Raw genomic sequence first — 144,179 nt, 5'->3', positions numbered from 1 at the left:
ATCTATCTATCTAAAGGTCACTTTGCCAGGGTATGCCGCTCCAGTAAGTTTCAACACCTTACAGATCTGAATCACCTACACATACCTGAATCCAGTGACTGGAGTCATTCTGTGCTCACCACATCGTTATTAAAAGAAGCCCCGCATTCCCTCCTGGATATTAATGGACAAGCTTATCAAATGCTTGTTGACACTGGTCCAATAACTGTTATTACACTTGTATCGTTGTACAGGAAAAATATCAGCATACTCATTCATTATCTCCAGATATACACCTGTGTTTGCACTAAAAACCACTTCTCCGAGCAAGCTTTTTTGCATCAGCATTACAGATTAACAGTCATTTTGTTGAAGGGTCCCAAGATACCCGCTCACTTGGCTCCCTGTGGGTCAAATGTTCACCTGGCTCCTCAGAAGGGTGTACTGCTGAATCCTGAACCTCTTTTCCTGTGAGGATGTGGGGAGGGAAGAGGGAGAGGGGGAAAAGCACCCTATGATGAATTGATAGGAGAATATGTACATGAAACCCATTACTGTAAAACATGCGTACCTCTGGGGACCCAAAGAGCCTGTTCATCATGACAAAAGGACACAAAGCATGCCATTTCCCTTATGTTTTCATGCAGTGTTAAGGCTTGTTTACATGGGGAAGTTAGTGTGGAGTAAGCTAGGCTATGAATTTTAGGGCTAGTCTACACTGAAGCATTACAGCAGCACAGCTGCACTGATGCAGCTGCACCGCTGTTGCATGTCTCATGAAAATGCTGTATGCTGATGGGAGAGAGAGCTCTCCCGTCGGCATAATAAAACCACCTCTGTGAGTGGCGGTAGCTATGTTGGTGAGAGAAGCTCTCCTGCTGACATAGCGCTGTCCACACCGGCGCTTAGGTGGGTGTAACTTATGTCACTTGGGGTATGTGGCTTATTCACACCCTAAGCGACATAAACTATACTGACATAACCTATAGTGTAGACAAGCCCTAAAGCACACTAGTTACCACGCACTAACTCTGCAAGTGAAAACTGTGCACTAAAAGTGTCTTTCTGTGGTTTACTTTAGTACCTGAAGTACACAAAGGCACTTTTAGTGCACAGTAAGAGTGCCCACATGGGGAGTTAGCAGAACATAGCTAGTGAGCTGTAAAATCATGCTCTAGATTACTCTGAACTAACTTCCCATGTAGATAAGCCCATAACACCACCTAGAAGGAGGAGGACTTCCAGCTTCCAGACATGAGAATCTTAGCCCTGGGCAGTGTCAATGCTGGAGATTTTAGCCATCAGTGGCCAGCAACTCATGTAGCTGTACTGGTGTAAACCCTTAGTACAGCTACTGTACACCAGTGGAGCTTTGCCCTGCTTGAAACCGGAGTACACTGGATCAGTGCAAACAATGGCTTTATAGTGGCTTTGCCTGTCTACACTACAGCTTTGCTCCTGCCTGGCAATGGCTGTAACTGGGCCAAATCCTCAGCAGAGAGAAAGCATTACTTTGTTTAGCAAGTTTCCTTCATATGATACAACACATTAATATTCATATTGTGCTACTTCTACATTCCTCTGTAATCTTAGGAAAAACAATACAAGGTACTGCTCAACACTATGATCGTTCCTTTTTGACACAACCCCCACCCCCCAAACCTGATAGAGCATTTTGGTTCCCTTTTTGAGGTCACTTTCTTCCCAGCAACAGAAGAAAGAGGGTGCCACTGGGCAGAAAAAAATTTGACTCCACCCCAGAAATTGCTTGTGCTACCTTAAGGCTATTGCCCATCCAATGCAAAAGATAAAGAGGAAGTTAATCTGTTAAGCACTTTGAGAATTACCCAGCTGAAGAATCTATAGGAAAAAATAATGTGTTGCTAGAGAGATCAAACTGAGGGTTCACTGTGCCCTTTTATCTGTATATCCAATAACTACTAAACCAAAATAATAGCTGAAGAGGTGACAATTTTAATTGCTGTTCCCATAGGATGAGCCAGGGCAAGTGAATGGAAAAACTTTAAAACTATGGTAAGCAAGAAGGACCTTGAACTAAAAGATTAGCAGAGCAAGAAAGAAATATCTATTTAAAACAATGCAATGGTTTAAAACAATACCCAGCATAGCCCATGTTTCAGTCTGCACTGGCTCCCTAACAGTGCCTTGGGCCATTTTATATCAGTGTGTCCTGCCACTACTAAATGCCTTCTCCTGGGTTTCTCTGAAGTTCATCTTTCCAGCACGCCCTGAAGGTCAACTCGTTTCTTGGACCCGCAGGGGGACGGAGCTCCAGAATTGTGGACCCTTTACGGAATATGTCCTTCCTGCCACACCTAGATATTTATCAGAAAACTATTAGCTTGATCACCTCAGCTGATATCAATAGTGAGTAAAGAACAGGACAACAGAGATAGTCTCTCAAGACAAGCATCTAATAATAGAGACAGTTTGGTAAGGCGTATTATAATTTTTCAAATTAAGATTTTTTTCATAGGTTAAACTGTCTGTCTGCTGGAAGTACAATAGAGAGGGGAGGAGAAAAAACAGAGAAATTTATTTCTCATCAATAAGCCACTTGTGACTTGAATCCGTAGACTACTGTATCTTAATATATTTTGATGGTTCTTAAAACCATACACAATTTCCGTAGCTAATTAAGTATGTTCAGTTACTCGATGTACTGTATGTCTATAGTGAGGATGGGGAAGTACAAGAATGATGAGGTCATCTTATCTCTTCATCGTGGGTAAAAGTGGAAAGCTTTCAAAAGCCGCCACTGTACATTATGTTTCAGTACCATTCACTCTGGGCTTGATGCTACAAGTCCTGAAGGCCTCCTCTGAAGACTGACGAAAGCAATCAGAGTCTTCTCACTGACTTCAGTGAGCTTTGGATTGGGCTCTTAGGGGCAAATTTTCAAAGGTCTTTAGGCATCTAAAGATAAACACCTAATGAGATTTTCAGAAGCACCTAAACGGGTTAGCTATTGAACTCCCACTGACTTACCACTTGCTTAGGAGAGGAGTCCCTCCAGGCAGCAATCTACTTCTTTAGGCATCTAAATACTTTTGAAAATCTGGCCCTTAGTGACTAAGGTAAAGCTCCCATTCAAATCAGTGTGAACTTTACCTGAATATGCGCTGCAGGATCACGTCGAGAAGTCAATGACTCTTAAGAGCCTATATCACTTTTGAAAATGAGATTCAGGCTCCTAAATCAGTAAACTGCTGCAACACTGAGTGCCACGAGGCCTAAAATAATCTGAACCAAGGGCTAAATCCAGTCCCAAACCAAATAGTCTCATTCTGTGAGATTATTCACTTAATGTCAGATTTTCAAAAGAGCTCACCACTTAAATGGAAGTTGAGCACTTGAAAATCTGGCCCTAAATTTGGCTCTTTAACTATCTCTCACTTTATTCCAAGTCTTATGGCACTTTGTGAAAGCATTTTTGAACATGACCAGAAAGATGTCACACCTAAAGTGCTCTTCCTCAACCAAGCATCCTACATCTAGCTACTTGAATCTATTTAGGGCCTGATTCAAAGCCCACTGAAGTTGATGGAAATACTGCCAGAACTGCCTCAGTCTAAAATAGAAAGACAAAAATAATCTCTGAGCCTTCCTGCAGTCCCCAGCCTCCTTCACTACACTCCTTCCAAATTTGCTAAAAATGAGGGAGGGATCCTACAGACAACATCCTCCTTCACTACATAAGTCTGATTCATCTCCAGAGTCCCATCCTTCCTGGCCACTGAATGATGCAGGGGTTCTGTGGAAAAAAATAGCATGTGATCATGTAATTAAAGATTGTCATAATACATATACACAGAGTGCCTGAATTAAGGTTGCACAGGCATTTCCTAACTTTTGAGTGCTTGACTTTGCAACCTTAATAACATTCTTTTTATATAGTTTTTGTGAAGAGTAATATGTAGATAAAATAGTTCAGACACAGAGAGAGTGAGTAAAAGGAAAAGGATACTCCAGGCTGTTTCTAGTCAAAGAACAGGATGCTTTCTTGTTTCACTTCAAGTGCAAAGATGTTTAAGTTGAGAATAAGACTTATGCTCTGAAGGGAAGGAAGGATGCCTCTGACTTTCCTAAAGAAAATAGAGTGACTTCATTTGTGGAGATTGATTTTTCCTTTCTGAATATTAATAGTGCATTGTATGTCTCTGGCTGCCTTTTGGCCTTTTCTATCCTAGAGATGCATGTTGAATTGAGAAAGCCAAGAATCAAAAGATTTGCTGCTGAACTTGCAGATGTGTGTTTAACAAAAAAGGTGAACATTTCTAATTTTGATGCTTAGCTAATTAGTTTATTGTATGCATATCTCATTTCCTTCACAGAAATGGTACCCAAAAGGTAGGACCCGATTCTGCATCTGACTTACATCAGGTAGTGTGAACTCATGAAGACAATGGACTGCTCATGTAAGAGTTGCTCAGACTGCAGAACTAGACCCTCAATAAGCATCTCTCCATCTAGTTGTGGATTCTACTAAATTTTTTTTAAAGCACATGAAAAGAAGTATAGGCTAAGAAGGAGAAAGAAAAATGAGTTTATAGAAAAAGAGCACGTTGGATTACCTTGGGTCTCTCGTGTACTTCCACTCAATCGATGTGTGAAGGAGAGAGAATATTCTCGGGCAGCAGTAATTATTTTTTTTAACACTTTAATTATTTGTGGCAATCCCTGACTGCTTCTTGTTCACCCAGTAACATTCACACATGAGAGCCATGGTTCAGGGAAAGGAAGAAACAGTGCTCCTACAACATGGTGCTGTCATGCTATACATCAGCAATTTTTAAGCTTCCTATTTATTTTTCCAACTAAAAAGTTATAGAAGCTGCCTTTTCTGGCCATTTCCCACTAATTTTTGGACAGTGCTTCTTTGGCCTTCATGGTAGTGATAGTCAAACATATAATGATGCAGAACATATAAGAAACTGAGGCACAGAAATGTGATGTGACTTTCATACTGTCACCCAATAAGCCAGCAAGGAATAGAATCCAAGTCTCCTAAGTCCCAGTGCAGAGCTCCATTCACTAGGACATACTGCTACTGCTTCTTTTAAAGACTTCCTCTTGGGAAAGTCCTAAGACCTGTCTATCAGAAAGGGTCTCTCAAAGATGTGAGTGACTGTCTCTCTTCCAAAACTGAACCAAAATAGGAAGCCTAACCTAAAAGTGAAGAACAATGGAGGGAAAGCTAAAGTTCCTCCTTAGAAATTTAAGCAAGACATTAAGTTATATGTGATTCTGAAAAATAACTTCCCGTAGTTTGACATGATAAATTCAAGGCTTAAATTCGCTATGCCAAATTATTTAAATATACTTCATGTATACTACAGTGTCAGGAAGTGTCCCACAGATAGATAGTGGTACTTGGAAAAAATCAATATTTATTATAAATGTAACTGGAAAAATTGAAAATATTGTCTATAAAGCACAAGTGGGTTCTGACATTTCACGTGTTTGTGAGATACCCTCAAGGGTGTTGTTAATATAGTGCATCAAGAGAATGATGCATTGTTTATGTAATTATAGAAATGTAGCCAAATCTTTTCTCTCTCCTCTAAAATGGCAGCAACAGTTAGCCACAGATGATGGATCATTTTCAAACCACTGCAGTGAAGAATATAAATTTTCGGAAGTAATATACTAATTGGTAATGCAGACCATCTCCCAGCTGTGCCCCAATGCTGAGTGCTGGGAAATCCAAACTCCCAGGTCTGGAAAGGGTAATGCAGTAAAAACCTGTTATCATGTAGTAATTGAGGTCCAAGGTTTACAGCCATGTCATAAACATGATGCATCCTAATGCAAAAGGTTAAAGTAACTCAGGCTCTACACTGTGGCAGGAGTATTGGAAGTTTATTAGTACTCTATGGCCTAGTGAACTCATTCACTCAATGCACATTGAATTTATAAAGAGCTGAATATAGCTTTTAAATAACTAAAGTTGAACAATTTATTTTCCTTCAGGAACCAACCTTGTTGTCACCAGTGTTGTGACTTACTTAATTTAGCTGGTAACATGTTTTCAGTTAAATACAGCAAGTTTTTCTCCATGACCTCTGTAAGCTCTCTCTTTCCCACTTGGAAGACAAGAACTAAAAATGCAGCAAGCACAATTAATTACTATTCACACACATGCCCGTCCAGTCAAGTTTTCCATATCTCCTTCTAAAGCAATAGAGGTCCAGATTCTGACCTCAGTTATATTGCTGCAGCTCCACTGATGGTGATGGAATTGCTCCTGATTATCTTGGGGTAGCTGTTAACAGAATCTGGCCTGGTTTCTCCATCTTTAATATTTGGGACTGACATTACTATATATGCAAATTCACACTGCAATGAAGCATATTAAAAGTGGTGTTTCACTACCTCTCAAAGAAGACTTTTCAGAGACTCATGGAACTAAAAAACTGCTCTGAATTACATTGGCATGAATCCAAAATTACTCCAGATTTACACTAGGCTAAAAGAACAGTGTTTGGTCAATACACTCAAACACATGGGTACTTGTAAGAAGTATACTGACAGAACTCACCATATAACAGGGAAAACTTGTGATGAAAAACAGAAGTATTGACCTGACATCCCATGGTGCTCCAAAACAGAACTGAACCATTATAGAGCAGAAATTTTTCAAATCTTTTTGAGCCCCAAAATAAACAAGGCTCACCATTCCCCATTTAACACAGTTAATTCTGCAGATTTGTAACCAATATTAGATTTATGACAAGAGCCCAAAGCTGGCTTTAATTATTTCTGTTACAGTAGATATGCTTCTTTCTTACTCTTGCATATTTAAGGAGTCCGCTACTCTAATCACTGAATAAATTAGCATGGCCAGATTCTGATCTCACACAGATGTAGACCAAGAGTAATTCCATTGTCTTTAGGGGATTACCCATGATTTACTTGGGTATAAACAAAAGAATCCGATCCTCTTTGATTAGCTTTCCACTATTTTGTTCTGGCATAGAGAAAGTAGGTTTCTGGATCTTTTTAAAGCGTTTGGTTAATGAACTGTATGTAATAAAGACACATACAACACAAAAAAGATTGCCTGTTGATTGGTGCATAGGGTGCTGTTTACACAAACAGAATGGAGCGAAGTTAAAAGTACATTTTAGGGCCATACATCGAGATAGATTAAGGGAGAGACATGCATTGTAAGTCATTTTGGGACATGGAAGCCACAGCTTTCCATAACTGTGGCATTACCTGCCTCAGTTTAAATGTCATAAATGCATCCAATTTATTTAATCTGGATGGTGTATGCAGCATGGTGGAGAGTTGCAGCAGCAGCAGAAAGGAGAGCGGGTTTCTCAAAGCAAGAGATCTTCCCGTGGGAACCTCTTGAAAATGGCGAAGCTGGCAGCAATTTCTGAGAAAACTCAAGAGTTTGCACAGACACAAGAATAGAAATCCAGGAGTGTGAACCCCAAGGTCTTGGCTCTTCTAGTCAAAGGGCCTAATTCAATAGAACAAAAAGAACCATATTCAACTTAAGGAAGTAGATTGCTTGTTCAGCCTTTAAACTCCCTTTTTTTCCCCTCCCATTGGGATTTGGCTACTTTTTCCAACCCAAATCCCTTTTAAATGATTTTTCACTCTTGTATAATGTCCTTACTTTTCGTTAAAGCAAAGGTACCACTGGGAAATGTGTAGGCCTTCCTCTAAAGGTTTCATAACAGATGATAAATATCTACTACTTTGATAGGCAGCCTGGAACTTAAAACCCAGGAATGAAAGTTTGCTGCTAGTTGGTTGCTCTGCTCTGAAACCAGTAGCCAAGACCAGCTGAAAGAATACCTATCTTCAGCATTCTTGTAGATTGCAGAGTTATTTAGATCCAGATTTTTAAAGGTATTTAGGAGTTGCTGATTGACCACCAATGGGATTTAGGCTTCTAAGTGCTTAAATCCCTTTTGAAAATCAGACAAGCTCCTAAATCAGTTAAGTGTTGCAACACTGTGTGCAGCAACTCTCAGATTTTTAAAGGTATTTAGGCCTTTGTAAGGGGTAGTCAAAACACTTACCTGCTTAAGAGGAGTGGCAGTAAAAGTAACAAGGCTGAAACCTCACAGATGTGGAAGGAAGAGAATATGAAAATGTCATTTCCTGGTCCTCCTCCTCCAAACCACTCAGGATCCCTACCCCTAACTCACTCCCTCTGATTCCCAGCATTTGATTCCTCTCTGTGTCATCATCCGGCATAAGGTGAGTGGAAGCTTCAGTGTATAGTCCAATATCAAAGCCAAAAACTGGAGCTGAATCTGAAGAGCTATGTTTGCTTCCTATTTAATCCAAGCAACATCCTCATCTGAAATCAGTGTTGCCTTGTTCCTCTTGTTTCTTAAGGGCAAGTTTGTATGCTGCATACTTTAAAATATAAAATGCCCCAGTTCGAGCTCAAAAGAGGATGAAAGGAATAAGAAAAAAAAAAAGTAGAGAGGCAGCTGAGTCTAAAATATATGGAGAGAATTTCTTCCCCAGGTGTTCAAAGGGAATTTTCTCTTTTATTAATGGTGTGATTTACATTCTCTGAAAATAGGGTGTCTTATCCATAAAACTTTGGTTATTTTCCAGAAATTTGGTATCAAGTATTTAGTTCATATCCTTGCCATAATACAGCATTGTTCGTATTTTGACTGCTGTTTTGACTTAAACAGAATCATTCCCTATTTAATGGCCAACAAATGTTGAATTTGGAGATAGAATTACATACATGGGGTAAAACACAGTATACAAATAAATACAGTACGCTGCTGTTTAAGTACTGCTGGTGCAATCTGTTGCCAAGTCTTGAAAACATTAAATTCTATGACTACTCTGTTAAATAATAACATAGGCACAAGGTATGAAAGAGAAAGGGGGGTGATGTAGCAATTGAAATCAACAGAAATCAAGCATCTAATCACCAATCTGGGCTGGAAGCTTGCCAAGGCAGATTTTAGTTTTTCTCAACTACTGTTCAAATTGGCAGATCTTTTTTTAAAAAGGAACCTAATACTGGAGACAACAATGAACTCCAGCCGGCAAGTTTTATATTCCAGTTTCCACCCTAATAATCAGTCCGAGGGCACTTCATTGATACAAGTGACAATGCAGTATTCCAAGGACTATTCACTTTAGGGCCCAGGTAGCTTTTAGACCCATAAGACCTATTTCTATCTAAACCCTCATGTACTGTACACATTCAAGATGGGCAGAATAAATAGAAGGTAGGACCAAGGGATCGCCACTGAAAAGATGACCTATGCCAACAAAGACCTCTATAATAGAGTTATACTCAGAAGAGAAAACAACAGTGGAAACTGTTGCTATAGCCCCACAACAAATATGCGGGTCAGCATACCTTTGCTAGCTTTAATCTAACTGGCACAGGTAACAATAGCAGTGAAGTTGCTCTGGCAAGGACCTTTGTACAGGCTAGCAACCTGAATATGCATAGACAGATTCGCCACTGGGCTTGTACTGGGCTGACTAGCCTGCATTGAAGCATATGCGTCCACATCTTCACTATTATTGTTACCTACAGCTACTGTAGGTAGCATAAAGCTAGCAGGGGTATGACTACCTGTGCTACACTTACATGTCAATTTGTGATGCGGGTGGACCCTGTGTGGTAGCTGTTGACATATGCTGGCATTTCGATGGCAACCGCTCTATCATGATGGACTGTCTATGAATGGATATGGAAAGGGAATGAGGAGGGATACGGGGAAGAATATTTTATTTAACAAGGTCTTGATCCTGTGAGATGCTAAGCACCCTCAACTTGCATTACTTTCAGTTGGAATTGAGAGTTTGTTGTGCTGTGTATGAAAGGGCCTTATAGAAAAACAGCCTTTGAGCAGTTAGCAGTATCTTGTTTGTTCCCCCCGCCCCATGCAAGATGTGTGTGATGCAGGATGCAGTTTTACTGTAATATGCTGGGGTTTGATATTAGATCGGTGTTTTATGAAAACTGGGCTGTATCCAGCAGGAAGATCCTGGGAAGAAATGTCTGTCATTTTGTTTTTATTTATTTTTTCAATTTTGTTGGAATTGCTGGTATTTTAAAAACCTCTTTCATTCTAACCTCTGCTTTCAGAGCCTTCTGTAACGTTAATAACCGTTTATGGAAAACCACCATCCATACTGCATAGTGCGCTGTTGAGACCACAACATCACTGAGTGTGTAGCAGAGTCTGTGTCTGGACCGTGGCTCTCTCGCAACAACCACACACCCTAGTATATATTATTTCACATATAAAATGGAGATAACTGTGGACTGAATTTTCCAAAGGGACTAGTGATCTGAGGTGCATCAGTTCTCAGATACCAAATTCAGGAGACCTTAAAGGGACCAGAAATTCAGTACTTTAAGGTCTTTCAAGATAGCCCCTAAAACTAAAGCATCCAAAAGGACTAGTCATTTTTGACAAGGTGAACCTTGAATTTTCAAAAACAATACAAGAAAGAACAGTGTGGGTTGTTGTGTGTGTGTGTGTGTGTGTGCGCGCGCGCGTATGTGAATATATTGGAAATGTTTTTTCAATACACTGTTTTTTTTCTGAAGTGCAATTTTGGCCTGTGCTAAATCATCTTCAAAGGCTTCACAGTGCAAATCTTTGGCCTTAGGATTGCCAGTGCTTTTTTATTCGATTTAAGTGAACTAAAATATAGAAGAGGGTTATCTTTTCTATTCTTTAGCTAACAATTTACAGCCTGTGGAATTGCTTTAGGGACTAGTTTGAAAAATAGAAATCTCTTACCACAAACCTTCCCTCAAGTCTAGAACTGACTTGGGAAAAGTCTAGTTTTAAATTTCCAAAGCATGCAGTTTTCAGTGCAAGATAAGACCATGATAGGAGAAGGTACATAGCCATGCATTGAAAGTGGAGTAGGAGGCCAAACTTCAATTTCTGTGTTATTACTTTTTCTTCCAACAAGATAAATTCTCATTTCTAGTTCCTGTCACAGGGTATTCACCACCGTAGCTGGTGCCTTCTCCTGCCTGCTGTGCAGGATAGCTCTCTTCCGGGTCCAGCACCTCCCCTTGAGGTCTCTCAACCCATTGTCCTCTCTCTCACTCTACAGCCCCTCTTTCATTCCACCAGTTGCAGCTTCCTCTTCATGACTCAGCCCTCCAGTGGTTTCCTCATTCTGGGATATAGAATCTCACTAGACCTGCTGCCCAGGCAATGCTACTCTGTCAGTGGCTGACAAGGGAACTTGGGCCCACTCACCAGCCAGGGACCCTACAACACAGAGCCAAGGTCTATTCAGTCCACAGCCTTGCTGCTTTCTCCAGGGACTGATTACCTGCTTCCCACAGGTATTCTTCTCTATCCTTCCCTCAGGGCTAGGCTCCCAGGGATTTTACTTTCCCTGGGTTCCCTCTTCCCTTCTCCCATACGCAGAGGGTGACTTCAGACTTCCTCACTGCAGCCACTTCTGGTACCAGCTTCTTGGCTTTATATTAGCCCAGGCAACACCTGCTCAGCTGAGCTTCATCTTTCAATCAGGGGTTGTGGTGGCCAGCCTAAGCCCCTCATGTGTGGCTGATCACACTAATTGGCCCTGTCTCCTTAACCCTTTCAGGGCTGGTGTCATGTGGGATGAACACCCCATCACAGTCCCCAAAATTGTTCCTGCTTAGCAAAGGTGTAACATAGCACTTTATAAAAAAATAGCAAGATGCTGTGAACCAATAGTGATAATTATTATGTAATAAAAGAACCTAAACCAAATCACTAAGAGAAGCACACACCTGCTCAGCAGCCACCTCATCCACTTTGCTACTTCCACTAGTTACAACATGTCTAAAATTGGATTGTAAGCTCTTCAGGGCAGGGAAAATGTCTGCCTCTGTCCAACAGAGTGCTTTGCTCATACTTGGGCTCTATGAAAATAATTAACAAAAATAACAACAATTATTTAATAACAAGGATCTTGTTCAAGAGAGCTTTTGAATAGGACACATACAACACTGAAAAATAAAGATCAGTTGTAAGCACAGGAGTAGACTGTACTGACTGGAGAGTTAAACAATAGAAAGCTGAATGAAAGTGGCTTGTTTGAAGGAGGTAAGGGAAGTAATTTAGGACTCCATTCTGCAAAGACTGAGCATTCTGGCCCTGATCCAGGAAAACACATAAGTGTGTTCTCCCATTGGGACTGTTTGTGTGCTTAACGTTAAGCATGTGCTTAAACGCTCTGCTGGGTCAGATCCAGAGTGTTTAGCATTTTGAAGATTCAAGATTTTGGAACACAGGAAGAAGGAGGCTGTCCCAAGCACAGGGATGGTCTATACTTAGTCTTACCTTGAGTGCAGGGGACTGGTCTAGATGACCTCTCAAGATCCCTTCCAGTCCTGCGATTCTATGACTCTATGAAAAGGTGAGAAATTAAGAATGTGGGAAGTGAGCAAAAGGAGCGCTGTGAAGAAAGGTTTATGTCTGGATACACTTTGGAATTCTTATCTAAATGAAGCGTGAATTCCAAACTTCATGCGGTTCACCCATTACTTTTAGTCCCTAATCTCACAGGTTGGACTCTTCATTAAACAAGCAGCCCACTTTTGTAAACATTACCATTGCAACTCACAACAAGCAGTTGCAATATTCCAAGAAAGCTTCCAACCTGCAAGAAAGAAAGAATTTGTACATGTGTTTTTGAGGGTGTTTTAGGCTTAGTACTTGTCTACTAGAGCTGGTCAAACATTTTCTGTCAAAACTTTTTTCAATAGATAACTGGGTTTTTGACTAAATTAAAATTATTTGTTGAAAGTGACTGCTGTCTTCATAAATTTCAGCTGTCTCATAGAAAGTGCAAAATTTCCTCAGAAAAAAACCCTCAATTTTTCGACCAGCTCCTCTGTCTAGAGAAATGTGCACATCGCTGATTAATTTTAAGTGGTACAAATCCCTAATGTATCCATGCCATGTTGATGTAAAGTAGATTTTACAATAGGGTGACTTAATCCAGTAAATTGCTGAAGTAAACTGCCCTGGATTCACCCCACTGGGGTTTGTGCCGTGAAAGTCCATCAGTATAGTGCAGATTTCTCCATTGTAGATAGTTCCTTAATCTGTATGGCAGAAAAGTATACCTAAGAAGCAAATTGCTATTCCCCTGCTCTCACCTCAGAGTTCATTCTGAGGAACTCTATTTACCATTCCTGTGGCAGACACACATGAAAGAACACACAGTCAATGATGCTTACAGTCTATTCCTCACAAACATCAAACATCTCTGTCACCATGGCACTAGGATGATGGTGGAGTACTCATTAAAAAATAGAAAATCAACACATCATTGTGTTAGCCCAAAACAGATTACAGAGTCTTTGGTAGTTCAGTTATCTGTAGATGCTAATCAACCCCAGCCTCTTTCATTCTTCGTAGTGGACATTTTGTAGAAATGTGTCTGCATATAGCTACAGGGTTTTGGGCTGCAACGTGAACGGCAACCTTTTATGGGTCTGTTGTTAAAACTCTAACATTATGAGATTCATCAAACTGAGTAACAATGCTAATCCTGTAAGAGTCTCTTACTCAATGAATGATTTATAACAAAAGAGTAGTCTACTTTATTAAAAGGTTCTCATGCTCTAGAGGCTCTCATGCTCAAACAGATAAGAGCTGCCCCTGTTGCATTAGAAGAAATATGTTTTTCAGTGGTACAAAAGGAACTAAGCAAAGCGCATCAATCATTTGTTTTTCTCCCATTTTCTTTCTTTTTTTTCTTCTCCAGAGACTGCTTTGAGCACAACTGTGTGCAAACTTTTTGAAAGCAAGAAGTTAGATAATTGCTTTGCAAATCGACCTGATTCATTATTAACTTTTTCTATTGTGTTAATATTCAAGCAGTTAGAGAAAAGATAAAAATTTAACTACAAAATACAATGGGACAAATTTTCAAAACTGCCTCGCAGCCTGCTCTTTAAATTTTGGCCCCAAATTGAATGCACCTCAGTATTTGCAAGTAGATTTCTCCTATCATGTGTGAAAACTCAGATATTTATGAAAGCAAACTGTCTCTAGACTGTTCAGTGCAAAATGCAATTTGTATGCACACAGACATATTTTTGCATGAGCAAAAATGTAGGCATTAAATAATCAAACATGCAAATATTCAGCACAGAAAATCTGCGGGTAAAATTCTAGGGGTAACTTTTAAAAACATACCAATATTTAAAGGAGAAATATTTTTGAGGGAAATTTAAGTTTCCTTTCAGTGTATACTCTTTTATCATTTGAGTTTTACCTAGGATTAGCTAGATTTCCTACCCAAAATTATAAATATATGAAAGGGAATTCTCCTTAGCATGTTCTCCCAAAATACCAGGAAAGACCACCAAATTGCTTGTGCAGAGGGTCTGTCACTTGCTAACAGCTAACTACTTAATGCTGTCTTCCTGTGCTGCAGCACAACCAACTGCTAAATATGGTCTTGATCCAGCAAAGCACTTAAGCATGTGCTTAACTTTGAGTACATGAGCCATTGAAGTCAATGGGACTGGCCATATGCTCAAAGTTAAGCCCATGCATAAGTGGTTTGCTGGACAGGGGCCTATGTTGCACAAAATATGTACATGCCATCTTATATACACACAGCTATTGGCTATCAAGCATCATGTACCTAATGGCAAACAGTGGCATATAGCTCCTATATAACAATGGGCTGACAGAGGGAGGCAAGCTCTCAGATTCCTGTTACCAAATGAGGGCAGTTCTGTGCATACCTCTTGCTGATCATTTTTTAAAACATGGTGATGTTGCCATTCAGTTATGATAATTTCAGTGTGCAATCATGACATGGCCTCACATGATGGTTGATTTCCAAAGATGAATGGGTACCTCAGCTATCTTCCACATGCCCCAGTAAGAATATAAATGGATATTTTGTACATTAATATGTAATGACATATACATAGTAAGTAATTACTGCAGTGCATTACTTTGGATCTAATTCCAAAATATTTCCTGCATGTGATTGCAATGAACAGAGTGTTGCAGGAAAAGACACTTTAATAGTGATCAGATGTTCAGTCTGGGAAACATGTGGGTATAAGCAATTTTGATGGAATTTGTATTGTTTGCATAACATCCTCCCTGCTGTTTCTCCTGTGTGCTTCTCATTAAGTGTAGAAGTACCACAGCACATTTTGGGAAACTTCAGCTTCATCCATTTTTGCCCATTTTAAGTGAATGTCCTAGCCACAAAAGACATCAGATTAAAAATTAGGGAGAATGCAACCCTCTGCTTATCCACAGAACAGAACAGGACCTAGTGCCTTCCCCATGCTGCACCTCAGCACCGACTGAGGGGACCAGTTTAGAAAGGGGTGTGCATGGAGGGGGTAGGGCGGTTCATCTCCATTCTCACTCTGTCTTTGGCTTCTCTGCTGAGACTGCCGATGAAGAGTGTTTTATTCATTTCTCATTACATTCTATCATACCTGTCAAGCGGCTGTCATGGAAATCCATGAGACATTTTCAAGTGGAGTCTTCCCTCCCAAGAGTATCAAGCTGCAGGGTGGAAAGAGAAAGGGGGAGTAAGGGCTGGAAAATAGATGGTTTTAACGTAGAATGAGGGAGAAAGGAACTAAGGAGCAGGAAGACTTTCCCTGGAGTCAAGTGACAGCCCAAGGAACTAGAGAGAGAAAGAGAGAAAGCAAGTCCACACTTGCCCTGGAACCAAAAGGGAAAAAAATATAACATTGTCCCATATGTTTCATTTATCTGCAATTTCACTCCTGTTCATTTAGTACAGCTCATTCTTAAAACTACATGTGAACTAGTCCAGCCTTTGTTTTGAAAGTGTCACCATAATGACAATTAAGCAAAACATATAGGTACCTGAGCGAAACAAGATGTGCATTTGCCAAATGAGTGACACACATTACCTACATCCAATTTACAGGAAGAATTTTTGTGGAACATTACTGTAAGTGAGAAAAAATCTCCGAACACTTATTGTTAATGCTTTAGGGACATTCCATCAGTGCATGTGAACCTAGGTTTTATGTATTTTACTTCTCCTCTATATGCTTTCATCCCAGGTCTATGTGTGAGTTCACAGTGCATAAAAATGTAATTCCAAAATAGCATCTCTTGATGAGCAAATTTTCTTTACGACTGACAGTACAATTGAAGATCATTTGTTGCACAAAAGGAAAGGGTGTAGGGTTCTTTCCAGCTATGCTCATAGCATTATTATTATTATTATTGTGTAGTCCTGTTTATATGCAAGATCCTGAGCACCAAAATGCACAGAGACATATTTGAAGGGCTGGTCCTCAGAATCTGTGGTAATCATATTTTGTTAAAGTCACATTATGAGGAGTCATCTGAACAAGTCACCAGTGCATCTGTCTCACATTACTGTATACACTTTGAAGTATCCCTCCTTTTTTTTTTGTAAAACTAACATCAGTGTTTACCTATAAACAGACACAGAAGTCATTGCTGACTATACTCTGCTTTGTATACAATGCTATTATATAAAGAGCTCAAGCAGCACGTCTGTCTGCCTACATGTGTGCGTTCTCTTACTCCAGCTGCCAACAACCTAAATTATTCAGAAAGCTCTGTTCATGCCAAGTTTTTAGTCAACAATGGAGATCCTGCCAACGAGCTAATATTGTTTAAAAAAAAAAAGCAATGTTTGTGACAATTAACAGAGCCTGCAGCCTGCAAAGAGAGTTGGACTCATTTGTAAAGGAAAATTTAAATGATATGCTTCATTATAAATGGTCCCATGCAACACATTGCTAATCAACCAAAGCAGCCTCTTTTTCCCCTCCCTTCCTATCAGATAAACCAAACAGCAGTATGAGCCAAAGTTCTTGGCCACTGCTTGCTATAGCTATAAATGTGGTGTGGTTATCTATCAGTATCATAATCAGCTTAGATCAAACTGAATAATTAGCACTAAAGTGGATGAATAGAGTCCCAGCCTCTTATCTTGTCTATTAATAATAAGTATAACTTCACAGCCAAATCAAGAGGTATGTTATTGTACCCCTGAGAGCCTGTTTGGGTAAAACCCCATGTGACCTCACCAATATAAGTAGTGCAGATGGGACAGTGTGTGCCTATAATGATGAGCTGACAGCTGCCAACCCCCCTATCCCTCCTCCCACCTCCGCATCTCTGATAGAGAGAGGGAGAGAGGATAAACAAGCCAATCAGGAACATAAGAGTCATTTGTAAGGAAAGTAAGCCCCCCCCATCCCTCCCTATACTCATTATCCCATTAATAATAGTTGGTTTAAGTGTGACAGAGCTGTGCAGTCTAGAAACTAAGACCATGTCTGCTGTTTTTAGCTTAAGCTCGCTATGAAATTTAAGTCATTTTAAATACTAGGACTGTAAATTGCAAAAATCTCACATATAGCATTCATACATACTCTTGTAATTTAAACACATACTAATCATTGTGCAATGTCCCATGCAATAATTATGGCTATACTTTGCACTGTGTTACAATAGTACTTTCCATTTTAGCATCTTAAAAAGTTCTGAACCATGTTTAACTAAGGTCAATTACATTTTGCTTATTTTCATAATTAATGAAACAATGTAATTGAGAAGAAGGGTCTCAAGTTTTGCAATAGGTTTAATTGCTTTCCCTCACTGTTTAGGAAATGCCTACAATTCAGCCAGTTTGTGTACGCATTCACTTTAATTCCTATGCAACTGTATTCATGTGAATACAGTTGCAGTTACTTGATCACAAAGATGGGCTTTGGAGGATCAGGCCCAATAATGTTGTGCTTTTAATAGTCAGAGGTAGCTCTAAACCTTCTTGAAATAGCTAGCCTTGCTGATCCTAACATGATCCTTAGTTTCTAAATTGAGATGGACCTGAGCCAGTCAAATTCTGATCAGATTTACTTTTGCTTTTACCAAAGATATGGGATGTGGCTGCTCTTGTGATCTTTTCCCTTATTCCATGTGATTCCAGTTCTGAAAACAGCATGACTCAATCAGGAACAGACTATTTGGATAGATTCTGAGGCATCGTGGCTAGAAATGTCAGGGGTGGGTGAGTAGGAAAGGGATAATTGTCTCACTTCTCTCCTCAAGAGAGCTGAAAATGGGCCCAAGGCTGCTGATTGGAGGAAAGACAGAAGGAGGCTTCTTACTCTCTGGGATGCGAGAAGTTTCTAAAGTGACAGCTACAAGCTGGGTCCAGGGCAAAAGAATGGAAGAAAGAAGGCACAATGCTACATGAAAGCACCGGTATTAGTCTGCTACTCAGGATGCTGTGATTAAATTATTTTTGTTTGTTTTTAACTAGATACTGCATTCTGACAGCAGTTTATTTTAAAAAATAATTTAATATTTGAGAAAAGTGTCAGACTGACAGTACTGGAAACGAACATCTTTTATTTAGCCATAGAACACATGCAGCCTGGTTCTTGAGGGACCACTGCTAGGGATAAAGGATGTTTTTAGTTTAATCTCCAGTCTCATTCAATCCTCCCCTCCCTGCTATGGCCCATGGTGAGAGTTTTCTCTTTTGATCTGGACAGAGGCCCCCATTTTATTTTAATTTGGCTACCAAATAGCTGTCAGATGGGAATTACTTTAGGTTATTAATAATCTAGGACCAGAAGGACGGTTTCTCATAATCACTCCCTGAGACATCTAGACTATAGTTCTAGAGTGCACTAATGACCCCTAAGTGCAAGACATGAACTGGGAGAGGCATGGACAATGGTCATACATTAGTACCGCTGTCTTCTTGTTTTTTAACTCTTGATTTTTTGGTATTTGATTACTTTAAGTTTTAGAATTTTCCTTGATTTTTCCTCTTATTTAATTCCATCTCTTTTTGGTGAAAAGCTTGTATTGGATTTTAGCTAAGTATACAATTATACTATCAAGTCAAGATACAGACAGCGGGAAAAGAAAGGGCAGAAGTGAAGGAGGAGTAATCCATGCAGTGTTCAGTGAATGAAGCATATATTGGGCCAAATCCGTAGCTGGTGTAAATTTGGCATAGCTCAATTGAAATCTATGGAGCGACATTAGTTTGCATCAGCGGAGGAAATAGCCCATGAAGTGAAGTGTGATATAGATGTTCACAGTATATAACAATGAATCATGATCATCATATCAAGGAATAAAGACAATGGGTGAAATGGGGCTTGTTTTGCCATTGATTTCAATGGGGCCAACATTTCATCCCAAGGGTTGTCAAATTGCTAGAGTCTGATAAGTCTCTTGTATACCAACCTTTCCTAGATAACCTTTGCATGAGTGTGCAAAAGGTAGAGAAGAAGAAAAAGTCTTTAAAGGAAATGGATTATGATGACTCAGGGCCTAATCTAATCCCTACTGAATTCAGTGGAAAACTTCTTTTGACTTCAAAGGGAGTTGGATCAGACTGAGTTCATTACTAATGAGGAATGCTAATAACATTTTTATTTCAACACTGCCCTACTTCAAAACTATCCTCTGTATGAACATTTATCACCTTCTATATATGGAGTTAGGAACTTGGAAGCGTTCTCATTTTTGAATGAGAAGGGACCAACTCCCCAAATCCACCCATGGGACTATCTTGCAAAGTGTTTTTAATTAGGTAATTTAAAAGGCTCTAGCTTCAAAACCATTTGCTTTAAGTTCTTTTTTTAAAATCTAGTCATCCCTACCAGTAATCACAAAAGATTTCAAATAAAAATCTTCTTCAGCCTAAAAGGTAGAAGGGTAAGGAGTAGGGTGACCAGATGCTAAATCCAAAATATCGGGACCACCGCAGGGGGAGCGCCTTTTCAATTGTTACACTCACCTGGCATGTTCGGCGGCAGGAAATAAATCTTGCCGACGAAGAAAGAAGTGCCCGCTGCTGAAGTGCCACCGAAGACCTGGACGTGCCAGGTGAGTGTAACAATTGAAAAGGCGTTTCCCCCTGCCTGTCACTGCTGCCTAAGCAAAAAAACCCCCCAAAACTCGCCCGAAACAAAATATCGGGACAAATGGTGTCCCGACTGTACTTCGGTTGGGACGCGGGACAGTCAATGCTCAATATCGGGACAGTCTTGATTTTATTGGGACGTCTGGTCACCCTAGTAAGGAGTGAAAATATGTCATATAATTGAAACCTTAACTGTGGAGTTACAAACAGCATCTCCACGCAACAATAAGAAAAGCTGTAATTAATCCTCTCCTGTTGCTGATGTTCTGTACAGTACCTTTCTTTTATTATTGACATTCCAAATAAAATTAAATCATATCAGGAGTTTTCATTCAGGAAAGCACAGGCCAGCAAATCACACTAGGGAACTGGATGTCCAGCTCCTTATACACCTATCCGTGACATGTAGGGGAAAAAACAGTGTGATCATAGGGGACTTCAATTTGAGCGACATATGCTGGGGGTCTCATGCTGCCAGTACTAAAACTGGCATTTCTAAATAATCTCATAATGATCTAAATTGATGACAATTTCCTAACTCAAAAGGTATTGCAACAAACAGGGGAATTCTATATTGTAGAATTGGTTGAATTATCAATAATAACGCATAAATGATAGAAGTATTCTGTTCTGTATGTGGGGGAAAACAGATGATGTAGTCATGTCATATGATGATAACACTCTTTCAATTCCATTGGTATCTCAGGAGGATGTTAAACAGCAGCTACTGAAATTAGGGAGACAAAGTGGGAGAGGTAATATCTTTTATAAGACCAACTTCTGTTGGTGAGAGACCTGAAGAAAAGATATTACCTAACCCACCTTTTCTCTCTAATATCCTGGTACCAACGTGGTTACAACAATACTGCCATTATAGTTAGACATTTTTAAATCAGCAGGCCCAGATAAATTGCATCCAAGAGTTTTAATAGAGCTGGCTGAGGAGCTCACTGAAACATTATTGTTGATTTTCAATAAGTCTTGGAACACTGGGTAAATAACAGAAGACTGGAAGAAACCTAATGTTGTGCCAGTATTTAAAAAGGTAAATGAGATGACCCTGGTAATTATAGAGCTGTCAGTCTGACATCAATCATGGGCAAGATAATGGAGCAGCTGACACAGGACTCCAATAATACAGAATTAAAGGAGGGTAATATAATTAATGCCAATCAACATGGGTTTATGGTCAATAGATCCTGTCAAACCAATTTGATATCTTTTTGTGATGAGATTACAAGTCTGGTTGATAGTGTTGATGTGATAATATACCAGACTTCTGTAAGGTGTTTGACTTGGAACTGCATGACATTTTGATTAAAAAAACCTAGTATAAAATTAACATGACACACACTGAATGGATTAAAAGCTCTCTAATTGATAAGGTATCAAAATGTAATTGTAAATGGGGAATCATGATCAATCAGGTGGATGTCTAGTGTGGTTCTGCAGGCATCTGTTCTTGGCCATATGCTATTTAAGATTTTTATCAGTGATCTGGAAGAAAACATTAAATCATCACTAATGAAGTCTGCAAATGACACACAAGTTAGGGGAGTGTTAAATAATGAAGAGGACTGGTCACTAATACAGAGCAATCTAGATATCTTGGTAAACTGTGCAAAAGAAAACAATATGCATTTTAATATGGATAAATGTAAATGTATACATCTAGGAACCAAGGCAGTAAGCCAGACTTACAGGATGGGGGACTCTATCCTGGGAAGCAGTGACTCTGAAAAGATTCAGAGGGGTCGATTAGGGGTTTGGAACAGGTCCCATATGAGGAGAGATTAAAGAGACTAGGACTTTTCAGCTTGGAAAAGAGGAGATTAAGGGGGGATATGATAGAGGTATATAAAATCATGAGTGGTGTAGAGAAAGTGAATAAGGAAAAGTTATTGACTTGTTCCCATAATATAAGAACTAGGGGCCACCAAATGAAATTAATGGGCAGCAGGTTTAAAACAAATAAAAGGAAGTTCTTCACACAGCGCACAGTCAACCTTGCCTGCCTGAGGAGGTTGTGAGCTTAGGACTATAACAGAGTTTAAAAGAGAACTAGATAAATTAATGGAGGTTAAGTCCATTAATGGCTATTAACCAGGATGGGTAAGGAATGGTGTCCCTAGCCTCTGTTTGTCAGAGGGTGGAGACGGATGGCAGGAGAGAGATCACTTGATCATTACCTGTTAGGTTCACTCCCTCTGGGGCATCTGGCATTGGCCACTGTCGCCAGATAGGATACTGGGCTGGATGGACCTTTGGTCTGACCCAGTATGGCCATTCTTATGTTCTTATCTGGGGTGGGGTGGGGGGGTCATGGTAGATAATCAGCTGAATATGAGCTCCTGGCATGATTCTGTGGCCAAAAATGCTAATGTGATCCCTGGCTGCATAACAGGGGAATCTCGAGTAACAGTAGAGAGGTTATTTTACTTCTGTGTTTGGCACTCATGAGACTGCTACTGGAAAATTGTGTCTAGTTCTGGTGCCTACAGTTCAAGAAGGATGTTGAAAAATTGGAGAGGGTTCAGAGAAGAGCCACAAGAATGATAAAAGGATTAGAAAACATATTTCTAGTGATAGACTGAAAGAACTCAATCAATTTAGTTTAATAAAGAGAAGGGTAAGGGGTGACAATTATAGTTATATAGAGTCTATAAAACCTACAGATATTTAATAATGGGCTCTTCAATCTGGCAGAGAGAGGTATTATACTATCCGATGGCTGGAAGCTGAAGCTATACAGTCTGGGAAAAAAAGCATAACTTTTTTTAACAATAAGAATAATTAGCCACTGGGAAAATTTAACAAGGGTCATGGTCGATTCTCCATCACTGACCATTTTAAAATCAAGATTGGATGTTTTTCTAAAAGATAAGAGTTATTTTGGGGAAATTCTATGGCCTCTGTTATACAGAAAATCAGACTAGATGATCACAATGGTCCTTTCTAGACTTGCAATCTATGAATCTATGTCAGTTGAAAATCTCTCTCACAGCAATCTTACCTTACCAGCTGCACAGCATTAAACCTTGATCAAATCTCATTCCATTTATATAGATAGGACCTGTATTGTACTCTATTCTGTCATCTACAGTTTTGAGGACTAATACTCCAAATGGATCTAACTAATGGACTTGAACCTAAAAGGACACATGTCAATATACTTTCCTATTCTTCTCAACATATTGTAGTTCCCTAAAAAAACCCAAACTTATCATCAAGATTCTCCCAACTTTTCTCTGTATTTGTTCAAATATATTTCCTCCTTTTCTATGTCCGTGTAAAATTATTTTGGACACTTGATTACTTAGCAAATTCAGTGAAAATAAAAAGGAAGATAGTATCTTTGAATTCTAATGGAGATTTTGAGATACGTCTGTCCATTACATTAAAACACTAATAAGTGCTCTGACACAGCCAGAGATGGAGTTGTATTTGCATTTCCAAACTCGTTAAAAAAACAATGGAAAGAGGTACAGTGAGTAATGTTTTCTTCTTTTTGTGGATTTTATATAGAGAACAACTTGGCAAAAAACTCATATTTACATTTTACCTCTACGGAGCTAGTTAGTTAAAACACAAAAACAACAACACTTGGGCAGTCAGTAGCACCAATTCACCATCACAAAAACACAAGAAGGGAAAAATAATCAATTTTTTATGGAATATTACCTACAAGTGCAGACATGAGTTTGGTAATCATGCTTTTGTTTCAAACAGACGGTAAAATATTTATGGAGACAATGTGATTTGGGTCAAGGCATTAAATAAAGTAAAAGTTGCTTTATTCAATATGTGATGAACAGTATCCATATTAAAAACCAGAGGGAAAAGTGTTGAAATGAAAAAATATGCTTAAAACAAATTCATCTGTTCAATGTTCATAAATGTTTTAGGAAATGTAGACAAACAATTCTTGAAATCCATATTGACTGCATGCAACTGAAAAACTAATAGTATTTATTTAATCCAGAGGGACAAGTGACTGAAAATTTAGCACTTAATGATCAACAAAAACTATTTGTCCTTGGAAATTACCATACTCTTTGTTATCAAGCAAGTTACAATAAGGTTACAGCTCTTCTCCAGGTAAATTAATAAAGCTGTTAGGTCAACATTGATCTAGAAAGAAAATATTTCCTCCCAAGTCTGAGCAAATTTTTAAAGTTTTGATACTAAGGTATTTCTATATTAAAAATATGTGGAGAACGCAAAGTAAAATTGTTTGGCTAATGAAATCGTTTTTATTGAATAATATGATTATAGAAAGCTACTCTGTAAGGTCCTGATCCTGCAAAGACTTAAGCACATGCTTGACTTTATTCATGCACTAAATCAATGGAACCATTCTTGATCTTAAAGTTAAGCACTTGAATAAGTCTTTGCAGGATTGGAGCCTAAATACTCAGAGATATTAAACACTGCAGTCTAGCGAGGCCTGTTCTGCACAGGGTGTCACTCATGTACATATCCTGTATGCACAGTTGTTGACTAATTTAGACAGAAATACAGCCTGACTTTCTTACCTAATTTGTCTAATGTAATCCATCCCTCTTTTTTGCACATTCCTCTTTTCTGCACTTGGCCAGAAATGATGGGAGAAGGTCGCAAGTTCGTAAAAAGTCAGGAAGTGAGAGAAAATGTATAAAAGGAGCTAACCGGAATAGCTTAAAAATGCAAAATTTTGAAGAGTCAGGTGTGCAGAGTAAACCATTCAAAATGTGGCCACTGAGATCATCTTTTCTTGCCCAGCTATCTGATTGCATCATCTCCCTTTGAGTCCCTTCCCCGACTCACCATTTCACTGCATCCAATGGAAGCTTCCTTTCCACCTCTTCAGGGCCCTTCACAACTCTGCTTCCTACTTAGACCCTCTTGTCTTTCACTATGTTGTCCTTTACCTCATCTGTTCTCCTTACAAGGCCAGATTTGTCTGCCTGTTTCTTCTCAGAGCAACATCTCTGAGCTTTATTGCCCACTGTCCTATTTTGCTTCCACGAACTGGGCCACAGCGATACGACACACTGCTCCTTTTTATCCCTTCCCAAAATCCCCACTGCTGCAACACTTGGAAGAAATCAGCTAGTTAATGATGGCTCAGACAGGCAGATAGCTTTAGTTGATAACTTTATTTGCAATAATAAAATTGTAAACATTTTAAATTAAAGTTGTATATATATAATTGTATATATGTGACTGTACCTCTTTCCCTTTGCATGTCACCTGACTTCTTAGAATGTAAAGTCTTTCAGAAGGGACCATATTTTAATGTGTTTGTGTAGCAAAACAGGGCCTAAATCTGAACTGGGACTTACCACAGGATAAATATTAAATAAGTAATCATCATCACGACCACCACACGGGCTACTTTTAACCGATCCCAAGTTCACTTATGCTTCAGGTGAATTTGTTTGGTATCTGTCTCACTGTCTTTCTCTTCATTACAGTTTAATGCTTCCAATAGTGTAGGCTCCAGATGCAAATAAAAAGAGAGCTTAACCTCTACACCAGGCCTATGAAGTAGGTAAAAGTATTTTACAGAGGAGAAAAGTGAGAGAGGTTATTTCCCTAATTTCACACCTCTGAAATCAGTGGGAGTTTTCTCACTGAATTCAATAAAAGCAGGATCAAGACCCATGTGATTTTCCTAACACCACAAAAGAGCCAGTGTAACTTAATAGAATATATTCAGAGTCATAGAATATATTCTATTCTATGACTCTGGCATCATTACAAGGAGAATCTCTATGGGTAAAATTCACCCCAGTGTAGAGGGGTCATGCAAACCCTATTCACCTATTAAGCCTTTAAGACTGTGCTTAAGTTTCATGTACGCCACCTGAAATGGGATGAATTTCATCCTATATAAAGATGATATGTTCTTTAAAAACCACTTATTCTACATGGAAAACCGAAAAAAGCAATATTTGATTTAGACACAATGTTAATAATTTGAGATATATTTTCTTTATTTCTCTTATCACAGTTTTTAATTAGAAAGGATATTGGCATGGAAACCATATCTTAACTGTAAATTCCTGCTGCTTAATTCCCACTTAACTTCATATTCCTCCATTTATTTCCACAACAGCTAACTGTTATGCCACAGAGAGGCTATTGTTACAAAAAAAGAATGATTATGACTTCAAATGGGGAATAAACTGCAAGAGCAGATAAAGTCTTAAACAAAGAATAAATTTCTGTGCAAAATATCTTTAGAAACTTATCTTGGAGAAGACATACAGAAAATAAATGATACCTAATCAGAAATACTTCTAAACATTCCATGGATGCATAGGCTACTCTTTAAACATGGCATAAAGAAATTGCACTAGTAAGTGTTAAGACTTCCAAGCAGAGCAAGAAATTTGTTTCTTCTCCTCTCTGTCTTGTCTCAAAATGGCCCACTGAATTGCAAAGTGAGACCTATGGCTGCCATCATCTGTAACACAGGGTGTTGCCCATTAATTCACTTTTTTTGGATCATGATGGAGCACTGCATTCTGGGATTTCTTCTCTGGGCCACATCTCCAAATTACATATAACTAACTGCAATTTACTCCATTTTATGCAAATCAGGTATAATTTTTGGGCTGCCAGAAAGTTGGCAAAATTACTCTTGGGTCCTTTCTGTTCTAGGATATACAATTTCTACAAAACTGAGTTGACTCCTGGTTTCTTATGCTACTAAGATAATCTCATTGATTCCCATTTTACTTCTTCATCTTTTCAAATGTCCCCCTGTACAGGGCCCCACAAAATGTTCAAATGCTATGGTGAACTTGGTTTAAGAACCTTAATTAGAATAGAACAGTGTACTGTATCACTACTAATGGTTTGAAGTTGTCCCGATGCAAGAGAAATTCTATCAGCATTCCAGCAACACTGAAATGTCCTTGGCTCAGGTCATAGAATCATAGAATATCAGGGTTGAAAGGGACCTCAGGAGGTCATCTAGTCCAACCCCCTGCTCAAAGCAGGACCAATCCCCAACTAAATCATCCCAGCCAGGGCTTTGTCAAGCCTGACCTTAAAAACTTCTGAGGAAGGAGATTCCACCACCTCCCTAGGTAACACATTCCAGTATTTCACCACCCTCCTAGTGAAAAAGTTTTTCCTAATATCCAGCCTAAACCTCCCCCACTGCAACTTGAGACCATTACTCCTCGTTCTGTCATCTGCTACCACAGAGAACAGTCTAGATCCATCCTCTTTGGAACCCCCTTTCAGGTAGTTGAAAGCAGCTATCAAATCCCTCCTCATTCTTCTCTTCTGCAGACTAAACAATCCCAGTTCCCTCAGCCTCTCCTCATAAGTCATGTGTTCCAGTCCCCTAATCATTTTTGTTGCCCTCCGCTGGACGTTTTCCAATTTTTCCACATCCTTCTTGTAGTATGGGGCCCAAAACTGGACACAGTACTCCAGATGAGGCCTCACCAATGTCGAATAGAGGGGAACGATCACGTCCCTTGATCTGCTGGTAATGCCCCTACTTATACATCCCAAAATGCCATTGGCCTTCTTCGCAACAATGGCACACTGTTGACTCATATCCAGCTTCTTGTCCACTGTAACCACTAGGTCCTTTTCTGCAGAGCTGCTGCCGAGCCATTCAGTCCCTAGTCTGTAGCGGTGCATGGGATTCTTCCTGTGCGTGCATGCAGGACTCTGCACTTGTCCTTGTTGAACCTCATCAGATTTCTTTTGGCCCAATCCTCTAATTTGTCTAGGGCCCTCCGTATCCTATCCTTGCCCTCCAGCATATCTACCTCTCCTCCCAGTTTAGTGTCATCTTCAAACTTGCTGAGGGTGCAATCCATACCATCCTCCAGATCATTTATGTAGATATTGAACAAAACCGGCCCGAGGACCGACCCTTGAGGCACTCCACTTGATACCGGTTGCCAGCTAGACATGGAGCCATTGATCACTACCCGTTGAGCCCGACAATCTAGCCAGCTTTCTATCCACCTTATAGTCCATTCATCCAGCCCATACTTCTTTAACTTGCTGGCAAGAATACTGTGGGAGACCGTGTCAAAAGCTTTGCTAAAGTCAAGGAACAACACGTCCACTGCCTTCCCCTCATCCACAGAGCCAGTTATCTCATCATAGAAGGCAATTAAATTAGTCAGGCATGACTTGCCCTTGGTGAATCCATGTTGACTGTTCCTGATCACTTTCCTCTCCTCTAAGTGCTTCAGAATTGATTCCTTGAGGACCTGCTCCATGATTTTTCCAAGGACTGAGGTGAGGTTGACTGGCCTGTAGTTCCCAGGATCCTCCTCCTTCCCTTTTTTAAAGATGGGCACTACATTAGCCTTTTTCCAGTCATCCGGGACCTCCCCCGATCGCCATGAGTTTTCAAAGATAATGGCCAATGGCTCTGCAATCACATCCGCCAACTCCTTTAGCACTCTCGGATGCAGCGCATCCAGCCCCATGGACTTGTGCTCATCCAGCTTTTCTAAATAGTCCCGAACCACTTTTTTCTCCACAGAGGGCTGGTCACCTCCTCCCCATGCTGTGCTGCCCAGTGCAGTAGTCTGGGAGCTGACCTTGTTTGTGAAGACAGAGGCAAAAAAAGCATTGAGTACATTAGCTTTTTCCACATCCTCTGTCACTAGGTTGCCTCCCTCATTCAGTAAGGGGCCCACACTTTCCTTGACTTTCTTCTTGTTGCTAACATACCTGAAGAAATCCTTCTTCATAAATTCATAAATGACATTCTTTCAGCTGTGGGGCAGGTGATCCTTCACTATTAATCTTAGAACATAGGAACATAAGAACGGCCATACTGGTTCAGACCAACCAGTCCAATCGTCCATCTAGCCCAGTATCCTCTCTTCTGACAGTGGCTAATGCCATGTGCTTCAGAGGGAATGAACAGAACAGGTAATCATCAAGTGATCCATCCCCTGTAGCCCATTCCCAGCTTCTGACAAACAGAGGATAGGGACACTTCAGAGCATGGTTTTGTATCCCTGCCCATCCTGGCTAATAGCCATTCATGGACCTATCCTCCAGGAACTTATTTGGGTCTTTTTTGAACCCTGTTACAGTCTTTGCCTTCACAACATCCTCTGGTAAGGAGTTCCACAGGTTGACTGTGCATTGTGTGAAGAAATATTTCCTTTTGTTTGTTTTAAATCTGCTGCCTATTAATTTCATTTGGTGACCCTGAGTTTTTGTGTTATGAGAAGGAGTAAATAACCCTTCCTTATTTACTTTCTCCACACCAGTCATGATTTTATAGATCTCTATCATATCCCCCCTTAGTCATCTTTTCCAAGCTGAAAAGTCCCAATCTTATTAATCTCTCCTCATATGGAAGCTGTTCCATACTCCTAATAATTTTTGTTGCCCTTTTATGTACCTTTTCCAATTCCAATATATCTTTTTTGAGATGGGGTAACCGGATCTGCAAGCAGTATTCAAGATGTGGGTGTACCATGGATTTATAAGGAGGCAATATGATATTTTCTGTCTTATTATCTATCCCTTTTCTAATGATTTCCAACATTCTGTTAGCTTTATTGGCTGCCGCTGCACACTGACTTGATGTTTTCAGAGAACTATCCACAATGACGTCAAGATCTCTCTCTTGAGTGGTAACAGCTAATTTAGACCCCATCATTTTGTATGTATAGTTGGGATTATGTTTTCCAATGTGCATTACTTTGCATTTATCAACGTTGAATTTCATCTGCCATTTTATTGCCCAGTCACCCAGTTTTGTGAGATCCTTTCATAGTCTCCTTTGGGTTTAATTATCTTGAGTAGTTTTTTATCATCTGCAGATTTTTCCACCTCACTGTTTACCCCTTTTTCCAGATCATTTATGAATATGTGGAGCAGTACAGGTCCCAGTACAGATCTGGTTGGCAACCATGGCAATTTGACACTGTTCATCATGAAATACTATTGGGTAAGGTGGTAGCAACCTCACTTTTCCAGATGGTATTTGAAGGTGCATACCATCAGTAAGGTTAGTGGGTAGCAGCAAATGACTGCCAATCAGTGTTCTATAGAGCCATTTTGGGGTGTAGTGGGAGATCTTTCTTTGTCTGATACTGTTTCTGAACTGGATGCTGCTGGTGGTAGCTGTGATTAGTGGACTTCCTGTTGGTTTTCACATGAGCGACAATGGTGATACGGAAGTGCACTGTATTTCTCAGTTAAATTTATACTACTAGCCCCTTAGTAATACTGGTGCTATCTGAGACTGTCAGTTCTAAAATGTAGGAAGACTAATGACTTCCTGCAGTTCGTTGGAAAGACAGAGGCTATTCTAATTGGGCTTCCTGTCAGCTAAAACAACTGTCTCTTACTCATTTTATATTGGAGAGGTGTCATCTTGAGCTCACTCATACTGTGAAGCGCCCTGTCAGGTTTATTGATTCAGAACTGAGTTTTGATCCTCATATGGGCTCAGCTTCTAGGATAGCATATAATGTTTCCACCTTTGACATATCACCCAGTCACGTTGCTACAGCTGCAGACACCCATGTACATTTTTCCTTTATTTCTTCAAGGATTATTGAAATTTTGTCCTCTGTGGCCTTCTTAAAAAAAAATCTCAGGCTTAGTTACAGCTCCTTAAGAATTCCACAGACATTTTATACTTCTTTTTCACATACAGAAAAGAGAATCCTTTAGATTAACCCTTAGATACCCCCCAGTGAAGTTTTAACTAGTTAGGTGACCAAACATCTCCAACACAAAGCAAATCCTACTGGAGATAAGGCACTGTAGTTTTTATCTTGATGTAATTAGTTGAAGTCAACCACTTATCTCTCACCTGACAGACACCTTGACTACCTGAAGGTGAAAAAAAAAAAACAGTTACTCACCTTCTCATAACTGTTGTTCTTCAAAATGTGTTGCTCACATCTATTCCAGTTAGGTGTGTGTGCACTGAGTGCACAGTTCGCTGGAAGGTTTTTCCCCTAGCAGCACCCATTGGGTCGGCTCTGGAGCCCTCTGGAATTGCACCCTGAGCTCCCTTATGTTGATGTGAAGCATCAGTTCCTCCTGAAACCAGAGGCCCTGAGTTCTGTGGTCCCCAAGGTACGCCTTCCACCCAATGGCTGAGGCATCAGTGGTCAGACATAGGGATGGACGGGGTTTGGAAAATGTAACCCCTGCACACACCAAGTGTGGGTTGAGCCACCAGTGAAGAGACTTGAGAATGTCTGGTAGAAGGGTCACCACCAGGACTAGACTGTGCCTGCTTGGTCGATACACCGATGCCAGCCAAGCTTGGGGAGGTCTGAGTCTGAGCCTCACATGTTGCATTACATACATGCAAGATGCCATGTGACTTAGGAGTTTTAAGCAATTCCTTACTGTGGTTACAGGGAATCGTTTGAGGTCATGAATGGCTTGGAAGCAGGACTGGGGAAGGAACTGAGTCTAGCACTGCCCCTATGAACTCTATTCTCTGAGTAGGTGTGAGCGTTGACTTTTGAGTGTTTAGGAGGAGGCCCAGTGCATTAAAGGTGGATCTTATGAGGGAGACATGTTAATCCACTTGTGTTCTAGACCCATCCTTGACTATCCAGTCATCTAGGTTAGGAAATACCTGAACCTGCCTTTTCCGCAGAAAAACGGCCATGACTGACATACATTTGGTAAACACCTGAGATGCCGACGATAGGCCGAATGGTAGTACTGTGAATTCGTAGTGGGAACTCCCAATTATAAACCTTAAGAAGTTCCTGTGGGGCGGGATTATGGAAATATGGAAGTATGCGTCCTTCAAGTCGAGTGTGGCATACCAATCTCCTGGATCCAGGGACGGGATGATAGTGGCCAAAGAGACCATTTGAAACTTTAGTTTCTTCATGAACCTGTTAATATTGTGCAGGTTCAAGATGGTTCTGAGGCCCCCTTTTGCTTTTGGTATTACGAAATGCCGAGAGTAAAACCCCTTTCCCCTGAGCTTCAGAGGAACCTCTTCTACAGCCCCCGCTGACAGGAAGGTTTGTACCTCCTGGATGAGAAGTTGCTCATGAGAGGGTTCCTTGAAGAGAGATGGGGAAGGGAGTGGGAAGGGGGGGGTGAGGAAAATTGGAGAGAATCTGCCATCTCTATCTTGCGGAGGACCCAACGGTCTGAGGTGATTTGGGACCACGCTCGATATAAATGGGATAGACGTTCCAAAAATGGGAAAGGAGGATCCAGTTGAGAGGTTGGTATAATGCCCTTGGGTGCATCCTCAAAATGTCTGCCATGTGCTTGGAGGCTGCCTGGACGACCCAGACCTCTTGTTATTTGGGGGTTGGGGTTGGTGACAGCGGTTCTGGTTTCTGGGATGCCTACGGTTCTGGTCCTACCTAAACTGCCCGTAGTATGGTCATGTTGTGGGTTGAGGCCTTAATTGTCTACACTGAGTGGCCGGGGTGTGCAGACCCAGTGATCTTAGAGTGGCTCAGAAGTCTTTCAGACTGTGGAGTCTCAAGTCTGATTTCTCCAAAAATAATGTGGCCCCTTGGAATGGTAGGTCCTGAATTGTCTGTTAGCAGGGGCAGCAGGTTTGTATAATTTTTGGAGGTGCCCAGAATGGGTTTAAATCTCACCCCCCCCAACCTCTCTAAGGCTCTGGGAGGGAGTTTGGGTGCTGGGTGCAGGCTCTGGGCTGGGGCAGGGCATTGGGGTGTAGGAGGGGGTGTGGGGTGCGGGAGGGGTGCAGGACGGGTGCGGACTCTGGGAAGGGGGGGTTGGGTGCTGGGTGCGGGCTCTGAGATGGGACAGAGGGTTGGGGTGCGGGAGTGGTTGTGGGGCATGGGGCTGGGAATGAGGAGTTTGGGGTACAGCAGGCAGGCTGCCGTAAGTGTAGCCACGGTGCCGGGTACAGTGCTGGGTACAGCACCAGGTCTGTTATCAGTGGCAGGTGCGGTACCAATCATGGCACTGGTGGTCGTAGCAGTGGCTGATGCCTGGGAGAAATCCCTGGCCCTAGACGCAGTCCTTCTTTCGGATGCAACGGAAAAGGAGCATACCGTGGAGGATGCCTGGGACTGGTGGTAAGCCCACAGGGTCCAGAAGGGCCACTGCGTCGGCATCTGAGCCGGTACCTGCCATTGTGGTGGCCACGGGACCGGGGGAAAGGTTTGGGTCATCCCTGCTGACTGGGAGTGCCGGCGGCTACGGTGTTGGCTTCTCCGGGACACATGTTCTCCGTGCGCGGACTTCGATGAGTCCACGCACGGAGAATATGGAAGCGCCGTGCCCATAGGTGCTGGGGTGACATAGATCGTTGCTGAATCATAGCCAGCTTGCCCCTGGACTTCACCGGTGGCCTCTGAGTCATTTGGGGACTTGACACCGTGGTTGGGGGAGTGCGGGCCTGTCAATGTTATCAGGTCCTGCGCCACCTCATAAGTCTTGGGTGTGGAAGGCAGGTCCAAGTCCTCCACCTGGGTCTCCTCCGGTGGCACTGGACTCAACGGTCCCTCCCGTGGGCCCGGAGTCAACAGTGCCGGCTGTTGAGCTACAGGGGAGGTACAGTCTTGTACCGGTCTCTCTCCCCTGGGTTCATGTTCCCATGCACGGAAAGGGGAACACCCTCCATCAGTCTTCCTGTGCTTCTTCTTCAGGACATGAGACTGTGAGAGGTGCCGAGATTGATCCCGCGCCACGCTTGGTGCTGGGGAATGCCGGTGCCGAGGGTCTTTGACCAGAGTCCTTCCTCAGCACCTCACAGACCAAAGCTGGCGCACTGCTCAGCGACGCTGAGGAGCCCGGTGTTGCGTCCCTGGGGCTCAACTCAGACTGAGGGCAGAGAGCTGCTTCCATTAGCAGCAACTTTAGTCTGTGATCCCTCTCCTTCTTCATGCAGGGGCAAAAGCTCGTACAGAACTTGCACCTGTCTGCTTGATGGGACTCCCCCAAGCACTTTAGACAAGCCAAGTTTGGGTCGCCCTTTGAAATAGGCTGCTGGCAAACCCCGCACAGCATAAACCCCAGGGTCCGAGGCATGCCCCAGGCCCGGGAGAGGGACGGGGAAGCGGGGGAGGGAAACACCCTCCCAGTACCCCAAGTCCAGATGTCTAACTAACTACAACAATTTTTAAAGTATCTTTAACTATTTACAGAAAATATGCTAGAGGGTCACTCGTTGAAGACGAGAGACAAAACGTTCCGATGACTGCCACTGATGGTAAGAAGGAACTGGAGACGTGGCAGGGCTCTATATGCAGCGCCATGAAGGCGCAACTCCAGGGGGCTCCAGAGCCGACCCTATGGGTGCTGCTAGGGGAAAATCCTTCCGTGAACTGTGCATGCAGAGTGCACATACCTAATTGCACTGAGAACTGGCCATCTTGATGTAAAAACATACCTTTTATTGTTTTACTGTTACCGTTATGACAGGGCCTTGCTTTTCATCTCATAACCCTTCTTGCAATTCTAGCTATCTGTTTAGACTGCAAGCTCTTGTAGTCATTATGCCTAAGTAGAATATGTATAAAATACTACTAAATTCAGAATGGTAGTGGTATACGTTCATTGTGTATGCATGTAAATGACTATACAAGGTGTAGGGCAATGGAGAATCAGGCCCCATGCCATTATTGCTGTCTGTAGAACTGATGAATAATTCATTGCGACTTTGGGCATTTTTTGGATCAAATAATTGTTTGTGAATTATTTTGCCATTTTGACCATTTTCCCCACGTTATTAGACCTGTTTTACTTGTCTGTAAACTACCTAATTCATACATTTAAAAAAAATTAAAGGACATTTTCATTATTTTAATACAAAACTACAGATACATTGACATATAATAACAAAGCAGCAGGAACTGAACAAATTAGGACTGTAATATTGCATATACTATCACATAAATAGAACACACAGGCTTGCTATTACACAGAGAACTGAGTTGAATATTTAAAACATCAACTTTAAAAGTCTGATAGTGTTTGCCTTCTGAGGACCACCTCTTTCAGCTTATGTACCTAGTCTTGTTTTACATTCTGTAGATGCCAACCTTCTCTCTAATTCTGCTCACTGACGTTCAGCCCTGCGTGTAGGATTCTGTAGTTGTTTTGCACCTAGGTTTTTGAATGCTGTTCTAAAGTACAGAAGTATTGCTGAAATCTTGGCCACATATGAGCTTGATTTAACGGCTTCAGCATTACCTAAAGATTTGCCCATGCTAGACCTTTTTATCTCAAACTGATTGCCAGTTAACCTGAGGCAGTTATCACCTTTGTCAAGGCTAGTGTGGACAAGCATTTGTTCCAGGCTACAAATGTTTGTTACTAGAGTAAAGAGCTTGTTTAATAAACGTGTAGGCCTTACAAACATGTTAACTACCTCGCGTTAATCAGCAACTGGATAACTCAACGTTAAAAAGTCTAGTTTAGACAAACTCTAACATACAGGTGACGGGAAAACCATACCTCTGCAATCCTACTCTGTACCTCAGTCTGTCATAATTATAACGCTATAATCCAATAACTTGTCTGTGCTCTCTAAAGGAGGCTGTGGTGTTTTCCCACCATAGTGCAGTGAAGCTAGCAGTGAAGGAGTTCAAGATTCTCAAAGTGAAAAAACCTTCTCTGAAGTTATGTCTTCACTGCAGAATTAATTTGGATGATCAGCACTGGGGTCAGAGCACCTGGCTTAGCCTAAGCAGCTACACTGCAAAGCTATACCCGAGTTACAGATGCGGCACGCACCTGGGTGTGTTGCTTTGACTTCTAGGGCATATCCCATGGCTCTTTGTGCCACAGTAAGCTGAGCCACTCCATGATTCTTTACCAGTGAATTGTAGGAGAAATTCTCTGTCCTTTTGGGCACATGGTGGGAATTGTGGGAAGGCATTGGAGGACTATCGGACCTCGAGTGATATAGCCTGCATCCTAACTGCAAAACAGGTGAGTGACCAGCCTGACTCTACAGCCCCAGATGAGTCAGCTACCTTGGTTGAAAGCATATCTGAAGAGGCCCGCTGGCTAATAAAGCCTATTGTGAGTTATTTTTGTCTTTAGGTTCTGACTACACACCGTCTATCCCATTTTGTCTCAGAGAATGGTTTAATTTTTTTTTTTTAAAAAAAAGCCAAACCAAGAGCTGTTCTATAGCCAATAGGAAATGAAGTATCGGCAAACGGTGGCATCGCTTGTGCCTTTCTAATTCTAGACTAAACAATCTGACACCCAACTGTGGAGTCTGTTAGTGACAGAGTCAGGAGAGCAAATGGAAAATAGAGTCTTTGGCTCAGGCATTGAAATCTGTTATAGAGGAGGATTATTATCTTGCTTTTGGTGCCAAGGGACATGGGCATCTCTCACTTTAAAATATTGACTGGCAGTTCCCCCCTCTTACTAAAAATCTGCTAGTGTAACAGATACCAGCTGAAGTAGTGGGTGCCAGGTATGTGGGCCAGATACAAACAATGTGCTTCATCCCACCCTATAGCAAGCAGCTGTACTTGTGCAACTGTAGTGCTGAGCATCTGCGGAACATAGCACACGGCAGTTGCTTGACTTAGCAAGGGGATCAGAGGGAAAGCTCTTCGCAGGACCTTAGCACTGTTACGAAGCCTTTCTTCCTACTGCTGTCTTTGGACCAGATTCTGTCTTGCTCTCCCTCAAGCATGCTGAAATGGGTGTGGAGGCATCATGTTGCAGCCAGAGACCCCAGGAAGAATCTTTTGGAGTCAGACAGAATTCCTTCTGCAGGCTCCTGGGGCGTGCATGCTGGAGCTGTTAGAGAAAACAGTAGCCATCTTTGGAGATGGTGCTGTATGCTCCCTGTTATGAGCCAGATGGACACAAGTGGCATTGACCCTACCCACCTGGCCTTTCAGACATCAAGCACCCACAACAGTGACGGGGCACAGGGACTGTGCTTGCCAACAGGATTTTGGCCAGCCCCATGCCTCAATACAAGGAGGGCAAGAAACACCCCCTCTAAATAGCTGACTGTAATCTGTCTCTTTTCCCTTTGTATGTGTTTGTGGATTTTTTTTCTCTTCCTCTCAAATAGCAGTGGAATGGAATGATAACAGGACAAATCCACGTTGTGCTTACTGGGTAATAGTTTTGGTTTATCTTTAGCTATATTATGCCATGTGTGACAAATTACCTGGTAATCCACAGAAAACCAAACATTCTCACTTTCACTTGCTTTACAGTGGCACAACTATTGCCTTCTGGGGAGTTACTCCTGATTTACACTGCAGAGGGAGAACTAAGTCAGGACTATCCTGGCTTTAACACCCTCCCTGTCTGAACGTAGGAGGCTCCCATTCAGCTACTTACTGGGGTTGTGAAAAACTGACAAAAATATATATGTTTTAAGTGGTGTGAAAGAGGACTAATGAAATTATACCAGACTAGGAGTTTGGCCCCATTTTTATCTGGACTCTGAAGACCACCCAGTTAAGTGGTGGGGAGGGATGGAATTTGGAGCCAGAGATTTATTTTGGCTCGTTATAAAGACACAGGCCATTTGTAAAAATGGAAACTGTTCATTTTTTGAACACCTTAAACACTCAGGGATTTTTTGTTTAGGGTCAACTCTCATTAAAATATAGATGTGAAGTCGTGTTCACCAGTAAAAGGAGAAAGTCCAACACATTTTATATTTTGGATCTTTCAAATAGTACCAGTGGCTTTGAGATGCATAAGTTAAACCTCATTCAAAAGGTTGCATGTAACTCCTCTGTAAACAGGCACAGAGGCAGTCTACCATTTTCAATCATTTGACAGTGGAAAAAAATGCTCTCCTGCTTTGAAGGAAGCTGGCAACATATTTGTTAGCTACATGGAAGAGGTAAATCAATAAAGTATATTCCAAACTGCACCTGAGACCCTTTCTTTCAGCTGGTATTTTTTGTCTTTACTGTAAAAGGTTGGTGGGATTAGCAGCAAAATAAGTCATTTTGCTGGGGCTAGTTAAAGAAAATTACAATTAGATTTTGATACAAAAATGAAATCCATGGTGGCCTTGGATCATTACAGGTTTCATCAAAAAACCCATCATATATAGTAATATTTTACATATTTTTTTCAGTTAGTTAAGTCAAACAGAGTAATTACAAGTAGTGCCAGCATCCTATTTGCAGGGAAATATTGAGTATTTATTGGCTTCATAGTGGGTTGTATTAAAACAACTGCTATTTTGTTTTTCAGATGTTCCAAAAGCACGCGCACGCGCACACACACACAGAGACACACAATTTCAACCTGTTCTGAGGCCATATGTTTTTTGTATGTAGGCCACTGAAGCAGGACTAGTGGCAGATTCCTGCACAGGCCAATTTGGGGGCCCCACAGGAGCAGCCTGAACTCTGGCCCCGCCCCCTGCTCCTACTCTTCCCCCCATCCCTCTTCCCCCTGAGGCCCTGCCTCCAGCCCAGCTGGAAGCCTGTGGTAGGATGAGCAGTGCATATTCCCCTCCGCCCCCAGGCAGAGCTGGCTGAGCTGCTCACCCAAGCCCCATGCTGAGCTGGCCCGAGCCTGCCTCCCTCCCCGGCATGGGGCTGGACCGAGCTCTCCTCCCTTCCCCCCATGCCCCACAGCATGGATCTTGTTCGCCCAAGGCCCTCTCCTCCTCCCCACACGTGGAGCTGGCTTGCTTGAGTCTCTCTCCCTCTCCCCTGCTGCATGGCATGGAGCTCACCAGAGTCCTTCTCTCTTTCCCCCTCCCCGCTGCCGAGCTCACTCGAGACCCTCCCCCCAGCATTGGCCTGAGCCCCTCTCCTCTCCCCTCCCCTCCCCACGCCTGGAGCTGGCCTGCTCCCCATCCCCATGCAGGGCTTGCCTGAGCCACTTGCCAACCCCCTCACCCCCACTATCTCCACGCGAGTTGGCCTGAGCCCCACTGCTCACTCCCCTCAGCTCCTTTTTGGCAAAATGGGCATTTGTCCCATTTGCTCCTGCCAACTGATCAGTTTTGACAAAAAATCAGGACATCTGGGGCAAAAACGGGCCGTATGGTCACCCTAAGCCAGGAGTCTCCAAACTTTTCCCCCAAACATGCCCTCCCGTTACTTGATCCGCCCCCCACCTCCCCAGGAGCAGGGCCAGGAGTGGGGCCGGGGCCCACAGTTGGGGGCTGTGAGTGGGGGTCTGGGGGGGCGAGAGCCACAACTGGGGTTGGCGGCAAAGATGGGGGTGGGGCTAGAGTGGAGTTGGGGGCTGTGGTGGGCTTCACCACCCCCCCTGAATGTTCCTCTGTGCTCCCTTATGGGGGCGTGCCCCACAGCTTGGGAACCATTGCCCTAGGCTGTGGTAAGAGCCTCCCAGGGAGCCCGGGAGGTCATGGGGAGCCCTGGACCATGCCCATGCCTTGGGTGGGGGGCCAGGATGCCCAAGAGCAGCCCTCAGCCCATGTCTCTGTCCCCCAGGCATGCCACCCAGGGCAGGTAGAAGGTCCATGGCTCTCCACAGTGGCCCGGGCTCCCTGGGCAGGTCTTACCATGGCCTGGCTTCTGCAGGGGAGGGGAGGAGCAGGGGTGTGGCCTCATGGCAGGGAGGAAATATGGGGGCCCAAATGTTCTTTTTGCCCAGGGCCCCATATATCTTAATCCGCCTCTGAGCGGGACAGTGGCTATAATGTAAAGAATATTTTAATCACTTTAAGAGCAGCAACAACAAAGATCTCTTAGTAGTTGTGGCAACTTGAGGTGTGTTTGAACGAATACTGGGATTTTGAAATTAGGAACTTGCCTTAAACAAACCCAAAAGGGCAGTGGTGGTGAGGAGGGAGATATTTTAGCCACCAGAAGTGGAGACAAAAGGAGGACATAGTTACTTTGCTAATAAGGAAAACAGAAGATTTGTGACTGAAATTATGGAGATAATTAAAAATGGTTGGGTCTCACTTAACACAGATACCTCTTATCCAAGGATCTCAAAGCACTTTACTAAATCTTCAAACTCCCTATGAAGTAGCCTTGATTATCCATATTACAGTAACGTCCATTCAAGGAACAATGCCCCATTGTGATGCTAGTAATAAGTAACAAGAAGGCAGTCCACGCTCCAGAGAGTGTGTATGTAGGTTTATGACAAGTCACAACAGTTGGATGAAACAGATATACAGTGTGAGAGAGAGAGACGATAAGGTAATAGCAGAAACAAGCACGTCATTTTGTAGAGAAGGCAGTAGTCTCCGCTCACCACATACCTAGTCATTACTTGGTGTGCGTGTTTTGTAGGCAGCATGATAGAGGTAAGAATTAAGGTGGGATTTGAAGGATTAAAAGGTGGTGTCTTTATAGGCTTTGACAAAGATTTTCCTGGGCATGGAAGAAAGCAATGAAGGTGATGGGGAAGAAGCAAGACTAGCAGATGATCAAGGAAGACCTGAAGCAGAATGAAGGTCAGGGTCAATGGGCAGGGTGGGGCTAAATCATGAAGAGTCTTAGAGATGGAGATAAGAACCCAGTGCATGATTATTACAGCCATTTTACTAAAGTTATCACATTGATCATAGTGATTTCTAAACAACTTTCAAAACAGAAAAAAATCTGTGAAGGCTAAATTCCCATTTTGTAATCTATGGAATTCACTAAAAGGTATAATTTAATAAAATAATACAGTCAATAATAATAAAAATGGGGACCAGATCTCTGACTGGAGAACATGTCCCATGATGCATCCTGGTCATGTGACTCCTATGATGTACCACATTGGTTCAGCCAAAGTGAAGAAAGGGGAGGGTGCATCATGGGAAATGTAATTCAGCCAGGGAGCCAGCCCATTAAGGTGAATAGAGACATAAGGAACTTGAACTACAACTCTGATAAGGCACCATGGCAGCTTTGGTAGACACAGATTATTATTGATCTGACCCAAAGTGAAATATTTTGATTTACTATGACAGACATATTTCTATTCAGATTGATATGACCTGAAATGAAATATTTTGTTTTGATTTTCTGAAAAAAGAATTTCAACAAAATCAAAATTTTTCTACAGATAAATTGATTTTGCGATAAGTACACTTTTCATCAAAAAATATTTTGACAGAAAATTCCTGACCAACTCTACCAACTATCCTGCTGAGTGGTTTTTATTTATATTTTATTTTCAAATGGTCATCACTGCTGGGTTAATAACCAGGGCATAATGAACAGGTTCTTTGCTTTTCTATAATATTTAAAGATACCCTATAAGTTGGAACCAAAAATCTGTCCAGTATGTTGCATTTCATATTCTACTATGTATGGAAATGAATATATATCCTGAACTCTCTCCTCTCAACTCTCTTCTGGAGGCATCTGATAAGGCTTTTATCAGCCTTATCAGGTGCCATCATTATGCCATCCGTATAAAGTACAAGGGCTACAGCAAACAGATTGATCTTGAGAGCAGAGTTAAAAGGTTAGAAAAGCTGGTAACAGATTTAGGTGTGCCCCCTCTTTGCCTTGAGTTGCCCCTTGTGCAGCCTGTTGAAACTCACTCATAACCCATAAAGCATAGATAGCCATTACTTTTACTAGCTAGTGCTTGTACCAGTGGGGGTGTAAGATGGGAAGATTACTTGTTTGACTGCCAAGGTCTGACAATAAGCCTACAGCCATAACAGCAGTTAAAAGACCTCTGTGGGGTAAAACATTCACACCCACACACCCATGAGACCTTATTAAGCTTAATAGTTCAGAAATGCTATGGGCAGTTATATAGAAAATTAGAACAAGGCATCATGAACAGGCATTCCTCTATATTCTCAAGTTGTCTCAGTTATCTGAATGGAGGAGGGGGATTTTTTGATTCTCCCTGCAGTCAGAAAAAAGAATGAACTAATTAAAAATCTTCCCCAAAGGGAACCTTTTGGGCCTGGTGGGTTTAAAGTAGATTTCTATAAAACCTTTTGCTAGGCCTTCTTTGTACATTTACTTGACATGCTGTATCCCTGGAGAGACTCAGACGGATTCATTTCTGCCACTCCTGGTGAATACACTTAATTGCACAGATTACAGAAAAAAAGGTATCTCAAGTAAACTCATGTTACTGATTCCTGAGTATATCAAAACCCTACAAAAGTTAGCCCTGACAATTTTGCAACTAAAAGTTATGAGGAAATTGGTACACCTGATCAATGTGTTTGTTATAGTAGCTTTGGCATGCATTGCCTTCTTAGTTTGCAAGATAAATGTAACATACAGTTTTGCACACAGCTTTTCAGCAGCTCAAATCCATTTCTTTCTTTAGAAACAATTGCAGTTTGAGGCATTATCTCCTCAATAGTGAGATGGGGTCTTGATCCTTAGGATCAGAGAAATGTAGGACTGGAAGGGACCTTGAGACGTCATCAAGTCCAGCCCACTGCGCTGAGGCATGACTCAGTAAACCTAGACTGTCCCTGACAGCTGTTTGTTCAAACTGTTCTTAAAAAATGTTCACTGATGGAGATTCCACTACCTCCCCCACCACCCAGAATTTAACTACCCTTATAGTTAGAAAGATTTTCCTAATATCTAACCTAAATCTCCCTTGCTGCAGATTAAGCCCATTACTTCTTGTCCTACATTCAGTGGACATGGAGAAAAATTGATCACAATCCTCTTTATAACAACCCTTAACATACTTGAAGATTGTTATCAGGTCCCTTCTCAGTCTTCTTTTCTCAAGACTAAATGCAGTTGTCTTTATTGAATTTCATCTTGTTAATTTCAGACCAATTCTCCAATTTGTCAACATTATTTAGAATTTTAATCCTGTCCTCAGAAGTGCCTGAAACCCCTCCTTACCTTGTGTCATTTTAAATGTATAAGCATACTCTCCATTCCATTATCCAAGTAATTAACGAAAATATTTAATAGTACTCGACCCAGTACTGACCTCTGTGGGACCCACTATATACGTCCTCCCAGTCTGACAGTGAACCATTGATAACTACGCTTGAAATATGATCTTTCAAGCAGTTGTATACCCACATTATAGAAATTTCATCTAGACCACTTTCCCCTAGTTTGCTTATGAGAATGTCATGTGGGAATATGTCAATAGCTTTATTACTTGATATGGGCTCACATTATTTGTCCACAAGACAAGTAATTAATAATAATATCAACAACTCTGAATTTCCTGGGCTTGGTTTTGGCATAATTATAATATATCTGTAATGTAATTTTACCCTTAAATAAAAGTATGTACTCTCAATCTTAATTCCAGTTTAACCTGGTATTTGTCTGGGACTAGGTTTCATACCTATGGACAAGCATCACCTTAGTTTGCCCCTAAAATCTGGAATCACTACAAAGTTAGGTCGACATAAGCAGCCTTGTGTTGACCTTGTTGTGCATGTGTCTAAATTTGTCTCCCACATATGTAAGTGCCGCATTACAAAGATGCAGTAAAACCACCTCACCGAGGGGCATTAAGCCACGATTGATGTACTGAGGTCGATGCAGCACAAGTATAGACACAGAGTTACTTATGTTTACCCTACATGTCCTCTAGCAGCTGTCCCACAATGCCAAATACTGACAACTTTGGTCACAATTGTGAACTCCACTGCCCAGGTGTCACGAAGACTAGAAGGCCTCCCTTCCCTGTAAAGCCCCTTGAATTGTTGAAACACCTGTTCCTGATTGTCTAGCTTAGCGAGCACACCTAGCATGTGCAAATGCCCAGATATGCCATGCCAGCTACATGCTCCAGATATGCTTCTGCTTGGAGTAGACAGGAGATACGAGGTCTGCTGGGCCGGTGAGACGAGGCTGTGCACTCACAGCTATGGACCAGATGTAGAAATGTGGACATCTACGAACAGATTGCATGAGGTTGTAAGAGAAGGGGAACAGGGACCAGCAGCAGCGCTGCATTAAAGTGAAGGAACTGCATCAGGCATATCAGAAGGCTAGGGAGGCAAATAGTCAATACAGTGCTGAGCCCGCTGACAGTGGGGAACAAAGGGGGCAATTGCCCAGGGGCCTGAGCTATTTAAAAAGCCCTGGGGCCCCTGGTTGCCATTGCTGGCATGGCATATCTGGGCATTTGCATGTTGCGGTGGCTGGGAACCCCAGTCGGGCCCTTTTAAATTGTCCAGGTGGGCTTCAGGATTCCTAGGCAGGCTCCTCCCTCCCTGCAGCGCCTCCCGCCAGCGGCAGGCCCCATTGATCAGCTCGTCCTCGTCCCCCACCCAGTGCCTCCCGCCTGTCACTGTCAGCTGTTTGGTAGTGTGCTGGAGGTGCTGGGGGGAGGGCAGTGGGAAAAGGCAGGGCGGGGCCAGGCCTGGGTGACGCATGGCCCAGACGCCAGGAGTGGAAGGGGTGGGACCAGCCCTGTCCAGCCACTGAGACGCTGCTCTGTAGCCCTGTGTGGCGGCTGCCTGAGACAGCCTGGCTTGGGAGGTGACTTCCGCTGCCTGCCCGGGCTTGGGTGCCAGGGTCCCCGGCAGCCAAGCCAGGCGGGGAGTGGAAGCCACCTCCTCCCCAGCCAGGCTCTCTTAGGCAGCTGCTGGGCAGGGCTGCAGAGCAGTGACTGGGATGGGCTGGCGTTAAAAGCGGCTCCGACCTGCTCCCCACCTGGGCTCCTGCCCACAAGGGAGAGTGGCGGAACATGCTGGGGGAGATGAGCAGGTGCAGCGGGAGGACAAAGCGCCCCCCCTGCAAGTAACATGGGGTGGGGAGACTGTGGTGGCCCTGGGCTGGGCTCGGTGGGGGACATGTGACCTGCCTTTTAGATCGTGCCCCCCCACTATGGGGAGGCACCAGTTGTATATGGGGCGCTCTTGGGGGAAGGGAGTGGAACAGGGGTGGGAAGAGGTGCGGTGGGGCATTGGGAGAAGGAGCCTAGGATGGAGCAGGGGGTTGAGCACCCCTGGGTACATCTGGAAGTTGGTATCTATGCTCCTAGGCGCGCATGGGGTGGTACCGACGGCAGAGAAGGCAGACGGGAGGGCATGGGGCAGCCCTGGCCATGCTGGAAAAGTGCACCCAGCAGTGCAGCCGGCAGCTCACTGGGCACCAGCAGGTGCCCCTTGACTGTTCTGCTCTGGGGCCCCAAATTGCTGTCGGCGGGCCTTCTGGCTACTTTTACACAGAGCTGCATGAGATGCCTGGTGGAGACCCCATTATCACCCAACAGACCATCGTGGATATGTCCAATGAGCCTAAGTCACAGGCCTGGGCAAGAGCAGCAAATATAAAAAAGGTAGAAGAGGAAGATAAGGAGGATGGGGACATGTGACTGGGGAGGGAGGTCCAGCTATGCTGTGAGCCAGGACCTGTTTGAGACTCCACTGCAGTCCAGTCAGTCCCGGCTATGGAGCAGGGTGAGTGTGATACAGGGGAAAGAATCCCGGGTAAGTGTGTAATTGTATTTCCCATTACAATCATGTACTGACTGCGGCCCCAAGCACAGCAATCAACTTTGTATTAATTTACTCAAACTAGAAGAGATAGCGGGACAACAAAGAGATCTAGCATTATCTGCTTTTCATTCCCTTGTAGATTTAGGGTGGGCCACACGGAGAAGTTTATTATGTACACAGGGATGTCCCTGGAATCCTCCTGAGAGCTCTCAATGAAACTTCCATGGAGGTATACTGCATCTTCTCCTGAAGGTTTCTAGGGATGGCAGCCTTATTTCTTTTTCTGCAGAAGGACACTTTCCCACACCAGTGGGATAACTTTGGGAGGCACAATTGCAGTACACAGGCTAGCAGCATACAGGCCCAGGCGGCTCTGGGACGTCAGCAGCAGCTGTGCTCACTGTGCCTGTGTTACCTTCAGGAGTGAGATATCAGTTAAAATCACCACTGTCTATGGAAACTGGTGCCAGCATTCAGTGCCATTGTCCTATATTCATAGTTTCATATAACCAAGCAATTCCCTCCTCATTTCCCTCACCCATGATGGGCCACACTCACCATGGCTTGTGCTGTGAGTGGCACCGCACACAAAAACTATGAAGCAGAAATGTCAAGAAACATTTTCTGTTTAAAACTTTAGGGGAGCAAGAGAAGGGAGTTCTGAATCTTAATTTTCATTTTCCGTTGTGACTATACTGACAACAGTACCACTGTGTGTTTTATCTGCAGCTGCTGCCACTGCAGCCTTGAGGGGTTCCCTCCACCACACGTGAAGAATTCCTGAATCCAGATAAGGAAAAAGAAAAGGACTTGGGATGACATGATCGATGAGATCCTGCAAGCCAGTGCTGCATCAGACCCTGATTAAAGGGCATGTAGGGAGAAGGAAAGAGCAGACAGGCAAAAAGGCCCAGGAATCCCAGCAGGAAAAGGAGAGGGAAATGCTCCACAGCATAATGGGGCTTCTCCAGCAGCAAGCACAGATGCTGCAGACTCTTGTGGACCTACATGACCAACAGTCACAGACTTAGAATTATAGAATCATAGAAGATTAAGGTTAGAAGAGACCTCAGGAGGTCATCTAGTCCAACCCCCTGCTCAAAGCAGGACCAACACCAACAAAATCATCCCAGCCAGGGCTTTTTCAAGCTGGGCCTTAAAAACCTCCAAGGATGGAGATTCCACCACCTCCCTAAGTAACCCATTCGAGTGCTTCACCACTCTCCTAGTGAAATAGTTTTTCCTAATATCCAACCTAGACCTCCCCCACTGCAATTTGAGACCACTGCTCCTTGTTTTGTCATCTGCCACCACTGAGAACAGCCGAGCTCCATCCTCTTTGGAACCCCCCTTCAGGTTGGGAAAAAAATCCCTGCTTGTAGCTTTCTGAACAGTCCTTTGTTTTTAAAGATGCAAGGGTCATGCACCTTCCCTGACCAACCAACACTGATGTCAGTGGAGTATCCCTGGTGATCCAACAATGCTTGCATAACCATAGAAAAGTATCCCTTTGTAATGTGCTCTGTGGCAACGCGGTTGTGGTACCAAAATATGAATGTGTGTGCCATCTATTGCTCCATCTCAGTTCAGAAACCCCATTACTGCAAATCTGTTCACTATGTCCTGCCATTGCCAAGAGTCAGAGTCCTGTGTAGCAGGAGACTATTAATGGCCCTGCACACTTGCATGGCAACTGCCCCTACGATGGATTTTCCAACTCCGAAATGATTTCCTACTGACCAGTAGCAATTGAGTGCTGCAAGCTTCCAGAGTATCACCACTCACTTCTCCACTGTCAGTGCATGACAAAGTGGGAATGTTCTTAATGTTTTGTCTGAATACAGTGTATGTGCCTCAGTTTCCCCTATGTGTTACTCAATTATCTAGGAGGTGGGACAAGGGTGTGTGATTATTGCAAAGACCCCTAATGGGCAGGTGTGACTGCCATTTGCCTGCCTGAGCACAGACAATGTCCAACATTCTGTATCCTAGCAACTGATGGCCAAGGCCCATCCTCTGCAAGAGCCAGCGGAAGGTTTTGGAGAACAAAGCAAGAGGCAGAGGCCAGGTGACCTGTTTGCCTGGGAAAGAGACAAAGGATGGAGGAGAGGCAACTGTGCATCAAGAAAGTCAATCTCCTTTTGGGACTGAGGGGGGACAGCCCAGGGTTCTGCGGTCTCTGGATCCCACAAGATGGACTTTGCTGAATGTTCCTGCTTTCTGTGCTAACAAGATCTGTTCTACACTGTGTCCCAGTCGACTAATAAACCCTTCTGTTTTACCTCGCTGGCTGAGACTCGCTGCTGACGATGGAAGTTGGGGTGTTAGGTTTCCCCAGGTGTCCTATCCAGGTAGACTCTCTGTGGAGACCTCATGCTGCGAACAAGGGTGCTGAACACTCCGAGGTCAGACCCAAGGAGGCGCTGAAGCCCAGGAGGCTTGTTCTAGTGAGAGTGTGGCCTGAGGGGTTGTCACACTACAAGTGGGTCCTGTCTGAACTTTATCCAGAGTGGTTCCAGAGCATGGAGCCTGTGCTCCCGTGACACAGTGCAGCTCTCATTTTAGTGGCCCTGCATGGGAGGGCTGGGGCGAGCTCGGCACACAGATCCCGGAATTGTGTATCCGGGGATTGTGGGGATTGTGCATCCGGACAGTCTGGAGCCGCGGCTTGTGATCACAAGCCTGTATTATGATGTGATCCCAATTGTCAGTGCTTGTTTTTTGGGCCCAGAAGTGGTGCTCCACCATCTGTAGCTGCTCCGTGAACACCACTAACAGTGTTGAATTTGTTCTTGCTATATCCCACAGCAAGCTGGACTCCAAGAAATCATGTTCCCCACGATTCAGTTTTTCTTACATCTCTGAAAATACTGGAGGATCATGTGTCCTGTGCTTGCAACACTCATGACAATAGTACAGAGCTGTAGAGTCTCCATGCTTCCGGCAGAGACAGTGGTCAGTGAGGAGGGTGATGTGCGTTTGTGAGATTTTTAAAAAAGCACAAAAATTTGAGATATAGATGACATTATGTGATGGAAAAAGCTGATCACTGGGAAGTTGCCCCCTTGCTCCCAGTCACTCCTGCGTGACTTGTTTCTGCCTCACCAGGCTTTGCCAACACTTCCCCAGAAGACAGCACACTGGACAATGGTGGGTTGCACACTGGGATACTTACCGATGGTGCACCACACTCTGCATTGACACAAGCACTCCTGGCGAGTACATGCAGTGCTGACGCAAGAAGCCAAGTAGGCACATGCACAAGTGATATGCTAGCTGCAGCGGCTCTATGCTGAGATAACTTGTGCCGACCAAAGTTCATAGTGTAGCTGCCTGAATACTTGATGGGCTCCTTTTGTTCTCATAGTGAGCAGAGCTGAGAAAATAGTTGATTTTTCAGTTTGGTGGATGAAAAATTGGTTCATTTCAAACTCAAATTGAATATTTTCATTTTTTCTAGCTGAAACAACAAAAAACGAAAATGTTTGTTTAAGCTGAACTTGTTTCAAAACATTTAGAAATTAAATGATTTAATTTGAAACAAAATGTCAAAATGGTTTGTTTTGAAAATGTTGAACTGAACCGTTTCCTTTTTTGAATTTTTTCCTCATGTTTTATTTCACTGAAACTATTCACCGAATTCAGCCCCAATTTGAAAATAGTTTTGGTCACTCCCAAAGTGTATTTTTTTGGTCAATTTACTATTCAACTGAAAATTTTTAACCGTGCATGGTGCATGCTCTGGTTTAATTCACAGCACCCCACAATCCTCAGAAAACTTTGCTCAAGCATGCGGTTTAATGTTTCAAGTATATAAATGGAAATTGGTCAATGTACCAATGCTACAATGACGGTAATTTAAGAAATAAAACACAGTATTTGAATCCAATTATAATGTAATTTAATAAAGAAGCAATTCTATAGTTGTGTTCCCATAATAACTTTACAGTTACATTAGTTCTGTTAATTTATTGTATTAATGATGTTTACTACATAATGAATTTTCAATCAAAATATAGGGATCATGTTATTTGCATTTATTCTATATTTGTGGTGTTTGATTATATAAGGGCAGAGTCTGTGTAAGTATGCAGGTGAATACTGTCATAACTTTAAAAAGGGGGAAATCTCTCTCTTTGCAGGAGTGTGTTAAAGCAAAAGGTTATTGTGTAATCTTCTATCAATGTCATTGGCACTCTAACGATGTTTTAAGGATGATTTCCTTCTTTGCCCTAGATATTATTTTTCTGTATTGCAATCCAGCAACAGAATGATTGAAGAGCACAAGATGTTAACGATTGTATTGCATATCACATGAGTTTCATATTGGTGTATGGCCTGATTTTAAAGAAAACAACACCACCACCACTATTCAACATGCCAGATGGTTAACTCCCAGGGGTTAATGAGTATACCCAAATTCTACATGATTTAAAATGTCCTGCGGATATTTCCTTAGGTACAGGGACTGCTGGCTGTTAATTTTCATGCATACTGTATTTTTGTCTCTATTGTCTCCAGAGAATTGAGATTTTTTTTGTCCATAAAATGCTAATATATCATATTTAATGCCCTCTCCCTTTGCTGCTCTGAGCATAAAAAAATTGTTTTCAGATTTCAAGGGTTTTGTCTAAGAGATCAAATCAGTTCCTGTCAAAGGGATAAGAACTCGAGATTCTATAGTAATTTTTCAGTGTGCGTGTACTATGTACCTTTTCCATGGTTGTCCCTGGAATGGTATTTGAGTAGTTCAACAAATCTGGTATTTGTCTCAAGCATCAAATAAAATGTATAAATTAGTTCAGAACAACCTTATGCCTTATCTTTTGTTAAATTAATAGCTTACTACGGGCAAAATTCTGCCTTTGTGATAGAGAGCTGCTAGAGTGACATACAGAGAAGTTGCCATGTAGCAGAGCCCATATGAAGAATTCTGGTTGAATCACAATAGTTTCCTGAGCTCCCACGGGTGTAGTGTGGCTCTTCACTACACATGGCTGTGCCTAAATAATTTTATCTACCCTCATCATGTCCCTTCTTATGCATCTCTGCTCCAAACTAAACAGTCCCAATCTTTTCAACCTCTCCTCATATAGAAATCTTTCCAGACCAGTAATCATATGCATTGCCCCACCACTGGACCCTTTCTACTTCCACTATATCTTTTTTAGATGAGATAATTAGAACTCAACACACTATTTAATGTAAGGACAAACCATTATAACTGTGACATAATTTTTCAATTATCCCACTCCTCATGCATTTAACATGTTGCTTGCTTTTTTGACCATGGCTGTACATTAAGTAGAGGTTTTCCTTGAGCTGTCCACATAAACACTTAGACATTTTCCCTGAGTGATTACAGTTAATTTCAAAACCAGCAGTGTGCATGAGTATTTCAAATTATTTCTTCGAATGTGCATTAATCTGCAAGAGTTCTGTTTCCCCAAGGCAAAAAGAGGAGGTAGCTTTGTTGCATCCAGCTGGAAATATGTTCCTACAGAACAGGGACCAAACTCACAAGGTTCACTGAAGAGGAGAAATGCAACTGAATCTTCTCTCTTATAGTCTGAAATGATCTCAAAACAAATTTCAGTCCTTTGTCTGGGTAGCCACTCCAACCCCCTTAAAATATATCCATCACAAGTTAAGTATTCTGGCTTTATTTTGAACAGAGGTTGTGTGCATAGTACCTTACGGATGCCTAGCACTCTGACCTCCTTAAAGAAGGGGTTGACACTACCCATTAGCAAAGGATCCAGCACTTTCCAGATAATCTTCACCAGCCAGGAAAGACATGGATCCAATGCACAGGTTAAGAACATAAGAACATAAGAATGGCCATACTGGGTCAGACCAAAGGTCCATCCAGCCCAGTACCCTGTCTACCGACAGTGGCCAATGCTAGGTGTCCCAGAGGGAACGAACCTAACAGGTAATGATCAAGTGATCTCTCTCCTGCCATCCATCTCCACCCTCTGACAAACAGAGGCTAGGGACACCATTCCTTACCCATCCTGGCTAATAGCCATTAATGGACTTAACCTCCATGAATTTATCCAGTTCTCTTTTAAACCCTGTTATAGTCCTAGCCTTCAGAATCTCCTCAGGCAAGGAGTTCCACAGGTTGACTGTGCGCTAAGTGAAGAAGAACTTCCTTTTATTTGTTTTAAACCTGCTGCGCATTAATTTCATTTGGTGACCGCTAGTTCTTATATTATGGGAACAAATTCCTTCCAACACATTCATAATCTCGATGAGCAACATTGCCCTAAACTCAAGCAGAAAAACTTGAATTTTCATCCCCTTATGATCCTGCTCTACTGTTATTAATGTAAGCAGCTCAGTCCAAATCTACTGCACTATTTTACTGCAAAATAACAAAATAAAATAATAACAACAAATAATAATGATTCTCACAATGGATGCTAGAAAGGTAGGGCTCCCAAGAAAAGAAAATCTGTGTTAATCCAGCTTTCTATCTGATGAACTAAATCTGTTTAAGATTTCACAGGCGCTGATGATGATGCTACTCCCCTTGATTTCTGGGACAATGTCGACAACCCTAGTTCATACTAATGGGTCATTGCGTGACGCCATAGACTAATTTGGGAAGAACAAAGTTTACTGTACAAGCACAGAGCCATTAGCCTAGTTGTGTTGATTGAGCTGCATGTTGTTTCAATACCTGGCACTGTGCTTCCAGCTGCTCAATGTGACCCATCCTTTAGGAATAGCACAATGCATCACGATCAATCACCAATTGCTCAAAGATAGAGTCAGAAATGTTGAAGCATTTCATCTGCCCTCGACACTTATGATTGCCAGATTTTAATTTGGAATATGACTTGTTTTGATAGATGTGATCTCAGGCATACAAATTACATTGCCAGTCCATATCAACAGGGCGCAGATCAAATGAGCCTCAACGCCGACTGAACCAGCTTTCACCAGGATTTCCATGTTGGAAACCCAGTCCTGCTATTTGATACCCAGCAATCATCATAGGTGTTGCAAATGGAAACTGTCAAGCTTTTCAATGTGCTGTTATATAACAGGTCCATGTTTTGAACACAGAGCAGTGTTGTGAGGGTAACAGCATTACAGACTTTGATTATTGTCCATGGACAGATTCCATGTTGCTTCCAGACATTTTTTCTGAAATTGTTGAATGATGAAAATCATGTCAACAGTGCTCCGCTAAGCATGAAAGTCACCCTGTGACTCAGATAGAACATTGTCAATGATTTGAGTCAGGAGTCTGTTCAGAAAGTTCTATGCAAGAATCTTGCCCACCATGAAGAGCAAAGAGATGCTGTGGTAGTTACCTCACTTGCTCTTTGAGAATTTATGCTTATAGATAGTGACAATGTTTGCATCCTTCAGTTGTGCAGTGCAATTTCTTGAAGATAGACATATAAAAAAAACTAAAAGAGCCTGTTAATGAGAAGATTTCCTTCATGTTTGGAAACTTCACCTGGAATGACAGGGACCAGGAGATCTGTTATACTCCATTACTTGAACAGCCTTCAACGCCTCAGCTCATATGGCTGGACTGGCAAGCACATTAGATGTGGGCAATTTGTGGACATCATCAGAAACAGTAGATAAATGATTAAGTAGCTCACTAAAATGTTCACGCCGCTGTTAGTGGATGGCACTGTGATCTGTGATGTCTGCTCTTCTATTACAGATGTAGGCAGCTAAGTCCAAATCTACTCTACTTTGTTCAACGAAATGAAACGAAACTAAACTAACTATAATAATAAGTAATTCTCACAATGGAGGCCACAAAAGAAAATCTGTATTAATCCGACAATCCATCTGATAGACTAAATCTATTTAAAATTTTGTGGGTGCTATGATGGAGGAAAAGAATCTCTTCTTTGTCTCATGTAGCAACCATAGTATACAATCTTTAAAAAATATTTATTTCAAAATCTTCAGTCTAAGACTTGGTCCACCGGGGCTCCAGCAGGCTGCCCCCACACTTCATCTGCCCAGGCTCATCAGTAAGAAGCAGCCAAGGATACCCAGAAGACACACACCCTCTCAAAGGTGGAGAACAAAAGAGTATTATAAAGTTTTACCAATCTCTCAACAGAGCAGTGTCAGAAAAATAATGTTCACCCCGCAAAGTCCAAACATCTCAGTTTAATCAGTCTCCTAAGGTGGACAATCAAAACAGGTTCTTTGCCCCAAGCTGAAAACGTAGGAGGCAGTGACCAGCTCACACCATGTGTACAATATCCATTCCATCACACTTTAATTCCAGCCCAAATATCAGAAGCAAAGTATGTCTATCTGCTCTGAGTTTTGAGCTTACAATGATCTGAGGCAGTCTCATGGTTATCCTGAGCTGATGCATCATCTATATGGATGCTGAACTCACCATATACTATGACTAGGGGCAACTCCAGTGATGTAGTAATGAGGAATTAAATCAGCTTACACAAGGACTTTGCTTGCAATTGGGAAATCCATCCACCAGTATTACCCTTCCTTACGTCTATCCCTGAATGGACACATGATGTTAGATCTAGTTCGGCATCTCCCATATTTTAGGTTCGATGTAGATGTCTTGGCCATACTAAAAAACCTGTCCTAGGACGGGCAGAATGAGGCAAATGGCAAACTAGTGTAGAGTACACGAGCCAGTATATGGGAAGAGCTACTAACTGCACACAACTATGGACATGTAATCAGACAGGTCTGAACACAGCCCTGCCACCCAAACAAAACACTGCACGATTCCAGCTGCGCCTTCTTTATTCTATGTATTCTTATTTTCTAATAAAGTGCAGAATTGAGCCCTCAGTGAGTGGCTTCTACTGACATTCCCAAATAAACAGCATTGGGAGAGGTGTTTTAACCCTATAAATTACCGTTAGCTAATCAGAATAACTGTTCAGTGATAATGATCTTTTAGTAACTGACCACTGACTCTGAATGCTCATGCTGCTTTTCAATTAAAAAGTAGAATAGTCACAGATGACTCAATAATATGTATTAGCAGCAACAGGACCCACTAAAAGAGCATATTACCAGGAGGGAAATCAACCACATAAGAATGTAAGTTAACTTCTTTATGTAGTTGGTTATTTCTGCTCATGTCTATTTCCAAGGGGGTTTCCTAACTGGAACTGGGATTTAGTGAAAAACAAAATGATGACCCAGATTCTGCCCCTTCTCTGAATGTGAGGAGAAAAGAAGCACGTGTGGTGGAGTATCTGCCGCTGTCTACCAGTCCTTCTTTCCATACACAGATGGGGTGATGCTAGGCCTGCAGAGTCTACTCGATCTCTTCGGCTGTAGGACCAGCAGTGTTCCCATGACAGACTGCAAGGGAAAGATTCCTGCTGCTGTTCTCCCGCTGGGGAGCCCCAGGGCCCAGCCAAGTTATTTATAGGAAGCAATAAATGAAATCTGCTAATGGCTTGAAAATGTATTTGATCATATACCATTAACAAGCATTACAGTATTAGGGGTTCTGAGGATTCGCCACATCACAGAGAGGCAACAGAGATATTTAACTATATTCAGCCATGACTATGGTGTGGCACTTGATATGTGAATGAATTTGGATGATGTTATAAAAAGAGTTATTTTGTGTAGACTTGCTATAGTATTAATGATACAATAGTGATTAGCTAGATAGCAATGAGTTAATCTCCCCACAGGAAACAGAAGCACGTAGTTAAATACTACATCACAAATTACCATTTTTATGTCACCACCTCACCATGACTTTAGCACTAACCCATCTCCATCTTCACACTCTCATTAGGATATAATGCATATTCATGGTCCTGATTATATAGCCACTTTCTTGACTTGTTTTAATTGTGCATAAAGACACTGACAGGAGACCTGACCTTTTCAAGATCATTTTCTCTCCATTACTTTTCACAAAGCTATTAACTTGTCGCCTTCCATAAGATTGCAATAATTTATTTCCCATTAATAAAAAAAATCCTGATGCCACACAAATTAAAATTTATTCAGCATATAGATTTCTTTGGATTATTTTTAATGGCTTTATATACTTCCATCTTGGGAAGAAAAATAATATTCTTGGGTACAGGATGAGTGGATAATCGCATACATAGGAGAAAATGAATATACAACTGATGCTGTAGCTTGCGGCACATCGATTACCCAAAGAAGCTTCTTTTACTTCCTTTTTACAAAAATATATTAAATAATTTATTTCAGGGGATATCAGTATAATCTTGAAATTATTCCCATTGTATGAAAAGCTCAGCAACCTGATGCACAAACAACAACTGTTAGTATTAGAAAGCCACACTAAATAAAACTACTTGTCGGCAGGAATGAAATTATTTAAGGGGTCGCAAAAATGAAGTTCTCTCAGTATTGCAACATATTTAGAACCCAGTCAGGAGGCACTGCTACAAATGCAGTTTCTGTGTTAGCAACACTTTTCCCATAGCAATGAAATACTTTGGAATTGAACCAAACTTACAAGGTTGCTGGGTTTTTAATTTAAATTTTTGATCATGTAGTAAAAATCCTTTGTGTACAACATGATAAAGAACATGATAGGATAGAATCCCCTTATATTGTTTTATCAATTACACATTAAGGTATAATATGCATTTGGCCTTACTAAAATTATTCCAAGCTGGAAAAATGGGTTGTGTATAGTGTTTGAGACTTTAAACATGAATGACATATAGTAATTACTGTCCAACTAGACATTTCATATGAAAAAATCTCTATGTTTTCGGATGACATTAAAACTTAAAGTCATCATAATTGTAGCTGATCATTTAATTGCAGTGAGGATGTGGAGATGATAAAACCCAGTTGTGCATCATGGGTATGAAATTTTCCAACAGAAACAGAACTCTTGATTTGTTTTCTTCAGGGTCTTAAAATTTGAGATGGAAAAGACCCATTGAATATCTATTCCATTGCCCTGCCAATGCTGGACTGTTTTCATAGTATATTCTTAAGTACTTTTTCTAGTCAAGTTTTAAATGAGATGTTATTAAATGCTGTTAATCTGTGCCTTTTGCAGTGAGTGTAGGAAAGAGAGGTGAATGACTTTCCATTCATCAGCACACCTTAAACCAAATGTGTCAGAACTATGTGTCAAGAAGTCATCGAGCTAAGTGTGATAAAATTTTGGGTACAGGAAGAATACTGTGACAATGGGTATTATTATTATTACAATGGGTATTGGTCTACCTTGACAGATAGACCAATATGAAAAGGTGTGTGAGTATGGGGGTAGCAGAATGCATTAGGGTATGGAGGAGAGAGAGGAATGAAGAGGATAAAAGATTATTATAGCCAGGGCCAAAGAAGAGACATGCCTCAATCTAAACAACAGAAGAGCTGGGGGCTTATACATGATGAAAAGACCTACAGTCTGGAACAGGGAAAAAGAATTATAAAAAGCTCTGTTCATTAAGAGAAGAATAAGTGTTAAGATACCTTGAAGAAAACAAAAAGAGAAATGTTGTGGTTTGCAACAAAAAGGGGTGTATGCATGTCTATGTGGGGGGATAGGAGGGGGAGGTGGGTGGCCTTAAAGCAATGAGGGAGACCTGGAGCTAGAGGTGAGATGGAAGAGGCTTTTACAGGACACAGTCAGGACCGAAGAGAAAGAAAGGGAAAAAAGTACAGTATGAAAAATGAGAGAGGTCTGAAAAGAGAGAGCAATGTATAAACAACATCAGCAATGGATCCAATCCTAGTGGATTCATCCTGTCAAGTGGACTGTAACCTGGAAGTCTGAGATCCTTTATTATTCTATTGTTATGCTACTAGATTGTTCTATCAATTGTTCTGTTTAGCGGATTAGTGTATTTGACACTGTTCTGACTAATTTTAACTGAATGTGGTTTTATACACAAGTTCTGAAAAGTTCATGAACCCAGGACTGCAGTGCAATTCCTCATCCCTATTGCACTTGGAAAACAAAATTTATTGCCAAACACAATACGTTTTATTCATGCAAATTTTAAACAGAAGCAGATTTAACTGATTATGTTTGAAGTAATGGGCTGTAGCTCAAGAATACTTTTTTAAACTAATAAAGCAGAGAACTGAATCTCATTTAATTGGTGAATGAATTTGTGATTGATGCAAAGTCCCTAAACTATGTAAACAATAAACAGTTTTGCTAATATGTCTTTTGAGGTCTTTAAGGATTTTTCTGTTGAATAATGGTCTTAGTTACTTATGAAGAAGTAACTTCAGGTTGACTCAGGTTTTCCCCTGGTACTTTGTTAATAGGCCCTCAACACAGGTTGAGTGACAATGGAGAAAAATGGAATGTGAAAAGCCAAAATGATACCATCGTTTGAAAGGAAAAACCCCCTATAAAAATGACATTCAACTTATTAAGAACAAATTTGGTCACTAGAGTTAAATGTAGTTGATTAAAGCATAGAAGTTCGATATTCTTCATGCGCAGAGACAAGCAAGGAACAGCAGCCCCATTTCTCCTTTGGGATTGACATGGCAGACATGGAAAAAACAGTCCAAGGAACAGGTGACTAAGTCACTATGTTGCAGTGACTTAGCCCAGGCATCTGCTTAGCAAAGTCCTTTATATAGTAGCTTTGTGGCATGGATTGTTACTAGTGAGACTGAAGTTATAGGATATATATCATATATATCATATCAGAAGGTCAGACTTCTAAGCAGACTTCTAAGCTGAAGATGAAAAGCTGTGCTATGCAATGCATATACTCCTTTAACTAAGCATAAGTGAAATCAGTGGTTAAGCAAAACTCTTTAAATACTGTTTAAAAAATAAACAGCAATTTACTAGCCAATTCCGAGTTAGTAATTTATCTCACATACAAAGAAGGCTCAGGTAACTGGATATTTTGCAGTTGACTTACTCTAGTTTTAGTTCCACTTTTACTTTTGCTAGGAATACTCTTAGCATGTTTTGACAAACCTAAATAATGAGTTCATTACACCTGTGAAACAATTATTGTGTAACCCATTGCCACCCATGGTGAATCCAATAAGACAAATGTTCCAGTATGCTTTAATTTACAACAAGACTGAACCCAACCTTTTTGCATATTTATAAACCTAATCTGAAATCTTATAACATAATATGTATAGCACCTTCAGTTGTTAATATAGGATATAAAGCAATCTCACCGTATATTTATGCAATCCATCCAAACAAATGCAAATTATGAAAAAATACACTGGGTAGAATGCTCAGAATTGCCTAAGTGACTTCAGCAGTTCAAGTCCTATTGAAAGTCAGAGGGGCTTAGATTCCTACATTACTTTAACATTTTTTACCCGCTATCTTTATTTTCAAAATCAAGGTAACAGGGTCAATCAGACAATAAGGTTAAATTGGTTTCTCATCACAGTTAAAAACAAGAGAAGAAGAAATGCCAATTAAACAACTAAATTATGCTAATCTTATTCATTGACAGCAGAGTAAACGTAACATAAGTCAATTTCCTTTTCCAGCTAGAAAGATAGCATTGCAGTAAACTAAGTAGTTGTACAAAATTTTACAAAATGAGAATCAATGGACAATTTACGTAAAACTAACATGCCATATTTTAAATACTATATTCCCCTACTTGCTCAATGCCATGGTGATGGGCTTGTAGAAGCAGAAACGTATTTACAATATGCAGGATTTTTATTGTGCTGTCTTTAAAACAAGCATATTTTATATTACATCACCTAGCTTTTATGATGACCATAACTCAAACTTTTCTATAATTTGAATTATCTATGCCTACATTCAGCAATACAGAAAGTACAGTATTGTTACTGTTACTCCACCATTCTTATATATTATATTCATGTCTACTACAGTTAACATTTACCAATAGTAATCACATAAATGTGAAGGTGTGATAGAGATAAATTTGGCTTTTCTTTCTTTCACAGAATTGCAACTTTGGGAAGTTAGTTCTGACATCAGGGGTTAGAGATTCCCATCAATGGGGTTAGATTCCCATTTATGAGGTTAGAATAATTTAGGCATTGAAGTTGGCCCAAGGAGTTTGGGTGACTGGTGTAATGCCTTTTTTGTGTGAATTAGGTATTAGACCACCTTTTGAGTGTTGGTTTTGCATGATACTCAAAATCTCATGCAAAGTTCTAGGGATTTCTTGTGCAGTAACCTGCATAAGGCTACAGGCCTTGGCTATGCCCTATAATTGAATAGCTCCATTAGGGAGCTGAGTGAGAGCAGGCTGGTTAGGGTGAAATCAATTACCAATTTAGGCTTTATTTTAAGTAGTCTGAGGGAGGTGAGAATGAGAACTGATCAGGAAAATATTTTTTCTTGCAAAAATATTAAGTGAAAATGAATTTTGCTTTGTTTTCTCTTAAATGAAAAATGAAAACAAACATTTTTGGTTTTGATGAAACATTCTGTTAAAAGATCATTTTGCAAAAAATTATTTTTTGGTGAAAAAGCCAGTTTTCAATTTGCTCTAATGAAAGGGTTTTTTTAATCACACTATCAATCCACTAACCCATTCCATCCCTTTCTGGGTTAGATTAGACAAAACATAATGTGTCAAGTTCATGCTTGCTACAACTTCACTGAAGTGTAGAAATCAGTGGAAACATACCAGGGATTAGTTAGGCCTGGCTTGATTATCATCAGCCTGATGGTTTAGTTTTTCCAGTGGTCATCAGTCTCACGTGTTCATTACAAGAACACACTTCTGACTAGGTTATTGTCATAAATCTGTTTCCCCCACTGTATTTTCTCACCCAGTATGTAATAAGGGTGTGATACACAGGAGTGTTTGTAAGACAGTGGTTTGGCCCCAGTCACATTACATGAGTCAGTGTTACAGAAGGCTGTATCTCTATCACAAAGCAGATGTTAGTATCCACTGACTCCCATGGCTATTGCTATACTCAGCATCTCATATAGGAAAAACATGGCTCTTCCCCCCCTTTACTTTTGTAGATGCATGTATCCTGAGTGCCCACCCTGTCTCCAGCTGAATGTATAATGTGGACATTTTACATAATGGATAATGTGGGCACTTTATTTTCACCAAGACTGCAGTGTTTCTGGGAAAATTTCTGAATCACCTTGGCTAGCTTTTTGATGGATGGTGTCCTGCTTAAATAATACATATTTCATCCTATCACATTAACCCAACTCAGGCATGAGATTCACTGGAATCAAAGTGATGATATTCTATATGGGTATCAGATTTAAGAACCAAGGGTGAGATCCTGGCCCTACTGCTGTCAATGAGAGTTTTGCCATTGTCTTCAACAGAGACAGGATTTCACTGTACACTTTTATTTTACAGGAAGAAAAATATATAGAAAACTAACTTTATTTCTTATCTTGTAGGAAAAACTATTTTCATTTCCTACAAATGGTTATATGCTATATTTCTCATGTAAAGGTGTTGTAGAAAGCAAAAGATGAGCATGAGTCTCTTCATGATCTATGTTTGTGCTTATTGTGTTCTCCCAAACAGAGCATATATATTTAGTTCCAACACACAAAATGATCGCTAATAGTGTTCTGATGTTGCACTATCAAAGATTTGTCATTAAAAGCAAGCATACGATCAAGTGGGAAAGCAGACTTCTATTGCAATTACTTTCCTATTAGCTGCTGCCCATTGCTCCTGACAGGTATAAATTAGATCTCGCTAGGTTGCCTACAGATTAATGAGTTCCAAAATTGGCATTTAATTGTTTGGGAGTAAGAGGCAGAAAAGGGAGGGATATGCAAAAAATCTTCATACACCTGTGATTAGAAGATATTTTCCCTTCTTTCCTTTTCTTCTTCCCCCTCACCCCCTTGGCATCGCTTGGGTGATAACTGACACTTCTATCAGAGGATTCCTTTCGACGCAGCAGAAACTTGCAGCTGAGGCAAGGCCAGAATTAATAATCTGCGTGAGCAAACACACAGCTGCTGTTTGTGGAGAGAGATTCTATTAACGAACAGTGAATTCTCATAATTAGCTGAGCGGTTTCTGCAGCTGCCCGCCTGACCCCAGACTACACAAATTGTGGGTGGTGTTCGGCCTCTAAATCAATCTTACCTAATTACTATAAGCATGTTCCTCCAGTCCTAATGACTGGGGGGGGGGGAGGAAGACATTTTCCTACCCATTCAAATGTTCTTCTTATTAGATTCTCCTTTGTGCCTAAATTCATATTTTTCTATTAGCATTTCTAAGGGCATACAGGTGTGGTTACAAATCAGGAGCACAGAAGTATAATTCATGTCCTACAACAATGTGCCAGCATGCGTCTGCTTTGCAAACAGTAGCAAAATGTGTGCTCGTTGGAAGCATCTGCCTTGCTTCAGTTCACAAAACATAATTTAAAGCCTACATGTCTGTCTGGGTTCATTCAAAGCTCTCCTTCCCCTCCCACCGTCCCTCCCAAAATAATTTGAAGAAAGAGAAAAACATGATTTGAAACTTCATATAGTCCAAAGCACAATTTCAGCTATGTTATCATTTGGCACTCTGACATCACATGACACAAGTGCAACAGTCATTCAAATAGAGAATTGTTATTGACATTCATTTGCTTGGCGGAGGACTTGATCTAAATGATATGTGAACTGAAGTGGAGTAAGCAGCCAAAGGGCTCACCTTGAATTGAAGTTCGTAAACCTCAATGCATCTCTACCTGTGGTACCCCATCAGGAAACCTGGCAAATATGCTAATTTGCCTGTGGGTCACAGAGTTGTAGAAAGGAATACAGGTGTATGACAGGCAGACATATGATAAAAAGAAAAGGAGTACTTGTGGCACCTTAGAGACTAAGCAATTTATTCAAATAAATTGGTTAGTCTCTAAGGTGCCACAAGTACTCCTTTTCTTTTTGCGAATACAGACTAACACGGCTGTTACTCTGAAACCTGCCATACGATAGTGTCCTTTTGCATTATAGGTTTTTAGTTAGAGGGTATATTAACAGAACATTTCCCCCGAGGAAATAAGACATATAATTCATGTTATTTTAACTGGGAATTACATCACAAATGTTTTAAATGGAATCTTATTAAGTATTATTCTATTCATCTTCAGTAGATGTTATTGTTTACAGCAGCTACTCTTAAGTGACCAGAAAGGTTGGGGGCTGATTTTTTAAATTTTTGTAAGTCTCTCTTTTGGGACTAGTCATCCACAAAAATCTAGTTTATGACCCTTTTTCTGATATTGTCCTCTCATGAGAGCCTGCTGCACCCAGAAGGTCTATATGCATGTATAGGCACTAACTTTCATTGGACTGACAATTTGGCCTTGGGCAAATCACTGTTCAGTACTCAAAGTCCTGCAGTATCTGTTAAATAGGGATAATACCCTGTAATTGTGAGGATAAATTAATGTAGGTTTTTAAGGTGATCAGACAGAAAGTTAATGGGGGTCTTATATGTACCCAGACAGATCAACTTTTAAGAGTATTGTTCAGATGTGTCAGTCCTCTGAGTACATGATTATAGACTATCTGGTCCAGACTTTCAAGAGGTGACATAACCCTGTCTTATAATTTTAAGCTTTTAATATCTGCATGTACAAATATAAGGAGTTGGATGGCTAGCTACCTGATCTGCATGTGCAAATCAGTTAGTCCCAGCAATGATTCTTACAACAGTTTTATACTTGTATAGGATGAAGTATGATAGGAGCAAACAAAAATGGGGGGGAAGGCAGGGGCAATGGACTGTGAGATACTTATTTGATCTGAGTAACCATTACAGTTGAGCAAATAATTCATAACAAACAATGTATTAGCTAAATGTTGCTTCCCTTAATGAACATGAAATATTTGTAAGCAACTTGCAAAATTCTCAAATGCGTTCATTATTTAACATTATTCATGAATTCATTTATGAATTTTTCTTCTATATCAATAGTTTAAACTGTTCATTGAGAACATTCAGTATAGGAACTTTCATATTTGTGATTTATACATTGGATGACTTGTGTAACTATCCAACATCCTGAATTTCAAATATTGGCTATTACAATCCAGTATACAATTTGTAATTAATTCTTGATGAACACTTAGAATTTGCATTTATAATTCACGTTAGCTAGCAGTAGTTCGACTGCTTGAATGTTTATGCAAAGTGGAAGTGAAGAGTTCACAAAGACAGTCAAATTGAATTTCCTGGAAACATTTTCTAGTAATGATTCATCTCCTTAAATTAAAACAAAACAAAAAACCAAAACCCTCTGGTTTTTCTGTGGAACATAATTTATGGAGTTAAATTGTAATGCAGTATCTAGGTTTTCTGTTCTCCAGATCAAGAGCATAAGCTCAAAGCATACACATTTCATCTTCCTCCAATCAGTGCAAAAGAACAAAAGAGTCACTATTTCATTTACGTTAGTCCTAGCGCAGCCTAATCCTCCTCCTGCCATCTTCTTCATCATAGCAGACATTTTAATATCATTGGTCTCTTCACAAGTTGGTTCTGATGATGCTAACTTCAGCTAGTACAATTAATATTATTATATCAAGAAATTAAAATCAAACATTCCCTAAGCCTCAGTTAATGGACTAACAATAAAAATAAAGAGAAATGCAATCACCTCTTTGCAACATATATACCTTACAGGCCAAATCCAGCTTGTCTCACTGACACAAGTAGCATGATTGATGTCCACAGGGTTAATCCCGTGAGCAAGATTATGACCTGGCATTTGTAAGATTAATTTTAAATTTTATTTTTAAATGTATTGAATAATTATGAAATGGTTTCAGTAGATAGCAGATCAATGGAGACTTTTGAGTGGCTGTCAGTATATATTGTCCCCTTCTTGTTAGTAATACCCAATATATATCAGTTCTGTATTTCAATCTACATTAGAAATAAGACACTGCCTGAGACATAATCCAAACATGCACATCTGTTGCACCTTATTGCTTGTATAGTATACAGCCCCCACAATAAATCTCTTGAATACAACTTGAAATATATGTACATTGGTTCTTATCAACATGATAAAAACACGGGGTTCTTAGATCTCCTGTCTTATAAAAAAGGCATAAAATATTCTTTAAAAAACCCAGATGCAACAACTATTTGATTTCGCAAAAGATACTACAAGATACTCCCATCTTCAAGCATAGTAATTTGAGGCCTGTTTCATCCCTTATACTCCAGGCAACTGAGAAGCTCCGATGTGCAAACAAACAGAGGAACAGAGATAGAATATAATATGCATGGGATCAGGGAACATGGCACTTACTACAAACACCTGCCAAATCCCTCCACCTGAAAAAATATGCAATTTTAACCAAAGTAACAGTGATTGAGGCAAAATTTCCCCCTAAGTCACACTGGGGTAATGCTTTTACCCAGATATACACCAGCATAACAGAACAGAATTTGGTCCTGAGTATGCCAATACAGCTGCTCTTATACTGCTCACAAAGTCTGATCCAAAAGCCATTCAAATCAATGGAAGTCTTTCCATTTGCTTCTGTGGTCTTGGGATCAGGCCTGTACAGCCATGGCTATACAAAAAAAATTGAGGGGAAGGGACAGAGGTGAAGGGTGAGTGGACACAAGAGTAAACCCCAACCGTTTTCAAAAACTCCCATTGGGTCTTTACGCTGGCAGCCACCAGACCGGGGCAGAGGAGACACTGGTTTAATACCTCATTCACAGGCATAAGTGTGGCACCTTTAGAAATGCATGGTGAATAAGTTCTTGTCCAGGTGTGGCAACTGAATCCACAGCCCTTTACCACTGGGATTATATTGATTCATTAATTCCTACTGTACTGTTCCAATTTACATACCGGGAGACTTAAATTTCCATCTGTTCTGCTGCAAAAGAGTAGCTTCTTTATACAAACTCAGTGTATGCAATAGAATTCACCCCCATAGGGCTAAATCCCCTTGCAGGACAAGTAGAATTTTAAGGCTTGAGAACTAGATGTAGATTCTTATTCTTTCCCAAGGGAGTCACTTCTATAGCCTCAAAAATCTTTCTGAACGTTTTGTTCTATATTCTGCTCTGTATTCCTATTCAGATTTGCTGAATTTGTTTCATCACCTCATGAAATTGGGGATGACCACATGAATCCTGGTAGTTCCCTCTGCGGACAAGTAAAAGTGCAGGTATCAACAGACTTGTGTTTAGAGCTACCCAAATATTCCCAAGGGAACCAACCAGCAACATCTCTACTGGAGTGATTGTTCTTTTGTCTTACGGAACACGTTTCAGAATGAAGCCAGATGCACTAATGCTAATATTCATTTTGTCTAAAAAGCTGCTTTATGCACATTGGGTTATGCCAGAGGTTCTCAATCTTATTTGATCGGGCCCCCCTTCTTTGTGTCTGTAGTCATTTACCCTCCCCACCAACCCCCCCCCCCACAAGTACATATGCAGCCACCCAGCTCTGAAGACAGCTGGGTGAGCAGCGGCTGCTGGCCGGGCATTCAGCTCTGAAGGCAGTGCCGTGCCAGCAGCAGCAGCACAGAAGTAAGGGCGGCAATGTGAAAAGTGATATTTGTCAATATTGCTTTTCACAGCAGACTTCGCGCCCCATTGCCACTCTTACTTCTGCACTGCTGCAGACAGCTTGGGGCTGACAGCCAGAGCCCCACCGCCTCCAGGATTAGGGTGTGGGGGGAAGGACAGCCAAAGTGTTGGGGCTCCACCTGTGCCCTTTATCCTCACCTCCTGGGTGTGCATGACCCTTCTGCACAAGCCCCAATCACCTTGGACTGACAGTCAGAGCGCTTAAAAAACATAGAACAGAGTTTGTACTTCCCTTGACACATTCCCGCACCTCCTTGTGAGGCCCGTCCTATTGTTTGAGAACCACTGGTTTGGGCTGAGGAATAGTAACAGCAATGTGCTAATACGGTTGGAAAAGAAGAGTTCTTTTTCCTGTGCTAGCATCACTGTTACGTTTTGTTCGTCAAGCTATTCTACAGAGTTCTCCAGTCATATTTCTTCCAACATGTAAATAGAAGCGGTACACGAGCTAGATTTTATCTCATTTTCTGACCTATGAATGCCTCATTACAAATACTTCCCACTTAAAGTGTGCAATTATAGAAGTTTCAACCAAAAGCAAGTTATAAATATTCAATCACACTTGTTCTGTACTTTCAGTCCTAATGCGCTGGATAAGGCTTAAAATTGCCAAGTGCTGTCTGAACAAATAGTAAATAGAGAAACAATCTGAAATGCCTTGAATACTCCCACCAGCAGACCTTGATTAACTATCCCTGTGGACTAACCTTAGGAGGGGTCCAGAGAAAAGGAAAATTCTATGAGGCTCTCACCACAGTTTCCTCCAAAGACCTCCATAAAGAAGAAGGATGAGGAAGAGGGGAATGTCTGACTCGAAGCCCCCCATCAAACTCAGGGCCCCCTGCTACTATCCCCAATGCTGTGGCAGCATAATTTCATTTCCCAGCAAGAGACTGCTCCCAGGTCCACCCTTATAGTGAGTAATGATCATCTTCTGGGTTGTAGCCAGGGATTGAGGTCCAAACCTCTAGAACTAAGACCATGATGCTCTACTGCCAGATTTGTAAAGGTATATAGGCACCTAAAGAAGGCACCTATGTGCTTTGTAAAATCCCACTAGGCACCTCTCCACATCTTCAGGTACCTAACTACCTTTAAAAATCTGGCCCTAAATTCCCAGTCCAACAAAGTATTTAAACCCATTTAACTTCAATCATGTAAGTAATCCCTTTAAAGTCAATGGGGCTACTTGCATGGTTAAGTGCCTTGATGGATTCAGACCTCAAGTCTTGATGCTTGGCCCTGGCCCAATCCAACCAAGATTGTAAACACATGTTTAACTTTAAGCATACAAGAAGCCCCATCATCATCAATGGGATTATTCATACCCTTGAAGTTAAGCATGTGCTCAAGTGCTTTGTTGGACCAGGACCAGAGAGTTCAGCTCTTTGCAGGATTAAATACCCTAAATTGGCAGAGGACGGGGGAATACAGGGATCCCCTTAAAGGACTCGGATCCTCTGTCTCTTATGTACCGAGAAGGACACGTAACACACGCCAAATGATGGTTACACTGTGCTACAGGAAAAGCAAGGCTGCATGCAGATCCAGGAGGAATGATTGGCCCCTTTATATTTAAAGGAAATTAATGTCCACATGAAATACTTATCTTATTTACTGTTACAGAAGTATTGCAAATGCAGAAAAGAAATTAAGATCCCCTAATGACTGCATCCTCCTTTTTGGTCTACATGCTAGAGGGATGTTACCGGACCCTCTTTTAAAAATGCACTTGAGTAAATGTATAATAAACTACAGTAAGAGCTATTTTGAGCAGCAGAGGGTATCGGAACTTTGCCTATTAATAACAAGTAAAAGGATCCTGGTTTTTAAAGGGCTTTTGACCTGTTTGTGGGAAGTCCTTGGATTTCTGGACCACTTAACTCAAGGCTCATATCTTCAGCAAGGGTATCAGAATATAAGTGTAAATTTTAATAATTGCTGCGGTGATTACTTTTAGTTCTTGGCAGTTCATTACTGACTGCACAATTCCAGAGGCTCTCGTTAAATGGTCCATGGAATGAGTCAGGCATGGAATTAACCTATTTTGAGTTCCCTGAAGCTTATGTCCCATGAAGGAGTATTCACATCTCTCTTGGGGCCAGTGCTGAAACCCTTCCTCATGTGAGTAATCCTTACTCAAATCAGTAAATCATTAACTTCAGTGGCATTCCTCATGCTAGTTAATATTGAATACACGAGTCATCATTGGCAGGATCAGGCACACCGTTTTCAAGTTCCTTTTGGCAAAAAGAAATTATGTACAGGGTACAGCCCTAAGTCAGCAAGAAAATGACACCCAATTACTTAACAAAGAAACAGAGTTTATGTTACGCTCCCAGTTCCTTTTTAATTGCAACCAAATTTGCGCTCAATTCTAATCAAGCTGAGTTTTGCAATCCCCCTCAGTGCCAGCAGGACTGGGCCCAATAGTTGTGTATCAGTTGTGTATCAGTATTAACTGTGAAGTGTGGTTTGGATGCCACCTATAAGGATCTTGGTCTGGCCAAACCTTGGAACTATCTGGTAGGATTCTCTGTGGAAGGGGTCCCTGGAAAGTGGAATGCTTAATAACCACTACAAATATGTTATAAAAATGCTGCTTTAACATTGTTTAAAATTCTTAAAATGTTTTAATTTAAAAAGTCAAGGTGCAGCACCTCTACCTGCACAATGTTTCTGCCACAACATTCTAGATGCAGTGTCTTAAAGAAACAGGCTGCAGTGCTGCTCTGTTCCATCTGCTCTTCCTGTTGATGTCAATGGCAAAAGTCACATTGTCATCAATGGGAGCCGATTTAGGGGAGTGCTGGTAGAAGTGGCAGCAAAATTTGGCCCACAGTGCACAGTCTGCTCCCGGGGCTCTCATGCACTGTCATGAATTTTATTTATGTATTTTTTTTATCTTGACAATTCCTTTTAAGTTGGAAGTTTTAGATCAGTCTCAAAGGTGGTGGGTTAAACAGACTGTACAGTAATACCATCTCCATGTAGAATGGAGCTGCTGGGTTCATTTTCTCTTCTACGTCTGTTCTGGTCAGCATCCGATTAGAACTCTGTGGAGCTCATGTGAATATTATCGTTTTTAGCTCTACTCTATTTCTGTCAAAGAGCTTTATTCATCACCTTGTCCATTGAAGTCAGTAGGAGTTTTGGCTCATTAAAGAGAGTAGAAAAGGATGCAAATAAAGCATTTTCTACATTTATTGGTGACTGCAACATTGTTAAAAATTACTTATTAATAAAAATCTAAATTTTTATTAAATTAAATTAAATATTAAAAAAAATAATAGACAATGGGATTCCTTCTTTTTTCTTTAAAAGTTATGGGGAAATGAAGAACTTAACTGTAAACCAGATATCAGGCTCGCTGGTGTTGTCCAAGATGTCACACACAATTCTGCCACTGTCCTCACTCTTGATATTCCTAATATATCCAAAGGCAAGCCATTAATTGTGCCAGGTACTGCAGTGAGTTTTCTCATCTGGAGATTAGGATGAGATTGCCCAGTTCATTTTCATAATTTAAATTTAGATCTCCAAAGCAAGCGATTAGGACACTATCTTGCAAATTCTTACTCACATTGTAAAGTCCATCTTTATGAAAACCATCCCACTGATGTTGAGTAGGCCTTATTAAAAATGAGTAGTTCAATTTCTTTAGTATGATTCCTCATATGCTAACCTGGTGAAGCCTCTGTCTACTCCATTCCCTTCACTTATGGGATTGAAAATTCAATTACCTGATAATATTGAAGTTAGTGATGACAACTAACCAGCGGAAAACACAGTAGGGAAACTACCCTAGTTCTTTCCATACTGAACCTTTTATCATAAATCTGTAAAAGACAAACCTATTAGGAGCATTTAAAATTTCTTGTAAAGCTTATGAAAAGGACTTTCCCACCATGTCAAACAAGGTGTGAGAAAAATTGATGTCATGGCAGCAAACTATCATGGATAATATAAGAGCCACCTGCATAGTTAGGACAACCCTTGCTCTCGTATATAGCATGTACATTCCCCTTTCTCCATGTTCATGAGTGTAGTGTTCACTTGGGTAAATTACTGGCAAACACAGACAAAAAAAATCAATATGGGGAGAGTTTAGACATAAAATGTGGGACCATATTTTAATGATCCCATGTACGGCAGTAAAGGGACTTAGCACTGAACAAGGACAAGGCAACTAGAAACTTAGTTCTTCCAGAAAGCAAATAGCTCAAAACCACCAATATTGGAATGAAAGCGAGAATCTGAAATTGATTAAGATTCATATAGACAGAGTGGTAGATCCATCAAGCCCAGTCATGCACGTCCCGAATCCAATAAACAATCTCTAGGTATAATTTTTGTTGGAGTGCATCTGCCAGCTGCTCTGAGCCTACAGCGACCCCACTGAGATCCTTTGCTGCTGACCTCTGATGCTTTAATTCCTCTGCATGCATATTTTAACATTATTACAAAAGGTTTCATTTACAATTCACAGGCTGAACAGCAACGAATACATTTCATAGAGGTCAGCCTCAACCATTCCTGCAAGTGATGGAATTATAGTTTAAACAGCTGGAGCACAAGCCCGAGGGACACCAGGCTATGGTTCCTTTACAGCAGAATAAATCCATCAGGCATATTTCATGTGTCCGATAACATTAATAGATATCAGGGTCCTTTAATATTTAATGAATTCACTTGGAGGTTGTTTACTAGGAAAAGAGCAATCAGAAAGGATGATCCTTTTGTTATATAATGACAACAACCCAAATCTCAGCCGATCAGTCCAGTCTCTCTTTTTCTCCTCTCTACCGCCCGCCCCTCACCTTTTCTGAATTCCATCAGAGGAGCCTGGCTAGTACATGACCCGTTTCATTTTCAGAATGTACAAGAGAATGTTTTTAGTTTAGTGGTTCAAAAGTTAATCATTTCCATGTTTCCCACAATTTAATGGAGATGCCAGAAATCATTGAATAGCTTGCAGTTTAGTGATGGAGAAAACATGAGAGGAAAGACAACTGGAGACACACAAAGCTAGCAGTGCACCACTGTGCAGGAGCCAGTATGAGCCTGAGTGTGCTAATGAATGTTTTGTCCATTAGCAGACAGGTATCAAACTGAATATAAGCTTTGGCAGTGGCTATCTTTACTAATGGCCTTTGGTAGTAGTATTGCCATTATATGCCTCCTTTTTAATCGGGCCATAAAATTCAGTTAATAAATTCATTAAATTCATAAAATTTTGGAATATGGCATGAAAGTTCTCAGCCTAATAGCAATTTTCCTTTCTTTCTTCCCATTTTAAATGTGTCTGAAATTGGTTTGGCTCTGTTTTTTATTTAAAGAGGGCATGTTAAAAGTATGTTGAGACCTTCCTTTTTAGTCGGTGCCTATTTTGTTGATTTTAGGTCGGTGCCTATTTTAGTAGAATTTTGCAGGTCCTTTGAATGAATGTCAATTCACTGTCATAAAGCATGAGTAAAATGTATGGGGTGGAGGCATACAGGTGAAATTCATCCCCACAGCTACGTGTGCAAATTCCTTCAGCTGTTTGCATGGAGCTCTGTAATATACAGCCCTAATACAATATATCATGCTCTGCTGTGGCCAGGTGTTGCAGGTGGATGGGACCACAAGGCAGGCCACCATAGGCTCTGATCCTGCAAGGTGTCACACATGGGCAGCCCCCTGTACTAATGTGAAGGCCCATTGAAGTCAACAGGACTGTGCAGGCACAGGTGATCTGCCTATGCGGAGTTTATTGCAGGATCAGGAACAAAGGCTACCCTGGTACCCAGTAACAAAAGGTCAGATTGTACAAGCACTTACATGTGTGCTTCACTTCATACCTGTGAATAGCTCCACTGAAGTCAGCAGACTTTCCACACGCATACATTTAAGCACGCACGTGAGTGTTTGCAACATTGTGCAATGCTCTATGCATGCATAAGTCTTATTAATAGTTATGCCTGGGTAATGAGCAACACAGCCCAGAATGACAGACTTCATTCACAATTTCCTTGCTCTGAATTTGTCAGTTTAATTCATAAACTTCAGATTATGCTGGAAAAAGATGGAAAACTACTAGCAGATTCCCCTTGGTTACCAGGATGGCAGTGTGACTTACACTGAAAACTGGCGAGTTGTGTGTAGAAACACATTGCATGTGAAAGCCATTAGAATTGTTCATGTGTGTTTGCTCTCATTACTGTTTGATTTTAGATTTGCTCTTCCTTAAAAGTGGAGAAGCAAGCAGATGGCGGATTTCCTGAGAGCACAGCACTGCTCTGCTGATGAAGTGCTGTCACTCTCCAGATAAAATCTCCACCAGCCTTCACCCTTTAAAGCAAACCATTTTCAGGTAAAACATATTTAAAATAATTTAAATCAAAACATCAAATCAGAAGCAGCTGTTCAGAACTTATCTAGGAATATTCACTGCTTTGGCAACCAACATACATAGCTTGTTTTAAACATATATGCTGGATACATCTCCGTCAGCTTCTCTTCTTTTTTCTGACTATTTGTAAATGGCGAAGTGTTAAACAGGTTGTTCAGCTGCCACCTCAACAAAACAACTACCTGATACCGAGAGGAAGCAGGTACAAATACAAACCAAGTAAGAGAGGAGTTTAGCTCCGTATCAGGTGCTGATATTTAACGTGTACCTAAAAAGATTTTTCCCTGGAAAAACCCATTGTACAGAAAATGAATGGAGAAGGGAAGAGAAAGCCTTTCCCTTAGAATTTTTTTATATATTTATAATATATATAATTATATATAATATATATGTATTTATGTATATGAATGTAGTATCTCTGTGTGTATATATATAATTGTCAAACCTCTTTAATGAATACATTCTGGAAATACAGAAAATCCCAGAGGACACAGCACTAGAGACCTCCCTTTGGAACTTGAATCTGCTTTGGACAAAATTCGAAAGCAACAAAAGCTGAAACTAATTTCCAGATGGAATAAATTGGTTCCAGGGTTTCTGAGATTTTGGCCAGTATATTGAACAGCTGAACTACAGAGTCTCTTGGAAATTTTACCAAGGGAAAATGCCTCTGCAGGGATATGCTACCCTGTGGGTTGCTAGTGTGGTTCTATTTAGCCTCAGCTATCTATTTCGTTCTCAAAGAGCAGGGTGCATATCTCCTCTGAGACTGCCACAGATACCCAAACGCCCCATGTGGATTACTATCTGGCAAGGCATCTCCTTCTTGCATCACTTCAGTGTCACGTGAGCGTTCCATGAATCCTGTCAGCTTCCAAGCCTACAAGGCAAGAAGAAACCATCCGATGCAAGGTAGGGATTTTTGTAATAACTTTGAAAAGGTGCCATATTGACATTGCTGCAAATTAAAGTCTTCATTATGGGACAAACCCTGCCACCGCTAAACAAAACTCACGCCAGTAGGAATTTTGCCTGAGAAAGGACTGCAGCATTTGGCCATAATATTTATCCACAGAACCTCCCCCATCCTGATATACAGAAAACCATTGTAGGCTTGAGAGATGAGACCATTCTCCATGTCCAAACTGTTGCTACTCTGCTGAGACTACCACCAATGATTGTCTTTTTGATGTGGACACCTGTCCACTAAGACCATCCGATCATTTCGTAAAGACCAAACAGCCAACAGGTGGCAGTAACTGACCTGATCTGCATTTGAACCTATGACCTAGAGAGGAAAGGTTCTGCACTCCATTACCAATCTCTTTAGCTCTCCAGGCTGCACATTTTCAAGTATAAAAACTCTGGTTAAATTCAAGCAATATTTCTGCACCATGAAATTACAGATCTCATTCTTTCCAAGAAAAAAAGAAGAGGAAAAAAGGCTTTCTTAAAGCTTTTTGAAAACAATAAAAACTGTTTGTTTAATAAGTGCTCTTTTGCATGCTTGCCAAGAGCATAAAACCATATTACCCAGAACAGTCATCTATTTAGGGTTTCCAATGTTAAATAAAACCCCAAACAAGCAAAAAATTGAGAAGGGGCTGAAAATACTCCTCTTACAAGGAGCTCCTTCCCAAGAGGGCAGGGCTTTGAATAGGGACAATGTTTTATATATTTCAAAGAAAAGCTTTTTTTAAACACCAGTAGCACTCAGCTTTTACTTATATAGATGAGCTATAATTTGTCAAACTAAATACTGGAAATCAGAAAACAAAATAACACAAACTGGAAAACCTACATATATTTATTACTAGTTGCCATGTTCCAGACTCTGGGTCCTGGTGACTCACCCAGGGAGGAGTGTTACGGAAGGACCCTATTTAGACAAGCGACAATACAGCACCTTAGGCCTAGAATGGCATGGACAGCTTGTGGACTGAGCACAGGGCTGACCTATTCTGAAGAAAAGTTGAGGCTGTATGCAAGGACCAAAACAATACTGGGGAGCCGAGGATGTGTTGCAACTCTAGGAAAGTCAAGGAGATCCCTGACCGCCTGAGCAGACTTATTCCTGGAGCCTCCCTCTGCTCTCCAATGCTTCCCCACCTGGGAGTTGGTTGTTACTAGTAACTAGTTACAGAAACGCCACTGCAAGGTTCCAATGGGAGCCAGATGGATATCTGTCTGGGTTTAAAGAAAACAAACACACACAACCAATCTAATCTGAATGTGTACAGGAGGAGAAATCCAGATCTCTTAGATTCTGTGTCCTTGTGCTACATCTTTAAAGACCCTGGCCATGCAGCACCCCTTTCTGGAGTATGGCAACCAGAGTTGGGACTGAACATGCGTCTACAAAGCTGCTCAGAGTTTCTAATTTAGAACCCCTCATGGGCTGTTGATAGTTATATATTTGCAACCCAAATTGTGACTGCATTTGAGCTGCCTTTTCTACAACTGACCTGCCAACCTCAGTTTCACACAGTCCCTGGATGGTGGACCACTGCTGATCCAGGCCTCTACCAATATTGCCATTGTGGAGAGAGTAGACCTCCCAAATTGTGGGTCTAGCTCCACACCCCTGACTGGCCCCTTTCATGGGGATGTCTTATTTGGGTTGGGGATAGGGTGACCAGATGCCCCGCTTTTATAGGGACAGTCCTGATTTTTGGGTCTTTTTCTTATATAGGCTCCTATTACCCCCCCACGCTGTCCCGATTTTTCACATTTGCTGCCTGGTCACCCTAGTTGGGGAAGTCGTCAGTCCAATAGGCTCCACTGTCCCCATTAATTCTGTATGGTAACACTCTTTTCCCAGAGCTGTTTGCAGGCATATCAATCAGTTGGAGATAAAAAATATACATTCTGCCTCTCTACTAGCTTGTCAAGGGAGGCACTGAGCGAGGAGGGGCTATTCATGTGACAGTAGCTGAAAATTCTGATACTTCTCTATTGTTTAAAAAACATACAAATTAAATTATTAGAACCTTTGTGAGACAACACTGGTCATTTATATTAGAATCTACCCAACACTTTCTATGCACTTCACTGTGGAAGATGAATCAAAATGTTCTGGAATGCTTTGCATTGTCATCAGATCATATTTCACACCACCATAAGATCAGTAGTAAAGATTGTTTTTTGTTCCTCCAAGAATGAGCTTTTTCAAGAATACTTACCAGCCTTTGCCCCAGTGTTTGCATTTCTGTCTTCAGATGTGCATATGCAACTAGCTAGTGGGAAATGTGTATAGCTATCAGAGTGCAGAATTTGTTCCAATATGTGGAAGTGGCTTGTGTTTGAACGATCCCCCAAATGTGTAAGAAATTTTTTCCTACTCTTTTCCACCACTCAAATAATGAATTAATTTTCATATCTGGGAGGGGCGGTAGGTGAGTGCAGTGAGCTCTAGTTTTCTCTGAAACGTATTATCCATATTTTATCAACAACGTAAATTATTTACACAAATTCGCACACACAATGCATGTGCATACCCATGCATACATGCAATACACTATGGCAAAACAATTCACCCATATATAATTTCTGGATTTTTGCAATAATCAGACTGTAATTAAGCCTATGACGATGCAGGTAAATACATGAGATGAATGTTGAATTAAAAACAAAAATGATGGTTTCAGTATCAATTTGTGCTCTCTTCAATTATCAACAGGATTTGTAAAGCAACTTTACCTTTCAGTACCTTTTTATTAAAAAAATAATCACCAAGCCCATGCACACTAAATTCACATTTCCGTTTGGCATGGTTGCTTTTACATGCAGCAGAAATGTTGGGGTATTAAAGAAAATCCATGAAAAGCAAAATGCTTGCATAAATTCGTGGAAGAAGAAGTAGTAAAAAAAAGCTGTCAGAACGCAGCAGCCTGAGTCAATGTATAGCTTGCATATGGAAACAATGACATGATTGTTTACTCACTGGTATAATGATATTCACTTTCTCCTAATGGCAATGTGGAAAATGTGAATGCCAGATGTTGAGCCTGCAGCGCAGAAGCAATGAACACTAGAAGGTCTATAGAAAGGAATTTATCCTGACATCAAAATATAGTGTAAACTCTTCAGTTTATTAATGCTATGTTTTTAAAAAATATATAGTTTCATGACTGCAGTTTAAATTTCCATATTTTATAACAGTTCAGCAACAAATTTACATATTTCCTGGAATCTGCAGATATAAAAGCGGTAAAACACTTCAGGCATTATTAGATAGTAGATTATAACCCATTACTATTGTTTCAATTAGCAATGTAAAAGTGACCTGCAGTGTTCAGATGACCCACTAATGGATTTAAATGCTTTCAAATATTAATGCAGGTTTTCTAAAGATGAATCCCAAACTCATTATTCCTGGAATAACTATGAGCTGAAAAGCTGGCAATGATTGTGCATTATGTGGAAAGGCTCATGGTTAATTAAATGAATACCTAGCATTACACTATTCACTTTAGTGCTACAAAATTATTTCTCATTGATTTTTACATTCCAAGTCCGTGATTCAATTTACTTCTGCAATTTGTGTTGTCATGTCAATAAAAGAGAACTGGCTTGAAGATGGAAGCATTAGAGAGGGATAAAATACATTAAGCCCCAACGAAAACTGTAGTTTTCCTATTTTTTTTCTATTGAAATATCATTTGTAGGCAGCACTTTGTTATGTATTATTAATACAATTTTTCTTTGCCTCCATCTGCTCTTTCTTCCTTTTTATATTCAGGAACTGGAATGTTAGTGATTGCTTAAGGGTGAGTAGGTAATTTTTCAGTAAAAAGTTCTCTCACTATCAAGAACAAAAGCACCATCAACACAAATCCGTTATTTCATGTTAAATGAACTAGAAGGGGTAGATTTGTCAAAGAAATGGTGTTGGAGAGTCAGGGTGTTTTTAATTTAACAAGTAAATGAAATTCAATTAAAAAAATCAAAATGTTATTAAAATAAATAATTTTACAATGATAATCAGCCCAATGTGCTCTTTAGGAAATGCTAGTTTTCTTCCACATACACTGCTGGGGTGAAATCCTGTACTTAGATACACATATGCTTTTCACTCAAAAGTGAGGCGAGTAAACTCTCTTGTGGTCTGGAACATCAAATTGATGTTCTTCATGATTCTTCCACAGTCCCAAAAATATGTTTATGGATCAGTTCTGTATGTATTCTATTTCAAATGGTGAAGCTCCCAAAGGGAGCATGGGTTTGGCCATAAGTGGGGGTCTGCAGAACAAGATAGAAGATTTTGTGCCATCTGAAAATCACCGAACTGAAACCTATTTTCCCCACACAAGTTATTCCATACCCAAGATGGAGTAACACTTTCCTCAAGTTTCTCTGGGCTTATCCTGTGAGGCTTTGAGCACCTTTATCTACCGGGAAAGTCAATAGAAGTAAGAGCCTTCCACACCTCAAAGGATGGTCTCAGCCCTTGGTAGTCTCAGGCCCCTGATGTGGAGTCAATCAGGAATCAGCTTCTAATATGGACTTGTATAAATGCAATTGCTGATTTTAAAATCTCAAAAGAAATGAGTATATATTTGAACTTCTTATGGATCTTGAATTGTAACTGAAGGAGTTTGAGCCCATTATTGTTATTATTTTTAAAGGTGAGCCTTTTCTAAATGGAGCCTGATTTTCCATTTCCTTACACTGGTGTAAATCAAGAGTTACTCTGTTAAAGTTAGTTACACTGTAAAACTGGCATGAGAAAAAAACCTAGTCAGTATGGTTCATTGTAAGGGTGCAGTCCTACAAATTCTTACTTGCATGAGTAGTCCTGTCTTCAGGAAGTTCATTGACTTCACTCATGGGCAACTGCATGAGTAAGGACCACTCATATGTCAGTGTTGGCAGGATCAAGCCCCTAGTTCTGCATTCATGTGTTGTATGCATTTAAAAGGAAAACTTTCCTTAAACCAGCACTGTGAAATACATAAGTGACATGGACTATTTTATAATCATTTGTCAAAAAACTAAACAAAAAATAAAATAATTGAAAACATAGAAAATGTAAATGAGATTTATTTGAAGATTTTGAAATTGAGAAACTGCTTTTCAGCAGAAACCAAAATAATTAGCACACAATACTGTTCAAAATTAGGATCACTGTAATATCTGATAATTAAATGGCTAAGAAGCTGTTCTGAATTTGTAAAACAATACATACTGAACTAAAAACATGCTTATACGTAGCCCCAAATATGGGGTTAGCTATTAGCTGAAACTTGACCACGTGCATCTGATATGACATCAACCACTGTTACCTCTAGATCTGCTAACTGAGAATATACATTTGTGATATGGATCAAGGACCCAATCCTGCTCCCAAGGACGGCAATAGGAGTTTTGTAACTGACCTCATTGGAGCAGGATCTGGTCCTCATTTGTTAAAAGGTAAGCAGCCCTGATAATGATTGAAGATCTGCTACAAATCAGGACCATTGTTTCAGGATCTACAGGATGGAAACATTGCATACTAGGTAATTATCTGCAGATAAATACTACTTATGTACATTTTAATTTTAATGAATGGGAATGTCATTTATTCATTAAAATTTTGAAAAAAAGAAAACATCTACTGTATCCCTTTGATGAAGCCATTCTCTTCATCATTAACTGCTGCCTTTTCTTTCATACTTAACAGAAAAGCTATAAATACTACCTACAATTATTTTACCCCTTGTTATGTTTTCTGTTGCAGTATAGCACAGTGAAAATTTTTTTGTTTGTTTTTTGTTTCTTGACTATGATTTCCTGTGTCCTCCAGGAGCTTGCAGGCAAAACTCCCATTAAAGTCAGTGGAAGTTTTCCCTGAGTAAGTGCTGCAGGGTTGAGCCCAATGAAAGGCTACAAGGATTGAATGGCACGGCCTCAACCAGTGATGATACTCAGAGCCTAAATATAAATCTACAGTTAACATCACTGCATTCTATTTCTAGCTGGAAGGAGGAGCCTTAAGTGCAAAGCAGAGTTGAAGACATAATACATTAAGCATATAGTTCTCAGATAACAGGATGCCTTCCAAGGTTTCTATGGCATTGTTGTTAATAGAGTTGGACATGAACATCAAAGTCCCAGTCTGGATTAATCTCTCTCATTATTTGGAGATGTTGGGATCTGAGGCTTTGATTTTGCCCATGAAAGGAGAAACAGCCACAAAATTCTGATACAGATCCAGATGTAATCCTGATCTTCCCTAAGGTGTTCCAGGAATTTATTTTGGGACCATCTCTAGCGTTTGTGCTTTAGAAATGTTATTTCTAATGCTTGTTGATACAATTTGGGGTTCAACCCTACAATTTTTACCATTGATTTAAATTGGAATTTGCCTAGATAAAGACAGAACTCAGCCCTTGGTATGAATGTGTGTGTTTCAAGTAAAAAATTTTAGGATTAAATTACACCAACCGAAAAATATATATCCTGAGTGGTATTCTTTAAAAGCTACAAAGTCTAATTAGAAAGACAGAAACAGAAATTATTATGGTAATAAGTAATTAGAACACGATAAAGAATATAGATTTTAGAAATTTATTGTACTATATCAACACAGTTTATGGATTATACAGATGACAGGAAGGCATTTGGAGAAATATTTACTTATAGGTATAGTAGGATAGCTGTGGAAGACTATTAAAATCTCCATTAAAATGATATATTCTTATTAAAAAAGAAAAAGAAAATTATTTGGAAACTGGACCTACGACATATATACAAATTAAGAAAGCCAGCTAACAGTTGTGTGTATGATGTTGGTTATGAACAAAGCCTTAAAAGAAACTCAACTGAATGTGGGAGAAAGTCTCCAAAAGAGAAGAAAAAGCTTTTTACGCTAAAGATCAAAAATCTGAAACTGCATTCTGTGCAAAGCTTGAAGTTAATTCAGATCCTTTGTTATGGTTCACATATTTCCAGCTTCCATGTTTAATCATAACAGCCTTCTTGTGGTTTAATTACGATCAGAGTTCTGAAGATGATTCAACCACTTGCACTGAAAATTTGACTTGCATTGATCAGAATTCCCCAACCCCAAGTCTTGTTTAACCATTTAATTGACAAATGTTCCCTTCCTAAGAATCCCCCTTATCTTTTGATAAACATTTACAAACTTCTGAACCACATACTGGGAAAAAATATAAAAAGGCTGCAGAACAAGGTATCTTTTGGACTGTAAATAGGATTATAAATTAATATGAAATTCATCCCCTTCCCTCTCAAGAGTAATAAGTGGGCTTTATGAAAGGCATTAAACAGGGTTTGGGAAGAAGTAACAGATGCCCCCTAACCTACAGGCAGGGCACGTATCTGCAGAGCAGATCCTTGCTATAGTGGCCAGAGCCATATAAACTCTGCGTGGGATTTTCAAATGCACTCATTGACGTAATTCCAACTGGCTTCAGCAGGGGCAGAGTTAGGCCAGTGCTGAGTGCTTGTGAGAATCCCACCCCCTCAGTGCAAAGGTTCTTGACTATTAGATCTGTATAAGTGCAGATCCCCTAGCTCCTTTCTTGGCCTGCTCTGCTCTGCCCTCAACGGTCCTCTGACCGCCAGCTGAGATGGAGTGAATCTTTGCGCGCTAGCGAATTTCACACTACATCCTCGGGGTCATAGTCTGAGATCATTAACACCTTTTCAATCTCAGTCACTAATTTCTGTGGGTTGCACAGGAGTAAGTGAGGGGAGAAGTTAGCCAACACTGTCTCACCTGAAGAGTGAAGAGCAAAACTCATTACAACGGCGTAAATAATTCCATCCGGAGCAACTGAAGTGAGAGCAGAATTTAGTCTTGAGAACACCCTTTCCTCTGTAGTAGTGGAGGAAACCCGGTCAAGCAGTTTAACTTAAAACTCTACTGACTACAACAGCCACACAACTTTTCCAGTTTAAAATTAATTTTTCATCCACTCTCTAGAATTCTAATCCCAGTGGACATTATTGAATAATAAGCACACTCAATAAAAAGCAGTACGTGAAATCAAGTTATTTAAATAAATACTGGGTGACCGTGTATTTGCTTTTCATGTTTTAATTCAACTTAAGCTTAAGTTGAATTTTAGACTGATCTAAAAATTGAGCTGTACAGCAGTATGTACTTCAACATTTTGTGCTTATTTTTATGCTCACAGAAGTGAGCTTTTACTAAGGAACCTCACCTCTGACTGTCCCTAAAGCTCAGCAATATTGGAAAGAAATTTCTGTGTACACTGAGCTTCTGTTCTGTGTTGACTCATAAGTACTGCAATTTGATAGTGCCATTAGAAATTGTCCAACACCCAGAGACTAAGACCCAGTCTCGTCCTCAACATAAACTTCTGGAGATGATTCTGAATTTCCATTATTCCTGAGAATCTAGATGTGTTAACTTATAGTAATTGACTAGAGAGCAGGTCTAAAAAAAATAAATAAATTATACATCTCTTTGAAATAAAGATGAAAAATACACACAAAGGAAGGATATGTAAAATAAGACAACATTTCTACCAAATAAGTTGTTTAAAATTTAAAACTGAAATAAAAGGCTGGCAAAAATTTGCATGGAAATCAGTGTGCAGCAACCTTGTTTGAGATAAGATTAAACAGCTGCAATGCTGAAATTTATTGTTGATAAGGAAGCTTAAAAGTATTACACTGTGCTGTATTTTGCCTCCCTTTCACTCAGAAAGTGTATTCATTATAATAAATTCACACTTTACTATGTAAAATTCATTCATATAGCCAGAAGCTTATAAAAAGAATATAGACTAAAAAGCAAGTTGCATAATGAGATCTAATCTATGTAAAATAAGTCCCAGAAGAAATGTCCTTTACTTTGATCATATCCCTTGAAACAAGATCCCCTGCTGGAAACTAAATAAAACGAGAGCTTGGGAAAACTCGCCTGGCAAGCAAGTTTGGTTTTTAAAAAACAAAAGCCCACCAAGCCCACCGACCTCATGATTCTAGGGAAGGCTTAATTAAGGTCAATAAAATCTCTCAGACTTCCTGAGGCTTAATGGGAAAATAAAGATTTTGGGGGGTATGCTCTTGTGCTTGCCCCTCTGTCTCTGTAGAGCTGAAGCCTCAGCTTGTAGCCTTATACAGAAAAAGATCCAAAGTCCATTCAGAGTGAGATAATGACACAGTGATCGTCTCACTCTGAAGATTACCATGAGTCTCAGCAGTGCTGCTGGCTCCTGCGTTTGGAGTATTGAACCACCAGCTGGGATCCGATTCAGAGGGACAATTTCAGACTCACTCTTCACTGCGAGCTTGATGGGTGAATCACCACCACTGGGGGATAGTGACACCAAATTAACATTTTTAAAGTGCTTCGAGGCTCTGGGATGAAAGGTGTTCTGCAAATACAGAAATCTCCTTATTATTATAAACTCCAAAGTCAGAAGGACAAATTGTAACGGCCACCAGAGTTTAAATCACTGGCAAATAGCAGCCTGTGTCTCAAAATAAAACCAAAAGTACACCCATTTGTTAGAAGACATTATTTCCTAGCTATTATACTGTAGTCCATAATGTCATTAGACACTTAAAGAGTCATGAAACAAGATATATAAATAGTAGCTTATCAGAGAAATACTGACACCATAATAAAGAAATAAAATAATTAATATAGAATATATTGTTTTCTTCTTGACAGGGCATGCAGTTTGAGAGCATTATTATACATACACACTTCTATAGCACCCATCAATGTAACACCCACCAAGATAATCACATATCTTGGGTGCTCAGAGAGACAAGAGACTGAAAGCTAGGTGCCTCCACACCCGAGAAGTGCAGTTATTTAAAACAAGGCAGTCACTTTATTGTGCTATTGCGCACAGCAAATAGTATAACTAATTTTTTCCAAGGAAAAATCAAGCGTAAATAGTCGGGAGTCCTGTGACTGTTGTCCCATACACACACGAGATAGAGCCTTAATCAGTCAGTCGGAGTGCTCCCTCATTCCTGCCTATTTTGGGCTATCTTATTAGTTTTCTATAGCGCTTATCATAGTATCTAAGCTCGGCACAGGTTAATTGGATCGGCAAAGTAAGGTGCATAGAGATTCTACCCTTTTTCTCTTTTCCTTTTCCTGATAACATGAAGCTGTGCATGGGAAGAAGGCCCCTTTCCTCACCATGCCACCTGTCTGTAGCATGCAATTCAGGCTCTGCAATTCATATAGGGATCTGTGCTGGTGCAGCAGTCTGCCCATGCACAATCAATTGCAAGATGAGGGCCTTACCTAGGAGTCCAGAAGAACACTGTGGCTTTGAACTATTGTTAACGGAAAAGGGTTGGAGGGCCAGGGCTGGAACAAATGCCTTTCATGTAAGGTGAAGGGATTGTCTTAGCTAGTTCTTAGAAGCATTTCTGACCAGTATCACTTTATCCTTAGCCTGGGTATAGTTTGAGCCAGTTAGTCTCCATCCAGGTGCTGTGCTCCTTTTAGGTACTAGATGTGTTTGTGGAAAATGAGACACACAGCTTGGTCTCACCAGCATACTGTTGGCCCTGGGGCCCATCTCTTTGCACCAGCGAAACTATGTTTTAAAGATACAACCCAAGTTTTGTTGAGGGATGCTGTAGAGGGAATCACATTGCCCTGAGACCTAGGATTTTCCACTGGAATTCCTTCTAAGAACTCCCACAAAGCCCTACCAGCCTTAAAATGGGTGCAGTAAGTGCTCCTCCCTGCACCCAGACAGGGCCCCATCCTCACATTATTCCTCTCTATTCCTTTGGGGGGTTAGGGAGAGACGTAGCTCTGCTGTTTAGATACTGTGTGACTGGCCCCTGTACAAGGGTGCAAGAGGATGGAAGAAGGAAGGCTCCTTGCACTCTCTCCTACCACGTGCACACATAAGCGGGAGCAGCACAATCTAGCCATTTATGGAGAAATGAAGAAAACTAATGATTGCTTCAGTATTTCTCCAATAGCTTTTTCCCTGTTTGGTTTATTTCACATATACATAAACCTGTTTTCAACGACTTATCAAGATTGCGCTACCAAACGCTTACCTAATATATGGTTTGCTTTTAAGATTTGTAGATGAACGATTTCTGCATAAAACCTCAGGAATACACAAGTGATCTTAACATATACAGTATGACTGCTGTGTGGTTTCCCACTGCCTTTGTAGTTTCTAAGACACTATAACATTATTTAATTAGCTAAAATTTCCTCTCTCTTGAGAAATGGAAACTCAATGAAATGTCAACAGTGCTGTCAGTCTGCTTCAGGCTAAACTCATTACACAAAAACTCGAGATAAAAATAGTCCAAGACTATTTTGTCACAATTCATAGGCCCACAAACATTATGCCTCAGAAATGCGAATCTATGCAAACCCTGCACTTTGGGGGGTTAGTAATACCGTTATGTTGCGTCAGTTGATTATGGTTTTTATGCTCTTTTGCAGAGTTCTATATAGACCAAGCAAACAGAATATAAAGTCCAGCCAGTGACTGCTGGCTCATTGTGGGCTGTTTACTGAGGGATGTTTCTTGATCAGTCATAGGTTGATATAACATCTATCATTTTGCTCAAAAAATTAATCTCCCCCCTCCCTCCTAGAGTGAGAGCTGATATTGTATTTTAAGCAAAACAGTGAAAAGCTGAAGAAAAAAATCATTTCACTTTATCTGAATTATAACTGATATATCAGAATACATGTGCTCATTACTAAGCATAATAAAATTTGGCATTTTCTATTGTCTGGGGTTTATAAAGGCTAAATTTCTTGATTTATTTAAATAGACAGATAGGAAAGAGCAAACTACAAAAACAAGTGCTATATACTGAAGGCATGTGAATTACCTCCTTCCCAAGGATAATGCAAATTAGAAGTATGTAAAGCTTTGTCTGCACCTGGGATCTTTAATGAGGATAAAGAAAAATCAGACAGAGATTCTCCTGGGAAAAGAGAGGATCGTTATTTGAATAACCTGCAGTGAATTCTAATCAATGCAACGTGACTTTGAAAATGAATGTGGTCTTTCAACCCGCTATACTCAAGCCATAATATTAATCATAACTTCATGGTACAGTAAAGCCTATGACAAATGGTTATTCAGTGGACTAACGAAAAGACCAGTTGTAGGATGGGGAAAGAAGGGGCCATATAAATCCAATGGTTTTTTGTTTGCAAATGCTGCTTTCTTTTTTTATGTCTGATTTGGAATGTATGCATAAAATGTGATTGTTTTCCTTCAGGAGTGACATGTACAAGCAGTGCCTCATGTCATTATGCTCCTAAGAATATTGTTTAGCATTACATTTTACCAGAAAACCTGTGCTCATTTTTGAGACAGGATTTCTCAGGATGTATTAGTCATTCATCCCCCAGTGCTTAAAGCCTCCCTGTGCCTCTAAAATGCTGAAGGTAATTTGTGTCTTCTATCCATTACTAGGTTCTATTCAAACCTCCTGTAGTTACAGGAGAAGTTTAACATAAGGCTTGATTCACTGGCTGCAATGTAGAAAATCGATGCTGACTTAAGTACTTAAAAAAAGACCCCTATTATTAACTGTTCCCCATCTTAAGACTTAAAATAATTATTTTTTTGGCATTCTCACTACTACTATGTTTGCTCCAAGGAAATGCAATGTATTGAAAATTGGACTTTCAAGAACCACAAAATAAGGGAACCAAATAAACCTAATAAATATATATTAAAAGATCAAATGAATATTTTTATCAGCAGATGATTATATGGAATACAAGGAAAATATTATATCTTATTATTTGCTGTAATCTAGTGCGGTGTTTGTATATGTACAGTAAAACGGAACTGGGTTCATGTTACACTGGTAAAATGTGGTTATGCCCCCCGGGAGATCCATAAGGATATTTTTTTCCTATGAATTTTTCTGTTTTAAAAATATTGACCACACTTAAGCCCTGATCTTTTAAAGAACCACAACAGGTGGAACATTGTGCCCACCTGCAGACACTATGAAGTCAGGGGGTCACCCTGCATGGGGCTAGCTATAAGATCAGTGCCTTAGATAATACAATATTATTATAACATTGTTAATAGACTCACGTATGTTTAAAGCACAACTTTTACCCTCAGCACACCTCAAGCAAAATCCTGAGAAGAGAAAAGAGTTTTCCAAGGGGCCTGGAAGGTTAAACTCAAGCTCCGTTGGACCAATGAGAGAAGTGAGTTGAAGAATTAAAGGCATCTACTTACAACATCCTGCCACCAGTCCCTAGGCATTCAAATTCAGGGATTGTGAGCAAGAACCTATCACATAACCCCAAATACAACGTGATCCAAGGTGAGAGGGGTTGTCTCTCAGATAGTTGGTAGCCAGCAGCATAAAACAGCAACATAATATGATTTAGAAAAGGAAATAGGGATCATGGTGGATAACTAGATGAACCTGAGTTTTCAGTGCAATGCGGTGGCTAACAGAGCAAGTATGATCCTTGGTTGTATAAGCAGGGGATTATCGAGTAGAAGTAGAGAGGTGGTATAACCATTGTATACAGCATTAGTGAGACTCTTACTGAAATACTGTGTCCAGTTCTCACGTCTACCCTTCCAAAAGGATGTTGACAAACTAGAAAAGGTTCAGAGAGGAGCCACAAGAAGGACTTAAGACCTAGAAAACCTGTTTTACAGCGAGAGACTATAGAAGCTCAATTTAATCATCGTATCAAAGAAAAGGTGAAGTGATTCGAGCATGGTGTGTAAGCACATACATGGGCAGAGATTTCTTACAATGGGGGCCTTTTTAATCTAGCCAACAAAGAAATAACAAGAACCAATGACTAGAAACAAATGTTTAATAATGAGGGTAATTAACCATTGGAACAACTTACCTAGGGATGTGAAGTCTTCAAATCAGGAATGGATGTCTTTCTAAAAGATACGTTGTAGTTCAACAAGATATTTTGGGGTCGATTCAGGAATCATTTGGTAAAATTCTCTGGCCTGTGTTATTCCAGAGATCAAATGAGATGGTCATAATGGTTCTTTCTGGCCTTGAAATCTCTTAATCATTCCTAAGGTTACATATAAGTTAGTTGTGTTGGATAACTAACAAAATCCAACATCTGGGGAAATGGTTGCAAATCACACACATACATCTGTGTTGTTATTACCTTTATTATTGCAATCAGGGTTTGGGGCTCATTGTGCTAGGTACTTGACAAAAAACATAACAAGAAGATGGTCCCTGGCCTAAAGAAACTACAATTTAAGTAGTACAAGTGAGAGAAAAACATTTTTGCCCACTGAAACCTACCAATTGCAACAGATCTTGAAGATCTCTGATATAAGGTGGGGTAAACCCATTCAGTAGTTGCGGGGAGGCACAATCACCAAACTCCAGATAATTCTCCCAACCAACCAAACAGCAGCACCCTCTGCTTAATCTGGATGGAATGTACACTATTTCACGCTTGTCCAAATACCTGTTGTAACCAGAAACTGCAAAGACAACATAAAGTTGGGACCTGATAAGAAGGAGAGACAGCTTCATGTCAACATATTGATGGCCCTGCAGCACAAATCACCTCTTTGCTTAACTACTCTAGCAGCCTCAAATGCACATTGAACTAGAGAGGTAAGAGAAAAGAAACCTGCAGAATCTCCCAGGGGAGACACCTATGAATGGATGAATGAGCTCCAAGCGGAAAGAATGGAACAACTTAAGCGTGATTCTTGTTCATCCCTGCTATGGTCCACAGATGAGCCAGCAAAATGTAATGGCCAATGGTATCAGTGGTTTCTGATAGTGCTAAAAGAATCAGACTAGACACCTGACCATTGCCCATCATTAGAAGATTAACCAATAAGAACAATGCAGTCTCTATATTGCACCTTGGCCTGAAAACTAATTATTAGGGATCCAGCAAATGTGACGATTCTAGCTCCTTCCTGAGTTTCTTTGCCACTACCTTCTTAGAACCTTTTCCAAAGGAGCAAAGTACAGAAAAGGAACCTGATTTCACTCTCATACCAACAATACAATAGCATAACTCTATTGACTTCAGTGGAGTCACTCCTGATTTGTATCAGCATGAGTGAGAGATTAAGACCGCATCTTGCTTTGCCTTTCATCAATGGGATTGAAGATCCTTAAGTGATTCTCCTGGTCTTCCACTATGGTTTATGGAAAACAGATCCTGTCAAACTAACTTGATATCTTTTTTTGGTGAGATTACAGATCTGGTTGATAAAGGTAATAGAATTGATGTAATATACTTAGACTGCTGGTAAATTGTTTGACTTATAGAAGAAGATTTTGATTAAAAAACCTAGAATGATATAAAATGAACATGGCACACATTAAATGGATTAAAAACTGACTAACTGATGGGTCTCAAAATGTAATTGCAAATGGGGAATCATCATCAAGAAGATGTGTTTCAGCTGGGGTTCTACAGGGATCGGTTCCTGGCACAATACTATTTCACATCTTTATTGATGTATTTTATCAAAAAAATACAAGAAAACATAAAATCACTGATAAAGTTTGCAGATGACACAAAAGAATAATGAAGAGGACAGGTCACTAATACAGAGTGATCTAGATTGCTTGGTAAACTGGGTGCAAGCAAACACTCTGTGTTTTAATATAACTAAATGTAAATGTATACATCTAGGAACAAAAAATGCGTGCCCTAGTTATAGGATGCGGGATTCTATCCTGGGAAGCAGTGACTCTGAAAAAGATTTGGGAGGTTGAAAGGGATAATCAGCTGATTCTGAGTTCCCAGTGTGATACTCTGGCAAAAAGGGCTAATGCAACCCTTGAATACATAAATAGGGAATCTCAACTAGGAGTAGAGAGGTTATTTTACCTCTGTATCTGGCACAGGTGCAACTGCTGTTGGAAAACGGTATCCAGTTCTGGAGTCCACAATTCAAGAAGGATGTTGAAAAATTGGAGAGGATTCACAGAAAAGCCAGAAGAATTATTAAAGGACTAGAAAACCTGCCTTATAGTGATAGACTCTAGAAGCTCAATCTATGTAGCTTAACAAAAAGAAGGTTAAGGTGTGACTTGATCACAGGCTATAAGTACCTACATAGGGAACAAAGATTTGGCTCATCAATCTAGCAGAGAAAGAGACAACATTATCCAGTGACTATAAGTTGAAGCTATACAAATGCAGACAGGAAATAAGGTGTACATTTTTAACAGCGAGAATAAATAACCATTGGAACAACTTACTAAGGGTCGTGGTGGATTCTCGAACATTGACAATTTTTACGTCAAGATATGATTTTTTCTAAAAGAAATGCTCTAGGAATTACTTTGGGGAAGTTCGAGGGCCTGTTTTTCAGAATGTCAGATTAGATAATCACAGTGGTCCCTTCTGGCCTGGTACTCTATGAATCTATAAATGGTTGGTGACCCATTTTCCTCAGCCACCTTACAATGGCTATCAAAAAGGGCACAGTTGTTGCAGCTGAGTTCCCAAGTGATACCCTCCAGAACACAGTGCAAAGACCACCTGCAGCAAGAAATGGAATGCTCTCCACACAGGCAATCCTCGCTAGCTCCCAGGTCACCCCATCGTGCCTTGTGCCTAGTTAAAGAAGAAGAACTACATAAAGCCACCCTTATTCTTTGAAGCAGTATTCAGTTTCCATGTTCCTCCTACAGTGGTATGGAGTAGTTTCTACAGAATAAAGTTAAATGATCTGCCTGCCATGAATACAGGCACACGTAAGGAATATTGGCACCTCCGCACAAAGGTTTTGCCACTGAGATTGTGAACTAGTTATCAATTGCTCAGGGCTGTGACTTGAGCTGGTCTTTGCAACTTCGTTGTTCAAGTACTCGTCTGGTGCCTGCGCACATCACTTAAATCTTTGTAAAGAAATGGAAGCTTTAACCACTGATTTAAAAAATATCTGTTTACCTCAACTTTGTGGATGATGTTTCAAAACCCACAAAGAAATAAGATTGTATCAAATTTACGGGTATGTATTAAGACTGCCTGGAGTAGCGGTTGAAGTGCCTCTCTGCCAGTTTTGCAGGGTGCTGGGCCACTCACTCAATTTATGTAAATGTGGATCAGCAGCCCTTTCCTGGCCTGTCCCAATGTAGTTTTCCATGTCAGCCTAAACATTTTTTAGGTTAATAAATTAAGACCTAGGGCCTGACTTCATTGGGACAAGAATCTGACCGAGCAAGATCTCAGAATAATCTATATATTTTTCTTTAATCCTCTCAACACTGGGGACATTGGAATTGCCCTACTAGATCAGGCCAATCATCCATCTAGTTCAGTATCCTGTCTCCAGCAGTAGCTGGAACCAGCTGCTGCAGAGGAAGGACCAAGAAGCCCTGCAGTAAGTTTTTAGGGAATAACCTACTCACAGGGTCAGTTTCTTCCCAATCCTATTAACTGGAGGGTATGCGCTGAAGAATGATGGTTTATGACCCTTTCCAAAACTATTTCTTTAAAATTTGTTTTATAACAAATCTGGATATACATGTTATCTATATACCAGTCTGATCTTTTTGTGTAGAGGAAATACATGTCTTCAAGTCCTTAAGGTCCAATTTTGTAACCTTTACTCATGGTTAATATTACTCACACCATCAAATAATCCTATGTAATTTAATAGAGAGTTCTATCTGATGGTTCAACTAAATGATAGAAAGATTTTAATTCCCTGTTAAGTTCTACAGGTTATTAGAGTAATTGCTATTGTATTCCACTGGTTTCATCGCTAATACATTCTATAGGAGTTTTCCATAAGGATTTTCTTTTCAAAGTCTTTATAGGGACTGTACAACACATTGGCCTAGGGATTATCCCAGCTGGTGCCCTATTCCTACAGCAGCTCCAGGTGAAGGAATACAGAACATTGAGGTATATTTTGGGGACTTTTTATGGTCTATGTTATACATGAGGTCAGGGTAGATTATCACAATGGTTCCTTCTGGCCTTGGAATTTATGAATTTCTTTCTTTGAGTCTGTCCTAAACAGGGTGAAGTCATAGAGTGAAGTCCTGGCACTACTGAAGTCAGTGGGAATTTTGCCATTGATGTCAATAAGGCCAGGATTTCACCAATAGGTTCCAGTTTGGTTCCCACATCGCTATACTAGTTGACAGAGTTCAGTAGCACAAGTAGGAGCAGAATCAAGCCTATAGAACCATAAGGTTAGAGATGAAAGACACTGTAGGTTATCTGCTATGCCCATCTACTAGTGAGATATATTTTCTGCTGCTTTTTCCATTTTCCTTATGCTTTATAGAACCACTCTGTGCTGTCTTAGATCCACTGGCATTTACTTTGTGATTCAGAAGAAAAATAATCGCTAACATCCCAGATATTCATGGACATTCTTTGAGTATGCAGATTTTCCTTGTTCCCTTGAAGCTCCAAAAATATGTTTTAAAAGGTTGAAGAAATCTGTGGTAGTTATTTCTCTCTCATTTCCCCCCCCGATGACTACTGTCAATTTAATCACACAATTATAAAATTCATTATTTTAGGATGGAATCTGGAGGGTAAGGAAACATTTTAAATCTTCATGATTAAGTTACTGCAACTATCTCTGCCTCAGTTTCTCCTTCTACAAAACAAGAAAATGATGCTTACCTCACAAGAGTGAAAACAACTAACAATCAGAACAATGTTAAAAGCATTACAGTATGTTAAGCATTTATAATAGTATGTTCACTTATATAGTGCTTTACATTTTCAATTCACTAATCCTGCCCCCACTGAAGCCAATGGCAAATCTACCAGTATCTGATCATAAAGCAACAGTAATACAAAGAAAAAGATTCAGATCTCACCTACATGGGCGTAAATCTGAAATCATTGGAATGACTTCACTGGAATCACTCCTGATTTACACAAAGGAATTAAAAACAGAATTTGGCTCATTGTTTGAGGGTTAAAAATTGGGGTGGGGGGAAGTGATTACTGTGGTATTACTGGCCTTCCTTATACATAAAGGGAATACCTGTAATAAATAATGTGGTTTTCTGATTATTTCCTAGAGGCAAATGTGACATGTTTAAGGGTGATCAGTAACTATCATCTATAACCCAATCAACAAAGCACGGGATTGGAGGTAAAATCTTGCTTTCCTTTGTCTGGCCTGTAGTCCCATTTATTTAATGAAACTAATTGCTTGAGGAAAGCGAGCAGGATTCGGACCTAGCTTTGCAAATCTAAACCTCTTAAGCCCAGGAATTCCCTTTCAGTCCTATGTCAGTCACCATTTACACCGGGGTAAGTAGATCAAATTCAATCCCCTAAAATTCAGGACCAGGCATATTGCTCTGGGGGATGATCCTGTTCCCGTTTAAATCAATAACAAAACTCCCACTAAGTTCAATGTTGAGCAGGGTTGGGCGCTGGACTTCCTAGAACTCAGGATTACATCACAGTAGGTTTTGTATTGGTGCCCATCACTGTAGCATCTGAGCACCTTTTATGTAAAATAGAGGGCTAATAGGGAAGTCCCTAGTCGACTTTTTGAAGTCTCTCACTCTCTCATTCTGTTTTAATTTTAATCAAGGATTTTTTTAAAAAGGGGATAATTAGATTTTTACAACTTTATACAGAGGAAACATTTTAAACTGATTTGTACGTTGAAGAAATGTGGATGTTCCAAGATTTTCTTTCAAGTAACATAATCATAATAATATTCTCATATGTCGGAGATTTAACATTTCAGGTTCTTTCCTCTGTACCTTTTATTGTTCCTGTTTACAGTGCACCTGAAACACATTGTGTAATTGGCAGGCAGCCCAGATTTTCCATTTAGGAACAGTTTGATGATTTCACTTTTTCTTCTTCTTCTTCTCCTTTTTTTTTTTTTAAACAGCAGGTGCTCTACATTGTAAACAATGCCAGTCACCATAATATTATTAGCTTTTGCATTTTTATTACATTTTTGCCTCCCTACATATTTTAAACTTCATTGCAAGGCATTTTTGGCACTGGCTCAGAAAGCTTCTTATTTCATAAGGAAGATGGATATCAGCGAACACAGTGCTTTGTTGTCATTTATAATTAGAAAGCGTAAGATTTACTTAATCATAAAACCACCCAATATTTGCAGGTTTGTTTCTCATTTTCTCTGCAATACATCCACATCTGTCCCATGCAGTATGTTAATTCCCTTTTCTGTTATATGGATTTTTCAAACATTTAACCCTTTTCTTTTCATGGCATCAAAACCATCTTTTTAAACATTGTTTTTCCCACCCTATAACCCTTCCCCAAGATCTTACAGATTAAATTTCAAATGCTTCACAGTTTGATGGATAAATAGCCAGGACAAACACAGCCTAGTGGTTCTGCAATCTCTATTATTGTTTAGCAGGGTATATATTTCGTTGGTTATTATAAATTTGTGCAAACAAATGGAGTTCAGAAACACTGAATCAGAAATTAATTTAAGAAGAAATCTTGAAGGAAATTAACAGAAGCAGCAGCAGGTGAAGTCTACAGCAATCCAGATAACACAAGGCAATAAATGTCTTATATGCAGATTTTAAAAAATGTATCTAGATTTAAATGATTTTGAAACAAAGATACTATTTGAAAAAAAATAATTCAGACAAATGTTGAATAAAGAATATTTATTGTTAGAATTATCTGCAGGTTTCTATTAAATCTTCATTAGCAAACAAAGACAAAAATCGAGCTATTTTCAGGTTTCTATAGCTAGGATCTCTTTTGCTAAACTGCATTGTGAGCTACATTTTTTTTCCAGATCAGCTCAATAAGTGAAAGCCCAACAGAGAACAGACGCAATATAAGAGCAATAAAGGAAAGTAAAAAAAAATTAAAAATCCTTTGTTCTCCCTGCAGTACATCCGTAAATCTATTAGCGTTATTTTCCTTTCTTCTCTTTTTTGCATCCCAAGCCAGATCTCAAGTTCTCTGAAGCAATCCTTAATCCAGCTCCCTAAAGGCCTAGGCCTGCATGCGGCAATTTCTCCCCTGCTCTCAGCACAGATGTTTCGAGCACATTCCATTACACCTACATGCCATTACAGCTAATGGCTTATTCTGATGAAGAAAGCTGCTTTCTGCTCAGTGCAGCAAAGGGGAAAATAGCCTCCTGTACAGTTCGTACATTGCAACAATGAAATGCGGGGGCAGGTGGTACAACAGAACTCTCTAATGTTAATTACATACTGTATTACCCCCAAATTTGGCTGGTCATTAATTATGCTAATTTACCTTCCTGAAAATTAGCACCATCAATGTGAACATTTGAGCAGCTTATAGCAAAATGAACTATGTCACAATGGTTTGTAAACCTAAACCTTTTGACCCATCAAGATATAAGATTGCAACGGTTATACCTTTTTGTGTGGGAATGCTGAGATCAGAGATCTATTTCCGACTCTACCACTCACATTCTTAGACAAGTCACTTAACCGCTCTGTGCCTCAGTTTCCCATCTGTGAAAAGTTCTACTTATCTCACTGTGGCATTCTAATTCTTCATTTACTAATGTGTGAACATTGTTTTTTGATGCTTAGGAGAAAGGACCTAAAGCATTATTATTATGGCATAACTTCCAAAGTGATGGACTTCTTGGGAAATCTATAATCTGGAGGAAGATACCTTCCAGGAATGTGAGTCTATTAGAAAAATGAATCAGAATGTTTTGGTCATGACAAACAACTAGGTTGTATATATTTTTATTAATACTCAATTTAAAATAAAATTTTGGATTAAAAAAAAGCTAACTCAAGGACCTCAAAAATACTGTATTTTGTAAAGAACAAAAACTATACCCTATACATTGCTAGAAAGAATTTTACTGAAAATTCAAAGTTGGACAGAAAACATCTGATCATGTAAATGTGTCCAGCCAGGGAATATAGTGATTTTTCTGTATGTATTTAGTTTATATTAAGTCTCAATAAAGACTGAGTCAGTAACTTGAAGTGTGCCTACATTTATAGATTGATTTTTTATTTATTTCTTCATTAAAACAATATCTTTCTTCTTCCAACAAAACTTAAGGTTTTACCATATTGAGAACAGGCCTAAGAAATAGGGTGTCAGATTCAGATTCAATTTGTTTTCCTATGAATTAAATAAATTAAATCTCATTTTGCTTATGTTGAAATTGATCGAGTTTCAGAGGTAAATAAAATATCTTCCCTCAGTCTCCATTTCTTCCTCAAGGCTGCTGTTTCCTTCTATCCATCTCCAAGAAGCCATCATCATATTAACATAGATGACAATCTGGCAAGGAGGTGCTGATCAAAGATAAATTTCACACTCGCACTTCGCATTTTCTAATTACACCATCTGTGTCAGACTCTTTTGTGGCAGTTCTGCCCAATCTGTCAAATGCTGCATGCCTATGGGAATGCAGAGGAGCTGAGAAAATCGCCTGCATTTCCCCCACCAGCCGATCCATCACCCCAATAGGAGCTGGGTGGATATATTAGTCTAATTGGTACTGGAATGAAGGTTCCAGACTGCATCTAAGATGAGGTGCTTGGGGGATGCAAGACATGAGATTTACAATTTGAATCATATTACAAGGCTTGCCCCAGCTTGCTTCAGAGCAAGCCAAGAACAAGCCATGCATGCAGTATCAGTATGTGGTGGGTGGGAGGGAGGAAATGTGGAACATTTTAAAAAAGAATAATGAATGAAAAAGTGTTTCCTTTCATTTCTCTCGGTTTCCTTCAGACACATTAACTATAAATGATTATGAATAGGCACTGATTAAAAGAGCTCATCCTTTTATTAAAATGTTATAAAAAGTAAGTACAGGGAGTTAAATATCCTGACCCAGCAGAGATGGCCAAATCTAGTCTAATCAAGTCCTGATCAACTAAATCCAGCAGCTGTACAGAAACAACACAAATTAGTCCTTTCACACTAAAAGTACATCACCTCCTATACAAGATATATCAGATTAAAACCAAGATGGTGAAAGGCTGCAGATTTCTCTAATAAGAGTGACATTTAATATTGTTATTCAACTTTAAGGATCAAATTTTTAAAGAGGCTTCATCTTGGCCGTGTATTTCTGAGCAATTTTGCACCTCCATTATGTTTATATACCAACTTTCTGCACCCAGATGGTAACATTTACAAGCACAAAGTACTTTACACTTGTTTTGTATGTACAAATAGGTGTGTGTGTCTATCCTATTATCTGCATGCTCAAGGGTTTATTTGCAAAAACTGTGTAGGTAAGGGACTGCATGAGCAAGACTGGATGGGCACAAATGGAGGCCACATTCAGAAAATGTCGCCCCTGTCCATCTCGATTCTTTTAGGACCTTATTCATTAATATCAGAGCACATTACAAACATTAATGATTTTTTTCCCCACGCCCCTTCTGTTATTATCCCCCTGTTTACAGATGGAGAACGGAGAGATTGAGTGATTTGCCCAAGTTCATACAGGAAGCCTGGGACAGAGCTTCCTGTATGAACTTGGTTTACCCCAGATCTCCTGAGTTCTCATCCAGTGCCTTAACCACAAAACCATCCGACTTCCAGGGTCTCTTTTACCTTAGTTATATTTTAGTGGAACAGGAAAAAATTATCGATAGGTTAAAATATTTTTGTCGTCAGATGTAACTTCGGAATCTTTTATACATTCTACGAAGGCGGCACAATTTTTGTTGGGTGTTGACTTGCAATTAACACAAGATTCAAGCAAATGCAGCACACTCTGTTCCAAACTTTGGTCATTTTCAATACTCGCTCCAGATTCATCCCTGATACAATGTCAATGCTGTTGGTCTACAGTGTCCACCAAGTAATACTGCATGAGTTTTGTGCTTTTAACACTCTGCTCTGCTTCCAGAATGATTGGGGAAAGAGCTATTCAAATATTCATAACGGACTGAAGACAAATATGTGGCTACTTCCAACATTTCAATGTTAAATCATTTAGTAAACACAGGGTAACAGCATTAAGACAAGATCAGACAAAATTGCCAAGCATCACTCAGGGCTAGGTCAGCTAAGAGTAACCTTAAAGCTGTAAATCAAGCTTTTACTGCCACATATTTGATTGAACTTGTGTCTTTACTTGAACTTTTGAATTTTCCCTTTCAAAGAAGTGTACAAGACAGCCTCAAGGTGGAATATGCCCGAATGACTCCATTTCAGAGGCACAATCAATGAGCAGCAATTATCTCAGATATATTTTAGCCTTTTACAGACAAAGACCTTTGTCTGGGTGGGTGCTGCATAACAGAATGCAACTGACATGCCTATATATGCTGCTTCTCTTCCCTGTAAGTTTTAATTCTACTGGAAAATTTTCTCCAAAGAGCAACAAATAGAATTTTAAATAGGTTTATTTGTGATTGTTGAAATTTGAATCCCAACTACACCAACCTTAGTTAGATGAGCTTTGTGTCGGGAACTACACAAGGGTTCCGGGGAGGGAGGAAGCAGAATCCACATCTTGCCACACAGGCAGGCTTTGAAAACCACTGTGGCCCCTGCACTGGAAGAGAAGCTACAACCCTGAATTCCCATTTTTCAAGGACTTGTTGCCAAGTGATCTGTATAATCCAGTGATCAAACAATGCCTTGCCCCCCAAAACCTCCCTCCACTCCAGTCTCTCTGGGACTGGAACAGAACCTCTCTCCACCATGCAGAAGTACAGAGTTCCCCCATGTACCCATCCCAGAGCTCTGCACTCTCTGTGCAGTGGCATGGAGGCGTAAGGATACCAAAGGACAGACCAATAAAGGATTTACAGTGGTCTCAAAAGAAACCATTTTGGTTTGAGACCACAGTGGTCTCAAAACCAAACCATTGGATCCATTATTGCCTGCTGAGAGAATGTTATTAGTTTGTTATACCATCAAAAGCTGGGAGAGATTCCACCAAAAAGTTTCTAATTCTTTTGCTTTCTTTGACAGAACAACAAATTGTTTTTAATAGCAGAAGCTAAGTGGATACTCCAAGGGGAAATGGTTGAATTTGTCAATGAGAGAGGCACTATATGTCTGAATCCACTCACTTAGATCCCAGTACTGCGGTGAGCTCTGGTAAAAAAGAACAAATAGGTATATGATCTAGACATTTTCTAATAGAGCTACAGGAGAATACTGGCAGTGGGAGGGTATATATGGGATAGCTCTATATTGCAATGTGGGAAGAGGAAATGAACCAATCAATGTATCCAAAGAATTGGAAGAACATAATCATTATGGATAGGACCCATATGCACAGGCTCTGCAGAGGAGCTGTGTGACGCCAGATCACCTCTGGGAGAGGGTAAAACTGTTCCTCTCCTCCCCAACCTTCTTCCACAACTGTGTGCCTGGCTTGCTTTGTAAAGGGGGAGTGAGGGCCATGATGAATATGTGAACCTTGGGCATATGGAGGGAGCAATTGTCAATAATACTCATACAGGGTGTGAAAAGGTGATAAAGTTCCCTGATCCTCCCCTTTTTCCCTGCAAGGAGGCCAGTCATAATCAGTCCAGAAGGAGAATGTCAACCCAAGCAGAAAACTGTAACAAGTAGATTTGTAGGTAAGGGACTGCATGAGCAAGACTGGATGGGCACAAATGGAGGCCACATTCAGAAAATGTCACCCCTGTCCATCTCGATTCTTTTATGACCAACAAAATACAGTGTTACTGTTTTCTACTCCGATTGGCCCTGCAGAACCAATCTAGCTAAGAAGGAGGGGGCTGGATTCTATTCCACCTTGTCTGTTATCTACCAGATTATTTACTAAATTCCAGTCACACCTGGGGAAGCCTGATGAAGTCAGTGGGCCTGCAGAGGTGCCAATGAGGGCATTTTATGGTGACACTGAGATTGCACAGGTATAAATGCTGAGATAATTTGTCCTATGGATTCACCTTTATGCCATGTAAGAAGGAACACAAGCTCACAGTTAGAAAAATACCTCTACATTTGTAAACTGAGAATGTCTGATATGGAAATCATTGAGACACAATAAACATGGATCCACATTATGTGCTTCTTACAGAATCACTTTTCAGAGTAGGACTGCACTTTAAAGAAAGATAGATGCTTGTTTAGAGTACACATGACCACAGCCAATAAGTGTATTTCATCACTATGACTGCATAAACAAATACCTCCTATAGGAATGTGGCTCAAAAGAGTAATGCCCATATTAAATTAACAACTGAATTATTAATGGAAAAATGGAGGTGGTTGGAATCATCTGATGAAAATCAATGGCTTATACAACTTGCAGAATAATGACTTGTGTATATACTGTAACCCCCCTAAGAGTGTGTATACTCAGGGTTTGTCTACACTGCGATCAAAGAGCCACAGCACAGCTGTGGCTGGCCAGGGTCAATTGATTGGGGTCCAGGGCTTTGGCTCCGGAGCTAAAAATTGTTAGCCCTGACCTATGTTGATGGAAATATAGAGCTATGTTACCCCAGAGGGGAGGCTGGGAAGGAACAGGACCCAGTTGGGCCAGTCAGGCATTAACCTGTGATGGTGACTCTACAGAGCCATAGTCCACGCTTCCTCAGAAGAAACAACCCTTCTCCCATCTCCTTGGCATTTCTGTCGGACTGTGTCTTTCCTTAGGACACCGTGCAGTGCTCTGTTTGAGCAATGGGATTCATTTTGTCTCATGCTACATGCTGGTTTTGTACATCTGAAAGAACTTTAGATTACATCAGAATTAAGTTAAAAGAGATTTCTTGATTCACAACACTACTGTTCAGTTCAAGAGAAGCTTCATATACTCTCTATGTTTAGTCTCACTCAACACAAACTGCTCCAATACAATCATTGAATTAAAGATTCAGCTGAGATTTAAAAAACAACAAAAGAACCCCTCTCAATGGTGGCGGGTATGGCAGGCCATGGGAGGCTGAGCCTCCTCAAACAGCCATGCATAGCCCTGCCCACGCTCCACCCCGAGCCCCCTCCTGCTTCCCGCCACTTCTACCTGGCCCTAGCCCAGATAGGCTGCTCCTCTTCCCCAAGGATAGGCCAGCCTGCAGCTGGGGACTTGGGGCAGCTGGGGCTGCTCAGCACCATAGGCGCAGGAAGAAGGAGTGTGTGTGGGGGTGCTGCAGCACCCCCAGGTTTTACGTGGGGTTCTGCTCCCAGCCCTATATGCGGGGTCCTGGCTGCCAGCCCCATGCCTGGGCTCTGCTCCCAGCCCAGGTCCCAGGGCTCCACTTCTGCCCCCACCCCCCGGGGATCCCATCTGCTGGCTCTGCTCCCAGTCCCAGATGCGTGTTATCAGCCGCACGCCCACCTCCAGCTGTGGCCCCAGCCTCAGCCCCCTTACTCCTGTCCGGGTCAGCACCACCCGAAAAGATGACCCTGCTCCTGGCCCCGGGGAGAGGGGGCACAAACAGGGGCAAGATGGATAGTTTTCAGCACCCCCACTATTAAAAGTGTTCAGCACCACTGCCCAGCCCCTCGTGGCTCAGGGCTGTAGGGCTTGTGGCTGTGGTGGGGGACTCAGGGCTCTTTTTTTGGGGGGGGGCGGGAAAATGGAAGGGGTGGAGAAGAGCAGGGTCTTGGGCAGAAGGGGCAGGGCCAGAGGCTAGTATCCCCGAACGGGCAGCTCAAGCACAGCCCATGATTCTGCTCTACACAAACACACCCTAGTTGCCTAACAATTAACATTCTATCTCCCTTGATTTTTTAAAAAAAAAATCTGTGTCTTGTTACTATTCAGCACTGAAACCTAAAAATAAAGTAATTATGTTGTAAGCATGTAACCAAATCCAAATAATCATGCATTCTTATTTGAGTAATGCTTCTTAGGTATAAATATTTCAAGAGTAAAGATAATTTTTGAACTCTGTGATGTCCTGATACTCTAAGTATAATATTTACAGTTACAAAAGTAACATTTTGCACAAGAATGCAGTGAGTCATCCCTCTTTAGATAAAGAGTTCTCAACAAAAGAATATTGTAGCTTCATCTCCATCTTTCTGGGAGCTAAATGGATAGTAGCTTTTCTGACAGTTCTTTCTTGTCTTGTTTACACTCCAGTCCAAGACACCTAAACTAAACTTCACACCCCATTTACAGTAGTAATGGGCAAACCTGAAGAAGTTCAGAGTTTCTGTTTGGTTTGGATAAGCATCAAAAAAGTATGGATGGAAAGTTTATCCAAACTCTCTGAGCCTCAAGATTTGATTTTTAACTCACATTACTTTCACATGGTGTAAGTCTATTCACTTCAGCAGAGTTATTCCTGATTTAGACCAGTATAAGTGAGATCAGAATCATGCCCTGAATCTACAACATTGGATGAGAACAGGCTCTATGGAGACTTCTAGTTCTTCGTGATTCTGCTTGAGCCAGAGATAACAAAAGGAGCTACAAGCTTTACTGTATTTTGGAAATTCTGCTTCTGATCTCAACCAGAAACTGTGCCAAAATTTGGTATTAATTAGGCGGAAGTTTAAGGAAAAAAGATGGGTCTGTTCTTACTCTGGGTTTCATCTTGCAGTCACTAAGTAGGCAAACATCAAGCAGCAGTCAAATACCATTGCCTTTTTCTGAACCAGTTTACCCATTTGGAATTCATAGAATCATAGAATATCAGGGTTGGAAGGGACCCCAGAAGGTCATCTAGTCCAACCCCCTGCTCGAAGCAGGACCAATTCCCAGTTAAATCAGCCCAGCCAGGGCTTTGTCAAGCCTGACCTTAAAAACCTCTAAGGAAGGAGATTCTGCCACCTCCCTAGGTAACACATTCCAGTGTTTCACCACCCTCTTAGTGAAAAAGTTTTTCCTAATATCCAATCTAAACCTCCCCCATTGCAACTTGAGACCATTACTCCTCGTTCTGTCATCTGCTACCATTGAGAACAGTCTAGAGCCATCCTCTTTGGAACCCCCTTTCAGGTAGTTGAAAGCAGCTATCAAATCCCCCCTCATTCTTCTCTTCTGCAGACTAAACAATCCCAGCTCCCTCAGCCTCTCTTCATAAGTCATGTGCTCTAGACCCCTAATCATTTTTGTTGCCCTTCGCTGGACTCTCTCCAATTTATCCACATCCTTCTTGTAGTGGGGGGCCCAAAACTGGACACAGTACTCCAGATGAGGCCTCACCAGTGTCGAATAGAGGGGAATGATCACGTCCCTCGATCTGCTTGCTATGCCCCTACTTATACATCCCAAAATGCCATTGGCCTTCTTGGCAACAAGGTCACACTGTTGACTCATATCCAGCTTCTCGTCCACTGTCACCCCTAGGTCCTTTTCCGCAGAACTGCTGCCTAGCCATTCGGTCCCTAGTCTGTAGCGGTGCATTGGATTCTTCCATCCTAAGTGCAGGACCCTGCACTTATCCTTATTGAACCTCATCAGATTTCTTTTGGCCCAATCCTCCAATTTGTCTAGGTCCTTCTGTATCCTATCCCTCCCCTCCAGCGTATCTACCACTCCTCCCAGTTTAGTATCATCTGCAAATTTGCTGAGAGTGCAATCCACACCATCCTCCAGATCATTTATGAAGATATTGAACAAAACCGGCCCCAGGACCGACCCCTGGGGCACTCCACTTGACACCAGCTGCCAACTAGACATGGAGCCATTGATCACTACCCGTTGAGCCCGACAATCTAGCCAGCTTTCTACCCACCTTATAGTGCATTCATCTAGCCCATACTTCCTTAACTTGCTGACAAGAATACTGTGGGAGACCGTGTCAAAAGCTTTGCTAAAGTCAAGAAACAATACATCCACTGCTTTCCCTTCATCCACAGAACCAGTAATCTCATCATAAAAGGCGATTAGATTAGTCAGGCATGACCTTCCCTTGGTGAATCCATGCTGACTGTTCCTGATCACTTTCCTCTCATGTAAGTGCTTCAGGATTGCTTCTTTGAGGACCTGCTCCATGATTTTTCCAGGGACTGAGGTGAGGCTGACTGGCCTGTAGTTCCCAGGATCCTCCTTCTTCCCTTTTTTAAAGATTGGCACTACATTAGCCTTTTTCCAGTCATCCGGGACTTCCCCCGTTCGCCATGAGTTTTCAAAGATAATGGCCAAGGGCTCTGCAATCACAGCCGCCAATTCCTTCAGCACTCTCGGATGTAACTCGTCCGGCCCCATGGACTTGTGCACGTCCAGCTTTTCTAAATAGTCCCTAACCACCTCTATCTCCACAGAGGGCTGGCCATCTCTTCCCCATTCTGTGATGCCCAGCGCAGCAGTCTGGGAGCTGACCTTGTTAGTGAAAACAGAGGCAAAAAAAGCATTGAGTACATTAGCTTTTTCCACATCCTCTGTCACTAGGTTGCCTCCCTCATTCAGTAAGGGGCCCACACTTTCCTTGGCTTTCTTCTTGTTGCCAACATACCTGAAGAAACCCTTCTTGTTACTCTTGACATCTCTTGCTAGCTGCAGCTCCAGGTGCGATTTGGCCCTCCTTATATCTTTCCTACATGCCCGAGCAATATTTTTATACTCTTCCCTGGTCATATGTCCAACCTTCCACTTCTTGTAAGCTTCTTTTTTATGTTTAAGATCCGCTAGGATTTCACCATTAAGCCAAGCTGGTCGCTTGCCATGTTTACTATTCTTTCGACTCATCGGGATGGTTTGTCCCTGTAACCTCAACAGGGATTCCTTGAAATACAGCCAGCTCTCCTGGACTCCCTTCCCCTTCATGTTAGTCCCCCAGGGGATCCTGGCCATCTGTTCCCTGAGGGAGTCGAAGTCTGCTTTCCTGAAGTCCAGGGTCCGTATCCTGCTGCTTACCTTTCTTCCCTGCGTCAGGATCCTGAACTCGACCAACTCTTCAAGTGCACCCAGATGCTGTGCTTTCATTTATGTCAAAAGTCCTGTGTGTTTTGAAATCCAGACTGAACCTGAATTTCATGATTAAGATACAACTGTATCTTATAACAGAATCCTAGAAATGTAGGGCTCGCAGGGCTCTCAAAAAGTCATGAAGTCCAGCCCCCTGTGTTGAGGCAGGACCAAGTATACCTAGACTATCCCTGACAGGTGTTTGTCCAACATGTTCTGAAAAACCTCCAATGATGGGGATTCCACAACCTCCCTTGGAAGCACAGTCCAGAGTTTAACTACCCTTACAGTTCAAAAGTTTTCCTTAATATCTAACCTAAATCTCCCTTGAGGCAGATTAAGCCCGTTACAACTTCTGTGGACATGGAAAACAATTGATCACTGTCCTCTTTATAACAGCCCTTAATATGCTTGAAGATTATTAGCAGATCTCCCCTAAGTCTTCTTTTCTCAAGACTAAACATGACCAATATTTTAAATCTTTCCTCAGAAGTCAGGTTTTCTGAACCTTTTATCATTTTTGTTGCTCTCCTCTGGACTCTTTCCAATTTGTCCACATCTTTCCTAAAGTGTGACATCCAGAACTGGTCACAGTACTCCAGCTGAGGCCTCACCAGTGCTGAGTAGAATGGGGCAACTACCTACCATGTCTTACATACAACACTCTGTTAATACACCCTAGGATGATATTTAGCCTTTTTCTCAACTACATCACATTGTTGATTCATATTCAGTTTGTGATTCACTATAACCCCAAGATCCTTTTCACCAGTACTACCATCTAGCCAGTTATTCTCCATTTTGTGGCTGTGCATTTAATTTTTCCTTCCTAAGTGAAGTATTTTGCACTTGTCTTTACTGAATCTTGTTGACTTCCAATCAATTCTCCAATTTGTCAAGGTTATTTTGAATTCTAATCCTATCCTCCAAAGTGCTTGCAACCCCTTCCAGCTGGGTGTCATCTGCAAAGTTTATAAACATATTCTCCACTCCATTATCCAAACCATTAATGAAAATATTGACTAGAACTGGACCTTGTACTGACCTTTGCAGGACCCCACTAGATGCATCCTCCCAGTTAGACACTGAACCACTGATAACTACTCTTTGAGTATGGTCTCTCAACCAGTTGTGCACCCACCTTATATATCTAGATCACATTTCCCTAGGTTGCTTATGAGAATGTCATGTGGCACTGTGCCCAAAGCATAACTAAAATCAAGATATACCATGTCTACTGCTTCTCCACATCCACTAGGCCAGTAACCCTGTCAAAGAAGGAAATTAGATTGGTTTGGCAGGATTTGTTCTTGACAAATTCATGCTGGCTATTCCTTATAACCGTATTATACTCGAGGTGCTGACAAATTGATTGTTTAATAATATATTATTTTCAAGTATCATAGTTAGTCTGACTGGTCTATAATTCCCTGGGTCCTCTGTGTTCCCTTATTAAAAGATCGGTACTATTTTGCCATTCTCCTGTCCTCTGGAGCCTTACCCATCCTCCATGAGTTCTTAAAGACAATTGCTAATGGTTCTGAGATTGCTAATTCCATAAGTAACCTAGGATAATTTTTATCAGGCCATATCAACTTGAGTACATCTAACTTATCTAAATATTCTCTAACCTGTTCTGTATTACTTTAAGGCTTTCATAAGTAGTATCTATGGTCTGGATCCACAAAGGGATGGGCACTGCAATGCCTAACTTTTAGGCGCCTAGAAAATAATAGCAGCAACATGATCCACAAAGCCATAGTTAGGCTCTCTATGCAATGAATGCAGATAGCTAGGTGTCTTAGAATATGATCCACAACAGCCAGCACACTAGGCCAGAAGCTGCCTAAACCAGCTCATGGGAGATGCTGACAAGCCCCACCCTTTTCAGAGAGTAAGCTGTCTAAGTCTGGGTTGCAGGGAGGTGCCTATCTCTGATAGTTCCACAACTGGGAACCCCTCTCCTGGAGTTAGGTGTCCACTTTGTTTCTTGTGAGAATGAGTAAAGCATGTGCCACACTCCACACAACACAGCTAGAGGAAGAGACGGTGGTGCCCACCTTGTAACTTTTAAGTCAGTGACTAGAGCACTCACCTGGGGTATGAGACACCCAGGTTCAATTCTCCCCTATGCCAGAGATGGAGAAAGGATTTGAACAAGGGTCTCCCACCTCTGAAGAGAGTGCTCTAACCATGGAGCAATGGGATAGTCTGGTGGGGGTCTTCCTCAATCTCGCCTGTTGAAGCTGTTGCACTTTGAATAAATAATTAAAGAGTCATTGGGCAAGAGTGAAAGTAAGAAGGATTTGGGTCTTGTGTAGATGGTACATTAGTCCACGCCAGCTGGGCTGTAAATTCTAATGTGTATCAGTGTAATGTGCACTGACTGGCCCATGTGGATGCTGCTGGCAAGCACTAAAAGTTCCCTAGGGCATATTCCCATTTCAAATAGTACTACATTAATGTCCACTAGGGAATTGTAATGCATGCCAGCAGGGTCCACATGGGCCAATTAGTGCACAACGCACTGGTAGGCATTAGGATTTACACACCAGCAGTTGTGAACTAAGGGCACCATGTAGACAAGGTCTCTATAACCTGGAGGTTAGGACACCCACCTGGGAAGTGGGAGACCCAGGGTCCATTCCCCCTGCTCCAGTGACTCTCTTACTAGTTACACACAGTGGAGCAGCTTCAACAGGAGAGACTGAGGGGACCCCCCCATCCAAATATCCATAGCTCAGTGGTTTGAGTGTGCTATCTTGAGAGGTGGGAGACACTGTTCGAATCCTTTCCTTTCCCTCAGGTCTCCCACATCCCAAGTGAGTTCTCTAACCACTGGGATAAAAGTTATGAGGGCAGCACCACTTCACCCTCCTTTCCGCCCCCCAAAAGACCAGATTTCTGACTGGGACTCAATCTGGGGGACAGCCCCACAGCATGCCCACCAGATTGGGCCCCACAGGTGAGATGGGGAAGATAGGTGCACCTCTGCCTATGTTCAAGGAATGTAATAGTGATTAGGTGGGAGATAGGCATTGCAACGTCTTGATTGAGACCGCAATGCGCATGCCCAGAGGCAGAAAACTGGGTGCCTCCAGGGAACGTTGACTGGAAAATTTAGGTGCTGAGTGCGTTTAGGAACCTACAGGGATGGGTGGCTGCCAAGAAAGGTTTTATGGATCACAGTTCAGCCTAAAAGTGAGATTTAGGTACCTAATTCTAGGGTTTAGGTGCCCAAAAACCTTGTGGATCTGGGCCTATCAGTCTTTGTGGTACTTAGCGTCTACTTGGTTCAACTGGTAGAAACATTTCAAAAAGACCTTTTCTCAAAACTGATTTTTTGTGTGTGAAAAATTTTCATTTTTCAACAAAATGGAAAATGAAACATTTAGACTGGCTCAGTTTTTATTTATTGTATTTTAGTTTTTCAGTTTTCAGGTTCCGCCTCCCTCCCCACGACTTCTTCTTTTTCTCTTCCCCGATCCCCAACCCAACCCTTTCTTAGTACCAAAATAGGAAAAAGCAGGGAAACCAAACAGAAATATTCTAAATTACTATTTTTATGTGTGATTCCTCTCTCTCCCCCATTTTTTGACCAGCTCTAATCCTCATATTCCCCTTGACCATCTCATGCTGTTTTTTAAATTAATTATTTTATGGTTACTTATTGTGCCATTAAGGGGAAAAAAATAAAGCAATGCTTTCAACAGTAACCACAGTACACATATCTTAATTTCCTGGAAAGAAAAGATAAACAGCCAGATGTTTAGTGTGTACGTCTATATACTTTTTACAACATTTTAAAGTAAGGCAACTGTTGTGGGTTTGGAAAGATAAATTGCATCCTTTCCCTGTGTCTGAAAGGAGGAATATTTGCAGTTTTACTGCTTCTTTTGATTGTTTGCTAGTAACATTTTCTAAGATGGCTCCTTTTACTCAGGGCAGATGATGTTTTTGGCATATCCTGAATTGTCAAGCAAAAGACAAAAACAAACAAAAAAATACCACCACCAATAAAATAGATTTGTCCCGCCCCAGGAGCTGGCACCCTGATTGCTCCAATCACTCACCTTTAAGGCTGGTCCTGCAGGCCCTGCCTTTTCTCACAGTTGGGTAAAATTTTCCAGACTAAGAACCCTAAATGCTTCAGTTTTTATGCAGGTAAACATGCCATAGAAGGTAAAATGGCAATATTCTTCATAAATGAAAGAAAATAGAAGAAATTATTTGTAATATTTGCACCATCTTTATTCTGCAAATACTCAAGCATGTGAATACAGTGGAACTAGGAACATAAGCTAAATTACCCACATGCTTAAGTGTTTTGTGGGATTGGGCCCTAGAAATGCAAACAGTTTCCATTGTTACTGCATTAAAAGTCTGCAGGAATAATAAAATATCCAACAGTGATGTCAATACAATGCCAATAACATTGCTAGAGTGAGAAGCGTTGCCCATGTTATTCTCATTATTTTTCACAGTGACAGATTTTATGAAGGCTATTTATTGTTAACACATGGGTCCATGGGTTATTAATATTGCATATAGGTATATGTGATTCTTGTGTTATTGCCCAACATAACTGGGATTTCAGTGGAAAAGACAGACTAGGAATTTAAAGTATTGTATTCCAGATGTCTTCTCAGTAGACCTTTACTACACAAAGATGCATTATGCATTTACTATTTACTATCTGGAGAGAAAAGAATTAATATAGAGGCTGCACATGTCCAGCTTCTATGTCAAGCTTAACTGAGGAAATCAGTTCATACCACAGCTGGTCCAAAATCTATCACACTTTTACATTTTTGGCAGGATGTCACCTTAGGCATTGTAAATGGTGTATGTGTGCTATATAATTATATTGTCCATGGATTTATGCACCTGTGTTGCATATTTCATTACATTTTCTTGGTCTCCTTATTATGACTACGTTTTACACGTCTGATAATACAATTCAAATTCTACCAAATCCGAAATACTAACTTTCAAGCAGAACCAAATGATGCCTAAGTAACTTAACATGATACAATGGAAGGCAAAAGAATTACTTTAATCATAACGAGGTCAGGAGATTTCTCTTTGCTACTCTTCCATTGACATCTTTTTTGCATGTAAAGATATTTTAGGCTTTTGGGTATAATTTTAATACATGTATTAATTCTCATTGTGATAAAAAGAGCTGTTTGTTGGATAGAAAGAGTTAATATGTTTACAGGAAATCAAGACAAGCTTGGCATCTTTTATAGAATCAAACCAGGGTTCATAATACAAGTATTTTGTTGTTTCTAAATATCAACTGGCCCTAAAAATGTGCAATGGAAAATTTTAAAAAAATGATTACAGTTACATAGAGTGAATGCCAGAAGCTCTGTGGATGGCTTTTTATCTCATTCCCTTAGTGAAAACAGTTAACTAGGCACTGGTGAGATATTCAGTAACTGCACAACAAAAAGCTGGCACAACTGCCAAGTGTGGCATGCCAGATGTGTGAATACGTTCTGGAGAGCAGTATCAGCAGCTCCAACAGAAAGCCATAGCCATTAATCTAGAGACCTCTGGGAGTTCAGGATAGTGCTGTAAAACCTAGACCCTGCCAAGACTGCATCAGATAAAGCCATCAATGCATTGTAAAAAAGACACAAAACCTATTTCATGGGCTGCACTGATCAAGCAATTACAATCATTGACTACATTAAGCAAAGAAACAGCGGGGTGCCCTATAAAATTGACTGCCAACTTGAATAATCAATAGGCTCCATGTAGAGTAAATTAAATAACTGAAAAACTATTTGGAAAAACTTAAGTTAAAAAGCCAGTCAGTAATCCCTCATCCATGGAAAAACAACACTGCACCCAAAAGATTCTTTAGTTTGCTTTAATTCTTGTCACTAGGAAATACAGTAACTGTAAGCTGAGAAAGACATTATTTAACCATCTCAATCACCAATTCAAAATTGTTCACTTAATCCGTACACTCATACTCGAGCCACACATTTCTATTATACCTCCCAACCTGCCAAAGTTTAAACATGGGTTTCAACTGTAAGACTAATACTCAAAATGAGAGAACCTGCAATAATGGTACATACTGCAGAAGGCTTTAAATGAGGCAGATTACTTTCCCTAATATCTAAACCATTTAATTTAACCTGACTTTCATTTCCAGTGCAAATGGTTGGCGGCAATAGGCTGTGATCCCGCAATTGACGGGATGTGACTGGACTACTGTACCCACGTTGGGCACTTTGCAATGATTTGGCCACCCACACACAGGTTGTCAACTGCAGGATTAAGGCCTTGTTGCCTTAAATTGTTTGAAGTTAGTGGGGCTCCATGCAGGTACTGCAGTTTTCCCATACACCAACAACTGCAGCATGAGGGCTATAGAACACCATGAACTGCAGGAACAGGGCTATTTGAAAGGGTATGTTTTCACTGCAGTATTAGCCTGGGTTATCAGCAGCTGGGTCTGAGCAGCCACACTGCAAAACCCTACCCAATGTCTGTCCTTACTGGTGCTACATGCCTCTGTGTGGGTGTTTCTCTAGGATTCCTGAGGCATTCCCCATCGTGCTTTGTGCTGCAGTTAGCTCAGCCGACTTACAATTCTTTCCCAGTGAAATGGGGAAGAACTTGTCTGTCCTTCTGGGTACGCTGTTTGTGGTGGGAGGGAATTAGGGGAAGGAACTAGAGGACTACCAGAACGTGAATTATTGAGCTTGCATCTTCACTATAAAGTGGGCAGGTTACCATGCCAAGGGGAAGTGGAACCTGGGCTTTGCACCTAGCCAGGTTAAAAGCACTACCTAACTTGGGTGAGAGGTTTTTGTTTCTGTTTTGGAAGGGAGTTAGTGATAACACCCAAGCAAGAGCCTGGTCTAATTCTGTAGTGAAGATTTTCCCAGACAGAGCAGACCAGGCCCCTAGAGTTTCCGTGTACATTTCTTGCAAGCAAAATAGGAGTTTTGAGGGGGTGGATTTGTAAGAATTTGGTTAATAGCAAATGTTTTCACTACACACTAGTGAACAAAGGATTTGTTTTTCTTTGCTTGCAGTGAAAAAAATTGAAGACACTATCCTTGGACAAATTATGCCTTTGTCCAGACGAGGTTTTCTCCATTTTTGTTCCCCATTTTTAAAAATAAAAGTCCCTTCTTTGCAGAAAAAATTTCTTCCTTGAAAAAAAACGTCTTCTGGGTTTTGTGTTATTAAAGTGGGGAAATAATCTGAGGCAGAACTGCAAGATATTTTACTTTTCACAGAACCAGAAAAAAAAAAGATGTATCAGTTTCTGCAGTGGTGCAAATAGGTTTTTAACTCCTAAGTAAGATCTTTTAAAAATAAACAAGCTTTGTCAATGTGAACTAGGGTATCAGAATCTGGACCTCATGGAATAGTGTTAAGATTGTTTCTCACTGATTGAGATATCATGATAATTTTCAAACAGAACCATAATGTGGAATTTTGGCTTCACCCCCTCCAGTCTGCAGATTAAGGGAAATCAGATTAAGAATCAAAATTAACTCCTAACAGTAAAACACCAATATTTTAGGTCTTTTATACAAGTACTTGCACTGGCACAAAATAAATTAGTTGTCAATAAACAACCTGGGATAACAATATTCTGTTTCTTACTCCCTGTTAAAAATAAATGGGGACAAAACCTTTGAAAACGTGTGCTTTATGAGAAAACGCATCGCAACTGCATATGAAAGGAAAAATATGATGAACTAAAAATGATTATGTGTCACAATAAAATTTTCCAACTTGTCTGTTGATTAGATGATAATGCTGCCCATAAAAGCAAGAGGAGGAAAAGCACTGCAGAGAACTTGATGAAATGTCTTACTAAAATCTATTGTATTTACCACTTATTAGATTCTGAACTCAAATAGATCTTGATTGCTGAGAGCTTGGGTATTTAAAAGCTTTAAGATCATCAATTACATTACTCATAATTTCCACATCTGCCTTTTCCCCAGCAATTCAGGCAGAGACAAGACTGTTATAACACTCTTTCTGCAACATGATTATTATAAGACTCTGTTACAATGTGCACTTGAAATGCCTCTAAGAAATTTGAACTTAACTGCAATTTGCAGTTTTATGAAACTACCACATGGATGGCTTTTGGTGGTAGTGGAAATCAAACGAGTGGAGAAGTACCAAGTTAGCTGGGGAAAAGCAGATCCTTACTCACCCAGGAGCCCTTGCAAGTGAGCAGGTAGCGTAGCTATTTTCTAAGACACCCTTCTTTCCTGCCTATAAAATACTGGCTTTTGGGGAGCGAAAAGTAGCAATAAGTAGCACCTTCCTCTGGGTTTGATCCTGTCCAGAACTGAGTTCTCCCAACTCCCTCTGAGATCAATGAGCGTGGCGGGCACTCAGCACATTGCAAAGCTGAGCCTTCTGTGAATAGCCCCACTGAAATCAGTGGGAATACTGGTGGAATAAGGGATGGATTTTAAGTGAGAGGTTTTAATTTTATTAAAAGTTAACATTGGAGAGGCACTATTTGCCCATCTTCTCACACCAATGACTCCAGTGTGGGGTTTATAGGACATCTATCCCATAGTCCAGCAGTTCTCACACTTTAGTAACCCAAGAACCCCCATTTTGATTTAAAATTTTGCCACAGACCCCCAAGCCCCCCAATCAGCCCCAGGCCCCACCCTCATGACACCCCTGCCCCCAAGGCCCTGCCCCACTTTTCCTGCTCCCGCTCCACCCCTGCCCCTCCTCTTCCCCACCTCTTTTCGTCCCCTCCCCCAAGCATCCCCATCCCCCCTCCTCCCCCTCCCTCCCAGTGCCTCCTGCTGTTCCCTGGTATGCAGGAGGCGCTGGGAGGGAGGGGGAGGAGTTGATCACTGGGGCCAGTGGCCCTGGACATGATTCTGCCCCCTCCCCTGAGTGCGCCCCATTCCCGCTCCTCCCCCTCTATCCCAGTGCCTCCTGCACCCCAAGGAACAGCTGTTCTGCAGTGTGCAGAAGGCACTGGGAGGGAGGAGGAGGAGTTGATCAGCAGGGCCGGCAGACCCCAGTTTGAGAAACACTGCCATAGTCCATAATTCAAGATAGACTCTCCACAGCCTTCCCCACGGATTCAACTAGCTTTGCTGAATCCTCTCTACCTTCAGGGAACAGAAGTTACCGAAGACAGATCCCAGTCTGCAAGGACTTCAGGTTCCCCTTTTTCACACAGCCCTGGGCTCCGCTAGCCGAACCTCATGTCTCTCATTTTCTGGTCACTGGCCCTTTGGCTTTTTATTTGCACTGGAGCCTGACTGCAAGTTGCGATGAACTCAGATTCATACAATTCCTAACAATAAATTCCTCAATCGCCTTCCGCATAGAGTCCTGGAGACATAGCTAGGTTAAATACGGCCATACCAAATTAACCTGTGTCTCCAGGGTGCTATGAGGTAGGTGAAATAAAAATTACTGGGCCCCTGCCAATTTGACTCTGATGGGAAAAAATTCCTTCCTGACCGCTTGAACAGGAGATCAGTCAAACCCACAGCAAACTGAAAACACAGTTTCCCTGCTATATAACAGTACGGAGAGAGCGTGGGTTCAGTCAAAAATGGAACAAGATGCCTGAGAAACCCCAGACCAGGGTTTAAATAAATGATTGTGAAGAACAAAAGCCAATCAGTTCGCAACTCTCTGGCTGACCAATGGGCAGCAGGGCACTTGGAGGAAGAGGGGCCTCTCCTTGCATACCCCTCCCCCACCCTTATAATAAAACTGTCCGGCACCTTATGGATCCAGTCAGTTTTCCCATCTGTTAAAGTGGTGGATGGCATGGTCACAGCTTTACTGAGGCAGCTTGTCTACACTTGAACTACGACAGCAACACAGAGAAAACCTTAAATAATAAAGCATGTGCAGAAATTACGCTTCTTATGGACAAATGGAGTGTGTGCAATTTCTCCCATTGCTTGTACTTCAGTGTAACATTTCCTAGACCACTATCACCACTCTGAGGTAGAGAGCTTTGAAGTCCAGGACAGAGAAGCTTCTTCTTTTAAATTGACTCTACCCCACCCTTTCTGCTCCATTATTTTTCTTATTTTTTTAAAAAAGCAGGAAATTCCATATAAAAGACTATGTCAAGAAAACATTAGCAATGTTCAGTACACAAAAATCTGAAAGTGTGAAGTGAACTCCCAGGGGAAAGGGAATGAGAAAGAAGCGTTGGGTTTCCCAGGGAAGAGGCTGAAGTGGAGGAAGACTAGCCACCGCAAAAAGGCAGGAAGGAGGAAGGAGAATGAAGGCAGGTGTAAGATCTCAGGGGAAGGGTGTGAAGGTGATAGAAGAGGCAAGCCATTGGGAACCGGTGGATGTGGAGGAAGATCAAGAGGAAGGTACACAGTGGAAGAAGGATGTCCAGGGTGGGAGAGAAAGATGTAGCCACCAAAGGACGGGGGTTTGTAGGAGCAGCAGCAACCATCCTAGGATTGGAGAGGGAAGCAAGAATGGGGGGAGAAAAAGAAAAGCAGCCATCAGGGAAGCTCTGTAATGGTCCTCACTTTACATTTGTGCTTGATGCCCTATCTACATGTGGTAGAGTCCTACAAACCACTACTACAGCAAAGATGTTTAAAGCACTGAAAAGGTGATGCTTCACAGACCTTGGAACGGATTCTCCACTGACACCACATCAGTGGAGTTACTCCTGATTTACACGAATGAATGTGAAAGGAGAATCAACTCCTCCGCTCCATTCTGGAGAAATGGTAGTTAAAATAAGCTGTATTATTGCTCATAGTGTTCTTGAGCTGGAAAAGACTAACAATAGCAGCACTATCTTTGTGAAAGGCTTCCTTGGAAACTCACAGCAGTATTTGTCAGCAGGATATGAGTAGCTCCAATTGGTTTTTAACATTTAAGGAAGATTCAGGTCCCAGATTTTAAGTATGGGGTAGGAGGAGAAGCTGCTGTCTGTCATTTTGTGTTCAGCTGTATTTAGGACATTCCAATTCCTTTCCCTATTACCCTACATGGCCATGGTGTGTGCAGTGTGACCCCACTCTTAGATGGTTGTACATCTACCTCTCTCTCTCTCCTCTTCTGGTGGATGCCTCCATGAAAGAGATAGATATTTTTGGAATAACTCAGCTTTTCTGCTCTCTGTGGGACAATTGGGGAATAGATTTTCAAACCAAAAGACATTCAAAAATAATTACAAGAATAAAATTTGTGCATGTGCTCCTTCCACTCAGCCATGTGTAATTAGAAACCAAACACAACAACAGCAACAAAGCAGATAAGCAGCTGGCACTTTAGATGTTCTGAGGTGCCCAACAAAAACAGAACATTTTTAATAGTGATTATTTTTGTTAAGTGACATTGAAATAAACTGTAATGAACAAGTGAGCAACGATAAAAATACCGGCACAACATGCCCCTGAGTGCCTCAGGCAACATACAGCTAATGAATAATATGATAGACAAATCCCTTTCATTTCAATTCTAAACTATGTCTACCATGTCAACAGTATCCACATCACAATCATTGCTACAGCCTTTTCCAGTAGCTGCTTACGGCATCCCATGTCTCTGCTTCGCCTATAGAGGGGTTCATCTTTGTTTGCCCAGTTTTACATGAACAACAGCTGACCACCAGCCTGCCCCTTCCACCCGAGGCCCCATCTCTTCTGGGGGTCTTGCTTTGGGCCCCCTTACCGGTAAGAGTTTTAAGTTACTTTCACCCCTGTGTATGACCTTACATTTGGTTGTGCTGGAATGCATATTGTGTACTTCTTCAGTGATCCAGATCTCTGTGCATCAGTCACTTGTCCTCTTTATTACTCACAACTTCCCCATATTCTGTGTCATCTGAAAACTTTATCGGTGAGGATTTTATGTATTCTTCCAGGCTGTTAATGAAAATGTTAACTAGTGTAGGGACAAGAACTGATCCCTGAGGGACCTCACTAGGAACACACCCGCTCAATGAGGATTCCTTGTTTATAGTTACATTTTGAGACATCTCTGTTAGCTGGTTTTTAATAATTTAATGTGTACCATATTGATATTGTATTCTAGTTTTTTAATCAAAATGTCATGCTGTACCAAGTCAAATGCCTTACAGCAGTCTAAGTATATTACAGCTGTATATAAGTATATTACAATTCCACCGTGAAGCCTCACATACCTCCAGTCTATCAGTCTGGAAGACAGCCAGTTTCTCCTGCCAAATGTCCGTCACTCCAAGGGTTGTGGTAGATTCTCCATCACTGACAATTTTTAAATTATGATTGGATGTTTTACTAAAAGCAATGCTCTAAGAATTATTTTGGGGTGGTTCTATGGCCTGTGTTATACAGGAAGTCAGACTAGATGAGTCTCACAATGCTCTCTTCTGGCCTTGGAATCTTACAGTCTATGAATAAGGCTTTTCCATCAAAGGAATACATTATGCTTTGGGGGCTCAATGAAACTGGAAATTTGCTAGCCCCTGAAAATGGGCTCTAAGGTAGGAGGACTTATAACCCTGCATAGGTTGGCTATGAAGTTACTAAAAAAGAAATGAAGAGGGCCTATGGACACAAGAGTCCAAATCTACACTTGGAGTTAGGGTGCGATTCCCAGCTTGCATAGATATACTTGTACCAGCTCTTATTGAACTAGTGTTCTCAAAATAGTAGTGTGGCCACAGTTGCATGGGCAGCACAGGCTAGCTGTCCTGAGTATGAACCTGCAGAGTCCAGGCAGGTTTGTACTTGGGGTGGCTAGCCCACGCAGCCACCTGCCACTGCCTATGCTACTGTGGCTACACTACTATTTTTAGCACTCTAGCTCAGTGAGAGCTAGTACGAGAATATCTATATGGGCTGGGAATCACACCCCTAGCTCCAACTGCAAGTCAGCGACAGAGAGATTCTTTAAAAAAAAAAATTAAGACATAGGTCATAGATCAATACACTTTTGAACCCCGACTAGAATCAAAGTTTGGAATGATGTTAGAAGTCACAGAAAGGGAGGGCATGGACATCACAGATATCTGCTGGCCTCACTGGCATTGTTGTAAGAAATTGGGAAGTTATATTACGAACGGTGTTAGGATAAGAAAGTTATTTGTCATGCTCCTTTATTAGAGAGACTTAGGCTTGGTTTATGCAAAGTTTTACCAGCATAACTACTAAGGCCATTGCAGAGAAGCTAAATGATATTTTTTACATCAGTGTTCACTTCAGAGGATATGGGAGAGATCCCTACATCTCAACCATTTTTTAGGTAACAAATCTGAGGAATGCTATATGTGAAGTTATAAACATAAGCTGAGATCATGACTAATGACAAAGTTACACTTGAGCTTATGTCGGCAAAAATTTTGTCACTCAGGTGTGTGAAAAAACACTCCCCCTCAGTGACATAAGTTTTGCTGCTGACATAGCTACCACCGCTCATTGAGTTGGTTTTATTATGGTCGATGGGAGAGCTCTCTCCCGTTGGCATAATGTGGATACATGAGCGATCTTACATTGGCACTGCTGTATTGGTACAGCTGTGCCACTGTAAACTTGTAAGTGTAGACATGGCCTAAAAATTTGTTTTCCAGAGAAGTCTGGGGGAGTGGCCAAAGCAGTTCCTCAGAGGCAAAGGGCAAGGTGACACCTCAGCCAGGTGTAAACAAGGCTGATGGACCTGCTAAGTAGCCATTCTTTGGCAGGAAAGGTGGTGGGGTAGGGAAATCTACATTTTAGCAAAGAAACAGCACTGAGTTCCCTTCCACACAAACTGCCTGTCACCTTGCTTCAAGCTTCTCAAAAGGGGGACAAGACTATAAAAACAAGGGGCAGACAACCCAAGGCACCTGTCCTCTTTCTGCCCATTGATTCATTTCACCAGAAGGGACAAAGAAAAGCAGCCACTGAATTGAAGAAGGGGTCCTAACCTAAGAAGATTGGTCAGTAAGGCTAGTAAAAGCATGTGGTGAGAAAACCTTGTTTTGAATTTAACATAGCTTGTTAAATTAGGCACCAGTTGCTTTTTATTTTTATTTGTCTTGTAATCATTTCTGACTTTTATGCCTCATTACTTGTACTCACTTAAAATGTCTCTCTTTGTAGTTAATAAACACATTTTATTGTTTTATTTAATCCAGTGTGTTTGAATTGAAGTGTCTGGGAAACTCCATCTGGGGTGGCAAATTATGTGCATATTATTTCTATTAAAGCAACAACAGACTTCATCTAATTTTTATTGTCCAGGAGAGGACTGGACAATACAGGACATACATTTCTGTGGGGAAATCTAGGACTGGGGGGTCTGTTTGGGTCACCCTGAAATATAACCCAGGCTGGTAAGAGCCAAAGTGTGGCTGGCTGGCTGAAGCACACACAGAGACATACCTGGGAGTGACTTGAATGCTGGAGACTATTTATGAGCAGTCCATACGGGAGGCTACAGCAATAAAACAGTATAAAGGGCATCTCAGGTTAGAGGGCAGGGGTGACACAGCTACTCACTCTGGATTGCACCCCGAGTATGTCACAAATGCACCTTGGAAAACATAAGCCCACCTATACTTACAAAATGATAGGGTCTAATTAGTTGTTACCACTCACAAAAGAGAGCTTGGAGTCATCGTGGATAGTTCTCTGAAAACATCTGCTCAATCTGCAACAGTAGTCCAAAAAGTTAACACAATGTTAGGACCCAAGATAATAAGACATAAAATATCATAATGCCACTATATAAAACCATGGTATGCCCACACCTTGAATACAGTGTGCAGTTCTGGTCACCCCATGTCAAAAAAGATATATTAGATTTGAAAAGGGTACGGGGGCGAGGGGGGGGGGAAGAGAGAAGATTGGGGTATGGAACGGCTTCCATACAAGGAGAGATTAAAAAGTCAGGGGTTGTTAGTTTAGAAAAGAGATGACTAAGCAGGGATATGACAGAAGCCTATAAAATCAGGAATAGTATGGAGAGAGTGAATAGAGAAGTGTTATTCATCCCTTTATGTAACACAAGAACTAGGGGTCACCTGATTAAATTAATAGGCAGCAGGTTTAAAACAATCAAAACAAAGTATTCTTCACACAATAGACAGTCAACCCATTGCCATGGGATGTTGTGAAGGACCAAAGTATAAATGGGTTAAAAAAAGAATTAGATCATTCACAGAGGATAGGTCCATCAATAATTATTAGCAAAGATGGTCAGGGATGCAACCCCATGCTTTGGGTGTTCCTAAACCTCCAGAAGTCCCCTTCTCTCTTGGCTGTTTCACTCCCTCCCCAACCCCCTACTTTTGCTCAATTAAAAAAAACGAAAAAGCAAGGGAAAAGGAAAAAGACTCCAAATTTGAAAAAAAATATCCACCAAAAATGAAACAAGAGAAAATTTCATATCAAATGTAAACTTTTTCTACATTTTTCACATGCACCCTTCTCCCCATTTTTGACCAACTGTACAACACCATCATTATCAGATTCCATGTATGATCAAAAAGGGTACATTTGAGTTCATGATTATGTGAGTCAAACAAGTAACATTTTGGTCAAGATCTCAGATCACACTTTCAGTTTTTGTGGAAAGAAACAGTGGGTCAGAATCCTGAGAGGTACTGAGCATCTGGAAACTGCACTGAAAACAATGGGAGCTGCAGTCATTCAGTACCTCTCAGGATCTGGCTCATTGTCTTTTATGTGCTTGGATTCAAGCCACCGTTTCCACATTCATTTAAATCATCTCCATTATTGCAAGTGAAGCACATCCTACAAAAGGAGTCTGGCTTTAAGTTAGAATGCTAGATATCTTGCTATTTATGTAATTCCACTGGCTCATGAGCATCATGATGTTTATAAGGTGGATATTCGTGTATTAGGCACAATAGGTTGTTTAAATATTATTCTTAGTTGCCCATTGACTACCCACTACAATTTGCATTTTTACGTGGAATAATTGTCCTAAAGTCTACATTCCATTCTAATTACATTAGGCATGAATTCGATATTGGGAACAAAACTCGCAGAATATACACATCCACCTGCATTCAGAGATTGGGTACCCCAGCAAATAATCTTTTGAGTAGAACAACCCTTATATGTCATGCTAACATAGCTTGAAGCAATGGCAGCAGATAATACCATTTCATCAGCAGCATAATAGCTAATAATTCCAAAACTATTCCTACTGTCCACAAAAATGCATTTTACAAGTAATGTAGTTTTTCAGAAAGGCATATTACACAACTACTAAAATAAATTTAGTGTCTGTATCCTTTTTATAAATTCAGCAATGGTACATGACCATATGTTGTCCTTATCTCAGGGCTTATGGATCACTGTGCTATTAGACCTAAACTACAGCCTTGAATTAAACTGATTGAAAACATTATTTCATGACACCTCCTACAGTTTATGCTCTGGCCAAGTGTCTGGCTTTAATTTTTATCAGTGTATCAGGGATCAAAATAGTAATTAAAAGCACAAGGGCATCACTGAAAAAGCCACAGAAAATTATGTAGAGGACTAGATAGTTATATGCCAACATTAAGAATCATAACAATATAAAGAAACATAAAAAGGAATTTTTAATTGATAGGCACATTATCGCAGTTCTCTGAAGGAAATCAGTGCCACCCAGCATGAAACATATGAGTTTTACAAACATCATTTCATTTTTTTTTTATTACCTAGAGCATTAGGATATACTTCCTTGACTCTGTAATAATTGTTTGCAGTTAATTACAAATGAAACAGAAGTGCTGGTAATATTAGACTTGCACCCTGCATAAAGCTAGAAATTACTGCTATTACTCTTATTTGCTGAGAATATTGGGTCATAGATGCTAATTAGCAGTTCACAGCCCCCTACAGGAAAAAAATCATTATTATGAAAATCTGTCTTGGTAGCCAAAGACACCATTCATGTCACTGTGAACATTTCTGTCAGAGCAATAATACGGTATGACAAAAGTTAAGATTTATTTTTATGTGAAGAAAATGATGACGGTTAAAAATATAACATGCTAATCTCAAAATTAATTGCCATATCCAGGAAAGAGATACTGGTCTGTTTCATTTTGCTAAACGCTTACAGTATATGGGCTAGCAAATATTTATTAATTGAATACATTATCAGCATTTCTTTTAAAAATACAGAAAATGCAAGAAAAACCTTTAAATAGTACAAATAAATTAAGGACAAAAGAGACATCATTTGGAAAGGGAAATGAATGCTGCAAGTCTGTGCACCCTGAGCAGAGACTACACTTTATTATTAATCCATGTTTTCTTTGCACATATTTTTGTTTTAATGTAGGATCTGATTCAGACAAACAGGTAACAATGGTGTTTACACAAGTTTTCTGCAGAGTTTATTCCAAAGATATGATGCACAGAGCAAGTGATAGTGCGATTTATTAAACCCCTTTCTTCATAGCATATGCAATCACCTCTGCATGCTTAGGGGAATGAACAGAGTGAACAGAAGAGCAGAGTATTGTAATGCCAGTTTGAATTCTGCGTCTTCACTAAAAAAGAAAAGTAACCAAAAAATGTAAATGATACATCTGGTTTCTAAGTAAATGCTGCTCAAGAATGGTTCTAGGTCACTTGCTTTCTGTCTATTGGGTCTATTCAAATATTTGTTGTTATATTCAGTTAAACAAAATGCCACAGGAAAAGCAGGGATTTGTGACCATGCTGAGACCAAGACAGAGGACACACATATGCTCAGCATCACAGGATATGAATTTTGCTATTCTTTGTTTAAGAATATAGTAGTTACTCAGAAACAGGTATTTTAGACATGCAGAGTCAAATTCTGCTCCCCTCTACATTAGTGAAACCCTGAGTGACACCGTTGACTTTGGTAGAGGCACTTGGCTTTACACCTATGTAAATAACAGCAGAATTTGGCTGCAAGATTTTAAATTACTAATTATGTTTGGCTAATAAAAAATAGCTTTCACTCATCATGAAGGATGAGAGTAGCAAAAATTACACAACACAACAATAAATTTGGAGCTCCACTCTCCCAGAATAAAAGAAAAGAAAAATATCTACCCTATCAATTTGAGAACGAAACTGGTTGAGAAGCACTTTGTTAGAGAAATCTTACAACAAGTGCCCCTTCGCCACCTGTCCCAGCACCATCCTAATCTCTCTGAAATTCTGGCACAAGGCCTGGAAGAGTATATAAAAAAACAAAACACTTACAGTTTAGTAGTTCATAACTGACTTTTTACTGAAAGTTTGAAATGGAAGTTATGTTTGAGCAGATGTAGCAAATGTGCTAGGAGAGTATATAGAGGTGTCTAGGATAGAACACGACTCCTTGTAGAGAGAGGTTTTTTTGTATTTTTCCACAGGGATATTTTTCTGATGTCATTTCCATAGGATAAGGCTCCTTCCTTGGCCCCCAAAGTGTCTCTGCTGCTTTGGTATAACCCTGTTCTACCATCCTATTCTAGCTACTAGCTTCAATCCAGGCAATCCAGGCTATTGCTTAGATTAGGAAATTGAGGCTATTGCTTAGATAATGCAGCAGCGCAACGAATTAACAAGATGAATTGCAAGGTATAGTATAGCAGGGCTCTGGGAAACAATTAAACTCTGGAGACAAGAATGAATTTTTATATTCCTATATTTTAGAGGTCTGAATCCTGTAAGTCTTTACTCACATGACTAGCCTGCATTTAGATGAGTGGGCATGTGCAATATCAGGCCCTACATTACTACAAACGGCATTTTCCCCCCAGCTAGCCAAGGTCAACTACTAATCCAATCTAGCCAATGTAAAACTAAGTTATGGCTAGATTGTGCCTTTAGTCATAGCCCTCAGTGAGTGACAGTGTATAAATTGCACCACCCCAGAAGGCCCTGCAGGCACTATGTGTTACAGACATCACTCTGAAGCATAGTTCTTCCAGGGCTCCCTGGTTGCACATGGGAGGGTGGCAGTAATCCACTGTAGCCTTTGACTGATCACAGTGCACTCTCCACCAATCCTTACATTCAGACAGCTCTGTGGACTGGCTCATAAAGGGCATATGTGTGCTGGGGGAAGAGGAGAGGAGTTGGGACCCTCGCTCTACCCTTCCTAGCCCACTTGCTCACATAGGAGAGTAACAGGGACGTAGACCCTGGTCTTCTCTCAGCACCCAGGGCATGGTGAAGGCAACTCTTATGTGTTTGCAGGTGGGTTGGGGCCCTACTTCTTCCTGCTCCTCTGTGTGGTGGTGTAAGTCCCAGCAACAGTCTACCCCTTAATGAAGGGTAGAATCAAATGGAAGCTTTTTTGGCCAATATGAGAAAGGTCTGAAGGACACTGCAACCCCTTGTTTCAGGTAACTGTTAGTTCAGGGAGTGAGCTATTCAGCTCTCATTCGCTTAGGTTCTCTGAACTGCCACGTACTAAAGTACACTTTTCAAGAACGGTACTTTCCAGGAGAGGAGTCTGATTGACAGTCATCAGAACTTCACATGAATGCGCTTCCCCCCGCCCCGGATAAGTTGGACTTTAGTGATAAATGGCTCCATGTCTAGTTGGCAGCCGGTGTCAAGTGGAGTGCCCCAGGGGTCGGTCCTGGGGCCGGTTTTGTTCAATATCTTCATAAATGATCTGGAGGATGGTGTGGATTGCACTCTCAGCAAATTTGCAGATGATACTAAACTGGGAGGAGTGGTAGATACGCTGGAGGGGAGGGATAGGATACAGAAGGACCTAGACAAATTGGAGGATTGGGCCAAAAGAAATCTGATGAGGTTCAATAAGGATAAGTGCAGGGTCCTGCACTTAGGATGGAAGAATCCAATGCACCGCTACAGACTAGGGACCGAATGGCTAGGCAGCAGTTCTGCGGAAAAGGACCTAGGGGTGACAGTGGACGAGAAGCTGGATATGAGTCAACAGTGTGCCCTTGTTGCCAAGAAGGCCAATGGCATTTTGGGATGTATAAGTAGGGGCATAGCGAGCAGATCCAGGGATGTGATCGTTCCCCTCTATTCGACACTGGTGAGGCCTCATCTGGAGTACTGTGTCCAGTTTTGGGCCCCACACTACAAGAAGGATGTGGATAAATTGGAGAGAGTCCAGCGAAGGGCAACAAAAATGATTAGGGGTCTAGAGCACATGACTTATGAGGAGAGGCTGAGGGAGCTGGGATTGTTTAGTCTGCAGAAGAGAAGAATGAGGGGGGATTTGATAGCTGCTTTCAACTACCTGAAAGGGGGTTCCAAAGAGGATGGCTCTAGACTGTTCTCAATGGTAGCAGATGACAGAACGAGGAGTAATGGTCTCAAGTTGCAATGGGGGAGGTTTAGATTGGATATTAGGAAAAACTTTTTCACTAAGAGGGTGGTGAAACACTGGAATGCGTTACCTAGGGAGGTGGTAGAATCTCCTTCCTTAGAGGTTTTTAAGGTCAGGCTTGACAAAGCCCTGGCTGGGATGATTTAACTGGGAATTGGTCCTGCTTCGAGCAGGGGGTTGGACTAGATGACCTTCTGGGGTCCCTTCCAACCCTGATATTCTATGATTCTATGATTCTATGACTACACTAAGAACATTTCTTTTTCTCTAATGGTGTTGCCAAGGATGTCAACTTTCAGAGTAGCAGCTGTGTTAGTCTGTATCCGCAAAAAGAAAAGGAGTACTTGCGGCACCTCAGAGACTAACAAATTTATTTGAGCATAAGCTTTCGGGAGCTACAGCCCACTTCATTGGATGCATTCAGTGGAAAATACAGTGGGGAGATTTATATACATAGAGAACATGAAACAATGGGTCTTATCATACACAGTGTAACGAGAGTGATCACGTAAGGAACCGTGTTGGGGTGGGGGGGATAAACATGGGGAAATAGTTTTACATTGTGTAATGACCCATCCACTCCCAGTCTCTAAGTTAATTGTATCCAGTTTGCAAATTAATTCCAATTCAGCAGTCTCTCGTTGGAGTCTGTTTTTCAAGTTTTTTTGTTGAAGAATTGAAACTTTTAGGTCTGTAATCGAGTGACCAAAGAGATTGAAGTGTTCTCCGACTGGTTTTTGAATGTTATAATTCTTGACGTCTGATTTGTGTCCATTTATTCTTTTACGTAGAGACTGTCCAGTTTGGCCAATGTACATGGCAGAGGGGCATTGCTGGCACATGATGGCATATATCACATTGGTAGATGTGCAGTTGAAAGAGCCTCTGATAGTGTGGCTGATGTGATTAGGCCCTATGATGGTGTCCCCTGAATAGATATGTGGACACAGTTGGAAACGGGCTTTGTTGAAAGGATAGGTTCCTGGGTTAGTGATTCTGTTGTGTGGTTGCTGGTGAGTATTTGCTTCAGGTGGGGGGGACTGTCCGTAAGTAAGGACTGGCCTGTCTCCCAAGATCTGTGAGAGTGATGGGTCGTCCTTCAGGATAGGTTGTAGATCCTTGATGATGCGTTGGAGAGGTTTTAGTTGGGGGCTGAAGGTGATGGCTAGTGGCGTTCTGTTATTTTCTTTGTTGGGCCTGTCCTGTAGTAGGTGACTTCTGGGTACTCTTCTGGCTCTGTCAATCTGTTTCTTCACTTCAGCAGGTGGGTATCGTAGTTGCAAGAATGCTTGATAGAGATCTTGTAGGTGTTTGTCTCTGTCTGAGGGGTTGGAGCAAATGCGGTTGTATCATAGAGCTTGGCTGTAGACAATGGATCATGTGGTGTGGTCTGGATGAAAGCTAGAGGCATGTAGGTAGGCATAGCGGTCAGTAGGTTTCTGGTACAAGGTGGTGTTTATGTGACCATCGGTTATTAGCACCGTAGTGTCCAGGAAGTGGATCTCTTGTGTGGACTGGTCCAGGCTGAGGTTGATGGTGGGATGGAAATTGTTGAAAGCATGGTGGAGTTCCTCAAGGCTTCTTTTCCATGGGTCCAAATGATGAAGATGTCATCAAAAACCAGTCGGAGAACACTTCAATCTATTTGGTCACTTGATTACAGACCTAAAAGTGGCAATTCTTCAGCAAAAAACCGTCAGAAACAAGACTCCAACGAGAGACTGCTGAATTGGAATTAATTTGCAAACTGGATACAATTAACTTAGGCTTGAATAGAGACTGGGAGTGGATGGGTCATTACACAAAGTAAAACTATTTCCCCATGTTTATTCCCCCCACCCCAACACGGTTCCTCAGATGTTCTTGTCAACTGCTGGAAATGGCCCACCTTGATCATCACTACAAATGTTTGTTTTTTTTCCTCTCCTGCTGGTAATAGCTCACCTTACGTGATCACTCTCGTTACACTGTGTATGATAAGACCCATTGTTTCATGTTCTCTATGTATATAAATCTCCCCACTGTATTTTCCACTGAATGCATCCGATGAAGTGAGCCTTAGCTCCCGAAAGCTTATGCTCAAATAAATTTGCTAGTCTGTAAGGTGCCACAAGCACTCCTTTTCTTTTTAAGGATGTCAGTGTTAGACCACATAGGAATTGCCAGACTGGCTTAAACCAGTTTCCTAGAGTGGCCAGCAACAAAAGCTTTCAGAGCACGGATGGCAGGTACCATAGGCCAGGGCGAAACAGCCGAGCATGGCCCCACCCACGCTCCACCCCTATGCTCCCTCCTGGCTGCTTCCAGTTCTGCTCTTTCATGGCCCAGGCTGGGGTTAGGGTGGGCTGGCCTGCTGCCGGGACAGGGGATGGCTGGGGCCAGTGCTCACAAGGCCCGGGGCTGGGGCTGCACCATCCGGTTCTCCGGGGCTGGGGAAACTCGGATGGCCCGGGGGGCTGGCGGCCACAGTGGGGTTGCTGTGGGCTCCGGTGGGGGGTAGGGGGAGTAGTTGAGGAGCAGAAGGGGAGGGGCCTGGGGCTAGCCTCCCACAATGGCCAGTTCACCCACGTCCCATGTTTCAGAGGAAGCACACACACACGCACACAAAATCTAATGTTACAATTTAGCACTAGTACAGGAGGGTGGGGATAATCTTAATTTTTCCCAGTATAGATGTACCCCAAAAGTATTACTGTGCATATACTATTGTTAAATATTGTTACTATTTATTCACTTAGTATCAGACATAGGGATTCCACTCAAGCCCCTTGACTTGGCAGTCGATGTCAAATCCACTACATACCTGTGTTGATCAGGCAAGGTCCTTATTCTTGCTGGGACTCTGTTCTTCCATCAGTAAAATACAGCTAATAAAAACATCTTGAATTTTCACCTGCACATCTCTTTACAAAGTTGTAATGGCATTACAACTAATGTCATTTTACAGATCATATAACTAAACCCAGATTACAATCCATGTGTCTGAAAGCCTCTCTAGTCTACAGGCAAAAATATGGATCTAACACATCAGAGATTAGAACTGTGTTCATATCCCTGCCCCTAATTTCCTATGGGTCTGTCAACTCTGGTGTCCTTTACTTGAGTTAATTGATTGCCATGTCACTCAAAGTACCTAACACTTTTGTACATGCTGGTCTAGACCACCCCAACACAAAAACATCTGTGGAGTGTCCATAGTAGTGTGTACAAATGTGCTAGTTACTTCAAATTAATTAATTAATCAACTAGAGTTTAAAAAAAAAAACCAAAAAAACCCAATGTAGACAGACCCTATGAGAACTTGGGCAAGTCACCTTACAAAACCATTTTACATTGTACAAATGCACAGTTAAGGTCACCCAAACAACCCTTCACCTCCCCTGCCCCACTTTTTTCCATCCCCAATAGCACCGCTCTGAAGACAAGCATGAACTCTGCGAAACTGTGTTATGCAACAGGTTTCTTTCATTAGCTACTACAAAAATGTTATCATTTTAATCTTAATGAACCTGTGTGATGGATGAATATAGCTGGCTCAGCGCTTCTGTTTGTTCGAAGGAGGAATTATGGGTCAAATATAATGTTGTTTGGGTTTTTGGAAATGTAAAACTTTAAAAGTGACCTGAAGAGGGGAAATTGGGTCTTGAACTCCTTGAACACCTTGTTTCTTTGTGATGTATATAGAAGGGTTGAAAAGTTTGCTCAAAAAGCTGGTCTTTTTTTTTTTGGTACATTAAAAATTCAGATAATCTACCCTGAAAGATTAGACATCACCTGGACAACTGGTGAAATCGTCATGTCAATGAGAAGTCTGAACAACCGAGAGAACAGAATGTGTAGTCATACTGTTTCAGACTTGTTTTTATTAGCACTTATTTAACTTCAATACCAAATAAACGCTGTAGAGAAAGGATGTCTTAATTAAAGAGTCACCCTTTTGAGAACTCCAAATAAACATCTGAAATTCCCCAAGGAAGTTCTTTCATAAGCAAAAGGTTAATTACATTTCAGTGGGTACCTCTGGTTAGAAGGCTATTTTTTCTGCTGCTCAGTTACAATAAGAGTAAATTAAAGGTTTACAGGATTTCAGGGTTTTGATTGATGTGTCCTTTAATCCACCTTTTCAAACTGAGGTGGAATAAGGTTTTAAATATTTTATTAATCATTTGTGTTTTTCTTGAAGTTCTCCTTTATTATTTTGATTGACTGAATTGGGTGTTTGTGAATGGTCCTGATTGTCGTGGGGTCCTGGCACCCGTATCACTCCCTGCTAGCCAACGATAGCACTGCCGGACTCATTTTCCCTCCTCAGGGTGGATCTGCTCAGCTTTCCAGATACCCATCTGTTCTGGAGATGTAGCTTTGCCCTGTGGCCAAGCCACAAACAACTTAACCCCTTCAGTGTTAGCAAAAAGTCCACCTAAAAATTCCCAACTTTTGCGAGCCCTGATCCGGACTACCTGTAAGACTCTTTCCCTGCTCTGGTATAGAGTACTGGGCCCCCAGGCTGGTTCCCCCGGAACACCCACACTCCTGAGTGACATAGTTATACCATTCTAACTCCTAGTGCAGACAGCACTATGTCAATGGGAGGACTTCTCCCGTTGGCATAGCTACCACCTCTCAGGGAGGTGGAATACCTATGCTGACAGGAGAAGCTCTCCCATTGGTGGTGTAGCATCCTCACTAAGCAGATCTCCTTTTGATGATGTTTATAGAAGGAAGCCCTATGTTTTGATTTCTTTTCTTTTAAGATAAGAAATTTCTTTTTATATTCTAATCATGTACATTACAAATGTCACCATTTACTGCAAAGCATTAACAAGGAACTTTATGTTTATTATTAAACAAGTGAAAATTTAACCCGTCTAAGTCTAAGTCATACTGAACTGGAGATCTGTTACTGCCTGCCACCAGCCCAAACCCACACGTTGCACTTTCCTCGGAATCATGGGGAAAAAAGAAAGGCACCAGCATAAAATACTTTATCAGACACCGACCTTTTGGCAGAAAGTCAGAACTATCTTGTGGGAAAATGCATAACTCTTAGCTCTCACTCTCTCTTTTCCTGACACTGTACATCACCCTGTTCTACCTCCCTGATACTGCTAAGCTTCTATTTCATACACTTGCACAGGATAACAGACGTGCATTACATTATTTCCCTTATGTTCTTTTTTGAAACCCAAGTCTATTAATTTGTTCTCCTTATGTCAGCCCCAGCTCAGTCTGCTGAAATCATTAAATAGGTCTATCTGCTAAGCGAAGCCATGTTTAGGCAAAAATTCTTCTTGAAGCAAAAATAAAGTACTTATGGCTGAATGATGTTTCCAACCATTAAAAAAACAAGATAAAACAATTTTAAAAGGAAGATGATGTTAACCCACCTGAACAACCTAAAAGGAAACAAATCCTGGATTCTATTTTAACCTGAAGTATCATTTTTCTCCTCAATGTGTGGAAGACGGGTCAGAGACTCAAGTTAGATTTACAGGTTTCACACAACTGCATAAGCAAGTACCAGTAAGGCAGCCTCTGTCTAGGTCAGGACAGCAGTTACATTGCAACTGTGGAGGAATGGGAGTTTAGTACAAAGTCATTATCAGACACCTATTACAAATTCAATATGTGTTGCCCATAACATGTAGGATTTCTCCTTCCTGTATATCATGTCCCAAAATACAATGCATTTCTGAGGCAGGGGTGAATTTAAAAGGAAATATTTTATTGAAAAACCGTTTTCCCGATATAAGTAAATGGCACGTAAAGTAGAAAACATTTTACAACCACCCATAAAAGCACACTTTAAAATGTTCTTAGGATTCAGATTTCATGCCAAGGAAATGAGATAGAATAGAATATCCCAAGCAGGAAGGTTGTCTGGTAGACACTATTCATCACTAGAATTTTTCATATGGCAGAAGAAGAAAACATTTTTTAAAAGTTAAACACTCCCATCATCAAATCTGTAATACTACATATTGCTTGTGAAATAATCACAGTTAAGATAAATTTGCCAATGCATTATTTTCTGTCTTTCATAGCACGGTGAGGTATTATCTTGCAGCTAAATGTCTGACATTTCACGTCTTTTTTACAAAATGTCAAAGTTTTTTTTCAAGAGATTTACATTAAGGGCCAGGTTCTGTCCCCCCATGTGCAAGTAAATTAGTAATACACAGAATAATTAATAGTAGTAGCCTTTTACTAAGCGTACTATTAGTAGACGGGTTGCATAGATTTCTATAGACAGAGAGTGGGTACATTTAAATAGCTTCTTCTGCACTTAGAAGCATTGCCATTGCTACCAGTATTCCCCATTATAAGTGCTAGGAATCGGTCTCAGACCTGCAGAATTTTTCAAAATAGAAGAAACTTTTTATTTTTGACCACTGTATTTAGTTTGGATCTGTTGATGCATAGGTTAACCCCGGAATATCAATCCAGTATGTTTTAATGGCAAATGTACATGCACTCATTACTTGATTTCCCACTCTCCCAAAGATCTGACTATCTTGAAGTGTTCAAGGATGTGTTCACTTGGCCACGTATCTCTCTGCTACTTGGCAGCGGCCATCACAAGGTACTTAGAGACTGGTAGCAAAACCCTCCTACACTCCATATCACCAGTGTAAAAGTTAACAACTCATTACTGCATGCAAACATTAACAACTGGCGAGTCTTATTCTGGAAACCTTGACAGATTGCACTTGTTCACTGCCTTGCAGGAATAATCCAAACTGTCAATACAACTGCTATTAGCATAACAATATAAAAAACAATGTAAGAAACACCATGGACAAACAGCCTGCTAAGAGCATGCTCCTTGGTTGTGCAAATCCCAGGAGGAGCAATGATCCTATTATTTTATCATAAAGATTAGAACAAGTAGTTCAAACAGGATAAGAGACAAAATATGAGTAAACCTCTCCACTTAAGAGTTGACTCACCCCTCTCCTCCTGAAACCTATATAAGGCAAGAAATGGATTTATTCTCATACATAATGTCAGATAAATGGCTTTCTGTGCAGATCCACCTTAAATCCTTTCATTTTTTATTCCCTTAAAGCTTCACATCCCAGCTGGCATGCTCCAATCCTATAAATGTCTCAACATAATACACCATCATTGTTTGATGTATGGGCTTCCATTTAGAGCACCATGTCCAAAGAATATTTCTTCATGCTCGAACGACTCATCTATGAGGAGATTAATCTCTCTGGGGGAGAAATCTGGGTCTCTCCTATGGAAGCAAGTTGCTATGTGCACATTAACAGCAGCAGATCTCTCTGGAGTTCTTAATATTCAGAGAACTGCTCCGATCTGCCATAAACATCCTTTTGTCCTTCCCTCACTTAGTGTCATTCTCCATTATCATTTTCAGCATGGAAATAAAAATGTAAAGCTACCCTTTAAAATAATATGATGAAGTGGCACCCACTGAGGGCACTAATTTTTAACTAGTAAGCCTATCTGCCATTCTTTTTAAGGGTCTGTTTAAGCAGCCTTACCTATTATTTTTAGTGTACAGCCCCTGCCAAGTGGATACAGTCAGCTGACTCACTGATGAGGTCATGGCTTTTTATTTAGCTCACCTTTCCCCTTGAAAGGGCTGAGGGTGGGGAGGATTAAATCCAGTACCCATGCTGATTGCCATCACCCTTAGCTCCTCCAGCAAGGTACAAATTAAGGGGCTACCTCTGTTTTTACAGAGAAATCAAGGCAAAACATGTAGACATCCCTGGACTTGCAGAAGTTTCACTTTCTTGTTAGCCAGAAAGAGAATCCCAAGCTGAGAATGTATTTCAAAAAAACAGAGCCTAAGTTCTCTTGCTCCTTTCTGTCAAGTAGTTTTAGAACCATGCTTTTATATTCACTCTGTGCAAGAATGAGTAGCAATGAGAACAGAATTATAAATAGTTACTGATTAATTAACTCATCCTACAAGCAGCTATTAAAAGGACCAGACACCGCATTCTTCCAAAAATCAGAACAGCTCAAAGCACTTACGCTCAAAGTCACAAACAAATTTGTGGCTATTGTCTTCTTTTGAAACCTATCGGAAAACCAAGTCTTTATCAGACAGCTCTATCAAGCAATCTAAAGCTATTAATTAATGCACCAATGTTTTTGCTACAACATTTAATTTGCTCTCTAAATGGTGGTTATGATTTTAGCCCTTTGCTCCTTTTATTTTTGTCTGTGTGATATACATTACACTTGAGAGAAACCTCTGTCCATATGTCCACAAATTACAGTGGACATATGGCAGCACACAGAAAAACAGTCTTTTGTATTTTGCATACAGAAGTCTTCTTGACTGTTATAAAGGAGACATTACAGAGTCCCTGTATTTCTATTAACATTCAGTCCAGTTTGGATCTCATCTCTGATCTTTATCAACTGGCTTGATTTATTTTAATTGTAGGCCGCTATAAGTAATTCGCAAATTGTTAAAGGTATCCTATTACTATTGCCTGTAACAGGTATAATTTAATGAGCTAATGATCAAGGAATGTCGGTCATTGTTACAGGAAAGGAGTATATGCTATTTTGTTTTTAGAGAACGTATTAATGCTAATTTTCCACTAGTTCTCAGTATATAATCAATAGGGTTGCAGGAAATATTAACAATCTTTAAAAATCTGTTAATGAAAAGTTCTCGAATTTCATTCTGAATTCACAAAAATGGTCTAATTTCACAAAAAAACCTGTAAAATCTGAAGTTTTTGAACTGAATCAGTTCATTTTTTAATCAAAATAGGTCAGTTTTTCATTTAAAATAGTCCTATTTTTAACAAATGTTTGGAATTTTGAGTTTTGAAATTTCAGACAGGTGAGGAACAGTTTTAGGACAGAAACCTGCAAAGACATGTGCTTTCCTGCAATGAGTGCAGGGGACTGGACTAGATGACCTCTTGAGGTCCCTTCCAGTCCTATGATTCTATATTGTGATACAGCATGGCTAGAAGGCAGCAGGAGAGTGATATAGGAGAGATATGCAAGTCCCAGGATGAGGAGAAGTCTTATTCCCTGTAAAGGGAAGAAAGGTTTCTATAGATTAATTAAAAGCACCTGAAGCCAATTAGAGCACCTGAAGCTAGTCACCTGATAAAACACACCCGCTTCAATCAGCCAGGAGAAGGACTTGGAGCAGAGGAGAGTCTGGAGAAGTGCCGTGGCTGGCTAGAAGACCAAGACCCTAGGTAAAGAGACACCTGGCTTGTGCAGAGAGCAAGAGAGGGCAGGAAGCCCCACAAGCTGAAGAGCAGGAGAGGGAAGTAGCCCCTAGGAAGGAAGCACTAGTTCAAGTGGTTTACCGCTGGAACCCGGAGTACAGGGCAGGCCTGGGTCCCGCCCTCTCCCCTACCCTTCTCTGGGTTACTACTGGGACAGTAGACACCCTAGTTCAGGGGCAGACAACTGCACCCTGAAACCCCCCCCCCCCCACCAAGAAGAGGCCGCATGGGACCCATCATAATCGTACCGGCAATTTGCCACAATATATTCTGATACACCACCAGTCATTTCTCAAAATTCTCATGAAAAGTGACATTTCTGGGTTTAAGAACAGGCTAGAACAGATTTTTTTTTCCTTGAAAGTGTTCCATGTGGTTTTGCACACCAGTGATAAATCACCGATGAGCAAAGATCAAAGGTGTCAGAAGTCTTATTCAGATGGGTACTTGGATGATTAGATGCATATCCAAACGGGCATGCCTTTCTGGGAGCTTCTTTTTTCCTTAATGTTATTCTTAATATTTTCCATGCCATGCTTTTAAGAGAGAGTTTGTTCTCAATCTCTTGAGGAGTAGTGGGTGATAAAACCAGTCACGGATTCTTTTCTCAGATACACTCTTAGTAAGAAGAGTCACTCCACATGAACACAAATGTATGAGAGAGGAAAATTTGGTCCCATGTTCACAATTGCACAAAGAGTTCTTTTATTTGTGTTTTTAAGAGATTATGGGCCAGATTATCTATTATGTCCAACTTCCATTAGGGATTCATCTATGGGCCAGCCCGAGGCGCAGGTTAGGGCAGCCGTATGCTGCTGTAACACGTGCTGGCCATCAATAGGTCCCAAGAGATCACTAGCCAGCTGGGAATTGCTGGAGTGCATCATGCTCCTGCCCCACACACCCCTGTCTGCCCCAATACACAGCCTGCACTGGGAGGGAGATGCAGGAGACAGCTCTGCCAGAGGATCCCACACACCAGATGAGACCCCAGCAGGGAATTTGCAGTTAATCTGCACTCCATTGGTGTTTCCTAAATGGCACAAAACAAGCAGAACATCTCCTGTGAGCCTAAACTGTCTTCCAAGGAAATCAATGATGAAACTCTTACTGACTTCATTTGGAGCTAATATTGTCAAGTGCAAAAAATATATTTATGATTATAAAACCAAAAGGAAAGCAGTACTGTTGGGCACTTAACAGGGTCATTTTTCTATGAAGGCTTATATATAAATTCAGACAGGAAAAAAAGAAATGGGATAGACTTCTAATTCTGGAGCTGTGAACAAGACGCAGTAAAGGGCCTAATTCTGCTCCAATTTATGCTGTGTGAATCAGGAGTAACCCCATGGACATTAATGAGTTACACCAGTGCAAAGATGGTGTGAGGGAGAAGATTCAGTCACACCAGTGGTTCCAGAGGCAGACAGACAGACAGCTCTACATGTGCTGCACTGTTGTTAATCTACTTGTAGAACATTTACTAACTCGGTTTCCTCAGAACATTTCTGAAGGTAAAGTAATAAATAAAACAAACACAAAAACAAAACAGAAGTATTCCCTAAATTGTTAAATAAAACATCCCAGGAAAGTGCAGCACTAATGGGTCTGAAAAACTAAGCAGCAACATCTTCTCAAGTGAACGTGACATCATGTACATTGACTGGTTTAAAATTTTATGCGGTTACACACCACACATTTCAGATTAGAATAGTAACACGTCCTTCAGTTCTGTGCTTCCTTACACAGCAGCTACAGGGCCCTGCTCCATTCCCTGTATTTATTAACACACCATTTCTACCTTAATGCTTTCCAAGCCGATGACAAGGGATGGTTGCCAGGTAAAGTAAGCGAGGATTAAAGCTACATTTCATGTGCCCAGTAACAATAGTTACCTGGCAACAAGTATTCATTTTTTCCTAAAACAGGTTATATATCCAAACTGTACATACTGAATTCATTTCCAAATTTAAATGTAAAAATATATAAACTCTGACTTCAGAACTGGAGTCCAAATGGTTTTACCACACTGGTCTGGTATGGGTAGATGATCTATTTTATAGCCTGTGATCACACAGTTACAAAGACATTGGGGTGGGCTTTTGGGACAACACAGGAGTGCTTCTCCTGTAAAGGGAGGAAGCAGCTCTGCTTTCATCCACACCTACCTTGGGACAATGTGACACACACCTTGGGGCTTGTGATCAAAAGAAATTTCAAACAAGGCAAAGCTCAATGACATAAAAACTCACCAATATTCCATGCAGCTATACTCGCTGGCACACCTTGGGGCTTGTGATCAAATTGTGTGCCAGCAAGTATAGCTGCATGGAATATTGGTGAGTTTTTATGTCATTGAGCTTTGCCTTGTTTGAAATTTCTTTTGCAACAAATGAAATGTCTTTATATGGAAGAACCAAGGGGGAGGGCAAAAGAAACCATGGAGAGACCCTGCCTTCTCGAAGTCCTACCTCAGCAACTCTAAGATCCTCGTCATATACCTGGGGAAAGAAGGTCAAGGGTAGGACTAGCAGAAAAGAACAATTCCACTTCGTGAAAAATTGAGATTTCAAAAGTTGTTTCCATTCCAATGCTGGATGAAAAAGATCTTCCTTTAGATTCTTTTTTTGTGTGGAACAGTATCAGACACAGAGGGGCAGCAACACCGTAGGCACATGAAGGTGTTGCCTTCCCAAACAACCTGACTTCCCCCCGCCCATGCTCCACACCCCATCCTGTCTGCTGTTCCCTAGGGGAGGCAGGCTGGGGGCTGTGCCGCGCCATGCCACCAGTCCTTCCAGCCCTGGGCCCCGGGCCACTCCAGCCGAGCCACCTGCCCAGGGCTGGGGGCGCTTTGGCCGAGCTGCCTGCCCAGTGTTGGGGCTGGCAGCTTGGCCGGGGGGTGCCTTCACGGACGGGGGGCATGCTGGCTGGGGGTCGGTCCCGGCGGTGCGGCCCAGGGCCGCGCTGCCCGGCTCTCTGGCGCTCCAGGGCCACTAGCCTGGGGCAGGGGCCAGCAGCCACAGTGGGGACTGGGCTCTGGTGGGTGCGGAAGGGGCGGGGCCTCAGGCGGAAGTGGGGGGCTGGGGGCTAGCCTCCCCCAAGCCAGGGGTTCACCCCACCGCCCATGCACAAAGAGCTCAAAGTGGGCAGGAGAGGTCCGGCTCATCCCCGAGCCTAGGTTCAGAGCTGGAGCTCTTCCTCTGACCGCTGTGATTTAAAACAAAAAAACAAAAACAACAACAAAAAAAAGAGTCCAACTACCTGGCTGGCATTTTTACCATTTCTCTCAGCGCTAGGGCCATAGTAGGGGAGGGGGCAGCTGGGAAGCAGTGGGAGATGCAGTGGTAACGGAGCCGGGGCCATATCACTAGAATGATAACTGAAAAGAGTTAAAATTAAAAAAAAAAGAAAAAAAGAGAATTGTAAATGACCCAGCAGTCAGTTTGGGATAGCTTATTACCTTGGTCCTACGAGCAACCAGTGATGAGGCCTGCATTTTTACATGCATGTGTTTAAAAACATGCCCCTTTCGTAGAAGTATAGTAAAGAGATTATTTCATTATAGGGCATGCACTAAAGCAGCTGTCTATGGAATATTTCAGTTGCCTGCATCCTATCACCCAGGGTGCAGCCAGACCATGTGTTCAGCACAGCATATTAGATAAGTTCATGGAGGATAGGTCCATCAATGGTGTGACGAAGTGGGACTGTTCTTAATGTTTCCTCTGAATACTGTAGGGGTGCCTCAGTTTCCCTTATGCATTTCTTTCAAGTCTCTAGGTGGTGGGATAAGGGCGTGTAATAGTTGTAGAGCAAAGGGCCAGTGCACATAAATGGCTGACACTCTGTCTCCTGGCAACTGATGGCCTGGGCCCTTCCCCCCTGCAAGGTGATAGCTAAAGGTGTTGAAGAACCAAGGAATTAGGTAACCTCCTGGCCTGGGAAAGGGACAAAGCCCAGAGGAGGAGGGGGTGGAGAGTGAGTCAGTTGGGGGCTGGCTGGGGACGTGGAGTTAAGTGCAGACGTGGTGGTCTGGCTTACTGCCCCCCATAATGGACCTGGCTGAGGGGTCCTGTTCTCTCTACCTACAAGCTCTGTTTTAGACCGTGTTCCTGTCATCTAATAAACCTCTGTTTTACTGGCTGGCTAAGATTCATGTCTGACTGCGGAGTTGGGGTGCAAGACCCTCTGGCTTCCCCAGGACCCTGCCTGGGCAGACTCGCTGTGGGAAGCACGTGGAGGGGCAGAGGATGCTGAATGCTCCAAGGTCAGACCCAGGAAGGCGGAAGCCGTGTGAGCTTCTTGCCCTGAAGATAGAGAAGAGACTTCACCAGAGTCCTGACTGGCTTCGTAGGGAGCAGTTCCAGAGCATTGCCCAGGGACTCTGTGACAAATGGCTATTAGCCAGATGGGCAGGGATGGTGTCCCTAGCCTCTGTTTGCCAGAAGCTGGGAATGAGTGACAGAGAATGGATCACTTGATGATTACCTGTTCTGTTCATTCCCTCTGGGGCACCTGGCATTGGCCACTGTCGGAAGACAGGATACTGGACTATATGGACCTTTGGTCTGACCCAGTATGGCCATTCTTATGTTCTTATAACTAAGTGTGCAGGTCAGATTCAGAATAGTTTTTACCACATGTTACAGAAATAAGAAGGGATCCTGGTTGAGGACAAAGCTGGAAGATCTGTCCAACTCTGCTGTGGCCAATATTTATTGTTTCATTAACTGATCATCATAACACACCAGTGTTTAGATACGGGAGGGGAGAGGGGGGAGGAAATGATCTAAAAAAAATGAAAATAGATGGATTAGAAAATCCTTCCTGTAGCAGACTGATTGCAGCACATAGGTCCTAAAGATCCCTAGTGCTTTGGATTTTATGGCGGGAAACAGGCAGTCTCATGCTGCTGACATCATAAAAAGTGTGTGTGTGTGTGTGCGCGCGCGCATGTGCTAACTGAAACAAACACTCTCCCTTCAGGCCCAAACTCTCCTCTCTTTTTTCCACATATCCACTTTAAGTCACACACAACCTAAACTGGCTCTCTGTTCTGTTTCTGGACCATCCCCCTCATCTGTATAAGGGAAGATAGGGACTCACAGTGGTATGCCCAGTAGTAGGCAAACCGTTTACATCCCCTCCCAGTTGGACTGTTTCTAGATAAATCTGCACGTGCTAGCTCCTCACCCTGGTGGGTAGATGCTTTCCTTACCTTGGTTTCCATTCTTTCTTTCTTTCCTTTCATCATTTGCTAGGAATTTTGTGGAGGTTTCCAACTTGCACTCATCTCTGCATTCGCTGATGCTTGATCCAATGCTAGGGCAGCCATTCCTGTTCTGTCCTCCCTAAAACAGAGAAGTAAAATTTCTGGTGTGATGTTTTCTCTATTTTTTTATCTTCTCATTACCGTTATGCTTCTGTTCCCCTCACCGTATATTCATTGATCCAGTTCCATGTCTTCTTTTTGCCTCTTTCCTGTTGTCTCTCTTCTCTATTGCCCTCACTCCCCCATTCGTTTTTTTCCCTCTTCCAGTTTCTCCACATTCTGTCTCCCATCTCCCTCTTGCTATATCCCCCACCTCTGTGTGTCTTTTTTTTGTCTTTCTACCCACCCTCCTCAGCTGGTTTCCCCTCTCTGCTTTAAATATTATTATATACAGTTTACAGATGAGTGGAGAGGCATAACAAGTTTATGTAACCTACCCATCCCACAGTGAGTCATGGCAGACTGAAATGAGACTCAGAGTCCTACCTCAGCCTCTCCTGCTCTAACTACTAGACAACACTCCCCATTTGGGAATTTCAAGGTCTGGAAATTCCTAGTATAATGGATATAGCAAAATGTTCACTTCCATCCATCCGGGAGAAAAATCCCAATGCATAGCTAGAATAGAAATCACAGGGCAGTGACCTCACAGGTGTGAACTGCAGCCTTTTAAAAAGTGTTTAAAGCAGTCTTTATGGTAGTAATTGTTTTTTACAATTTTTTCACTTTGAGAAAAACCCAGAGTAATTTTTACAACAGCTTAACTAAAAAGCTCAAGGGGTGAGGCGTGACCTGTGCTGGCCCAGTCCACCCCCTTACCCTTTACCTTCAATATGTCGATATCAAAGAAGTTTTAAAATGTACCCTCAAAGTTTCCCTTCCTCCCACTTCAATTTTTGTTTGTTGCTTTAAGATACCAACTTTTACAGAAAAATAAACACACAGAAGGGCTCAGGGCAAAGGTACATTTTGTCTACAGCTTTCATGAAAACATGTTTTTTTCTTGTTAACACCTTGTTATATCCTAAAATCACAATACAGGAAAAACCTGTGAATGAGGCTATATGCATAGACATCAAAGCTTTCTAATGAAATTCACAAAGCAGCATAGCTTTCCCCATATGGTTTCCACTGGTATGTCATCAGAACTTCTTAATGCCTATCAACTCAACTGAAAGTTACCTGCGTAGTCTCCTTTCTCATCATGCTCTGTGCAGACAGCTGGAGCTGACACTGACAGTGGCAAACTATTCCGAAGTGGCTGAAAAAAAAATGAACAAAAGTGAGATATAATTGTTGAAGCCACAGGCTGAGAGAACCGTTTTCCACTAGAGATCACTTTTGCGATCCAACAGGCAGGAGTTCTTCAGGCAAGTCAAAACCACCAGACTTCATGGGTTTATTAAACTACTTAAAAGTAATGAGTCTGTATAGAACCTGGCTTTTTTTTTTTTTTGAGGGAGTTTGTTTTAGAAAATATATCACCTTATGATTAATACATTGGCATACTAACACAATGACATTTTTATGAGCATTTTTCATGTGGTCTCTCAGGAGTGGGCCTGGCACATTCCGCACAGGTTGTGCTATCTTTTGGTTTAGAAGTCTCCTCATCACTCCCACCTAATTTACTTCCCACAGAATTGGCTTTTTAATTCCTCATTGACCCATATCAGCGGGAGCCATTGATTGCAGAATCAAGACAGGATCCACACCACAGCTACCATGGAGCTCCAGAGGAAATGCCATTCCTACAAAACTGTTCTCTGGTGACAACCCAAAGCTGCATGTTGCTGCAGGACTCTGAGCCATTACTGTAGAATAGTGCTTTTTAGGAAGTATTGGCAGCCCTGCAAAGGATCCTGGGATGCTTCTGAAACATGACTGCAGCTGTGGCTCTTTGATGGTTAATGAAATCCTCTTTCCCATGAGAAGACAGGTAATGAGGGCAGAAGGGCACTGGAAATTGTCAGGGTTTTAATTTTTTGTTTTGTTTGGCAAGAGGGAGAAAGGAAGCAGTTTGATTGAGATATCCAGCTCTCAAGAGGCTCAGAGAAGAATCCACATTTTGTGGTGCTTTGTAAACCAAACCTAACGTGAACTGGGAGATGTGAATTCTCAGTTACACTAAGCAACACAGAGAGTCCCTAAAGCAGGATTTAGGCCCACTTTAAGGAAGCTTAACATTGCTAGAGCTGCAGAAAGATGCCTTAGCATAACTGGGAATCAGGCCCTGAACCTTTAGAGAATTATGATTAGATGGTGCTGAACTAGAACACTGGATTGAAATCCCTCAAAGCTTAGAACAGTTCAGATCTGAATCTCTGTCTAAACATTCTTACCCAGTTTATAATAGATTCATAAACACAACACTGGATATACAACTCCCTCAAACTTTGGAGAAGTTCAGCTACAAATCTGAACTTCCCAACATGAGCCCAACACTACCTTGTTTCTGTACAATAACCACTGCCCCCTGGAACGTCTACTTGTGATTGGTAAAGACAAAAGAAAGATGCTGGTGTTTTTCTATTGAATTGAATGTATGCCTTCTTCAATAGCATCTGGGGTTATTATAGCCATGTACTGGGAGTCTCACGTTTGAATGGGTACAATGTCATCGCCTGCTAGGGCTAATGCTTTCTTTATTTCAGACATGTTGGCATTATTTTTAGCACAGCAGGTGTGGAAAAGGTTGATTTTGAAAGAAAGAAAAAGAAAACAAAAATAATGAATTATTTATGTGATTTAAATCAAAATGTGCTCAATATAAATGTTTAATCAGGTTTTCACCAGCTCCTCTCCATATGCTCTGTCCTGCTTGATGGCAGATTTCTAATGGAATCACTAAATATATCTTAATAGCTCAGTATATAGTGTGATGCAACTATTTCTGCCCATAGAGTTTCTCCAATTTTGCATTAGACAGGTTAGAACAATGTAAACAATAGGCAGCTCAAAGATTGTTTACAAGATCAATAAAAAGCACCCATGAAATTTCAGCAAGCTTACAACACAGCATATACCTTATGGCCCTATCCAAGTTTTTATTGGGGGACACACGTGTAAATACACCAACAGATATGAAAACAGACATACAACATTTGGATAAGGCCAACATGGAATTTTCTGGGTAGAAACTTACAAGCTGGACTTATCTGAAAGCTTCCTGAATCAGCAGTGATAGAGACTTTACTAATCTTTTTTAAACCCTTTTTCAAAGGGTTCATATTAGGTTTCTGCTTGTTCTTATTTTTTTGCCCCTCCCCAGTTTAACCTATAATTATCTTTTCTAATTATGCCTAAAAATGAACATCCAGTGTGGGCTGTCACTAACTGATAGTGAGAGCAATTCACAGAACAAAACAAAATACCTACAAAGTTCTTCCTTTTCCAGGGTAGCAAGAGGCTGAAATGTAAGGGCTCCCCTTTTCAGGAGAAGTTCAGTACACTCTTCCTTTTTATACATAACAGCTGTGCCCTGCAGTTTAACAGAGCCCAGCTGCATCTGGTCTCCAGCCACTTAACCCTTTCTGGTCTGGTTCCTCACCGCTGCAGTCCTGGTAGAAAAAAAACTGGGTTTTGAACTTTCTAGGAGCCTCCTGGAACGTGTGTGAACAGTACACCTCCTACCAATAAAAGAAGTGTAGGATTGAAATTGGGGAAGAAAAACATGTCAGTCTGAAAGAATTTTTCATCAGTGTAGTGAGTCTAACCTTACAGAGCAGAGGTCTGTAGAATTTAATAGGGATGGAACTAATAATGTTCTATAGAAGGGTAATAGAGATTTATAGAAATTACTCGATAACCCTACACAATTTAATAGAGAATAATCTCCCTTTTATAACTGTTTTGAACTATCCTATAGAACTCTCTGTAGCAGGGATGCATTTCTCTGTGAAATTCTACACGGTGGTTTAAATAGCTTGTAAAAAGGTTATCCTACTGTATGAACTTCTGTGGACTTTTCTTTAAGGAATAATGGGCTGTATTCATTAATGTCTCTCTTGTGGTCTGTGAAATGTAAATAAGTGGTGAATATTTATAGACATTTGTGACATTACTACAGCATTTAATACCTTTTATACCAAATTATAGATTCATACAAAGGTTAGACATTAACAGCTTTGCTGAAAATGTCTAAATATTTATGAAGTTAGCTACACTTACAGTAGGAATAAATTTGCAAATTTTATTTTTTAAACATTTGAATATATATGAATTTCTGAATGATGTATCAAAATTAGTAGCGAAGGCATATATTCTCTTTGTGACTCAATTTACCTTTTCCATCCACCTTCGCTCATTCATTTCATTTCTCTTCTCTCAAAAGGAACTTTTCTTTTACCTTTTAATATTTCCCCCCTTCATTATTCCCCCTCCCCTCCTGTCCTCTCTGTTCTTCTCTTCACCTTCTTTCTTCACTCTTTCTTCCTACCGCCCCAAACCCTCTGCCCTCACCTCCCTCCAAACCCTCACTCAGTCCACATTCCCTCCTGGACTTGTGTTTTTTCTACATAGAGTAAAATCTTTCACTGTCTATCTTTAACCACCATCTATCATGCTCGTAAGTGGTATAGTTTTGCAAGTCATGTGATCCTGAGTAACTATGTGACTGTTACTAACTAACCTTAAATGGTTTATAAAATGGATGAGATACATAACCACACATAAGAGTAGGTCTGACATCCCATCCAGCAGAGGGCAATGGCACACATGCTACTTGTCAAGTCTCTTGATTACAGCAATCCATTTAATACCAATTGCCTCATCTCCTACTCTGTCAAACCAGTACCAGCAAAGGTAGTAGGGGTCATGTAAATGTGACTGGTGCTACTCTCCAGTTCCTCTTACAGCTATTTACACAAGCCTCTGCTGTACCCAGTCTGTCACTTCAGACAGCACATTGCTCAGCCATCGTCATGATGAAAACATTTCTCATTATTCCTGTTGCTCTTTTCTTCAGCCATACTATGGAACGTACGCACTAAGGCAGGGTGGAACAGTCCAGAAGAACGAAGAACCACCAGCCCAAAGCTTGGTTCTGACACCAGGCCTCTCTTATAGCCTCAGATCAGTGCAGAAAAATAACCAACCTCCCAATCCCGTCTAAGGCCTTTCTTCTGTCCGCAACAGATCTTTCGACCTTTGCCTAGCAAATCCTTTTGTGAGGCCTCAGCAGGTCAGGCAGTCTCTTCTGGGCTGGATACTTTCTTCAAATCTCTTATGCCCTAGTGCTTCCTCCACATGATAGACACGCAATTCATTACTTCATGATATGCTTCTGACCCAGGGAAGCCCTAGAGCCAGGAGAGTTGAAGACAGCTGCTAGTCTGGCAGAAACTGCCAGGTTTGCTGAGACCCTGCAATGGAGCCAGAACATCAGCAAAAGGAAAGGGCCCTGGGGGAGGAACAGACCTCAGATCAGGTTAGAGTGAAAGGGAGGGGGAAGAGAAGCATCAGGGAGGAAAATGGATAACTTGAATTTCTGATTCCAGGCCAGG

This window comes from Natator depressus, chromosome 2 (genome assembly GCF_965152275.1).
Source record: "Natator depressus isolate rNatDep1 chromosome 2, rNatDep2.hap1, whole genome shotgun sequence".
NCBI classification, from domain to species: Eukaryota; Metazoa; Chordata; order Testudines; family Cheloniidae; genus Natator; species Natator depressus.
The sequence above is the reverse complement of the archived record's forward strand: the minus strand, read 5'-3'. Positions refer to the sequence as shown.